The sequence below is a fragment of the Salvelinus sp. IW2-2015 genome, linkage group LG33, assembly GCF_002910315.2.
Source record: "Salvelinus sp. IW2-2015 linkage group LG33, ASM291031v2, whole genome shotgun sequence".
NCBI lineage: Eukaryota > Metazoa > Chordata > Actinopteri > Salmoniformes > Salmonidae > Salvelinus > Salvelinus sp. IW2-2015.
In genome coordinates this window covers 947,331-1,091,509 of record NC_036872.1, presented here as the reverse complement: position 1 = coordinate 1,091,509, position 144,179 = coordinate 947,331, and the positions used below count along the sequence as shown (strand labels likewise).

The window sequence follows — 144,179 nt, the reverse complement described above, 5'->3', positions numbered from 1 at the left end:
ACAGATACGCGTGTCAACAACAGGCAGAACGGTGTCCACTACTTACCACAGCCACAAACACAAAATTGGCTATATTGTAAAAATTCATGAAAACCAACATTTGGTTTTGGTCTCAATTTAAGGTTAGGTCAGCTGTGTGGTTAGGGTTAAAATCACATTTTATGAAAATAAATGTTAAAACTGGGCGGAGTTCAGGACCTTGTGGCTGTGGTAACTAGCGACGACCAAGCACAACTTCGATATAAATCGTTTTTTTCTAAAAGTTGGCGGGATGTCACGTGTCGTACTTATAAATCAGTACTCTTAACCTAATCATTCCAAAACGTCTATTCGAGCAAATAAGCCATTCAAGTGTGACACTGTCATTGGCCTCCATACAAAAACTCAGAAAAAGTGAAAATAAAATGATCCCTGTCGCTTCCTCTCTACCTCTCTGGTTAAGCACCTTCATGGGTCTCTGCTCACTCCATTGCCACCTTGCTCTGTTTTCTTTTGTGATGTATGAGACCTTTTGTAATTCGCAGAAAAGTACCATGACTCATGGTAAGTGTTTGCAATGCATCAGTCCAGTAGTCTACTTGCAAGTCGGTTTCTGCTCTCCTGCCAACTCCTAATTAGTAATTAATAAAACATGTAATTGGTAGTAGTTTATTTTTATTATTACATGTAGGCAGTACTTGGCAGCTAAACGCTGAATTGCAGTTCACAGCACATCCCAGGGACCACGCTCACATGTGAAGAGGTTGACAGCCTAAAAAGGCCCTGTTAAAAAAGGCAGACGGGGATGGTTATAGAAACATGATGGCAGGCTGAGGACTGGAGGCAGTCCTTGTGGTATCAGCTGCAATGTAGAGACTAATCAAGGGTAATGCACACCACCGCATAAATCCAGGGGATTGAGCGTCCTTGGCAGGCAAGTGAACTGGGCCTAAGCAGATAGCAAAAAGGTCCCCCCCCCATGCTAAGCTAACAGCTGCTTCCCCTTATCACTGTAGGCATAAGTGAGACCCATCTCTCAGATCAGTGAGAGGTAAACTCAACTCATCACAGCACAGTGACTGGACCTTTACTTATTATATGCTCTGTTCTCCTGTTCTGGATTCTAACTGGATCAAAACATAGGAATCACAGTACTGTAAAATACAAACTAGGGCATCAGTGTGTGTAAGTGTAACCACCCAGACAACCTTTGGATGCTAAACATTTTTAGATCAGTCTTTCATTATATGATGGAGGATTAAATAACAGGCTTGTCCCTCTAAGGCTGTGGTGTAAAGCACTTAAGTAAAAATATTTTAAAGTACTACTAAAGTATATATTTCTTGTACAGTATTTGTACTTTTCTATTTTTTACAACTTTTACTTCACTACATTCCCAAAGAAAATAATGTACTTTTTACACAATACATTTTCCCTGACACCCAAAAGTACTTGTTACATTTTGAATGCTTAGCAGGACAGGAAAATGGTCCAATTTACACACTTATCAAGAGAACATCCTTGGTCATCCCTACTACCTGATCTGGCGGATTCACTAAACACAAATGCTTCGTTTGTAAATTATGTCAGTGTTGGCGCGCGCCCCTGGCTATCCGTAAATTTAAAACACATGAAGATCCTGCCGCCTGGTTTGCTTAATATAAGGAATTAGAAAATATTTATACTTTTACTTTTGATACTTAAGTACATTGATCAATTATGTTTACTTTTGATACTGAAGTATATTTAAAACCAAATACTTTTACTCAAGTATTTTACTGGGTGACTTTCAACTTTGACTGGAGTAATTTACTATTAAAGTATCTTTACTTCTACTCAAGTATGACAATTGGGTACTTTTTCCACTACCGATCTAAGGCTTGTCCTTCAGGTAACCACAATAAATGGATTTCAAGTTTTAGGGAATGTGCAAAATGAGGGCAAATGAAACCGTTTAATAGTACATGTAAATCAGTCATTTTACACAGGAATCTGATAGCAGGGTGTAGTGGTGTCAGTTTGTGTGATGATACATCTATTTAATAGTGTCGCACCACTAGGACAAATAAAATCATCCCTGACTAATACTGTAAAAGAACTGGCAAGGGCACTGCCTTACCGCTTGCTTCCCAGAGGAAGACTTGGGAGACTAAAATAGCTCTGAAATGGCATTGCTATAATCATGCCACCTCTCCCTATATATATGCCCCGTTGTTTTCACTGTTGACTCAGTGGGGTAAGCCATGGCACAGTGGTGGTTAGGAAGATTGGTGCCTGCCTGCTCAAGTGTCTCCAAGGCCTCTATTTACCAGTGAAAGCTTAGCTGAGGTCTCACTTAAAGGACCTGTTGAAATTGTTCCACATGTGCCCCTCATACCAGGTTTAGACCCAGAGTTCCCCATGTTGTTACCTATTTTAACCAAGCTCTGGGGAGGGGGGGGGGTCTTATGTAAGATGTCATGCTTTCTTCGTCTGGTTGTTCTGTGTCTTATTACAGCCTCGAGTCATCTTGGGTATGACGCTACAAGCTTGGCAAATCTGTATTTGGGGAGTTTCTCCCATTCTTCTCTGCAGAGCCTCTCAAACTCTGTCAGGTTGGATGAGGAGCGTTGCTGCACAGCTATTTTTAGGTCTCTCCAGAGATGTTCGATCGAGTTCAAATCCGGGCTCTGGCCGGGCCTCTCAAGGACATTCAGAGACTGATCCTGAAGCCACTCCTGCGTTGTATTGGCTGTGTGCTTAGGATCGTTGTCCTGTTGGAAGGTGAACCGTGACGCCAGTCTGAGCTCCTGAGTGCTCTGGAGCAGGTTATCAAGCATCGCTCTGTACTTTGCTCCGTTCATCTTTTCCTCGATACTGACTAGTTTCCCAGTCTCTGCGACTGAAAAACATACTCATAGCATGTTGCTGCCACCACCACAATGCTTCACCGTAGGGACGGTGCCAGGTTTCCTCCAGAAGTGACGATTGGAATTCAGGCCAAAGAGTTCAATCTTGTTTCTAATGGGCTGAGAGTCATTTAAGTGCCTTTTGGCAAACTCCAAGCGGGCTGGTCATGTGCCTTTTACTGAGGAGTAGCTTCTGTCTGCCACTCTACCATAAAAGCCTGATTGGTGGAGTGCTGCAGAGTTGGTTGTCCTTCTGGAAGGTTCTCCCATCTCCACAGAGGAACTCTGTAGCTCTGTCAGAGTGACCATCGGGTTCTTGGTCACTTCCCTGACCAAGGCCCTTCTCCCCCGATTGCCAGGCTGCAGCTCTAGTAAGAGTCTTGGTGGTTCCAAACTTCTTCCATTTAAGAATGATGGAGGCCACTGTGTTCTTGGGGACTTTCAATGCTGCAGAAATTTTTGTGCACCTTTCCCCAGATCTGTGCCTTGACACAATCCTGTCTCGGAGCTCTATGGACAATTCCTTCGACCTCATGGCTAGGTTTTTGCTCTGACTTGTACTGTCAAGTCTGGGACCTTATATAGACAGGTATGTGCCTTTCCAAATCATGTCCAATGAATTGAATTTACCACAGGTGGACTCCAATCAAGTTGTAGAAACATCAAACATGATCAATGGAAACAGGATGCACCTGAGCTCAATTTCGAGCAAAGGGTCTCAATACTTATGTAAATAAGGTATTTGTTATTTTATTTGTAATACATTTGCAAAAATGTCAAAAAACCCGTTTTCACTTTGTCATTATGGGGTATTGTGTGTAGATTGCTGAAAAAATATGTATATATTTAATACATTTTAGAATAAGGCTAACTTAACAAAACATGGAAAAAGTCAAGGGGTCTGAATACTTTGCCATCTTTCACGCTGGAGACTAATTTCTCACACCGGCCACTACTAATGGAAAATCCCAACAATTTATCAGATAAGTAAAGAGCTCCCATACGAGGGGTAAAGGGATTTTTATTTGCTTATGCATGGCATGTGGACCTGGCTGCTATAAGACTTTGCACTGTTTTCAGTCAAGGTGTGCCATCGTCCTTTCGCCTTGGGCATTGTGCTGACTGAAACACCTGCAGGGAGACACTGGAGCCAGCCCTTATGTAGGACACCTTTTCAGTGGAGCATTATTCAGGGTTATTTTAAGACACGGCAGAAGTAGGCTGAGTAAAAAGCCAAAAAGGCCATAAATTAGGAATGGTACTATAATGTGAGTAGACCAGTGAGGAAAACAGTTCAACAAAATGTGAGGTTCCATAGTCCTTTAAGGTATACCATTTTATTTTTTAATGTTTTTTAAATAACCACCGTATGGAAAAATGTGACCTATTGCATGGCTATAAAACTATTTATCCACTGAAACAATGCAATTGTTTCCTGCGGCCTTGTGAATGTTGACCTGTTTAAAGATCTTACATTGGCTACGGAGAGAGTGAATACATAGTCGTCCGGAACAGCTGATGCTCTCATGCATGTTCGAGGCAAGTAACACTGAAACATGCATGAGAGCATCCGCTGTTCTGGACGACTGTTTGATCACGCTCTCCGTAGCCAATTTTGAGTAAGACCTTCAAACAGGTCAACATTCACAAGGCTGCAGGGCCAGACGAATTACCAGGACGTGTACTCCGAGCATGCACTGACCAACTGGCCAGTGTCTTTACTGACATTTTCAACCTTACCCTGACTGAGTCTGTAATACCAACATGTTTCAAGCAGACCACCATAGTCCCTGTGCCCAATAACACTAAGGTAACCTGCCTAAATGACTACCGACCCATTGCTCTCACGTCTGTAGCCATGAAGAGTTTTGAAAAGCCTGTCATGGCTCACAACACCATTATCCCAGAAACCCTAGACCCACTGCAATGTGCATACCATCCCAAGAAATCCAAAGATGATGTAATCTATATTGCACTCCACACTGACTTTTCCAACCTGGACAAAAGGAACACCCATGTGAGAATGCTATTCATTGACAACAGCTCAACACCCTAGTGCCCTCAAAGCTCATCACTAAGCTAAGGACCCTGGGACTAAACACCTCCCTCTGCAACTGGATCCTGGACTTCCTGACGGGCCGCCCCCAGGTAGTAAGGGTAGGTAACAACACATCCGCCACACTGATCCTCAACACGGGAGCCCCTCAGGGGTGCGGGCTCAGTCCCCTCCTGTACTCCCTGTTCACCCATGACTGCATGACCAAGCACGACTCCAACACCATCATTCAGTTTGCTGATGACACAACAGTGGTAGGCCTGATCACCGACAACTATGAGACAGCCTATAGGGAGGTAGTCAGAGACCTGGTTGTGTGGTGCCAGGATAACATCTCCCTCAACAAAGTCTATTCCCCCTCAGGAGACTGAAAAGATTTGGCATGGGTCCCCAGATCCTCAAAAAGTTATACAGCTGCACCATCGAGAGCATCCTGACTGGTTGCATCACTGCCTGGTATGGCAACTGCTCGGCCTCCGACCGTAAAGCGCTACAGAGGGTAGTGCGTACGGCCCAGTACATCACTGGGGCAAAGCTTCCTGCCATCCAGATCTTGTACAACGCTGTGTACTACTCCCTTCACAGAACAGCGTAAACTGTCTCTAACCAGAATAGAAAGAGGAGTGGGAGGCCCCGGTGCACAACTGAGCAAGAGGACAGGTACAGTTGTGGCCAAAAGTTTTGAGAATGACACAAATATACATTTCTCACAAAGTCTGCTGCGTCAGTGTCGTTAGTGATTTTTGTCAGATGTTACTATGGAATACTGAAGTATAATTACAAGCATTTCATAAGTGTCAAATGCTTTTATTGACAATTACCTAAGATGACGCAGAGTCAATATTTGCAGTGTTGACCCTTCTTTTTCAAGACTTCTGCAATCCACCCTGGCATGCTGTCAATTAACTTCTGAGCCACATCCTGATTGATGGCAGCCCATTCTTGCATAATCAATGCTTGGAGTTTGTCAGAAATTGTCGGTTGAAATGCAGTGGAAATGTTTTTGGGGGATTCAGTTAATTTGCATGGAAAAAAGGGACTTTGCAATTAATTGCAATTCATCTAATCACTCTTCATAACATTCTGGAGTATATGCAAATTGCCATCATACAAACTGAGGCAGCAGACTTTGTGAAAATAAATATTTGTGTCATTCTCAAAACTTTTGGCCAGGACTGTACATTAGAAGGACAGCATCCCGGAGTCACCTCTTCACTGTTGACGTCGAGACTGGTGTTTTGCGGGTACTATTTTATGAAGCTGCCGTTGAGGACTTGTGAGGCCTCTGTTTCTCAAGCTAGACACTCTAATGTACTTGTCCTCTTGCTCAGTTGTGCACCGGGGCCTCCCACTCTTTCTATTCTGGTAAGGGCCAGTTTGCGCTTTTCTGTGAAGGGTGTAGTACACAGCGCTGTACCAGATCTTCAGTTTCTTGGCCATTTCTCGCATGGAATAGCCTTAATTTCTCAGAACAAAAATAGACTGACGAGTTATAGAAGAAAGTTATTTGTTTCTGGCCATTTTGAGCCTGTAATCAAACCCACAAATGCTGGTGCTTCAGATACTCAACTAGTCTAAATAAGGACAGTTTTATTGCTTATTTAATAAGGACAGCAGTTTTCAGCTGTGCTAACATAATTGCAAAAGGGTTTTCTAATGATCAATTAGCCTTTTAAAATGATAGAATTGGATTAGCTAACACAATGTGCCATTGGAACACAGGAGTGATGGTTGCTGATAATGGGCCTCTGTACGCCTATGTCAATATTGCATTAAAAATATGCCTTTTCCAGCTACAATAGTCATTAACAATGTCTACACTGTATTTCTGATCAATTTCATGTTATTTTAGTGGACAATTTTATTTGGCTTTTCTTTCAAAAACTAGGACATTTCGAAGTGACCCATAACTTTTGAACGGTACTGTACATATTACCTCAACTAACCGGTGACCCCGCACATTGACTCTGTACTGGTACCCTGTATATAGCCTCGCTATTGTTATTTTACTGCTGCTCTTTAATTATTTGTAACTGTTATTTTTTACTTATCACTTATTTTTTTCTTACCTGCATTGTTGGTTAAGGGCTTGTAAGTAAGCATTTCACCTGTTGTATTCAGCGCATGTGACAAATACAATTTGATTTACTTCCATGCTTGACAGACTACAGCTCCTGCAAGTATGAACATGCGCAATCAACCAGACGTAGAAAACAACCTTGTTTCAGTTTTAAATTAGCACTTGAGAATATTCCAGAGACGAGTTAGCCTACTGTTCAGCAGAGTTGAGAAAAGTTGAAGAGATCAAACATATGACAAAGAACCCCAAGTTGACACTTAACCCATGTTTTACACAAAGAAGATAGACAAGTTGAACAGTGAGAAATACAATAACATAACCAACTAAGGCCAGCTACACAGGCCTACTGTGGTCATAGAGTAACACCCTACATGCATTACTCACCATGACTCATCAAAGGAACATCCAGTAACTGTGCAATATCTTTAACGTGCTGGGTAAAGAAAATTAGGTGTGTGCAGGGAAGTCACTACAAAAGTTCCATCCTGTTGCATAGCTATCTGGGGCTGAATCATAACACTGGGGCAATGAGGACAAGTGCAATATGGGTTTATTGTCAAATCGGTTCTTAAAATATTAACTTGATATATGTCACTTTGTCATATGAAGTCTTAAAAGTCTGTTGTAATAAAGTGCAGAATTAAAGCAAGTTCCCTGGTGGAACTGTACATTTGTATGGTTCGGTCCTTAGCGAAATGTATTTCTAAAAATATGAAAAGCCCTTTAACCACATGAATAAAGCTAATGTGCAAGGTTATTTCACAAAGCTCAGCCCCACTGTACAAGGCCTCCTCTCTTTTCAATTAGAGTACAATTGGACAAATATAAAGGTTTCACGTATGGGTTAGTCAGAGCTCTGAAGAGCTTATACGATAATTGATATGCCGTACAAAGCTCAGATGTCAATGAATTTCCTGTAACCTCAAACTACATGCACGGCCATACTAGTATCCAACTAACCTATGTCTATTGTTTTTGTGCTCAGCTCACCATAGAACAAATCAGGTTCAAAGGTCAATAACATGAAGCATAAGGGTTGCATACACTCCTACTCAAAATCTGCACACAATTACCTTTTACAGTTAACACCTGAAACCACGCAACACTACCAATCAAACAGCATTCAGCAATTGTCACATCCCTCTTTGCTTAGTGTAACAAATTATGGAAACAAAGGAACAGGCAGTCACCACATATAATGCAAAATATTGCACAGACAAGTGCTAAAACAGAACAGTCGCATATCATAGCCTGTGCATAGGAGGAATAAAGCACTTATGGTATTTGCAAACATTACCACTTCATAAAGCTTCATGGTTTTGATAGAGAAATTAGTTAATTCCATTACACTCAACTACGCCGATACAAAACCATGACAACATAACCATTGAATGAGAGCATAATGAATGTATGATTAAAGTTAAGAGTCCATATATTGGCAACATAGTAATGGAAAAAAAGTCCCAGCATTCCACCATCTTTGCATAGATAGAAAGAAACAAAGAGATGGGGGCATGGAGAAATCTCTCAATGATATCTTAATAAATAGCATGGAAAATGTAGAAATTAGTAAGCTAAAAATATTGTGCATGCGCATATTTAAAAAATCTCCATCAGTTTGCCACAGAGCTATAAATGGGGGCTGCACTTCCTGATTTGCCCTATTTTTTCAGCCATGTACATTTTGTAATTTGCTGATGGTCCCTAACTAGCCCCATAGAAATATCTAATGTCAAACCAAATTGGCCATGGGAATTACTATGGTTGCGTGCAGCTCTGCTCCAAATTGATGATTACTTGGTTGCTGCCAGCTGTGGGCAGGATTGAAATAAACCCAACCCGAGGAAAAAAATGTTAGGGTACTCCTCATTCCGTGACATACCATTTTTTCCTATCATCTCGCAAATCTCAGTTTTGGACGAGACAGACGTTGACCAAAATTATCCTATTTACACTTTGTAGTCAATTTTGACACTACAATAAATGTTTGACTCATATCGATGCCACATAGGCTGTTTTCAAAACATAAAGTTGCTTTTTAGGGGCAGTTGCTTTTTAATTCTGGCTTCGCAGGGGGGGGGGGGGGGAGGAAAGTTCACACAATGTTCATTATTGAGTGCACATGGGGTGAGGAGAATGGTGGCACACATGTCTTTAATAGTCATTATCTGTGGAGAAGCACAAAGGCCTCTAGCTTCTCTGGGATGTTGCCTCTGTAGCAGAGGCTGTGCTTGATGATAGCCCGCGCAGCCAGACACTGCAGGGTGGTGTGGTTGATGGGCTGGATCAGGTTCTTGGCCATCTCCTTCTCGTCCAGCAGGTCGCAGGCCGTCTGCTTCAGGGAGTTGGTGCTGTCAAAGTGAGTTCCGCAGGCGATCAGCAGGTTCATGATGTCCGGGTGGTTGTTGGAGGCGGCCACATGCAGGGGGCTGTTGTTGTCCTCGTCGCGGCTGTTGACGTCCGCCCCACACTCCAGTAGGATAGAGGTGACCTGGAAAGAGGGGAACTTACAGACAGGATAGCGGCCCACGCAGGTGGTGTTCCTGTCCACGGCCAGGTGGAGCGGGCTGTAGCCATTCTTCCCGCAGGGCTGCAGCTTGAGGAACCTGTAGATGGTCTCCTTCTTGAAATGGTCCTGCTCCACGGTACAGGGGACCTTCTCCAGCAGGCAGATGAGATGCAGGATGATGGAGAGGGCCTTGCTGAGCTGAGCCAGGTCAGGCTGGGTTTGTTTCACCGCACGTTCAATCTCCAGCACGCTCTTACTGAGGATGCCCATGAGGTCGTTGAAGGAGACCGAGGTGCCCAGAAGGCCTTTAGCACGGTCCTGGAGCATGAAGGAGAATAGCTCAGCGAAGGACAGCAGGCTGCTGGCTGTCATGGGGCTGAGGGGGTCCAAGTTGCTCTGCTGCATGTCAAGGGCATACTTCCAAAGGTTAATGCAGCGCTCAAAATTCCCAGAGTCAGCGTATACAGCTCCCCGGTAGCGGATGTAGTAAGAGGTGTCGGGGTGGGAGGGGCCCAGGATGCGCTCTCTAATGAGCAGGGCCTGCATCCTCATCTCATCTGGGTCTGAGATCAGGCTGTCTAGCTCCTCCCCATTACTTACTTCCCTGGCATAGTCATAGGCCATGATCAACTGCTTTGGCTCTGCTTTGTTAAGAAATGTTTTGCTGTCACTGTATCTCAGGTCCATGGCCCTCTTCCAGTACTTTAATGCCCCAAGAAGATCCCGCTTTTTGTCCACAAAAGTAGCACCAAGCAGTTCGAGGGCATTTATCCTCTCCATGTGGTTTGTTTGCTGGTGTTGTGTCAGATAGTCAACAATGTTAGTGTGGCCAGTCACACTAGCAGACAGCAGTGGGGTCATTCCATAACCATCCCTCTCCATGGTGGCACCATATTTTAGCAGCATCTTCATTATCTCCAAGCTACCAGATTCAGCACAGTCATGTAATGCTGTGTTACCTGTGAAGAAAGAAATACTAATACATGTTTTGCAAACTGGAAACCATTTTTGCAGACATTCTAGCAATAAATAAATATATATTCAAATGTATATTCAAATTCATTGAAAGTAGATGTTTAAGTGAAGAGACAAAAAAGGTTACATTTGCTACATTTCATAACTAAATATGTTTGTCAAATAACTTGGTAAGCAAATGTCTTCCCACATGCTTGCCTGTAACCCTTTCCCTCTAGTAGACCAGGGTGATGTAAGCAATGTGCCAATCTAAGCACCTGCCAAGGGGGTAAAATTCTCATGGATTGGGACAGATCTTGTGAGTGGGCTATTGCAAGGCTTACATTTATAACAGGCCTGGGTGGCATCACGTCCCCTAATTGGTTTAAACACAAATTACTCCAGCTTGTTAGTTGACCTGATTAGATGTCCAAATGGAGGATTTACCTCAAGACTGTCTGAAAAAACATACACAGGTTTGGCAAATTGTATCAGACAAATGTGATCTGCATTTAACAGCAAATTACTGAATGTTTCATCATTTTGGTTATGATCTGTCATGACATAACAGAGCAATGCACCTGCCAGGTACTAGGCCTTATCTCGTTGCTCAGGTAGACCCAGGGATATAAAATAAAGCGAAATAAACGTTTGAATGCGTGACCTCACCTTTAACACTTTTCCTGTTAACATCAGCGTCTTTCTCCAATAGATACTGGGCAATTTCCTTGTGTCCTTTGTAACACGAGATCATGAGGCATGTGTGACCATGTCTGTTTGCTACTTCCAGGTCTGCCTTGTGCTCTACCAGGTATTTGACAATGTCCAGATGCCCATCGAAGCAAGCTGCTCTCAGGGGGGTGGAATTGGTGAGTGTTGTATTGTTCACAGAGGCACCGTGGCCAAGTAAAGATTGCACTACTTTCAGGTGTCCTGCTGCTGAGGCAGCCCATAGAGGGGGGGCACCTTCGATAGTCTCTCCATCAAAATTCACTGACCCCCCAACCTCAACGGGTGCGCAGCAACACTCCAAAAGATATTCCACTAAATCCAGGTGTCCGTATCTTGCAGCCATAAGCAAAGAGGTCGCACCGTTGGTTTTCTCTGCCATTAATTTGGTAACCTCTACGCCAGTTTTGTTCTCCAAAAGTTTCTGAAGCAACCGTAGCTTGCCATCTCTGGCTGCATTGAACACCGCCGTTTGTAAATCCATTTATGCAGCTTTGTTCACGGACACAGTTGATTAAGACACGAGCGTCTTGATACAAGTATGTGGCAGGTGTTGAGCAGAAGCCTTTGTTTGTGGCGCTAGCTAGCCTTGAATAGTTTGCCACTCGATACTAGGTGACTAGCTAACTACGTATTGCTAAATTAGCCAAATGGGAGGCAGAAATCAGCCAGCTAGCGACTGGAAAACGTATATATTAACATTGGCATGTTCTGCTTTCCCCTCTCCTCGATTGAAAGTTTGTTGGCGACGGAAATATAGCTAACTTAATAAAATTGTCTGGGTAGCTAGCTACGGCACTGTTCAACCAAATACCATGGGTGTAATCATTACGCAAAATCTGTTGCGAACCCGATAACTCCAAACGGGAAACGATAGTTTACTGGGCACATTCAGGTAGGTCCCGCCCTGTTCCGTTTGGTTGTTAAACGGTAAAAAGTTTGCGTAATGAATACATCCTAGGGGTGTAATCATTAGCAAAACAGTTGAAAAACATTACGTTTTGCAACTAAAACGAGTTTCTATTGGACAAATGCAGATAGATCCCTCCCTGTTTCGTCCCGTTCGCTTCCGTCTGAGAAACGTTTTGCAAAAGAATCGGCGTAATGAATACGCCCCAGTTAGGCGTGTTCAGTCTACGCTGTCCGACGTCCTTTTCAATTTCATCAAGCAGTTTTTTGGGGGGGGTTAGCTTTAATTCTGCATGTCATTTCCCCACAGAACCATGTGTAAGTCGACGTATATCTAGATGTTTTATCCAGTGTAAATATCAAGAAATACGGTGAGGCCAGAACATCCACTCCGCTTGGTATTTAATGTACAGCTACGCTAGCTAGCCAACATTGTCCAGCAGCCGAAGTCGTTTGAGATGCGTTCTTTTTCTTCGTTGATCAGCTTGTTGTGTTGTAAATTTTTCCCGCCCGTTAAATCGATCCCAGAGGGAATAACACAAGAAAATCTAGCTAGTATGGCTATTTTTCTATAATGTTCTTGGCGGGGGGCGGGCAAATTTGTCCACCCACCACTGGTTAGATCATCACGACTCAATGGGCGGATTCGATTATGCTGGGGTGTGGGACACGTGACATAAACGGGCAAAAACGGCGAGGGAGGAGCACTATTTCAAATCGAAAAGTAATCTGCACCGCTCGGTTGTCAACAATTAGGCAGCCTAGTGCATCGCCCTGAAACATACATATTTTTCATGAAATATTGTAACGACCCTTGGTTTATAAGCGCGGATATCGGCTATGCCGTGGGTGCATGCTTTTGCGGCACAGTCGATAGCGCGCTGGACTTCGGGCTACAAAGTCGAGGATTCGAGACCAGCTCCCTGCCTGTTTCATTACAATATGTTTGCATTTTCAAACTACTTTTCATTGTGAAGGTATATTAAACATTTTTATCAAAATAAATCACTTTTGCATGTGAAAACTCAGAATCCTACTCATTACTCCAAGTGCTTGGTTACGTCACATTTGTTTTGAGCAGATCTCGCCGTTTGGCTTTGAACGGGGCACCTGTGGCTCACGCCCGGAGGCAGCCCGGTTCCAAAACAAATGTAATCAACTGTAACCCAGTGCACAATACGCCTACACGGACAGATGAATCGAGTCCCCTCATTTCCCAGAGTACACTGCTGTCAATTCGAAAACAATGCGTTTTTTTTCATTTACTATTTATTGAAAAGGAAACCATCCAATCACATAGCTTGTATTCGCTTACGCAATAGCAGTTAAAGGCAAATACCCAACTCCATCAGTTTAGGAGATGAGCAAGATGTCATTACAGTTTTTGGGGTTTGTAGTGAATAAAGTTGGCATCTGCGCATAAAACTGTATTAAACTAATAATAACATATTTGCATATCCTTACAGGCAGATGGTGATTGCATTGCATATATTTTGTTGGCTACTACCACCTCCTGGAGGTTGAGTGAACAATGTACAGAGGATGTTTTTTTTCTGTGATCAATTATTTGATAAACAAGCACCGAGTGTGTATATAGAATCAAGATTAATTTGAGAAGTTTAATACTTTCTGCAGTTCTTGAAATCATCACATGACAATGTAATCATAATATGTTTCATTACACATTTCTCGGTGTTGTATACAACCGCACCTTTCATGATGTTCACAAGTGTACATGGCCCACAAGCTGTGTCCTTTGTAAAGAACAAAATTAAATACTTGTTGATCATTAGCAACCTGAGCAGTGAGTGGATTTTAATGTATCAGCTATTCCTGCTGATAATGATATATAATATTCTGCATCACAATATAGAGGTAATTGTCAAAATTAATGGAAACACGAGTAAATGAGGGATACAAAGTATATTGAAAGCAGGCACTTCCACACAGGTGTGGTTCTTGAGTTAATTAAGCAATTAACATCCCATCATGCTTAGGGTCATCTTAAAAAATGCTGGGCAGACCATTATTTTGCCCCATAGGATGACAGTGTACCCATCCACAGGGCACTGAATGGTTTGATGAGCATGAAAAACATATGCCATGGCCGTCTGTCACCCAATTGAACACTTGTGGGAGATTCTGGAGCGGCATCTGAGGAAGCATTTCCACCACCAACAAAACACTAAATTATGGAATTTCTCATGGAAGAATGTTGTCGCATCCCTCCAATAAGGTTCCAGACACTTGTAGAATCTGCCACGGTGCATTGAAGCTGTTCTAGCTTGTGGTGGCCCAATGCTCTATTAAGACACTGTTGTCTCCTTTATATTGGTAGTTGCCTGTAAATGCTATCTATTTATGTGGCTCAGTTTATTCATTGATTGAATATTGAAGGTCTGACAATGGGTTTACCAGAATGTTTATTAAGCTATGCAAATAAGGAAACAATTCCTTGGACTACCAACAAGCTGATGACTGTGCAGAAACAATCATGAACAGTACGCAAACATATGACCACACACATGCCTAATATGAAATAAATTAAATAATTTTGTGCTTACACCAGCTTCATATTTATGTTTTAACCATATAAACCAAAACAAAACACCAGTTACAATAAAGAGATAGTTAAACTCCTAGTCAAGATCCATCCACCCAAAACAACCTCTGCTTGCCACAAGCCTGTTGAGTGGAATCTCACATTAAAAACAAACCAATTGTTTACAACAGACAGAGTACTTTTGATTTGTTTGATATCACAACTTGAATCTAACAACCAAGTTTGAATTGTCATTACTAAGGAAGCGAGAACTGTGCACAAATTAAATTCTGCAACTACGATTTAATGTATCAAGTAGGTGTCAAATTAGAACTGCAAGACGGGCTACCAGTTTGTTCACATTATTCTGGTAAACAGTGTTGTAAAAAACAATGACAATATGCACCCACATGATAAATACGTTGTTGCATTTCCAACATTATTTGCTAGATTTTATTTAGATAATCCAGTGGGTTTTTAAAAGTAACTTCAAAGCCTGAACGTACCTTATATCTAATTCTATGAATGGCATCTATAAAAAACATTCTGCCATGAACTGTTGTTGGTGGCGTTGGATCTGAAGTCCCTTGTGGAGGTGACCGGGATGAGATGCTGTGGGATGTTAGGATCCAACACGCGTGGTGGTGGTCTTCCTGTCAGAAAAGAAGCTTCTCAGCAAGACCACCTGGCTGATGCTGACTACCAGCAAAATGAAGGCCTCCCCAATGGACCAGAAAGCCACTCTTGTGTTAAGGTCCTCGGCACGGCTGCGTCCCTGAGCCTCCCGCAGACGGAAATGTGTCTGATAGTCAATGACCGATTTCAGGGCCTCATGAATGGACACGCAGGCAGACTCCATCTGAAACAGGTATTTACAGGCTTAAAAAAGGCATACAAGATCCCTGTATGGTTTGACATGCAAGCACTGCAAATAACCAGAAATCTATGCCTATGCACACAGTTCTTTCCATTATGTTTCTGCCAAATGGGGGAAACTGAAATCCAATAGCATTTAATTCTGTTGTAGGGAATTAACAGATTGTTTTGATTGAACTGCCATATTGAATATTGCACAGAAAAACACCTCTCAGCAATAGTCATCAACAACAGACCTACCTGGGTTAAAGCAGTGACCCTGTTCTCATTGGGGAAAAGTGGGGGATCCTCTCCAACTTGGAAATCGAAGTAGACGGTCTTATGCGTGAAGGTGGAAAACTCATTGCTGAAGCAGAATTTATATGTTCCGTTCTTGGCAGCCGTGAATGTAAAGCTGTCATACTGCTTCTTCATTTCTTTGTAAAGAACAGTACCATCTGCATCCTCTAGACGACAGTCAACATCGTAATGCCCGCCAGTGACAACCTAGAGAGAAAATACTTTGTTTAAAATACAGCCTAGCAATTTAGCTATAGTTATTCCCATAACTCCATGTCATAATGTGAGGGCCTCAATCAACTTACCTGGAACTCAAGTGTACACTTGGTGCCAATGGTAATATCTTCATAGAAACACTGTTTTGCGTTATCTGGAAGCTCAAACGTAAGCTCGGAGCCAAACGTCCAACCACAGAGCAGGTGGGCCCAAAGAACCTGCACCAACACTCTGATGGTACCATGATAGCTGTACATCGTGGCTGGTGGAAGAGTGGTAATCTGATATAGCTGTGAACCTGCAAACCAATACTATTTCTAGATCACTTCAAACAAATATCTAAATAAGAAAAACGTATACATTGACATGTGAACTAACAACATATGACTGAAATGGAATGGTCTACAGACCAAAAGCGGAATTCACAATTGACTAGCTTGATACGCTAATTTAGATAGCTAGCTGACATGGCCGATTCATTTGCAATCTGTTTTTATTAGAATTTGAGTTGGCAAGATAAACTAGGTTTACAATGAACAATTACAATAATTTATTGTACACATATTTTAAGTCATCGTTGAATAGCATGCTATTTTAGTTCAATATTGTGGTTAATTCAAGCTACTCACTTTAGATCCCTCATCCGGATGAAAGTAGCTACTAGGAGACGTAGCATCAACGAATCACCCCATTGGCTAACATGAAATGGGCCCGCCTCCGTTCTTCTACCATTGGTGAGAATTATCGGAGGAAGCACTATAACAGGAGGTGCGTTCAGTTTGCTTGAACGTTTGCTACCTTGTGAAACGGTTTGTACTGTACGACACGTTTCCCCAAAACGTTCTTGAACAGGATTTGACGTACGTTTGCTGGGTGTGGCTTGAAGCAATGAGTGACATTTAAAGGGCAGCTGCCACGCTGACAGCGTTGCCCAATCCCTCCCCGTTTTGCAACTGGTCGTTCGTTACAGCACCGTTTCCGTTCAATAAAACGTTCCAGAACGTGAACAATTACGGAACGCAGCCAAGGTCATAGCTAGAAGCTTTTGTCAAATTAACGTCGAATTATTTTTGCACTTTAGCTAACCCTAACCCCTTTCCTAACCTTAACATAATTATCCTAAACTGCTAATTGGACAAAAGCTGTAGCAATTCTAGTTATGACCCCCCCCCCCCCCCCCCCCCCWCACACACTCCAGTCTTGTTACTGTTAAATTTGTCAATATCACTTCGCTTACAAATACTTGTCAATGTTTGTCAGATTTTTGTAACCCCCACCAAACTATCATTTGAATAAACCATGTGATCCCTTGTGGTGTCACTTACCATAGGCCTACCTAAGGCCCAAAGGGAATTTGACTAACAACTGATACCAGGGTCAGATTATTCTTCAAATCTACCTACAGCTACATACCTCGGCTACTAAACACATACTTTGACCACACATTCATAGCAACAGGAAGTAGGGGTTTTGATGGTGCTGCAGCACCCCCTGAAAAATCTGTATAAAAAAAACACTCACCAAAGTAGTAGACTGGCCCTTTACCAGTCCTGTACTAGCAGACAGATATAGCCATCTGTAGCTCTGGCCAACATTTGTTTGTTGTAAAAAAAAAAAAGCCGTCCCTCTTAACAGGACTGGCCCTGTCAATCACCCTTCACAACTCTGTTCATTCAAACAATCAGGGCGCTTGGACACACTCCAGGGCTCAGCCACACACCTCAAGTTAGAGATTATGTTCACCTCAGGCCCAGCTCCAAGAAGGGCTTAGCCCTTCATTTGAAACTTGTGCCCACTCAGTTTTAGTTTCACGTTCCTATATAAAAATAGCAAAAAAGTTCAAATGATTGAGTGACAGGTTGGTGTGAAATTTGTATCTCTGCATCAGCACAATGGTGGACAGTACATTAGGAGGGCTATGGAAAGCCCCAGTGGCAGTTAGGTATTTATTTATTTATTTAGTCAGTTAAGAACAAATTCTTGTTTTACAATGACGGCCTACCCCAGCCAAACCCAGACGACACTGGGCCAATTGTGCGCCATCCTATGGTACTTCCGATCATGGCCGGTTGTGACACAGCCTGGGATCAAATCAGGGTCTGTAGGGACACCTCAAGCACTGAGATGCAGTGCCTTAGACTGCTGCGCCACTCGGGAGTAAAGGTATGACTCTGTAAGGTTTCCATAAAGGCGGGAAAAAACGCTTCTCATCTTTGGTAGGCTAAGTGAATAACAACGTGATACGCCTCTGCCTGTAAAATTATATTATTTATAAGGGCGGGGTCAAGTTTATAGTTGAAGCTGCTTCACTCAACTCTGCCTCACGCCCCATCACTATAGAGTTTAGTTAGCTTAGCTTAGCTATCAAAGCGTTGGTGTTATTAGCCTTCACCTATTTAGCTAGCACAAACCAGCTAAGCTGCCACAATGGGTATCAGAAATTGGCTTTGCCAAAGTACCCAAACATAGTCTAAGGAGAAGGGGACACCTGGCTACTGTGTCAGTGGTTGTTAAAAGTTGTGACAGCATTGTGAAGTTCCTCTCTGACATCGAATGCACGTGTTCGTACAACACAGAAGTAGAGTCACTCGAGGCTACAGGGCCGCTGAAGGCAGTGACTGACCCAGGCTTTGTTACAGCCACCATGGTACACAGAATCCTCAGTCTTCTCGATCCTCCAAACAAATGACTCCAGGCAAAAGCAACCAATCTTTACACTGGAGTCAAAGTGGTCCGCATTGCGTTGGAGTGCGTTGAGAAGCTGAGGCACAGTGCAGTGGCACCACCAGCTCCAAGCAAACTACAACGTTATCTAAGTAAAATCTCCAGCAATACGTGGTGGACAGTACAGTAGGCCAGCAGGAAAGAGGGGAAGAGACTGTGTAAAAGACTGTACTTCAACACGTTTGATGCTGTCATTGGTGAATTGTCAGAACACAACACCCAATTGGTGGAAACCCTGTGTGCCCCTTGACCCAGAGGGCCATGACTTTCTAGATGTGAAAAAGGTAAAACCAGTGCTGGATCGAAGCAAACAGATTTGGTGCTAGCTGAGTTTAGTGTTGCTTGCCAGTTTTTGCAGACTGAAATCGCCAGCTCCAATGAGGACAAATGGACCCCACTTGATATCCTGCAACAATTCTCTGGGCCTCTCTCCGCTATGCCGACCACGCTTACGGCACTGAAACATGTATTGACTTTTGGGGCGTCCACAGCTACATGCGAGAACTCATTTTCCACTTTGACAAACGTGTTCAGTCAGCACAGAAGAAGCATGCTCAACTAATCCAATTGGCATTTGAGGGAAATCAGGAAATCAGGAAGTTCCACAGAGCATCAAGGAGGCTGCAACTCTTCTGAAAAGGTAAGAAACAATCTAGCTGGTTGGTTTTCCTCTAAATCTTGGTGGTATAGCCAGTGGCGTCATTTCAATAAAACCTAGGGTATGGAATGGCAAAATAACTTCTCTAGCCAGCCTATGTTTAAAACGGCTTTGCTTTACTGTGTAGGGCACTGTCCATGGTGCTGATAGAGCGCAATGGAGATTTCACGCCAACCTGTCACTTCTTGGTCAAAAACAGTCAATGGTCTCAGCATTTGAACTTTTATGTGTATTGTGGTATAGTGTGATATAAGCAGAATTCAAAATAATTACAATGCAAGAACCCAAATGACACCCCTGGGTATAGTGACATGTCGGTATGTTTCATCATAGAAATAGATACCATCTATTATGGTTTTCTTGGAAGCCTATTCGTTTTTGTGGTTATAAATGGAACTGTACGTATTCGAAACGTGCTTATGGTAGGCTGGCATTGCTTAATTAATTACGTAGGTTGAATTTGATCCACAGAAGTGTATTGTGCCATATCACAATGTTGCTGTACTCATGAGTGGCATGATTTTTCATGTTTGAAGCGGGCCTACAGGCTTACTTTTTTGGCAAGACAGCTGCATCTCACTGTAGTAGGCTGTAGGCTGTTTTGGTTATTTGAATCGCCATTCGCCTTTTCTTTAATGTATTTGTTTACTGTTAATGTAACTAGCCTAAATACAGATTGTGTCACTGATAAAAACATTTGCTTACTAGGCCTACGTGGTACTGGGTACTGGGGAGAACGGGCTTGTGGTATTGACTGGAGTGGAATGGGTGGAATTACGTCAAATACATCAAACACATGGTTTCCAGGTGTTTGATGCCATTCCATTTGCTCTGCTCCGGCCATTATAATTAGTCATTTTCCCCTCAGCAGCTTCCTGAAGTTACGGCTGCATTCACATACACTGTTTGTAATAGGTGATTTACAGCATCTGTGTTGTAGCCTATAATCATTACCAAAAGTGTGTAGAGCGCTGTCCATTGTGCTGATACAGCGCAGCGGAGATAGGCAACAGATTTCGTGCCAACCTGTCACTTCAAAAGCACTCAATCAATGGTCTCGGAGTCTCTGCATTTGAACTTTGTTTATTGTGGTACAGTGTGATATACAGTGCCTTCGGAAAGTATTCAGACCCCTTGACTTTTTCCAGATTTTGTTAGGTTACAGCCTTGTTTTAAAATTGATTAAATTATTTCCCCGCCTCGTCAATTTACACACAGTACCCCACAATGACAAAGCAAAAACAAGTTTTTAGAAATGTTTGCTAATTTATGAAAAAAAAATATATATCACATTTACATAAGCATTCAGACCCTTTACTCACTACTTTATTGAAGCACCTTTGGCAGCGATTACAGCCTCGAGTCTTCTTGGGCAGGTCAGAGTCGGCCGCCTGCCCAGCGCCATCTGAGCTGCCTGTCTGTCCAGCGCCATCTGAGCTGCCTGTCTGTCCAGCGCCATCTGAGCTGCCCGTCTGTCCAGCGCCGTCTGAGCTGCCCGTCTGCCCAGCGCTATCTGAGCTGCCTGCCTGCCCAGCGCCATCTGAGCTGCCCGTCTGCCAGCGCCATCTGAGCTGCCCGTCTGCCCAGCACCATCTGAGCTGCCCGCCCGCCCAGCGCCATCTGAGCTGCCTGCCTGCCCAGCGCCATCTGAGCTGCCTGCCTGCCCAGCGCCATCTGAGCGTCAGTCAGGAGCCGCTAGAGCCGTCCGTCAGTCAGGAGCCGCCAGAGCCGCCCGCCAGTCAGGAGCCGCCAGAGCCGCCCGCCAGTCAGGAGCTGCCAGAGCCGCCAGCCAGTCAGGAGCTGCTAGAGCCGCCCGCCAGTCAGGAGCTGATAGAGCCGCCCGCCAGTCAGGAGCTGCCAGAGTCGCCCGCCAGTCATGAGCCGCCCGCCAGTCAGGAGCTGCCAGAGTCGCCCGCCAGTCATGAGCTGCCCCCAGTCATGAGCTGCCCTCCAGTCATGAGCTGCCCTCCAGTCATGAGCTGCCCTCCAGTCATGAGCTGCCCTCCAGTCCGGAGCTGCCATTCAGTCCGGAGCGGAGCTGCCATTCAGTCCGGAGCTGCCATTCAGTCCGGAGCTGCCCTTCAGTCCGGAGCTGTCTCTCTGTCCGGAGCTGCCCCTCTGTCCTGAGCTATCTCTCTGTCTTAAGCTACCTCTCTGTCTTAAGCTACCTCTCTGTCATAAGCTACCTCTCTGTCATAAGCTACCTCTCTGTCATGAGCTGTCCCTCAGTCCGGAGGAGTTTCCTCAGTCTAGTGGGGACCTTGGTGAAGGTTCCTAGGCCAACGTCGGCGGCGAGGGTCGCCACTCAAAGGACGCTAAGGAGGGGGACAAAGACAGTGGTGGAGTGGGATCCTCGTCCAGCGCCGGAGCCGCCACTGCGGACAGATGCCCACCCAGACCCTCCCCTAGAGTTTTAGGTGGTGCGTTCGGAGTCCGCACCTCAGGAGGGGGGTACTGTCACGTTCTGACCATAGTTCTTGTGTGTTTTACTTGTTTTAGTGTTGGTCAGGACGTGAGCTGGGTGGGCATTCTATGTTGTGTGTCTAGTTTGTCTGTTTCTATGTTTGGCCTAATATGGTTCTCAATCAGAGGCAGGTGTTTTGTGTTGTCTCTGATTGGGAATCATATTTAGGTGTTTTGTGTTGGGATTTTGTGGGTGGTTGTTTCCTGTCTTTGTGTTCGTTTTACCAGAGAGGACTGTTTCGTTTGTTATTTTTGTATTTTGTAAGTGTTCACGTTTTCGTCTTGTTTATTAAAACATGTTGAACACGAGCTACGCTGCGTCTTGGTCCGATCCCTGCTACACCTGCTCTTCAGACGAAGAGGAGGAAGACTGCCATTACAGGAGTGTTTTTAAAAATGTATTTAAAACTTCTTAGGGCTGCAATCCCGGTAACGGGATCGATATGACAACAGTCAGTGAAAGTGCAGGGCGCCAAATTCAAAAAACAGAAATCTCATAATTAAAATTCCTCAGACATACATGTGTCTTATACCATTTTAAAGGTAGTCTTGTTGTTAATCCCACCAAAGTGTCTGATTTCAAATATGCTTTTCAGCGAAAGCATCACAAACGATTACGTTAGGTCACACCAAACCACAATAAGCACAGCCATATTTCCAGCCAAAGATAGGAGTCACAAAAAGCACAAAGAGATAAAATGAATCACTAACCTTTGATGATCTTCATCAGATGACACTCATAGGACTTCATGTTATACAATACATGTATGTTTTGTTTGATAAAGTTCATATTTATATAAAACAATCTGAGTTTACATTGGCGCGTTATATTCACTAGTTCCAAAAACATCTAGTGATTTTGCATAGCCACATCGTTTCAACAGAAATACTCATCATAAATGTAGATGATAATACAAATTATACACATACCTCTCCTTAATGCAACCGCTGTGTCAGATTTTAAAAAAACTTTACGGAAAAAGCAAACCATGCAATAATCTGAGACGGCGCTCAGAACAATAGCCAAATTAGCCGCCATGTTGGAGTCAACAGAAACCAGAAATTACATGATAAATGTTTCCTTACCTTTGATGATCTTCATCAGAATGCACTCCCAGGAGTCCCAGGTCCACAATAAATGTTTGATTTGTTCGATAATGTCCGTTATTTATGTCCAATTAGCTACTTTTGTTAGCGCGTTTGGTAAACAATTCCAAAGTCACAGAGCGCGTTCCATAAAAGCTGACGAAATGTCCAAAAGTTCAGTAATAGTCAGTAGAAACATGTCAAACGATGTATTGAATCAATCTTTAGAATGTTGTTAACATAAATCTTGAATAACGTTCCAACCGGAGAATTACATTGACTTCAGATGAGCGATGGAACAGAGCTCCCTCTTATGTGCACGCGCATGGTGAAAGCATGGTCAGGTCATGGCAGACTTGACTAATTCCTCTCTCATTCAGCCCCCCTTCACAGTAGAGGCATCAGACAAAGTTCTACAGACTGTTGACATCTAGTGGAAGCCGTAGGAAGTGAAAACTCATTCATATCTGCTGTGATTTCAATGGGATCTTAGTTGAAAATCGACCAGCCTAATAATTTCCACTTCATGTTTGGATTTTTTCTCAGGTTTTTGCCTGCCATATGAGTTCTGTTATACTCACAGACATCATTCAAACAGTTTTAGAAACTTCAGAGTGTTTTCTATCCAATACTAATAATACTATGCATATATTAGCAACTATGACTGAGGAGCAGGCCGTTTACTCTGGGCACCTCTGTGCACCTTTCATCCAAGCTACTCAATACTGCCCCTGCAGCCACAAGAAGTTAATTGTTTGTGTCAGAGTAATGACGTCGGGTCCGGGAACTGCTACAGGCTCTCATGCCTCAACCAGATCGCCAGGCTCCCCTGCCTCAGCCAGCTCATCGGGCTTTCATGCCTCTGCCGGATCACCAAGCTCCTCTGCTTCCACCGGCTCGTCAGGTTCTCATGCCTCAGCCGGATCGCCAGGCTCCCCTGCCTCAACCGATCTGTCAGGTTCCCGCGCCCCAGCTGACTCGACAGGTTCCCGTGCCTCAGATGGCGTGACAGGTTCTCGCGCATCTGCAGGGGTGACCGGTCCGCTCCTGATCCCCGGAATCGTCCCTGTGGTTGGCATCCTGCGGCTGGAGCCGAACGCGTCGGGGAGGGGGTGCTGTCACGTATGCTCTCTCTCCAGCACTCTAGGTCACCATGCTCCCGCGCCTCAGCTGGATTGACAGGTTCCTGCACCTTAGCAGAGGTGACCGCTCCGCTCCTGATCGTCATCTTGGTCGGCATCCTGTGTGGGAGTAAATGGTACACATAGAGACAGATATGACAATATTGAGCAAAGACAGGTGTACATTAGACCACAAGAGGAGAAGGCGACACTTGAGTGCATTTGCCATTCTGGAAAGGACAGGAAACCAAAGATTAACAGACATAAGTGTAATGGCCAAAGCCATAAGTGCATAAGTGCAGGTGACACTTAAGTGCATTTTCTATTATAGAGGACTGGAAACCAAAGATTAACAGACATAAGTGTAATGGCCACAGGAAACCAAAGATTAACAGACATAAGTGTAATGGCCACAGGAAACCAAAGATTAACAGACATAAGTATAATGGCCAAAGCCATAAGTGCATAAATGCTTAGAGTAAAGAGGAGGAGGTGACACTTAAGTGTTGGAGTGTGCGCTCTGTGACTTTGGAATTGTTTACCAAACGCGCTAACAAAAGTAGCTAATTGGACATAAATAACGGACATTATCGAACAAATGTTGCGGAACAAGGGAGAGCTCGGCTTGTGTGTTTTGGAAAGTGTGTTGTTTTGGGAAATTTTGAAAGTCTATTGAAAATGTTTGGTTACTAGAGTTTGGATCCCATGCGCGGTTAGCATCATTTGCTGGGACCGCTACTATCTATTCAGTGATTCTGTCGACCAAGGCCGGGTCTGAGAAGCTGTTTGGCGTTGCTGCTAGCTAGCTGCCTATCAAGCTAGCAGGAGTTTCTTGAGGGTTTGAACGCAGCCCGCAACGCGGTTAGCCATTGTGGCTGGGACCGCGGATTGTTCCAGGCTTGTGGCTGTCTAGACCCCAGGTGTTTGTCGTTGTTGTTGTTTTCAATCTTCCTAGTGCTAACAGTAAGTATCTAAATAATGTGTGTGAAATGCTCAATAGTGTATGTGATGTAAACAAAGAGGTCTACTTTATTAGGAACCTGAATATTGACTGGTTTTCATCAAGCTGTTCACTCAAGAGGAAGCTTCTCACTGTAACCAGTCCCTGTAATCTGGTTCACGTTATTAATCAACCTACCAGGGTGTTTACAAACACAACAGGAACAAGATCATCCACAAGTATTGATCACATTTTTACCAATACTGTAGAACTTTGTTCTAAAGCTGTATCCCTATCCCTGTATCCCTGTGGATGACGTTTAAAATAGTTGTTGGTCTGATGTGATTAATAAGGAGCATCCAGATGCTGAAATTGCTTCTTCCAATTATTGATAAACACGTGCCTTGTACAAAATAGCGCCAATAGAGATGGCAGCTTCGCTTCAAGTCCTTCGGAAACTGTGCAGTATTTAGTTTTTTTAATGTATTATTTCTTACATTGTTAGCCCAGAAAACCTTAAGTGTTATTACATACAGCCGGGAAGAACTATTGGATATCAGAGAGACGTCAACTTACCAGCACAACCAGCACTAGGACCAGGAATATGACTTTCCCAAAGCGGATACGTTGTCTGCACCTCCCAGGGCGAGTCAGGTGTCCTTTGATTAGTTCCTGCGCGCGAGAGGGGTAGCTCGACATTTTCTTTCTCTTTTTTATTGAATAGGTTACCGTCCGGTTGAAATATTAGCGATTATGTATGTTAAAAACAACCTGAGGATTGATTATAAAAAACGTTTGACATGTTTCTACGAACATTACGGATACTTTTTGGAATTTTCCGAGGGTGCCCAGTCCGGGGCCCGCAACGAGGGTGCCCAGTCCGGGGCCCGCAACGAGGGTGCCCAGTCCGGGGTCCGCAGCGAGGGTCTGCGTCCCGCACCTGAGCCGCCACCGCGGATAGATGCCCACCCAGACCCTCCCCTATAGGTTCAGGTTTTGCGGCCGGAGTCCGCACCTTTGGGGGGGGTTACTGTCACGCCCTGACCTTAGAGAGCCTTTTTTTTGTCTCTATTTGGTTTGGTCAGGGTGTGATTTGGGGTGGGCATTCTATGTTTTGTTTTCTATGATTTTGTGTTTCTATGTTTTTGGCCGGGTATGGTTCTGGTGAGCCCTGTGGCAGCTCCACGTACCAGACTGCCCATACTCCAGTATGAGTCTCCTCACTCCAGTGATGATCCATGGCAAGATGCCTCCAGTGATGATCCATGGCAAGAAGCCTCCAGTGATGATCCATGGCAAGAAGCCTCCAGTGATGATCCATGGCACGATGCCTCCAGTGATGATCCAGAGGCAGAGAAGCCTCCAGTGATGATCCATGGCAAGAAGCCTCCAGTGATGATCCATGGCACGAAGCCTTCAGTGATGATCCATGGCAAGAAGCCTCCAGTGCTGATCCATGGCAAGAAGCCTTCAGTGATGATCCATGGCACGAAGCCTCCAGTGAGGAGTCATGGCACGAAGCCTCCCACGACAGCCTCCAGTCCGGAGCCTCCAGCGACGGTCCCCAGTCCGGAGCCTCCAGCGACGGCCTCGAGTCCGGAGCCTCCAGCGACGGTCCCCAGTCCGGAGTCTCCAGCGACGGCCTCCAGTCCGGAACCTCCAGCGACGGCCTCCAGTCCGGAGCCACCAGCGACGGCCTCCAGTCCGGAGCCACCAGCGACGGCCTCCAGTCGGTCCCCAGTCCCGAGCCTCCAGCGACGGTCTCCAGTCGCTGCCAAAGCAGCAGCTACTCTTTTTGGGGTCCAGCAAAATTAAGGCAGTTTATACAATTTTAACCCTTTCATGCGTGAGTTCCAAATCTCTCTAATGGTCGCCGGGGCATGAATATTTTTATGCGCAACGTTCTCTCCATTCCAGAATGTGATTGTTACGTAACAGTACATTTATTCCGCCCTGCCCTCAAACCAAGGCACGCAGCCTGTTTTTATTTATAAGCTGTTTTCAACTTGTCAATTTTATATTATTTTCTAACAAGTATTTTATTTTCTAATAACAGTTTGAATTGAGGTGTGTTCCGCCTTATTCATTCACATAAAAGTAGTCATTTGTACTTTTGCGGACATTTCTGACACTGACAAAATTGCAGGTCAAGTCTGCAGACATTTGCTCATCTGCCGTCCTGCATACACGTGTCCCATATTGTCCGTCTGTTGCCTGCATCGCAATCAAAGTTGTTTTCGTTACCAATAATACCTTTGGAAATGTGTGCGTTTCTATCAAAGTAAGTGCCTTATTACGTTATAATAGTTTCTGCATGTCGTTTCTAATGTAGCATAATGTTTTTGTGTATATTCCTTATAACCGCGGACACGCGATGTAACGTTATTCATTTCATAACATTTATGGTGTTTAGGTAGCTAGCTACATTCTTCGATTAGCGCTGGAAAACAATGCTAATTGCGTCAGGGAAGTATTAGCATTTGTTGTATTTTGAAGCTACCCTGGCCTTATGACTCCCAAGTGGCACATCGTCTCAGTGCTAGAGACGTCACTACAGACGCCCATCTTCAAATCCAGACTGCGTTTCAATCAAAGTAAGTGCCTTATTACGTTATAATAGTTTATGTGTGTCGTGTTATACCGTTTCTACTGTAGCTCTCTGTGTGTATGGAGCATAATATATGTGTGTATATTTCTTATAATCGCTGACACGCGAGGTAACGTTACTCATGTCATATCCTTTTATGGTGTTATATTCAATCGTGCTAATATGTAGCTAGTTACATTCTTATATTAGCTCTGTAAAACAATGCTAATTGCGTCAGAAGTATTGGCATGTTGTATTTTGAAGCTACCCTGGAAAAATTTATAAATATCTTATACCACTTGGTCGTTTTCTGAGTGCATTCCACAAAGCTGTTTATCATGTCAGCCTTATCCACTGCCCTCATTTTGAGATTATAGTCAAGCACGCAGTCTGGTTTGATGTTTCTCTGTCTGGTTTGTTTCTCTCTCCCGTCAGGTGGTCCACCTTCCCTGTGGCCGACATGGTTGCTGTATGGACAGTGGAGAGGACATGGACGTCTCGTTTGTCATGGCACTTTACTGCCAGCTGTTGACATTTCTTATTTTGTATAACGGGTCATTTAGGTTGGCAGTAGCATTGTTGATGAAATGCAGTCATAGCAGCAGAACTAGAAAGCAGTCTTGGGAAAAGAGGGTGGCAAAGACGTGAGTTGCAAACATAGGATCTCTGCTCCAGTATTCTCTTAGGGAGTTCTTCTTTACTATCCCCATGAGAAGGACTGTCACCAGGAAGGTATACATTTCACTAATTGTGGTTGTCCCCCCCACTCCTGGCTCTCTCTTCTCCCTTAGCTCCAAAGCATAGCGATTGGTCTCTACTATGTCTCCCACCAGCTCCTCTGTCAGAAACAACTTGAAGCACTCTGCCTCAGATGGAAATGGCAAGGGGCGTTGCACTCCAGACTGGGACTCATCAACACAATCAGCAGCGCCAGGAGGGGTGAAATGGCTGGCAGCCTTCCAGCTACCATAGAACTCCTGTACTTCATCCTCTATTGGTCTGCCTCCATCACCACCAGCATCTCCAAAGGGAACTCGGACTTTGTCAGTGGATTAGGGGTCCTCAGACAACTGGTCCTCTGTCACTGTCAGAATCTGATTCCTGACTTTCAGACTCAGACTCATTGTCAGAATTCTTTTAAATCTCCAGAATTTCCGCATTTGTGAGTTGTCTCCTTTTGAAAGACATTGCTAATGCTAATGCTCATTAGCTACATACATAAACAACAACACTGAATGGCTCAGAGTGGGAGTGAGAGGTTACGTGATTGACTGCCTGCACCCACCATTTGTATCAATAAATCACTATCAGAAAATGTTTTGTGTGGTATTATGGATATATTTACTATTTTATTCACGTTTTTCAATTACCGGTGATAAATCATGCATTCCGATTTTTGCATAGATTGTAATGGGCACATAGAATGTGTGTAAAATATTTTTTGGAAAGGTTGTACTGATTATGATGAGCTGAGCTAATTCCAGCTGTGTGTGGAGCCATGTTTGTTGACATACAATGCATTCTGGGTTTCACTTCATCGTCTGTCTGACCAAAGAGGCTATAACAAAATGAGGTGAGTAAGGGTTCACTCATTTTTTGAGAACTTCAGGAAGTGAATGTGGGATGTGAACGATGGTAGACGACACCTCTTCAATATGCATATTATAAACAGACCAAACTCATCTTGTCTTCTCTTATTATATTTGGTTTCTGTGAGGGAAAAATGCCTGGCTGCACGCTGAAACTAATCGTCAGATTACTTTCGATTTCTAGAAAGTGTTTACTCAATTATTTTGATCAACGGTGAGCTCACCCGTGATGTGATTAATTATACATAGTAATTGCTATTAGCTAATTCATATTGTAGTTTGTCAGCCGAGAGTTAGAAAATATGACCGCTTGTGTTGCGTCAATCTTTCCTCAGTTAGCACAATTGTGGCCTACATTTTTCCGGTTAGGATGGTTGTGTTATGCTATAGATACTTCTGTGAATATCTGAACATTGCATCCAAAAATAAACTGCTCACATTCTGGACATAACTTTGTAAGGACTGTGTTTGTGTAAATAGTTTCTGAAAAAAGTGTGGCCAGCTCAAATGCAGATTGTTGCGTCATTCGAAATTGGCCGTTCTAAATCCACTTTAATAAATGGCCACTATTCTTTACTATCTATTGCATCTTGCCGCTCTGTCACTGCTCATCCATATATTTTTAACTTACATATTCTCCCATTCCTTTACTAGATTGTGTGTATTAGGGTTTGTTGTGGAATTTGTTAGATATTAGGTTTTGTTGTGGAATTGTTAGATATTACCTGTTAGATACGGCTGCACTGTCGGATCTAGAAGCAAAAGCATTTTGCACACTAGCAATAACATCTGCTAACCATGTGTATGTGACCAATAAAATTGTATTTGATTTGACCTGTTAACCTATTTTTGGGGCATGAACTGCTAGCGGGACACCTACGTCAACATCAGGTGAAATTGCAGAGCGCGAAATTCAAAATACAAAAATAGTAATATTAAACATTCATGAAAATACAAGTGTCATACATCATTTAAAAGCTTAACGTCTTGTTAATCCAACCGCGTTGTCAGATTTCAAAAAGTCTTTACGCCGAAAGCATACCATGCAATTATCTGAGGACAGCGCCCCACACCAAAATACTTTTTCAACCAGCACAGGCTTCACACAATCACAAATAGCGATTAAATAAATCACTTACCTTTGAAGATCTTCCTCTGTTTGCAATCCCAAGCGTCACAGCTACACGATGAATGGTCGTTTTGTTCGATAAAGTCGTTCTTTATATCCCAAAAATGTCTGTTTAGTTGGCACGCTTGATTCAGTAATCCACTCGTTCAACATGCATACAAACGAATCCAAAAAGTTACCAGTAAAGTTCGTCCAAACAAGTCAAACAATGTTTCTAATTAATCCTCAGGTATTCTAATATCTAAATAAATGATCATATTTAAGATGGAGAATAGTATGTTCAATAGGGAAGATAAATAACGAAGAGCGCGCACCTCATTCACGAGCCAACAAGACTACATTTCTAATGAGAGACACCTTGGAGTTTTTCCATCTACTTGCTAATTTTTCAAAAAACTTGCCTGAAACCCTTTCTAGAGACTGTTGACATCTAGTGGAAGCCATAGGAACTGCAATCTGGGTACTATCTATTTGTATATCCCATAGGCAAGCATTGAAATGGCCTGTGACCTCAAAACAAAATTTCCGGATGGATTTTCCTCTGGTTTTTGCCTGCCATATCAGTTCTGTTATACTCACAGACCTTATTTTAACAGTTTTAGAAACTTCAGAGTGTTTTCTATCCAATGCTACGGGGTGAACAGGCAGTGGCTCGGGTGGTTGTTGTCCTTGATTATATTTTTGGCCTTCCTGTGACATCGGGTGCTGTAGGTGTCCTGGAGGGCAGGTAGTTTGCCAACGGTGATGCGTTGTGCAGACCGCACCACCCTCTGGAGGGCCTTGCGGTCGTACCAGGCAGTGATAACACACAGACATTATTTTAACAGTTTTAGAAACTTCAGAGTGTTTTCTATCCAATGCTACCAAGTATATGCATGGGCCTGAATAACAGGCAGTTTACTTTGGGCACGTCAGTCATCCGAAATTCCGGACAATAACCAGTATGCTAATGCTGTTAAGGCTCCATTGAAATTGATGAGGAATTAAAAAACTGTATGGTTGAAAGAAATGGGGCAAAAGGAGTGGCTAATAAGTCTGGCTGCACATCCAATGACTGGGCGCACTGACCAGATCCACACACTGGGCGAAGTCCATGTCAGCACATTCCTGCAGCGGCTGTTGAACGCGATGGCATTCTAAGTAAGGCAGCAACGTTCGGGCACACACTTGGTTTCTGACTCTACTAGACCTGTCGGGTACAGCTGATCATTTAGGGCATTTAAGGTTTCAAAATAATATTTTAATTTGTTTTCTTTTTGTTTTAGTAAATTGTTGGATTCAGTGGTTAAAATTTGTATTTTGTACAAATGGTTTTAATTGCTGCCTACATGGGTTATGGCTCATTGCATAGTCTCACTTATCAAAAACAATCTCATCTCCTTACCCCAGAGATACCGCTAAATTCTACTTTGACTGATGGTATAGCAGCTTTAAACTTTCAGATGGTTCTGATTGTGTTACCATTTGACTCCTACTGTGACATGCTCAAAAAGAAAATCTCATCTACAGGTTTGGTCTGGCTAAAAACTGTGTTTGTTGTATCCGATGACTGTAGTTTGGATTAGTTTAAATCATCTACGTGCAGAAAGATTTTAGGGAGCAACAAATCAAGGTGTTTTATTATTCTTCTGCTTTTGGTGTCAGGAAACATTCACCCAAACCCAGGCCCATTGGCTATGGATGAACTTCCAACTCCAAATTATTTAAAAACTAGATCAGGGTTGGGACTGATGCATATTAATGTGAGGAGTCTGATGCCGAAAATGGACATGATAAAAGTCTGCAGACCCAGATGTCTTAGTTCTGTCCGAGACCTGTCTTAAGAAATCTGTTCTAAATAAGTCTATAGGCTTGGATGGTTATAATGTTTATCGATGTGACCGACGAAGTAAGGGGGAGGTATAGCCATCTATATTAAAGACAGATATGTGGTTACTGAACTAAGGTCTTTATCTAAACCAAAACAGTTTGAGTTTTTAGCATTGAAACTGCAGTTATCGAAAGCTGTGAACTTAGATTTAATAGGATGTTATAGACCTCCATCTGCAAAAGTAGAATCCCTGGATGCTCAGGCTGAACTGATGCATGGTTGGGGGGGAAATTAAATGGTGCTCATGGGCAATTTAAACTGGGACTGGTTATCTCCAAACTCTGAGGCCAGAAGAGGACTGTACATTACACTGAATTTTCCTCAAATTATAAAGGCTGACTCAATCCAAAACACATCTCTAAATCAACACTTATTGATGTTATTCTAACTAACAATCCGCATAAATACTCGGCCTTTGGTATTTTCCCTAATGATTTAAGTGATCACTGTGCAGTTGCTTGCATTACAGACACTAACATCCCCAAAGTACCCCATAGTCAAACAAAATTTTACGCAGTTCTGTGAGCAGGCATTCCTGCATGAACTTTGTGCAAGCAACTGGGATAGGATTGTGCTTATTCCAGACATCGAAGAGTCATTCTCCTATTTTCTACTATCTGTGATAAACACGCCCCTCTCAAAAAATACAGAGTAAGAGGTAGAGACCATCCCTGGTTTGCGGGGGAATAATCTGATTTGTCCAGAGTTTTTAAGGTAGGCAGATGTGCAGCCAGACTTATTAGCCACTCCTTTTGCCCCATTTTTTACTGACTTACTGCAAATTGAGAAATTATGTGACTAAACTCAACAAAAAGAAGAAGCTGTATTATGAAACCAAGATCAATGATATAAAGAATGATGGAAAAAACGTTTGAGTCCTTTAAATGAAATTATGGGCAGAAAGACAAATTCAACTCCATCTTTCATCGACTCAGATGGCTTATTCATCACAAAACCATACTTAATTGGCAAGTGGTCAAACGTAGGCAGGGAATGCCAACAACAAAGAGTGAGCCATCATACTGATGTATAAAAAAACAAATAATGAAAGAAAAGCATTGCAAGTTTGAATTTTGAAAAGTTAGTGTGGGAGAGGTGGAAAAATTACTGTTTTCGATCAATAATGACAAACCTCCTGGCATTCACAATTTAGATGGGAAGCTACTGAGGATGGTAGCTGACTCTATAGCAACTCCTATCTGTCATATATTTATTCTGAGCCTAGAGGAAATTATTTGTCCTCAGGCCTGGAGAGAAACCAAAGTAATTCCGCTACCCAAGAGTGGTAAATTGGCCTTTACTTGTCAGCCTTTACCTATCAGCTTGCTGCCAGCTCTTAGCAAACTGTTGGAAAAAATGTTGTTTGACCAAATACAATGCTATTTCTCTGTAAACAAATTAACAACAGACTTTCAGCATGCTTATAGAGAAGGGCACTCAACATGTACTGCACAGACACAAATGACTGATGATTGGTTGAAAGAAATTGATAATAATAAGATTGTGGGAGCTGTACTGTTAGAGTTCAGAAAACTTTTGTGTTATGTTTTTTTAACCTCTGCCATATCGTGGATCAGTGGTATAAAGTACTTAAGTTAAAAAAAAGTGCTACTTAGTAGTTTTTTTGGTGTATCTGTACTTTCCTATTTATATTTTTGACAACTTTTACATTTACTTCACTACATTCCTAAAGAAAAGTATGTACTTTTTACTCCTATACATTTTCACTGACACCCAAACGTACTCGTTACATTTTGAATACTTAGCAGGACAGGACAATGGTCTAATTCACACACTTATCAAGAGAACATCCCTGCCTCTGATCTAGCAGACTCACTAAACATATACTTTGTTTGTAAATTATGTCACAGTGTTGAGGTGTGCCCCTGGCTATCCGTAAATAAAAAATGGTGCCATCTGGTTTGCTTAATATGAGGAATTAGAAATTATTTATACTTTCATTTCTGAGTAAAAATTGAGCAATTACATTTACTTTTGATACTTAAGTATATTTAAAAGCAAATACTTTTAGACTTTTACTCAAGTAGAATTTTACTGGGTGACTTTCACTTTTACTTGAGTCATTTTCTATTAAGGTATCTTTACATTTACTCAGGTATGACAATTGGGTACTTTTTCCACCACTGTTGTGGATACAGAGCTATTTATCTAATATAACTGAGAGGGTTTTCTTTAATGGAAGATTCTCTAATGTCAAACATGTAAAGTGTGGTGTACCACAGGGCAGCTTTCTAGGCCATCTACTCTTTTCTATTTCAGCAACCACAGCTAATGAAGTCACTAAAACCCTGAACAAAGAGTTGCAGTCTGTTTTGGAATGGGTGGCCAGTAATAAACTGGTCCTGAACATCACTAAAACTAAGAACATTGTATTTGGTACGAATCAAGTTCTCGACCTCAACTAAATCTTGTAATGGATGGTGCAGCTGTTGAACAAGTTGAGGCGACTAAATTACTTGGTGTCATCTTAGATTGTAAACTGTCATGGTCAAAACATATAGATTGAAAGGTTGTGATGATGGGGAGAGGTCTGTCCATAATATAGAGATGCTCTGTTTTTTTGACACCTTACTCCACAAAGCAAGTCCTGCATGCTCTAGTTTAATCTTATCTTGATTATTGTCCAGTCACATGGTCAAGTGCTGCAAAGAAAGACCTAGTTAAGCTGCAGCTGGCCCAGAACAGAGTGGCACGTCTTGCTCTTCATTGTAATCAGAGGGTTAATATTAATACTATGCATGCCAGTTTGTCTTGGCTAAGAGTTGAGGAAAGACTGACTGAGTCCCTTCTTGTTTTATAAAAAACAGTAATGTGTTGGAAATTCCATAATGTTTGCATTGTCAACTTACACACAGGACTGACACACACACTTACCCCACAAGACATGCCACCAGGGGTCTTTTCACAGTCCCCAGGTCCAGAACAAATTCAAGGAAACGTACAGTATTATACAGAGCCATGAGGGAATGGAACTCCTTTCCATCTCATATAGCACAAGTGAACAGCAAACCTGGTTTCAAAAAACAAATAAAGCAACACCTCACGGCACAACGCCTCTCCCCCATGTGACCTACTTGTTGTGTGTATGTACTGACATGTATGCTTAATTGATAGATCTACACACACACTAGATGTTAATGTCTTTAAATGTATGTAAATTGTAAAGTATTTTGTCTGTAATGTCTATTTCGTTATATGTCGGACCCCAGTAAGACAAGCTGTCGCCATTGGTGTCGGCTAATGGGGATCCAAATAAATAAAATAAAATCAAGTGGCCAGGCTGAATCAGATGCCGGACTACAACACAGTGGATGATATGAATGAAAGACTGATGACACAAGTAGGTCATTGACCCCTTACAAAAAATGTACCATGGGAGTACAATAGCAATTGTACCATGGTAGCTAGTACAATGAAATACATGTTTTTTGGGTCACTACCAGGGCAGGAAAATAGCATGGTACAGGTGCAAATACCATGGTATTTTCCTGCCATGGTAGTGACCCAAAAAACATTTATTTCATTGTACTAGCAACCATGGTACAAAAATGTACTAGCAGTATGTAGTGAAACATGAAAGAATGGTAGTTGTTTACAATGTATTATGATGTTCAGTGTCCCACCGTTTTTCGGGTAAAGTGACCAAAAATGTAGTAATTTATGGTGCTCACATAATGCAACATTGACAACTCGCTCTGCAATGGCAAAGCATAGACCTAGTACACTCTTAAACCCAGTTAGCTCATAGGGAAAAAAACACTGTTGTGGAATATCTAATCAAAGGGAAGAGAGACTGCAGATTCGTTCAAACAACACTTTATTATAAGATTTGCAAAAATGAAGCAAATCAACCATCACCGAGAACGGCTCAGAGTTGAAAGCTTAACAAACATAGCCGGGTCTCTGCTACAACCCCTTTCTGTATACGTGGCAGTCAGCAGATAGTGTGTAAAAGGTAATTAGTTGTCTGTGCAGACTTAAGGTAGCACAAGGTTGATAGCCCGAGGGCTCAACCGTCTAACTGCATTCACAACAGCAAAACAATATATTGTATTCCTTTCTGCAAGTTTCCATACATGTGACTTTCTGTAGATAGTAAACCCATGGGATGTCACATACTGCGGCCGCACCCAAGCAGACCTTAGCTATAGGCCCAGTCTTATGACTAAGTCCCACAAAGACAAGTTTGTATCAGGTTAGAAAAAACACTAGCATTTAAATGAGACAATTCTTTAAACAGTAAAACATGGGATGGCATGACTAATTATGTAATTTTCCATAATATGTCCTCCATTTTGAGACTAACTCTCAACTTAATATAAAATGACATACAAGCATTTCCATTAACCTTTACCTAATACCCATCCCGGATCCGGGATCCTCCTCATCAAAAAAGCTGACTAGCATAGCCTAGCCTAACGVGACAGGGATATCATATAATATAATTTTCATGAAATCACAAGTCCAATACAGCAAATGAAAGATAAACATCTTGTGAAWCCAGCCATCATTTCCGATTTTTAAAATGTTTTACAGCGAAAACACAATATGTATTTCTATTAGCTAACCACAATAGCCAAACACACAACCGCATATTTTCACCATGTTTCCACCGCATAGGTAGCTTTCACCAAACTGACAAAATAGAGATATAATTAGTCACGAACCAAGAAACAACTTCATCAGATGACAGTCTTATAACATGTTATACAATACATTCATGTTTTGTTTCGAAAATGTGCATATTTGAGGTATAAATCATAGTTTTACATTGCAGCCACCATCAAAAATAGCATCAAAGCAGCCAGAATAATTACAGAGAGCAACATGAAATACATAAATAGTCATCATAAAACATTTATGAAAAATACATGGTGTACAGCAAATGAAAGATAAACATCTTGTGAATCCAGCCAATATTTCAGATTTTTTAAGTGTTTTACAGCGAAAACACAATATAGAATTATATTAGCTTACCACAATAGCCAAACACACAACCGCATTTATTCACCGCAAAGGTAGCTTTCGCAAAAAACAGCAATAAATATAAAATGAATCACTAACCTTTGGACAACTTCATCAGATGACAGTCTTATAACATCAAGTTATACAATACATTTATGTTTTGTTCGAAAATTTGCATATTTAGAGCTGCAAATCGTGATTATACATTGTGAATATGTAGCAACATTTTCCCAGAATGTCCGGAGATATTTTGGACACTCACKTAATCTGACCAAAGAACTCATCATAAACTTTACTAAAAAATACATGTTGTACAGCAAATGAAAGATACACTGGTTCTTAATGCAACCGCTGTGTTAGGAAAGACTTTCGTACACTTAGTACATTACAATTGTTAATGACCTCCGTTGTCATTGGGTTTCAACCCTTCACATGGTGCAATTCATTCTCAGAAGGGGGAAAGGAACACATGAATTTAAACATCAGTACATACTTTATCATCACACACAAGGCAATAGCTTTGTTGAGACTGTCCATATTGCCACATGGTCACCATGATGGTAGGCCCTTAACCCTACCTTGGGAGAACCATTCACATAACCCTTGCTGTGAGCATGGCCTATGGACATGCTACACCTTTAACTCAATGTTTCTTCTTCTGTGTTATGGATTATCATACTCTTCAACAGACATGTAATCAGGCATAGGAAATAAATCAGGTAAATAGGGTTCTGAAGCGTCTCTTTCAGGGGTCAGTAATGGCATGGCAAGAATAGTCTCAACGGCTTTGCTGTACAATTTCTTAACACAAGTTATAATGCATTAATTGTTATAATTTAAAAAAAGATAACTAAGCCATAAATCAACCAATTAAATATTGTAGCTCCCATAACACCAAATAATGACTGAACCCATCCAAATGGATTCCAATCACCACTGAGCTCTTTCAGATGTTCCACTACAATAGTAAAGTTACCCTCACGCTGGGGTATGAATGCACAGCAATGGTCACATATCATTTGGCACACTCTAATGCAAACATTCGGTCCCCGTATGTACTTAGCCTCTGGCTTCAAATGCCTTTTGCACAATGAATCATTCTATCTAACCTATAACATAGTGATAAACATACTAAAACATGCTCAAGTCAATTGTACTGTATCATCCAGAAAGCCATATGTTTTGATGCGCTTTAAAATGAGAATTCTGATAATATGGTAAAATAAAACCCCTACTATCAATTACAGTCTTCAATGCTTCACGTTGAGTCTATCACTCAAATTCAACTTAGCACATACCAATACAGTTAGAATGTGTATTTACAAACAGGGGACCATATCTACAGTCCCTGGTTCGAATCCAGGCTGTATCACATCCAGCCGTGATTGGGAGTCCCATAGGGCGGAGCACAGTTGGCCCAGCGTCGTCCGGGTTTGGCTGGGGTAGGCCGTCATTTGAAATAAGAATTTGTCCTTAACTGACTTGCCTAGTTAAATAAAGGTTAAATAAAATAATTGACAGTTTGAACTACTTATTACCAGCATTAACTATTTTCATTACAGCCCCCATTTATCCCTGTCTCACATTGTCGTGAGTGGCATGTTAATGACAGATAGGTATCTCAATGCATTCTTAATCTAAATTACTGTACATTTTGCAGTGCGCAGACCTCCACAGTCAACCTGATACCTCAAATAAATAACTACGGGCACTGTTGACCACCCCCTCCTCCCAGCACTCCTCCTTCTGGCATGTCTTTGTGTTCTTCTTCATATGTTCAAAGTGGATGGCCCTTGATAATGCCTCTCACCTGTCCTTTACAGTCCATTCTGTCTTGTCCATTTTTCCTACCAGTACATCAGCAGCATGAAAGAAGTTGACAGGATTTCTCTCCATGCTCACTCCACGTGGACTTATGTCGCACTCCTGAGAGACAAGGCAGTTGATAGCTTCGACTGGATGCTGTGTGCAGGTTGCTGGCTTGGACTCAGATCTCACGGTAGGAGTGGTGAAGGACAAGGTCATAGTAAACGCCATTTCTTCATCCGGTTAGGGGGGGTTGAGGTCCACACTGTTTGGTCAAATGATCCTTTTCCATGCATCTAGATACCATCTGTAGTCACCTTCGCCATAATCTCAAAAGAGGACAGATCAGAACAACAGTTTAGTTCAGTTCATTTCTGTTTCAGGAAATCCAGACAAGCATTGACTGTATGACAAATTACTTATACCAATTATTCTTAATACAAAACTCTTTGTAAGACAAATGTCAGAAAGAATAACAACAACATTCTGTTCAAACAATTGTTCAAATTGGCTTATACTCCCCTTATCACATTGTCGACCTCATCACAGATTCGCAGGGTCAGGAAGTTAGAGGACTAATCCTTAGGGAGTAATCTCGATCATCCAGCAGACCCAATCTGGTGAGATTTGTATCAAAACAAAATAAACAAACAACGCAACAATACACTCGTTCATATAGCACTCGATACACTTCTATATATCACTCGAGGTGTGTAAATTTCAATCCCAAAACCTCAAATGATGGTAATTGCCCCATTTTGACACATGACTCACAACGTGATTAATGTGTAAAAAAACAACACAGCAAATCAAATTATACTACCCTTAATAACTCAAAAAGAAAAAAAATTGTACTCATAACTTAATTCAAGGAATAGAAAGATTGACTAGAGATAGGTCTATCCTTCTCGTGGTCCGAATCCCACATATAACTATTAATTTTAAACTTCTCCGTAATGATCAGTATTACAAATAACCTTCAATTCAGTATTACATATGACCTTTAAATCATCATCTAATGTCTCTCAGCCTTCCAGTGAGGGTGATCAAACCACACTGGAAAGTCAGGACAGAGGTCAGAGATCATTCAAACCCTTCAAATAAGTGTTTATTTTTCTATTAGATTAATTATGTAAAAACAGTCAACATTTCATACATTTCGTATCCCAGGTTACAGTAAGTTTCTTCAGTACATTTCTTATCAAAATAATTCACGTGTTCAATTAAAACAAAAAACAAAAATTTGTAATACATTCTTTAACCCATGAAAAACCCACTAAAACCAATAGAAATAGACCACAAATCAGACATGGTATTAAAAAATCTTAACAAATATGTCATAATGTAAGGTAAAAACAAACAGAATTGTTAAGGGGAGCTCCCTTAACATACATACTGTAGTGGACTTCGAAGAAAGAATCCTACTTAAGACACATCAGATAATACAGTGTTCCATTAAGTGGAATATACACCTTCTAAAGTAAATAATCCCAGAGCCCCTTTCTGGTAATCCTATCATTTTAACCTGTTGCATTTATTTAAAATATAAAACCTGTTTTAACAAATCTAGGACCTTCAAAAAGTTGGCGTCATCAGTTCAATATTCATCAGCTCGATATTCAATACTAAAACACATTCACATTCACTAGATACTTTCCACTGTCCCACGTAATGGAAACAGATTATGGTTTTAGCCTTCCTGTTGTGTTCGTTTCATGTTAATTCTGTGTTCCCTGTCCAAAATGACCGACCCATTATAGCTGATTAGAAATCCATAATAATACATATATTATCATCTAATGTTGTGTTTGATATTTTTATGAACTTAAGTTCTTGTGAACATTACAAGTTTTGAACTGCTATTTGCTATTTATGGCCAGTAGGCCTCATATACAGTATATCGTTTGGTCATTGTGCTGCCACAGAATGAATTGTGAGCAAGGCCTCAAAAAAGCTTTATATACCAGAGCTGCGAGAAAAGTTCTATATATTTTGGAAACAATGTTGTGATTGTTTGTGAGAATGCCAACAGGTGTGTTTCCCGTGGGGGAAAGATTCTACTGGGGAAAGGTTGCCGTGGGGGTTGCCATGGAAGCCAAGAAGGGGAGTGAGGTGTGTGTGTGTGTGTGTGTGGTGTGTGTGTGTGTGTGTGTGTGTGTGTGTGTGTGTGTGTGTGTGTGTGTGTGTGTGTGTGTGTGTGTGGTGTGTGTGTGTGGTGTGTGTGTGTGTGTGTGTGCTCAAATACACATGTATTTGGGGGTCATGTGTCCATCTGATGAATCTGCATGAACTCAATTTTATACACTGATTGTAGTCTCACCCATTAATTTCTGATGACCGTTCACCACAGGTGTACGTACACAAGTTAAATAAAACACCCAAAATGTTATGAAAATCATAATTTATTTTGTGTGTTTAGATGCCCTGTGTGGACAAAGTCATGGAACCTTATGACAATCAGATTAAATTAACTACATTTTTCAGAGAGAAAACTTGTAAATCGATCCAATTAGACCGGAACACAGCAGGAGGGTTAAATTACATTACATTCTGCTCAAATTCACTGGTGTTACCTAAACTACAAAACCGAGCAACATCAATCAGAAACGGTCAAAGAACTTTTCCAATTCAACTATTCAGACCTCTGCTTCAAATGTCCCACTACGTCCCTTACAGCCTGATATAGCCCAGCGAGCACGACTCACTTTCACCCGCATACTAAAACATGGTATTATTAGAGTCTATCCAAAAACCACTAATAACTAATAACATATTTCCATTCACCTTATTAGAAGGCATTGTTTTCATTTCAGTCTACCCAAACAATATTACTCTGTATTTTTAATACCAACCTCTATAGGATATTCCCTTTCTGCTTCACACTTATTAAACATGTATTATTATAAGATGAACATGTAATGTGCCAAATCCACAAAATACATCAGCCAATTCTTAAGGAAAAATATACATTTCGTTGGGAGTTAAAATAGTTCACAATACTTGAGCCTCTTTCTGCCCACAACTTCAATTCAGTCAGTAACACAGACCCAATGCTAATGAAATTACCAGTATATCCCGCAAATAATCCAATTATAATGGTTTGTAGTCTTAACATCTGGCACATAATAATGACATAATTACCAGAAAGTAGCCTTAAAGTTCGTCCAAGTGTTTCATTGCAAAGATTTTACATGAGCAAAGGGGATTTAGCAGTCAACGAGTTGAATCGATAGTCAATGATTTGGAAACAGATCTGGCGAGGTCAATAAAAGCAGAATATATTTTCCCTTGCGACATAATGAAATTCCTTTATTACATCACATTTGCTCCGCAATGATTTTTAATTTGATGGAAACCCTCATTCGTTTTTTTACGTCGTTACAAGTTATGTCTACATTCAAGTTATGTCTACAACTCTTACTGCGGAAAAAATAATAATTTTCAAGCCATATGGGCTATTTTATTTAATTGTATTACCCGGACATAGAAAATCCCTTAAGCATTTATAGTTTCATTGGTTAGGGTAAGGGAATTCACCATACTTTCCTGTCATAAATTTTGCCAATATTGCCCCTACACTCACTTTTCGAATGACCAATGGCCCCACACACTACGCTTCGGTATTTTCCCACTACCCCCGCATTATCCATCTTGATAACAGGTTTCAAACCTGCCATCAAAACATACGTACACATTTTATCAATATACTCACATACCCAAGCTGTGTTCAAATACCATACTAATATACTATATACTACATGCTTAATGAGTATATAATTCATACAATATACTATTAGTTCATTTTAGTATACTGTAAACAAACAGTAACCTTTCAGTTGAGCTTTGCATGTCTACCGGAAGTTGATGATGTTGCTATGCAGCCTCTTGCTAGCTTGTTAGCATAACAAATTACTAGTTAAACATTTGACTTCTTCATGTGTTTTGGAAATTTGGACTTTAAAGTGCCTTTAAACGGGGCATTGTAGTAGGTGCCAGGCATACCAGTTTGAGTGTGTCAAGAACTGCAACACTGCTGGGTTTTTCCCACAACAGTTTCCTGTGTATTTTAGCAGAGCTGGTTAGGCTTTTTCCATGTTTATCCAAAGCATTGGTGACGAACTGTGCTGCTGGCAACAATTTAATTACGTTCTTTCCCTGACGTTTACTGACACCGGCCATATTCTGCCTCGCCTGGTTCACCAACTACTTCTCTGATAGAGTTCAGTGTGTCAAATCGGAGGGCCTGTTGTCCGGACCTCTGGCAGTCTCTATGGGGGTGCCACAGGGTTCAATTCTCTGGCCGACTCTCTTCTCTGCATACATCAATGATGTTGCTCTTGCTGCTGGTGATTCTCTGATCCACCTCTACGCAGACAACACCATTCTGTATACTTCTGGCCCTTCTTTGGACTCTGTGCTAACTAACCTCCAGATGAGCTTCAATGCCATACAACTCTCCTTCCGTGGCCTCCAACTGCTCTTAAATGCAAGTAAAACGAAATGCATGCTCTTCAACCGATCGCTGCCCGCACTTGCTCGCCCGACCAGCATCACTACTCTGGATGGTTCTGACCTAGAATATGTGGACAACTACAAATACCTAGGTGTCTGGATAGACTGCAAACTCTCCTTCCAGACCCACATTAAGCATCTCCAATCCAAAATTAAATCTAGAATCAACTTCCTATTTCGCAACAAAGCATCCTTCACTCATGATGCCAAACATATCCTCGTAAAACTGATCATCCTACCGATCCTCGACTTCGGCAATGTCATTTACAAAATAGCCTCCAACACTCTACTCAACAAATTGGATGCAGTCGATCACATTGCCATCCGTTTTGTCACCAAAGCCCCATATACTACCCACCACTGTGACCTGCATGACCTCGTTGGCTGGCCCTCGCTTCATACTCGTCGCCAAACCCACTGGCTCCAGGACATCTACAAGTCTTTGCTAGGTAAAGCCCCGACTTATCTCAGTTCACTGGTCACCATAGCAGCACCCACCCGCAGCACGCGCTCCAGCAGGTATATTTCACTGGTCACCCCCAAAGCCAATTCCTCTTTGGTCGCCTTTCCTTCTAGTTCTCTGCTGCCAATGACAGGAACGAACTGCAAAAATCGCTGAAGCTTGAGACTCTTAGCTCTCTCACTAACTTTAAGCACCAGCTGTCAGAGCAGCTCACAGATCATTGCACCTGTACATAGCTCATCTGTAAATAGCCCATCCAACTACCTCATCCCCATACTGTATTTATTTATTTATTTTGCTCCTTTGCACCCCAGTATCTCTACTTGCACATTCATCTTCTACACATCTATCACTCCAGTGTTTAATTGCTATATCGTAATTACCTTGCCACTATGGCCTATTTTATTGCCTTACCTCCCCTATCTTACCTCATTTGCACACACTGTATATATACTTTTTCTTCTAGTGTATTATTTAGTTTATTGCATGTGTAACTCTGTGTTGTTGTATGTGTCGAACTGCTTTGCTTTATCTTGGCCAGGTCGCAGTTGTAAATGAGAACTTGTTTTCAACTAGCCTACCTAGTTAAATAAAGGTGAAATATATATATTTTTTAATTCAACGGGTGTTGAGCCTTCGTAAATTCATCATGTTATTCTGCGCTCTGGTACATTCATACGAGAGTGCTCTGAAATCCAAACAAATACCCAGAGCGAATTTACAAAGCACCCCATTTAACAATGTCCATTGAGAACGCACAATGTCTATACCATTTAGCTAAGCTAAGAATGGCGTGAATAATCAATCAATAAAGATTGGATAGCATAGTTAATATACTGACAAGTTTGATATTTTAGTAGCCGACTAACATTAGGGAGCTAGCTAACATATATTACCAGTACATACTGTACTGCTGTAATGTTATTCTATGCGGATGTCATATTTAGTTAAAGCAATGAATTTGTATCCGCTCTCGCATATTTCCCATCAGCAGGAAAAATGCTTCCCAATTTTATCCATCAATTTTTTTCATATTCAAGCCGAGTTGTTAGAATACCCTTTTGCTTCTTTTAGTGCCTCTATGATTTTGCTATAGTTTACCTCGTCCTGACCATGGCCAGAGTGTTTAGATTTACTCACTCAACGCTCTAATATATGCCAATTTAACAATTTTCTAAGTTAGTGAAACCCACTTCCCTGGAGAGTAGTTATGGTATTTGTGCCTTTCAATTGGTAACGGTTTTGATACCTTGTATTAGAACCAATACTGGAATGTCTGCCAATTTACTACTGGAGAATATGTTGGAAGTAATGTCTTATACCAGTCTCACGCTTCAAATATCACTGATGTTGACAACACATTAATTCATCAAAATTAGGGTCCATCATCTGTCCATAATATAAATGTCTTGTCAATGGTGAGACATTTGCGCTGCAATGTCAGCCAGTCTGTGACACAAAACTGTCTTTCTGTTTCCAACAACTGTGAGCAGTTGAGAAGATATCTTATAAGTCCTATGCATAGTACCAGTCACATGTAATCCCCAATTTACAGAGAAGATCTCTTCCTGCCAAATTTACAGAACAACATGCAATGAATTGATGTTTTATGCATGTGCTATCAATTCTAACAGGTAGGGGCATTGTGAGCAACTCTTTCATAGTCACTCCACATTGCTGACTGATTCATTTGACATGGGAGGTTTGGACATGGGAATTTATGACAGACATTGCAATGCCAGTTAGAGACAGTTGACGCCCTTGGACAGCATGTGAGAAGAATGAAGGGAGTCTTGACACCTTGAAAATGTAAAATAGTTTATCTGGTGTGAGAGAAATTACATATTTATCAGATTTATTTGATATTAATGGTTAACAATTCATATTTAACTAATAGTAAGATATTTCTGTTCTACTAAGGCTGTGTCTTTAGGGTCTCCACTTCCTACAGCTAATCTGGGCATATGGTCACAAGAGATGGCTTGAGCTGACAAACGAGTTAAAGACTGCATTCCATAGACAAGATGTGGAGGGTGTAACTGAGATAGGGATAGCCTGGAAGAGTAGAACGTAATCTCGAATTGTCTCAAAATCATCCTTGCATCTGGGAGACTAATCAAGGTGGGGGTTAAAACAACACAGTATCTACTAAAAAATCTACTCGAATATCTACTAGAAAATCTATTATCTCACTGTTGACGAAGAGACAAACCATCGGCTTCTCAAGGGGGTTTGACAAAAAATCTTTCAATGCTGTCCAAGGGAGTCAACAGTCTCTAACTCGCGTCAGTCCATATGTGGGTTGTAAAGGATTGTTTTCGTTGAAGGTCCGGTTTTCCAACCTTCCCCCACTGCCCTCTGTCTTCTTGGGTTTGGACACGTTCTAGTGAAATTTCCCTCTTTTCCACAGTTGTAACAAGCAAAGTTAGGTGGTGGACAGTCATTATCATCATCATCCCTGTTTCTCCTTATTTTCTTATCATTCTCCGTTTATACAAACACACACTCAGACACAAACACACAAACAACAGTATTTGGTTAGGAAGTTCTTTCTTTCTTATAATTTGAAAAGAGTCATTTCTTCTCCATCAAAATATTTTCTAATTACTCAATGTAATTTTAAATGTTGTACCCACATGGTGGTTCCTCCTATGCACATTTTCATGTAGGGTTTAAATGTATAGCTGGTTCCCCAATCATAACCAACTGTTTTACCAGTACACTGATTAATTATGTTTATATATTGATATATACACCACCGTTCAAACGTTTGGGGTCACTAAGAATTGTCCTTGTTTTTGAAAGAAAATCATTTATTTTGTCCATTAAAACACCATCAAATTGATCAGAAATACAGTGTAGACATTGTTATTGTTGTAAATGACTATTGTAGCTGGAAACGGCTGATTTGTTATGGAATATCTACATAGGTATACAGAGGCCCATTATCAGCAACCATCACTCCTATGTTCCAATTTCACGTTGTGTTAGCTAATCGAAGTTGATCATTATAAAAGGCTAATTGATCATTAGAAAACCCTTTTAAAATGATGTTATCGCAGCTGAAAACTGTTGTTCTGATTAGAGAAGCAATAAAACTGGCCTTCTTTAGACTAGTTGAGTATCTGGAGCATCAGCATTTGTGGGTTCGATTACAGGCTCAAAATGGCCAGAAACAAATAACTTTCTTCTGTAACTCGTCAGTCTATTCTTGTTCTGAGAAATGAAGGCTATTCCATGCGAGAAATTGCCAAGAAACTGAAGATCTCATACAACGCTGTGTATTACTCCCTTCACAGACCAGCGCAAACTGGCTCTAACCAGAATAGAAAGAGGAGTGGGAGGCCCCGGTGCACAACTGAGCAAGAGGACAAGTACATTAGAGTGTCTAGCTTGAGAAACAGAGGCCTCACAAGTCCTCAACTGGCAGCTTCATTATATAGTACCCACAAAACACCAGTCTCAACGTCAACAGTGAAGAGGCAACTCCGGGATGCTGGTCGTTCATTGGTCCTGTCGCCTGATGCCATGCCGCCGACGTTAGCTTCTGTGCTTACAGACTTTTATAAATAATTAAACTATCAAAACATCATAAAAAATGAACAACAATTATATAATTACACTCCGCTTAACTTGGTGTTTCATATCCTATGCTTTATAACTCGCTCACCGTGATCATAACATTTAAAATATTTTGTTTATCTGGTGCTTCTCTCGTCACTTTTCAGTTGGCTCTCTCGTTCAACTGACTCACTGACTAGGCAGGCTAGCGCGAGAGCCACTGTAGAGTGAGAGCGCGTGAAGCAACCACTAGAGCGGGAAGCACATTCTGCAGGCCGAAACAAGCACAACACCCCTTGACTATAAATACTGTAAATGATTACAAAATGCCAAAGATTAGGCTACCATAAATCTTACATTCTCCCACATTTCAGTTTGGTATTTGGTATTTTATTAGGATTCCCATTAGCAGTTGCAAAAGCAGCAGCTATTCTTCCTGGGGTCCACACAAAATATGAAACATGGCATAATACAGAACATTAATTTATTTTTTTATTTTTTTATTTCATTTTTTATTTTTTTATTTCTTTATTTAACCAGGTAAGCCAGTTGAGAACAAGTTCTCATTTACAACTGCGACCTGGTCAAGATAAAGCAAAGCAGAGTTACACATGGGATAAACAAACGTACAGTCAATAACACAATAGAAAAATCTATATACAGTGTGTGCAAATGTAGTAAGATTAGGGAGGTAAGGCAATAAATAGGCAATAGTGGCAAAATAATTACAATTGATTAATTAAACACTGGAGTGATAGATGTGCAGAAGATGAATGTGCAAGTAGAGATACTGGGGTGCAAAGGAGCAAAAACAAAAAACAATATGGGGATGAGGTAGTTGGGTGGGCTATTTACAGATGGGCTGTGGACAGGTGCAATGATCGGTAAGCTGCTCTGACAGCTGATGCTTAAAGTTAATGAGGGAGATATAAGTCTCCAGCTTCAGTGATTTTTGCAATTCGTTCCAGTCATTGGCAGCAGAGAACTGGAAGGAAAGGCGGCCAAATGAGGAGATGGCTTTGGGGATGACCAGTGAAATATACTTGCTGGAGCGCGTGCTACGGGTGGGTGCTGCTATGGTGACCAGTGAACTGAGATAAGGCGGGGCTTTACCTAGCAAAGACTTATAGATGACCTGGAGCCAATGGTTTTTGCGACGAATATGAAACGAGGGCCAGCCAACGAGAGCATACGGGTCGCAGTGGTGGGTAGTATATGGGGCTTTGGGGACAAAACGGATGGCACTGCATCCAATTTGTTGTGTTGAGTGTTGGAGGCTATTTTGTAAATGACATCGCCGAAGTCGAGGATCGGTAGGATAGTCAGTTTTATGAGGGTATGTTTGGCAGCATGAATGAAGGATGCTTTGTTGCAAAATAGGAAGCTGATTCTAGATTTAATTTTCGATTGGAGATGCTTAATGTGAGTCTGGAAGGAGAGTTTACTGTCTAACCAGTCTAACCAATAGACAAGAACAGCCCAAGGACAAAACTAAATAATAAAACATTTAAAAAAGGCACACATAGCCTAGTTATCAATACATACACACAAACTATCTAGGTCAAATAGGGGAGAGACGTTGTGCTGTGAGGTGTTAGTTTATCTGTTTTTTTTAAACCAGGTTTGTAATTCATTTGAGCAATATGAGATGGAACGGAGTTCCATGAAATAAGGGCTCTATATAATACTGTACGCTTTCTTGAATTTGTTCTGGATATGGGAACTGTAAAAAGACCCCTGGTGGCATGTCTGGTATGGTAAGTGTGTGTGTCAGAGCTGTGTGTAAATCGACTATGCAAACAATTTGGAATTTTCAACATATTAAGGTTTCTTATAAAAATAAGAAGTGATGCAGTCAGTCTCTCCTAAACTCTTAGCCAAGAGAGACTGGCATGCATAGCATTTATATCAGCCCTTAGATTACAATGAAGAGCAAGACGTGCCACTCTGTTCTGGGCCTTTCCTTGCAGCACTCGACCACACAACTGGATAATAATCAAGATAAGACAAAACTAGACAAAAACTAGGACTGAAGGCTATAACTGGTTCTCACAAACGAGCTAGGAAAAGGCTTTAGTAGCATCAAAACGAACAATACCTAACAAAGGCACAAACAGAATGAACTGAACCAAATAAGAAGCTGATGAGACCAGGTGAGTAACTAACACAGGTGAAATCAATGAACAAAAATGAAAGACAGGGCTACGTTCAAGAACACAAAGAAACAAGGCTACGTTCAAGAACATAATGAAACAGAACACAAGGTTGACTAAGAAAATAAATACAGAACCTTACAGAACTACTGCAACTCCATCGTGAAAGGTTCTCATGGGTTGGCTGATTTAAAATAAAATCTGTTATTTGCCAGTACTAGACAGAAAACGAATTTGTTAGCTAACGTTAGCTACTGTAGCTAGCTAGTTTATAAAACAAGCTAGCATACAATATTATTTATTATTGCTGTTACTTAATGTTATTTAGCCATGTATTATTTGTCCGCTAGCCACCTGATCATGGCATGTCAAAGAGGTTCAAATTTCTTCGCTTATGAAAAAAACTCTTGTCAGAGCTGATGGAGGAATTTAGTAACGTACTGGAGGATAAAAAGCCAGACAACATGACTGTCAAAAAGAAGGAAGACACCTGGGCCATTTTATGTGACAAATGTATAGGATCGACATGGATTAAAGAGAAGAGGGAGCCAAATCGGATGAAAATGTGCTGGAATAAAAACGTAAAAGCGAAAGCCAAAAAGGATGCGGCAAAGGAGAGGCAGGGGCTATTTCAGACCGTAGTAAGAGGGGGGTCTCCGTCCAAGGGAATTGGTCCTATCACCCAGAAGATATGCAAGATGATTCCCCAGCAGTCTGCCCCTCTCCATAACCCCTGTGACGATGACGGACAATTTGACCCACCGATATTTAGTAAGCCTAAATAACTGGTAAATATCAATGCCTATAATGCACGTTAAAACTAACGTCAATGCTACTTCACTACAAAGTTACCGTTATCAGGCCCGTTTACAGCATGTTGCATAACATCATCATTCGTACCAAGGCTGGGCATATCATCAGCCCCAATTCAATTGTTGTACAAAATATGCACGTAAATAGCCTACTAATAATGAGTTAATTATTATAAAACTCAACAGGATTCAACCTGTCTCTAATTATTCTCTGATTAATTCATGTTGGTCTCCCCACAGTAGATATGCTGCCATTTTATCAGTTAATTAAACCACCTCAAGTGGCAGTTTAGAATTAATCTCCAATCTAAGTTTAGATATATTTTTTTTTATTCATTGAGCAACAGGCTTAAAATTAATATAGGTTTAAAGTGAAAACTAAACTTAGATTAGAGGAAGGATTTAATTTAACTATGATTAATTTAAAACTAGGTTTAATATTTGGTGCAACAAGATGAATAGATAAACCTTGATTTAATCCAGTTTAAGAGTTAATCCATGTTGGTGCAACCCACCCTATATGTTTTGACCATGACAGTTTACAATCTAAGATGACACCAAGTCAATTAGTCTCCTCAATTTATTTAACAGCTACGCCATTCATTACCAGATTCAGCGTAGGTCTAGAATTTACGGGAATGATTTGTACCAAATACAATGCTCTTAGTTTTAGAGATGTTCAGGACCAGTTTATTACTGGCCACCCACTCTTTGTTAAGGGTTTTAGTGACTTCATTAGCTGTGGTTGCTGATACGTATATGGTTGAATCATCAGCATACATGAACACATGCTTTGTTTAATAACAGTGGCAGGTCATTGGTAAAAATAGAGAAGAGTAAAGGGCCTAGAGAGCTACCCTGCGGTACACCACACTTTACATGTTTGACAATTAGAGAAGCTTCCATTAAAGAAAAACCTTTGAGTTCTTTTAGATAGATAGCTCTGAATCCCCAATATGGCAGAGGTTGAAAAGCCATAAGACATACATTTTTTCAACAACAAGTTATGTTCAATAATATCAAAGGCTGCACTGAAATGTATCAGTACAGCTCCCACAATCTTATTATTATCAATTTATTTCAACCATAAGTCACTTGTGTCAGTGCAGTACATGTTGAGTGCCCTTCTTTATAAGCATGCTGAAAGTCTGTTGTTAATTTACAGAGAAGTAGGACACATTTCTTCGTCAAACAACATTTTTTCCAAAAGTTTGCTAAGAGGTGACAGCAAGCTGATAGGTCTGCTGTTAGAACCAGTAAAGGCCGTTTTACCACTCTTGGGTAGCGGAATTACTTTGGCTTCCCTCCAGGCCTGAGGCCAAAAACTTTTCTCTAGGCTCAGATTAAAGACATGACAGATAGGAGTGGCTATAGAGTCAGCTACCATCCTCAGTAGCTTTCCATCTAAGTTATTAATGCCAGGAGGTTTGTCATTATTGATCGATAACAATAATATTTCCACCTCTCCCACATTAACTTTACAAAATTCGAACTTGCAATGCTTTTCTTTCATTATTTGTTTTTTTTGTGCAAGAATACAATGGCTCACTGTTCGTTGTTGGCATTTCTTGCCTAAGTTTGCCTACTTTGCGAATGTATTACGGCTCAGGAAAAGACCCAGATGCAGACAGTTCGAATAACAGACGTTTATTATATCAACATGGGGCAGGCAAACGAAAGGTCAAGGGCAGGCAGGGGTCGGTAGTCCAGGGCAGAGTTCGTAAGATAAGGGGGTGGAGACGAGCACAAAGACAGGTGAAACAGATCAGGTTGTGACACAATGAAGTAATCAATAAAATGATTAGCAACATCAAATGGTTTTGTGATGAATAAGCCATCTGATTCGATGAAATATGGAGTGAATTTGGCTTTCTGCCCATAATGTCATTTAAAGCACTCCAAAGTTTTTATATCATGATCTTGGCTTCATAATAAAGCTTCTTCTTCTTTTTGTTGAGTTTGGTCACATAATTTCTCAATTTGCAGTAAGTCAGCCAGTCAGATGTGCAGCCAGACTTATTAGCCACTCCTTTTGCCGTATCTTTTTCAACCATACCGTTTTTCAATTACTCATCAATCCATGGAGCAAAAATTCTAAAACCTGTTTTCGCCTTGTCATTATGTTGCATTGTGTGTAGATTGATCATTTAAACCATGTTAGAATAAGGCTGTAACCTAACAAAATGAGGAAAAGTTCAAGGGGTCTGAATACTTTCCGAATGCACTGTATACCATAGTAAAAACTGGGTAATACCGTGGTATTATTTAGGTGCTTGGCAGTACCATAATACTTCAAAGCTAAAACCATGGTACATTTCCATGATACAGACTATACCATGGTATAAGTGAAAGTACCATAGTTGTACCTAGTGGCAACCGTCATTCAGGGTGTTTTGAGCCCCACCTGTGTTTTTGGCCTGTTTTGCATGTTATTTTGGCATTAATACGTGTCACATATCAGTTTGCAAATAATGTTTAAAAAAACATGGTCTCTTTTTTTTGCTTTCTTGAGTAAGACAGCTCCAAAATGCAGGTGTTTCAGCCTCGCTCAGTGCTTTCTGTGGTGGTGGGACAGCGAGCGGAAAATACAGAGCTTAGGGGTTGGTAATGTTCTCTAGTTGCGCTGTGATTGGCTCAGTGTTCTGTCACTCATTGGGACACTACGTCACCTCAAAATCTACGGGGAGAGCTCGAAAATTCAAGCCTCTTGGGTGCTGCCGTAGATTTACATTAGAAGTGCCCATCCAAGAAGGCTCAAGGCCATTGGCCACAGATAAAATCACGTCAATTCACGTTATATCTACAATAGCTTTGATTGGACTGATCATGTCAACATCATACTTTCCTAATCTTAGCTAGTAAGCTAGCAGTCATCATCATGAATCAAGTCGACAATCTACTGGCAAATCGTTTTCAATCCTTGTCATATGAAGTGAAATTATAGATAAAATGTATCGGTGCTCATCGGCCATTGGACATAAACATGCACAACAATTTGGGAATCGCAAATTCAACAATGAGTGATTTGGAAGGACTCAATGGCTAACTGCAAGCGTTGCAAAGCAATCACTAGCCTGCTATTCAGTGGAGAGGGTGTGTGGTCCAAGTCTGGGTTGAAGGGTCTCTTTTCCAAGCTTAAAAGGACAAAAATTCACATGCAACACCATGGCCCAGAGAAGGTTGAATACATTGGCCATGCTGTCATCCAGCAATAAAGCATCACTCCATGCTGCTGAAATGAAAGCTCTGCTGTTGGGACAGCTTTATGTAGGCCCTAACAGTTTGTGCAATTTATGTATTGTTTAGTGTTGTGTAGTGGCTTTGCTGGCATGCATAAAACAAATTGAGGAGTTAGCCCCAAGGCGGAATGTTAACTTAATTTTTTTAACATATATAAAATCTGCTGTTTCAAGCACTTGTTGCCCCTCAGTCCCTAGCCCAGGTGGGTCATTAGGTTCCTGCCCGGCTAGGTTCAGTGTTACCAGTTCTTATAGTAGGCCCAGAGCTCTATCGCTCTCAGTCAGTTTTCCTGGCAGGCCCAGACCAGGTGTCAATGGTAGGCCCAGAGTCAGTGTCACTAGCAGGCCCTGAGCCGGTGCCCCTCTCAGGCCCAGAGCTGGTGTCCTTGGCAGGCCCAGAATCGGTGTCCCTGGCAGGCCCAATGTTATTACCACTAGGCTCCCAGCCTTCAGCCGTTCTAGTTTCGCTGTCTCCAGCGCTCAGTCCACTGCTCCACCAGGCTATAGGTTCTCTACCCCACTAGGTCTGCAGTCTCTGCCCTCAGTTGGTCCACAGCCCCCAGCCTCAGTCGGCAAGCAGTCAGCTCCCACAGTGCTACATGCCAAACCTCCTGCCCTAGTTCTAGGCCCTCGGTCTCCCATCCCACTAGGCTCCTGCCGGATAGGACTAGGCACTTTCAGGAAAAGCCCCCCCATCGAGGCCTTTTAAAATGTGTGGATTCCCAGCAGAAAAATCCAAGGGTGGCTGTAAAAAAGGCTGGCCCTCTTAACCTGACTGGCCTTCAGTACTGTCAATCACCCTTCACCCCATCCAACCAATCAGGGTGCTTGGATGCACTCAGGGCTCCACCCCGCACACATCAGGTTAGAGTGTGTTCACCTGCCATCTCGAGAAGAACCAAGTATTGTATAATGACGAACTCCCACATGCTCTTTTACTATCTTGAAGTGTTTTGCATCCATCGAAAATAACCAAACAACAATATACAGAACTTTAATGGAGTCAGCTGTGTCTGTGTTTGTGTCTGGTGGTGACCAAGTGTTCAATATGGGCCTCATCATGTTCTGACCGGACAGCACAATAGTGGGCAGAACCAAAACCAATCAGCATTAAGCTTATAGCATATAGCGGGTGAGGACATATCCAGCCAACTGCTCAAAAGAGCTCCAGCTAGCTGTTTTTCATTGTCCTAGTTCTCGCCGGATTTAGTGACAAACAGTTGTTTTCATTAGTAGTTAGTTTGACCTGCTGGCTGCAATGAATTCTACAGCAGGATTAATACTGGCTCCTCTGGTGACTCCGACCAACGACTGTCAAATATGCGCTGTGGCGTATAGCAGGTCAGCCACCAGGGGGAGACTCGTCCAGGCCTGGTGACAGACGGAGTATACATCATGAGGCGATGGCTCCATCTGCTGGACGTGCCAGGTCTCGACGGGTTCTCCGGCCAGGACTAATTGGGGCTGATTGGGAGTTGTTGAGTAATCAAGGGCTGATTGCTCACCAGCTGTACACGTCCCATAAAGCTGCTAGAAGAGCAGCACACAGGGAAGAGAGTGGTGGTGGGGGGTGAGAAAGGAGAAAGGAGAAAGGAGAAAGGAGAAAGGAGGAAGGAGGAAGGAGAAAGGACTCCTGTATAGTTGGGGATGGTTGCAGAGGTAACAGGAGTGAGTTCAGTTTTTGATCCCCACAGGATACAGTAAGACTCGGAGCCAAGAAGACGGTATCCTGGAGAGGGTCTCATGGGGGAGACCTATTCTTTTCTTTTGAACTATTATTTTAATAAACACCTTTGAAACTGAGCTAATCCTACTCTGTCCGTGTCTGATCTGTGTAAACGTCTTGACCAAACCGCCTCGTCTGCCACAGCGCGCAGGTAAAATAGATAATGCTGCAGGCAGCATAGAGAAGAAAAATACATGTTTAGAACTGATAATTGATCGCATATGGTGCAATAATTAATTAATGAATTGATGATTGATTATTCAATGTTATGATGGACCACAGCTTTGTAGAACCAAAACTTGATGAAGGCTCCAAGGGTCAATAGAGAGAAGGTTGGAGCTGGCGGAAGTGAAAATGTTGCTTGAATCTGAAAGTACGGCAACTGAAGTTTGTGACCATGAATGGAAAACGGTGAAATCCAAAAATGGAACGTAGTTAGCAAAAGTTGTATTGGAAGACAAGGATTGGTCTAATAATGTATTTCTTGTTGGACTGCGATTTTTGGACGTTCATTTGAGAGATCCATTTTTACTATCAAGGACTGTGAAGAGAGTAGTGGGAAAGGTGGATTCAATCAAGGTGACAAGAAGCGGCCTTCTTTTGTTTTTGTTTTTGGTCAATGAACAACAGAAGAATCGTGCACTGTATCTGGCAAAATTGCCCACATCGGAAGTGACCTCCATTTATCTTCAGAGCAGGGCGCCTGCCAAAGGAGTTATATCTGGAGTCTCGTTAGCTATAGATGACGAGTACCTTATTCAGGATTTCATAGGAGTGTTCAGTGCACATCGCCTAACCCAAATTGCTTCCCCTTGCTTTTCTGGTTGGCTGGATGCAAGCTTCACCATCCAATTAATTCAGATCGACAGGAGTACAAGTTTCATCATGGCACGGACCGTGGCGATACGCGATTCCCTAAAAAAGCGGCACTTCGAAACAGCTACGACTGGAAGTGACGTTTTCGTAGCGTAGGGTTCTTATAACTCTCATGTGTTAACGCTGACAGTAGCCTTAGGTGATAAACCTAACAAGCCACATTCCATTCATGTGAGGCAGATGGCTCCGGTCTGACTGAGCCTGCAGTTCACAGACTGAATTGGTGTTTGTGTAATGGAAGGTACCAGGAAGAGATGGCTCGGGTTGAGAGGAACCTCGTTTTGGGGGCCAAACCCTGGTTTCCTTAAAATGAGAACAGTCTTCACAGCAGATACTGCTGTGAATTATTAATTTATTTCATGCAAATCCTAACCTTTTGACCCATTCCACACATCTGGTGTTTGTCATGTGTTCAGAAGGATATGTCTTGAGCTGAGCTGTAACTCAGTTCTGCTCTTCTGAGTCCTCAGTGATCACCTCCAGGGTGGTTACCGACCAACTCCATAACTGCAGTAATTAAAGTTTGATTGTTTTGAAGAAATCTAAAAGTATCTCCTTTGATTAGAATAATTACCACGACAATACAAATATCCTTGACTGATTTAAATGCATTTATATACAGTACCAGTCAAAGGTTTGGACACACCTACTCATTCAACGGTTTTTCTTTATTTTGACTATTTTATACATTGTAGAATAATAGTGAAGACCTCAAAACTATGAAATAACACATATGGAATCATGTAGTAAGCAAAAAAGTGTTAAACAACTCAAAATATATTTTATATTTGAGATGCATCGAAGTAGCCACACTTTGCCTTGATGATAGCATTGCACACTCTTGGGATTCTCTCAACCAGCTTCATGAGGTAGTCACCTGGAATGCATTTCAATTAACAGGTGTGCCTTGTTCAAAGTTAATTTGTGGAATTTATGTCCTTCTTAATGCGTTTGAGCCAATCAGTTGTGTGGTGACAAGGTAGGGGTGGAATACAGAAGATAGCACTATTTGGTGTAATGGGTGCGTGTTGGTGGCAGGGAAGTCAGGCGCAGGAGAATCAAACTTGGTATAAACTCTCTACATTCTCCTCTTCTGTCTCTGCTGCTAAAGCCAATTTCTACCACTCTAAATTCCAAGCATCTGCCTCTAACCCTAGGAAGCTCTTTGCCACCTTCTCCTCCCTCCTGAATCCTCCTCCCCCTCCTCCACCCTCCTCCCTCTCTGCTGATGACTTCGTCAACCATTTTGAAAAGAAGGTCGACGACATCCGATCCTCGTTTGCTAAGACAAACGACACCGCTGGTTCTGCTCACACTGCCCTACCCTGTGCTTTGACCTCTTTCTCCCCTCTCTTTTCCAGATGAAATCTCGCGTCTTGTGACGGCCGGCCGCCCAACAACCTGCCCGCTTGACCCTATCCCCTCCTCTCTTCTCCAGACCATTTCCGGAGACCTTCTCCCTTACCTCACCTCGCTCATCAACTCATCCTTGACCGCTGGCTACGTCCCTTCCGTCTTCAAGAGAGCGAGAGTTGCACCCCTTCTGAAAAAACCTACACTCGATCCCTCCGATGTCAACAACTACAGACCAGTATCCCTTCTTTCTTTTCTCTCCAAACTCTTGAACGTGCCGTCCTTGGCCAGCTCTCCTGCTATCTCTCTCAGAATGACCTTCTTGATCCAAATCAGTCAGGTTTCAAGACTAGTCATTCAACTGAGACTGCTCTTCTCTGTGTCACGGAGGCGCTCCGCACTGCTAAAGCTAACTCTCTCTCCTCTGCTCTCATCCTTCTAGACCTATCGGCTGCCTTTGATACTGTGAAACCATCAGATCCTCCTCTCCACCCTCTCCGAGCTGGGCATCTCCGGCGCGGCCCACGCTTGGATTGCGTCCTACCTGACAGGTCGCTCCTACCAGGTGGCGTGGCGAGAATCTGTCTCCGCACCACGTGCTCTCACCACTGGTGTCCCCCAGGGCTCTGTTCTAGGCCCTCTCCTATTCTCGCTATACACCAAGTCACTTGGCTCTGTCATATCCTCACATGGTCTCTCCTATCATTGCTATGCAGACGACACACAATTAATCTTCTCCTTTCCCCCTCTGATAACCAGGTGGTGAATCGCATCTCTGCATGTCTGGCAGACATATCAGTGTGGATGACGGATCACCACCTCAAGCTGAACCTCGGCAAGACGGAGCTGCTCTTCCTCCCGGGGAAGGACTGCCGTTCCATGATCTCGCCATCACGGTTGACAACTCCATTGTGTCCTCCTCCCAGAGTGCTAAGAACCTTGGCGTGATCCTGGACAACACCCTGTCGTTCTCAACTAACATCAAGGCGGTGACCCGTTCCTGTAGGTTCATGCTCTACAACATTCGCAGAGTACGACCCTGCCTCACGCAGGAAGGGCCGCAGGTCCTAATCCAGGCACTTGTCATCTCCCGTCTGGATTACTGCAACTCGCTGTTGGCTGGGCTCCCTGCCTGTGCCATTAAACCCTACAACTCATCCAGAACGCCGCAGCCCGTCTGGTGTTCAACTTTCCCAAGTTCTCTCACGTCACCCCCGCTCCTCGCTCTCTCCACTGGCTTCCAGTTGAAGCTCGCATCCGCTACAAGACCATGGTGCTTGCCTACGGAGCTGTGAGGGGAACGGCACCTCCGTACCTTCAGGCTCTGATCAGGCCTCTACACCCAAACAAGGGCACTACGTTCATCCACCTCTGGCCTGCTCGCCTCCCTACCTCTGAGGAAGTACAGTTCCCGCTCAGCCCAGTCAAAACTGTTCGCTGCTCTGGCACCCCAATGGTGGAACAAACTCCCTCACGACGCCAGGTCAGCGGAGTCAATCACCACCTTCCGGAGACACCTGAACCCCACCTCTTTAAGGAATACCTAGGATAGGATAAAGTAATCTTCTAACCCCCCCCCCTTAAAAGAGTTAGATGCACTATTGTAAAGTGGTTGTTCCACTGGATATCATAAGGTGAATGCACCAATTTGTAAGTCGCCTTGGATAAGAGCGTCTGCTAAATGACTTAAATGTAAATGTAATGTAAATGTATAAACGGAGTTGTTTATCAGTGCTTCACAAAACTCCAAAACCAAAATGATAAAATAATAAAAAGTGGGTACAAAACCCGTCGCTCACCAACACATAATACACAAACATACAATCAAACAATCTCCGACAAGGACACGAGGGGAAACAGAGGGTTAAATACACAACATGATTGATGGGATTGGAACCAGGTGTGAAGGAAGACAAGACAAAACCAATGGAAAATGAAAAATGTATCAGTGATGGCTAGAAGGTCGGTGACGTTGACCGCCAAAACACCGCCCGAACAAGGAGAGGGACCGACTTCGGCGGAAGTCGTGAAAGTACCCCCGACGCGTGGCTCCAGCAGTGCATCAGCACCGACCTCTGGGACAACCCAGAGGGCGAGGCGCAGGGCGATCCAGATGGAGACGGTGGAAATCTCGCAGCATGGAAGGATCCAACACGTCCTCCACCGGAACCCAGCATCTCTCCTCCGGACCATACCCCTCCCAGTCCACGAGGTACTGAAGGCCCCTCGCCCGGCGTACTCCGTTCGTTCCATACTGGATTCGAGACGTCGGGCGAGGGGCCTTCAGTACCTCGTGGACTGGGAGGGGTATGGTCCGGAGGCGAGATGCTGGGTTCCGGTGGAGGATGTGATGGATCCTTCTATGCTGCGAGATTTCCACCGTCTCCACCCAGATCGCGTTGCGCCTCGCCCTCCGGGTCATCCGCGAGGTCGGTGCCGACGCGTGCTGGAGCAGCGCTTAAGGGAGGGGGTACTGTCACGACTTCTACCGAAGTCGGTCCCTCTCCTTGTTCGGGTGGTGTTCGGCGGTCGACGTCACCGATCTTCTAGCCATCACTGATCCATTTTTCATTTTCCATTGGTTTTGTCTTGTCTTCCTTCACACCTGGTTCCAATCCCATCAATTACATGTGGTCTATTTAACCCTCTGTTTCCCCTCATGTCCTTGTTGGAGATTGTTTGCTTGTATGTGATGTGCATGTATTGTGTTGGTGTGCGATGGGTTTTGTACCCACTTTTGTTATTTTGTACATTTTGGTTTTTGGAGTTTTATCAGCATTTATTAAACAACTCCGTTTATACCAAGTTCGTTCTTCTGTGCCTGACTTCCCTGCCACCAACACGCACCACTTACAGTGGGACTATCATTTGTTTTTCAACAGAACAATGACCCAAAGCACACCTCCAGGCTGTGTAAGGGCTATTTGACCAAGAAGGAGAGTGATGGACTGCTGCATCAGATGACCTGGCCTCCACAATCACCCGACCTCAACCCAATTGAGATGGTTTGGGATGAGTTGGACCGCAGAGTGAAGGAAAGCAGCCAACAATTGCTCAGCATATGTGGGAACTCCTTCAAGACGGTTGGAAAAGCATTCCAGGTGAATAACTCATGAAGCTGGTTAAGAATGCCAAGAGTGTGCAAAGCTGTCATCAAGGCAAAAGGTGGCTACTTTGAAGAATCCAAAATCTAAAATAGATTTTGATTTGTTTAACCCTTTTCTGGTTACGGCATGATTCCATATTTGTTGTTTCGTAGTTTGAATGCGTAGGTGTGTCCAAACTGGACAAGTTAGTGGAAACGTAGCTGGTGACATAATGAAGTAAAGGGGAGTTGAAAGGATGGAGCAATCATTGGAAAGAGAACACATTGTGTCCTGGACTGATGTATTTGTATCCACAATGACCTCTTTAAACAAATATGTTTTTGGACATTTTTATTGCCTTATCGCTTAAGTTTGTTCACTCCAATATATCCCCATTCTCACTTAAATAGTAGGATGAATGCCATGCTCCCATTGATCACCTGGCAAGCACTGTGCATCTGTGTACTGTGTTTTTGAGATGTGCTAATGTTTACCAAGGCTTCCTTTCAGTTATGCAGAGTGACATAAGGCAATGGAGTTGTTTCAGCAAGTGGATTGCCAGACCTTGAACAAAGTGTTCTTTTGGAGTAGACACGTTTTCGATTCTCTGTATTCTCCTTAAGGAAGACTGGCCAAGAAAAAAGTTTCTCAACATGTTTCTCTAGTGACCAGTTAAATGTGTTTGACTTCATGCCACTACACTGTGCTTCTTTTCACAGCACTGGCGCATATTTAATGGCATATAAAAGGGCCTATTTCACAAGCATGTTTGTATTATTGGGTAACTCAACTGCACAATTCCATACAGAATATCAGCCTTTTTGGGGACACTTGTCTGCCTTGATGAATCTTGTTCCTTCCTGAACCTACGGTCACCAGTGAAGCCTGCTGCTTGATCTGACCCACCTGAGCTGCTGGAGGATACAGATCTCTAGAGACAGAGACTAATACTGGTGGTTATGCAATGCACACTCACCCCACTCCACTCATAGACTTTGGTCATCAGAGGTTTTTGGGAAATTGGCATATCGTTTTGCCAGTAAAGATTTTGGGTAAAGACCGCATGTTCCTGTATGAAGTTTCGGGCAAAGATTAACTTTATGTTGCTCTATGTTTCCGGGAAGTTGTAGCATATTTTTACCAGTAAAGTGCTGATGTAAAAATATATATAAATTATTTGGAAATTATGAAATTACAATGATCAGAAAACAGTGAAATTATAATTGAGAAGCAATCATAATTTAGAATGATGGCCTAGTTGATCTTTATTTCATAAAATTGATTCCCTGTCTGTTTTCTGAATTGGCAGGAGTGGTATTAACAATTCTCTAGGTTATAAATCATAGAACACTGCGTTTTCATTTGTGGACAGAATGCAGACTTTGCTGTGTGCTTTCCCAGTCAATAAGAATAAATTGTCAGAGCAGAACAGAGGAATGGTTTGGAAAATAAACATGGCAATTATGTTTTATGGACTGTCACAACTGGTCTAAAGATATGATACTGTGGTCCACTGAGAACAATGTGCACAGTAGATGTCCTATGAAGAGGAAACATTTCATTAAGGTCAAATATTTTGTGAAATATATTTTCATAATCTACTGAGTTCTGCATGCTTGTGCTGCTGATTTATTTTTGGTGCAACAGCGAAAACCATTCAAGTTTGTGATTACATTTTTCATTCTTATTTGTAAGAATCTTGCAAAGGGACTATTTGTATTGACCTGCATCCATGCATGAGCTTCATTTAGAAATGTTTTGTCAGTGGTGTGAATGAGAGGGCATTTTACATGAATGTTTTTCCTGAACAAAATGATCAGCAGTCAAAATGATTTCCAACTATTATGTCCAGTGGGTAGTCAGTTTCTTGCACTAAATACCTGATCACATAAGTGAACATTTCACTTTAGTTTTCAAAGTACCTATAAGATAGTCACCACCATCCATGCCATTTATATGTATCTTTCCTCATATTAATAGCTTATTTATTTGTCTATGGTTATACCACTTAGAAAATGACTGCGTCAATTTTTGCTTACTCAGTTTTCAAACTCATGTGTTCATCAAGTTTAATTTGAGTTTCCAGTACAAGTATCAGATTTCAGATTAAGCTCAAGGTTCCTAGGAATAGGTGCCATTAATATGTGTGGTAGGTTCATATCCCCTCCAATAAAAGGTGCACACTGGCACAATTCATGCTGTACTCTCCAGAAGGTTATGCAACTTTGGCTTTAGTCCACCACAATGCAGTAACCATTTTTATCTGTGACAAACTCCGTATGTGTTCAGGTCTGGTCGCATTATGGTCACAAAGTCTGGTCACAAAGTTTCTACTGGACACATCCTTAGTTTTACACAACTCATTCTCACTGTCTGTTAGAAATTCTTAGTTATTGATAGGATACTAATGAGCCTCCTCTGAACCATGAGGAGTTAAATGAGCAACGTGGCAAATTTTGGCATTTGTCTGACCCGTAGCTACATTACTGACGGGGCTGTAAAACCACAGTGCTCTGGCACAGCTTGAAACTCTTTTATGTTTGTGGTCATAGGCAAGGTTACGTTAGGAAAGGAACAGACTATGGTTATGAAATATAATGAACTCAAACTCATTGAAACCTATATTACACATTTATACTCATTCTGACACCATAGCCATGAAGTTAACTCCACTAATTTTAGCTGTTGCTTGTGTACTTGATGTACTTTGGTGCTAGACCAAAACCCCGCCCATCTGATTTTTCCAAGCTAGCAAGATTGTTACAGTCACTGGCACAGTAGAAGGAACAACATTTGATTTGATATCCTTAAACTGCTATTAATCCATTGTTAGTCGATGATTAATGTATCATGCTGAGATTATAAAACAGTTTGATACACGCACGCATTTTCCTACACACACCAAATATTACCCTGTGAAAAACATTAGGTAAAATATGTTGTGTGTGCAGTCCATTTCACCATCAATGAGTTGATGTATTGCTATGCTTGAGGACATGCGTGTTAGCTGAATCACTGGCATTAGGATAATGTTGGTAGAGGAACTATACTTCCATTATCAAGTCATTTTCTCAAGTTTCATTCAAATGTCATTAGGCACACAATGAACACAAACTACGATACATTTAAAGTGGTCCTCCTATCTCAGTTACAATTGCCTTATTAATTCACCGCATTAAAACTGGACTCTTATCATCACTTTTAACCAGTGTAGCATATACCAGGACAAGACTTTACCACATTCAATACTGGGACAAATTCAGATTTTAACACGTTCATAAAAGATTGTGTCAAGAACAAATGTACTGTACATGCAAACATTTGTTAAGTGAGAACTTATATCAATATATATAAAGTGGGTTTTATATCAGTAATGTCAAAAACATTTTGTTTGTTGGAGAGTACAGATTGATAAAATAAACACACAACAACTTCTCAAGACATGTAATGTTTAATGGTCAACAGTCAAAGCAAGGCTTATCATTCACAATATCTTATATGCATTTTAAAGTCATGTTGCGTAATTATTTAAGCCTCCAGATTTGGGCTGGATGTGTCAATGTTTAGTTCATACATGCATAATCTATGAGCAGAATTACTGTCTGACCTCAATTAGCTACGAAATCCCAAAATCTTCCCCATGGGCCAGCCCCCAAGCAATTCGAGTTATTGCCAATGAGCTTCAGCCCCTCGCCATTTGAGTGACAGCTAACAAGTTGCACACACAGCAGAGCGAGAGCAATGATGTGGTGCACATGTGACGTAGAACACAATTTCCGGGGACCACTTTTGGCTCATGAGCGCTACTTTCAGAACTATTGGCTAAAAAGTATACAAAAGTACTGTAGAATCTCTTTAACTGACAATGCTATTGTGGCACTATGTTGTAAACTATATAAATACATCTACAATTAAAACAGGCAAAATCCTGAGAAAAAGTGAGAACATTGTCTTTATTATAATACAACCCTGCCCCTAAAGTCCAGACTCTCCTTGACTGGTCTCCTAATACATTGGTTTTCAACCTATGAAACACATTCAAGAATGACACTGAAATAGCTAATACCAATTAACACCCCTTCTCATCCCCAAAAACTGAACACGGCAAATATAAATTACAGGCATCGTATTTTCCAATACATTTATAAAGCTTTACCTTTGCCAAATGCTCTAATTTGACTTTACAAACTATTTCATGTTACATCACTATTTTGACAAGTGTTAAGATCATTTTGTGTAAAAATCTATACTGTAATAAAAGTGCTCCATTGAGTGTAAAACTGTTGATCACAGAATGCTTTTAGATCATCACTTTGTGTGATTGAATAGACAACCTATTTCCACTCATACATTATACACTTCAACCGTCTGCCGTAACAGTCCAAAAGTGTGGTTAGAGGTCATAGACACATAGGAATGCTGTTATTGGGAAGGGGTCTCCTCAGGCCTACCAAACAAAGAGCAGATTCAATCCATGGCTAAGCCTATTCATGCATTCATCCTGTGCTCATCAGTTTTTGCCAAGCTCACACTGGCCAGTGATAAAGCCATTCTAACTACCTACATGTCCTTTTGAACTGTCCGCTCCAATATAAACGGTTGTTTAGTTGTAGGTCCGCATTTTGCTTCTTTGCAGTGTCATGTTGACTGAATTTACAACATTGTCATTCCAAACGCAAATGTCTTCAGCTTCTTAGTTATTTTCTTGTGAGACTGTGGTTTCCTGTAAAAGACAAATGAGCAGTAAGTTAGACAATAGCCCGAAGCATCATGATATGCATCAAAGGAGAAATATGAGAGGAATCCAGCACTAAACCAATATTTGAAACCTGAATAAGCATTTATTTTCTCAATTCATTGAGGGGAGATGTGGTAAGGTAAGTGGTAGTAGATCATTGTGTGCCCATACTCTTATCTTATCCTATATGCAAGCAATGTTGTAATAGTGCAGGCCAGACAGTGGTTTGGTCAAGGTAAACTTGTGCAATTTGTGGATTTTAGATAAGCTCTCCGCTGTTGGCAAACCCCAAGCAGAACTAGTCTGGTTCTGTTCTAGCGTAACAGCACACAGCTAGCCTGAACATTAAAAGCAGACTCCAACCTGCTCTATAGATTAAAAGCTATTACCGTGTAGAATACGGTCTTTCTGTTACACATCTGGCGGCCTGTGGAAACAGAATCCTGAAATTCTTAAACTAACTTTGAAATATAAACTTAAACTCATAGAAAATGCAGTAAATGTATTTTAAAATACTAGGGGAGTGTCACGGAATTGTTGATTGTACTGTTATTTTACTGGGCGGAAACGACTTAGACTTCCTGTGTAATTAAACATCTGTAAACATTTGGAAGGAAAAGTAAATGTAGCCTTAACAGTACGGATGTGTCTGCAGGCAACGGAATAGGTAATCTTTACAGAATAGTGTGAGGCGCTCACAAACCAGGTGTTGTCATGATGTTTAGATACCAAAACACATATCATCTCATTGTCCTATAGTCACCAAAAATGTACTTTTACAACACTCAGTCAAGTTGAACAAAACTTTTTACAACAATGCTGTTAGTTAATGAAGGTCCACACACCATCAAGTTTACAGCTTTCAAAAAATGTTGTTTTTGTAATTCCATCTTAACTACCTAAGATAAGCTGCCAGCCATTTTCAGGACTTTTTTTCAAAGAGATCCATGCGTCATTCATGCTACAACAACAGGTGTCCCATTGTTTCAATAAAGTTATGGGACAATCGAATGAAATAATGCCTGACGGTACTCTGTAGACTTTCAACAGCAAGCCACTTGAATAATATAAACAAGTTTATGGCACCTTTCACCAATACGTTCACAAATTGCATCACTCTCCTGTGGCTTGGGTGATGCACTTATCCGCTTAGGTAAAAGAAAGTTGTACAACTTTACCTCAGTGATTGGAGATAATATTAAGTGTTAACACCCTAGATAAGCCAATTTTGCAGTCAGAAGAACAGGTAATGATATGGCTATGATAAGCTATACATCTATGGTTCTGTGTTTGGTCAATCACGTTCACAAATTGCATCACTCTCCTGTGGCTTGGGTGATGCACTTATCCGCTTAGGTAAAAGAAAGTTGTACAACTTTACCTCAGTGATTGGAGATAATATTAAGTGTTAACACCCTAGATAAGCCAATTTTGCAGTCAGAAGAACAGGTAATGATATGGCTATGATAAGCTATACATCTATGGTTCTGTGTTTGGTCAATTTCTGAAAGAAGTCTTACAAATGGAGTCCTCTCTCCAAATTTGCTCCAGAACGTCATCTTGACAGTGTTCTTGTGTCCAGTCCGCTGGTCAAAGGTCTGGCAGGTCTTGAAGGGAGGACTGTACAGGTGCAAACTGGCCGAACATTCTGTATGACTGGCGTTCTCTACTCTGTGCAGCCCAAAGGAATCTAAAACAGGTAAACATCACACATTTATAAGAACCAGAATGTGAAACATTCACGTAGAGGTCGACCGATTAAATCGGCATGGCCGATTAATTAGGGCCGATTTCAAGTTTTCATAACAATCGGTAATCGGCATTTTTGGATGACGATTATGGCCGATTACATTGCTTTCCATGAGGAAACTGCGTGGCAGGCTGACCACCTGTTACGAGAGTGCAGCAAGGAGCCAAGGTAAGTTGCTAGCTAGCATTAAACTTATCTTATAAAAAACAATCAATCTCCACATAATCACTAGTTAACTACATATGGTTGATAATATTACTAGCTTGTCCTGCATTGCATACAATCAATGCGGTGCCTGTTAATTTATCATCGAATCACAGCCTACTTTGGCAAACCGGTGATGATTTAACAAAAGCGCATTCGTGAAAAAAGCACAATCGTTGCACGAATGTACCTAACCATAAACATCAATGCCTTTATTAAAATCAATACGCAGAAGTATATTTTTTTAAACCTGCATATTTAGTTCAAATGAATTCATGTTAGCAGGCAATATTAACTAGGCAAACTGTGTCACTTCTCTTGCAATCATTGCATGCAGAGTCAGGGTATATGCAACAGTTTGGGCCGCTTGGCACGTTGCAAACTAATTTGCCAGAATTTTACATAATTATGACATAACATTGAAGGTTGTGCAATGTAACAGCAATATTTAGACTTAGGGTTGCCACGCGCTCGATAAAATACGGAATGGTTCCATATTTCACTGAAAGAATAAACGTTTTGTTTTTTAAATTAGTTTCCAGATTTGACCATATTAATGACCAAAAGCTCGTATTTCTGTGTTTATTATATTATAATTAAGTCTATGATTTGATATAGCAGTCTGTCTGAGCGGTGGTAGGCAGCAGCAGGATCATAAGCATTCATTCAAACTTTACTGCGTTTGCCAGCAGCTCTTAGCAATGCTTGATTTAGCGCTGTTTATGACTTCAAGCCTATCAACTCCTGAGATAAGGCTGGCAATACTAAAGTGCCTATTAGAACCTCCAATAGTCAAAGGTATATGAAATACAAATGGTATAGAGAGAAATAGTCGACGCGTCATAATTCCTATAATAACTACAACCTAAAACTTCTTAACTGGGAATATTGAACCACCAGCTTTCATATGTTCTGAGCAAGGAACTTAAACGTTAGCTTTTTTTACATGCCACATATTTCACTTTTACTTTCTTCAACACTGTGTTTTTGCATTATTTAAACCAAATTCATCATGTTTCATTTTTTTATTTGAGACGAAATAGATGTTATTTATGTATTTTATCAAGTTAAAATAAAAATGTTCATTGTTCATTCAGTATTGTCGTAATTGTCATTATTACAAATATATATATACATAAAAATTGGTCGATTACATCGGTATCGGCCTTTTTTAGTCCTCAAATATATGGTATTGGTATCGGTGTTGAAAAATCATAATCGGTCGATCTCTACATTCATGTACCACATAGCTGTGAGTTCCGCTTATGGTAATTTCACACCAAGCACAGCACATTGACCAAACAAAGCACATAGAGTCCCAGAGTATACATTAAGCATTTGTATAATAGGTACCATCCTTTTTTAACATATACAACCAGATTTCAGGATCAAATAAATGAAAGTGAAGATATTCAGTAAGTGAATGTTTATAAAGATATACATGCATATCGTCGCTGTCTGATGAAACGTTACCATATTTTCCTATTTACAAACATACAATTATGAAACTTTAGAAGCTATTTTTATTCATGTTCTTGGTCCTAGAGTCATGAAATGTTCAGAGTACATTGAGGGAAGTTTGCTGCGTTCAATAAACAAAAAAATATTTTAAAAAAAGAATATGAGAAATTGCATTACGACATTTATCAGACCGTGATGATATTATGTATGTAAATCATATGAACAAATGCCTCCTCGTGTTGTCTGACACACAATGTTGAAGAAATACTAAACTGTCTTACCATTGATGTAGGCACACTGGTTTGTTTGCAGGATTCTCTGAGATTTCTGAACCATGTTGCATGTTTTTTTATCGGGCCATTCAAAAAGCGTCTCCTTCAGCTGGCCTTGCAGCAACTTCATGAAACAGTGGGAGTCTGTGTGGTCATGGATACTGCTGCACGTGGTGGAAAACAGACAGTCTTAGAATGTGCCAGAACAGTGTTATGTGGGGCTCAGCAATCAAACATGTGGTTACATGCATGTACACCACCATTAGTTCTAAAATACAAGTCCTGTTTAAAGAGAAATTCTCTGCCTTTTGTGTTGGATATTACACATCTACTGACAAAAAAGTATAACTTGACTCCTCAAACTATATTAGCTACAATCTGATATAGTGTTCCTTTCTCTGTGCCTCAAGCAACGTGACCAATTGTTCATATCTGTTAAGTTTCAAAAGGGCAATTTATTATATGGTTACCAAAATGTATTTATCTTTATGAAACTTGCATAACGTTGACTTCCACAAGAACATTGGACTTTGTTATCTCCACACACTTTCTACCTGGAGCCTGTTTCTTCATTTCACTAGAACTATACTGATGTTCTATCTGACAAGTCATATATTGTAATTACACTGGTTCTGTCAATATTTATGACACTGCCAATATATACACTGGTATAGACATAGCACCTTAATTACCACATTAATTCTGAAGGAGAGGGATTTCATGGCCTCAGATCGAATAACTTGCATCATTGTTTTCTAAAAAATGTCTTACCTGCCGTGACCCTCTCCCCAACAGAGTATCATGAGGTTGAACTTTCCATTCCCTTCATCCACCAGGTTCCTTGTGTACCTGGAACACAAACATATAACACAAACAGAAGTGTGGGTTAGAGCAAAGGTAGGGCTTACCCATTAAATGATTGGGAGCATATATAGGGTGTGCGACTGTCTTTTAAATGACTACCACTCCAACATTTTGGGGGTGTGTGTCAACTCATGATTTTGACTAGAACAAAGGTAGGACATCCACTGCCTTTGTTCACTGACATTTAGGAAACTGAATCGTATGGTATAGCCACAAACTGATTTCTGATTACCCCAATACTGTACATGCAAAACATCTGGCACAAATACTAATGCCAAGCAGTGACATTCACATTATTGAATGCAAAGCTCATTAGTTTGCACAGTCAGTTGGGGCATAACTATCTTGGCATAACTATCTTGAGTCTACAGTCATTACAGTTACAGTTAGTGCAAGAGTAAGACCAGAGGAATAGGGGTTTGAACAGATGGATTGCAATGTATTTTGTTCTCAGTGGTGTGACGCATTCAGAAAACTTAAAAACTATGTTTTAGCTCCACACTGTTTTATCGACTAATTTCCACAATTCTGTCCAAAGACCGACAAATGCTACTCTCAAATTCTTAAGTGATTGACCTATATACATTTATTAGGAGTACTGAAAAGGAGTATTAATATCAGATGATATAGAACCGCATATGGCCCAGTTCATGTTTCTAATCATAAATTATATTTAATAGCGTATGTGCTGTAGGCAGCACGTGCATTACGTCTATAAAGTAATTCGAGCCATCACAGACATGTTGTTCCCTCGTTTTGCACGAAAGTCAATGGGCACACTAGTCACGTTTTTGAGCGCATTGAAAATCGTGTTTTTGTAGCAGCTGCAACCCCGATTGTGTGACCATACCGCAAACGCAAAAGGAATCTGTCTCTAAATTCTGATTGGCGGACGGGTTCCCACCCTCGATTTACCCCCACAAGAACCAAAACAACCCCCAGTTTATGGTGCAAGCCGGGAAAACTGTGGATAGAGCGTTTTCTTTTGTTGAAGCACACAATGAAACTCATTTTGAAAGTCTCATTCTGTTGTAAACATCTTCGAATGTAACTTTTTGAACGTTTTAAAGTGAGAGCATGCATGCTAGGCTATAATTGACAAATATTAAATCTATTGCTTACACCTTTTTACATGGCAAAAGTTTAATATAATTATGCTTTTTTAGTAGCCTATTCAAATGAGTTTTGCAGATAAAATGCAACATGTAGGCTATATTAACAATATAATATATAACACAAATCAATCATTGCACATATATTATGAGACATCACATTAAGTTAAATAAAGGTTCAATAAAATGTCAATAAAATTGCCGTTAAATCCCTTGAGAAGAAGCCTTTGTCATGCGTTGAATATGTTTAGGGCCTTTGCCTGCTGATCACTTGTGCTACATCTTTGAAGTTAAAGTTTGCACCAGCACCCCACCAATTTCAAGTTAATGACTGGCGTTTTTGCAATTCATTGTCATACTATTAGTTGCAGGATTTCACGATAAGGTGATAACTGCATACAGCCTAATTAGTGATTTGTGTACAGATTTTTAAAAAATTAAAAAATTGTACGTTTATCATCAGGCCATAGGATATCTTTTAAATTAAACAGGCCTGCTCAATCTCAACAATACAGGAGCCATAATAATACTTTTCCAAATAATAAACATAGGCCTATTTATTCGTTTATTTTTTACCTGAACTGGTCGAATTTTGCAAATTTCATCCATTCCTGTGGATTGCTGTCATATGCTTCCATTATATTTTGCACCTCCTCCACATTGATATTGTCACTTTCAAAGATTTTATGCAAAACTTTGATCAGATCATCAAGAGTTTCTGGTTTCATCACTTCGGTTTGCTCCATGGTTCAGTGAGTATTTTTCCCGGCAAGCCTGCTTTCTAACTAACTTTTGAGCATCGCCTAGTCTTTATAGCGTCGCCTACTGTTTTTGGACTGTACCATTATGAAAAAGGGTGAACATATTAGTTCAAATATGAAAAACCTTTATGGGAATAACATCAATATTTAAAATCAACATTACCATTGTAAATAATAGCAGGTATTTTATTTACCAGATACACTTAAGTTCTTGGTGTTAAAATATTATTAATTATTTACCACCACATCAACAACTTGGACCAATCCTTGCCTTGGCCGCAGCTGTTAACAAAATCTTCTTTCTTTTCATCATTCTTTTATTTGGCTTTGACTTCTTCAATAGCCCCCTTGCCCTCTTAATGAGGCAGGTCTTAGGAATTGAGTCAACGAGTCAGAGAGAAAGAGAGAGAGATCAGAGTTTTAGTAGCCTAATAACAAAACATGATATCACTTGTGAGAATTTAAATCAAGAGTTCAATTTAAAACAATTATATTTCTCTGTTTCAGACAGTGACATTGATTTGTAATAATAACTATTAGTTATTATTTTATGCTAATAACAGCATTAAGAAAAATCAAGATAATATTTTGTTATCATTGTTGGTTAAATAAGGAGAATAGGCCTATTTAAAGTCTATCAGATCATAACACCACCTAAGCTTTTCATACATCTGTGCAAACTACCAATTTGGAGCTCACATCCAGTAATTTAAGTGTAATGGCGGTTGGGCAGTGAACTACACTGAAGAGTAACCATGCCTCAGATCTGAAAAGATGTGTTTGCGCCCCGAGTAAAGGCTTTAGCTCAGTGGGCTAACACAATCTCGTGGAGCAAAGTTACAAACCACTTGATCACATCGGTACCATGTCACAGATTCACAGTGGTGTAAATTACTTAAGTAAAAATACTTTGAAGTACTACTTAAATATTTTTTGGGGGTATATAGAATGGTGCCAGAGCAGATGGCTGCCGTTTTACAGGCTCCTAACCAATTGTGCTATTTTGTATGTTTCTCATTGTTTGTAACATATTTTGTACATCATGTTGATGCTATCGTCTCTTATGACCGAAAAGAGCTCCTGGATATCAAAACAGCAATTATTTACCTCGAACTGAACAAAGATTTTTTCTTTAATGCATTGGCCGCAAAGGATTTAATGTTGCTTCCAGAGAAGGACAAAATCCCTGTCATTCGCATGAAGAAAATAAGGAAATACAGGGGGCGGAGAGCAAGGTGCCTTGTGAGAATTTGTCGGCGAGTGTGTAACCTGCCTCTTCCTATCATTCTATAAGCCAACGTGCAATCTTGGGAGAATAAACTGGATAAGCTCCGTTCGAGACTATCTTAACAATGGGACATTAAAACTGTAATATCTTATGTTTCACCGAGTCGTGGCTGAACGACGACACGGATAATATACAGTTGGCTGGGTTTTCCGTCCATCGGTAGGACAGAACAGCCACGTCTGGTAAGATGAGGGGCGGGGGTGTGTGTCTATTTGTCAATAACGGCAGGTGCGCGATTAAGGTAGTCTCAAGGTATTGCTCCCCTGAGGTAGAGTACCTCATGATAAGCTGTAGACCACAGTATCTACCAAGAGAGTTTATCATCTATACTTTTTATAGCCGTCTATTTACCACCACAAACCAACACTGGCACTAAGACCGCACTCAACGAGATGTCCATAAGCAAACAAGAAAATGCTCATCCAGAAGTGGCAATCCTATTGGCCGGGGACTTTAATGCAGGCAAACTTAAATCCGTCACATATGCAACCAGAGGAAAAAAGACTCTACACCACCTTTACTCTATACACAGAGACGCATACAAAGCTCTCCCTCGCCCTCCATTTGGAAAATCTAACCATAATTCTATTCTCCTCAATCCTGCTTACAAGCAAAAACTAATGCAGGAAGTACGAGTGACTCGTTCAATACGGAAGTGGTCAGATGACGTGGATGCTACGCTACAGGACTGTTTTGCTAGCACAGACTGGAATATGTTCCGGGATTCATCCAATTCCATTGAGGAGTATACAGGTGTACAGGGGTGGCAGGTAGCCTAGTGGTTAGAGCGTTGGGTCAGTAACCGAAAGGTTGTTAGATCGATTCCCCGAGCTGATAAGGTAAAAATCTGTAGTTCTGAACAAGGCAGTTAACCAACTGTTCCTAGGCCATCATTGTAAAAAATAATATGTTCTTAACTGACTTTATAATTGTTTTAAATACCACCTCAGTCACCGGCTTCATCAATGACATCGTCCCCACAGCGACTGTACGTACATATACTAACCAGAAGCCATGGATTACAGGCAACATCCGCACCGAGCTAAAGGCTAGAGCTGCCGCTTTCAAGCAGCGGTACATTAATCCGGACGCTTATAAGAAATTCTGCTATGCCCTCAGACGAACCATCAAACAGGCAAAGCGGCAATACAGGACTAAGAATTAATCCAACTACACCAGCTCTGACGCTCGTCGGACGTGGCAGGGCTTGGAAACTATTACGGACTACAAAAGGACACCCAGACGCGAGCTCTACCAGATGGGCTAAATGCCGTTAACGCTTGCTTCGAGGCAAGCAACACTAAAGCATACATGAGAGCACCAGCTGTTCAGAACGACTGTGTGATCATGCTCTCCGTAGCCGATGAGAGCAAGATCTTTAAAGAGGTCAACATTCACAAGGCCGTGGAGCCAGACGGATTACCAGGACGTGTACTCAGAGCATGCATGGACCAACTGGCAAGTGTCTTCACTGACATTTTTCATCCTCTCCCTGACAGAGTCTGTAATCCCTACATGTTTCAAGCAGAATATATTAGTCTGTGCCCCCGAAAGTAAAGAACCTGCCTAAATGTCTACTGCTCCATAGCACTCACGTCGGTAGCCATGAAGTGCTTTGAAAGGCTGATCATGGCTCACATCAACACCATCATTCCGGAAAACCTAGACCCACTCCAATTCACATACCACCCCAACAGATCCACAGATGACGCAATCTCAATAGCACTCCACACTGCCCTTTCCCACCTGGACAAAAGGAACACCTATGTGAGAATGCTGTTCATTGACTGCAGCTCAGTGTTCAACACCATAGTGCCCACGAAGCTCATCACTAAGCTAAGGACCCTGGGACTAAACARCTCCCTCTGCAACTGGATCCTGGACTTCCTGGCGGTCCGCCCCCCAGGTGGTAAGGCTAGGCAAAAACACATCTGCCATGCTGATCCTCAACACGGGGCCCCTCAGGGGTGCGTGCTTAGTCCCCTCCTGTATTCCCTGTTCGCCAATGACTGAGTGGCCAAGCACGACTCCAACAACATCATTAAGTTTGCTGACGACACAACGGTGGTAGGCCGACAACAATGAGACAGCCTATAGGGAGGAGGTCAGAGACCTGGCAGTGTGTTGCCAGGATAACAACCGCTACCTCAATGTGAGCAAAACAAAGGAGCTGATCGTGGACTACAGGAAAAGAAGGGGCGAACATACCCCCATTCACATCGAAGGGGCTGTAGTGTAGAGGGTTGAGAGTTAAGTTCCTTGGTGTCCACATCACCAACAAACCATCATAGTCCAAACACACCAAGAAAGCCGTGAAGAGGGCACAACGCCTTTTCCCCCTCAGGAGATTTGAAAAGATTTGGCATGGGTCCCCAGATCCTCAAAAGGTTATACAGCTGTACCATCGAGAGCATCCTGACCGGTTGCATCACCGCCTGGTATGGCAACTGCTCGGCATCCGACCATAAGGCGCTACAGAGGGTAGTGCGTACAGCCCAGTACATCACTGGGGCCAAGCTTCCTGCCATCCAGGACCTATATAATAGGCGGTGTCAGAGGAAGTCCCCAAAAATTGTCAAAGACTCCAGTCACCCAAGTGATAGACTGTTCTCTCTGCTGTCACATGGCAAGCTGTACCGGAGTGCCAAGTCTAGGTCCAAAAAGCTCCTTAACATCTTTTACCCCCAAGGCAGAAGACTGCAGAACAATTAAATGGCCACTCGGACTCTTTGCATTGACCCCGCCCCCTTTGTTTTTACACTGCTGCTACTTGCTGTTTATTATCTATCCATTATCACTTTATCCCTACCTACATGTACAAATTACATCGACTAACCTGTACCCCCACACATTGACTCGGTACGGTACCTGCTGTATATACAGTCTTATTATTATTATTTTCTTGTGTCACTTTTATTTTTTTATGTTTACTTTAGTTTATTTAGTAAATATTTTCTTAACTCTATTTTCTTAAACTGCATTGTTGGTTAAGGGCTTGTAAGTAAGCATTTCACGGTAAAGCTTCCCTGTTGTATTCTAGACATGTGACAAATAAAATTTGATCTTTACTATTTATATATATTTTTTTACAAATTTTACGTCACTACATTCCAAAAGAAAATAATATACTTTTTCCCTGACACCTAAAAATACATTTTGAATGCTTAGCAGGACAGGAAAATGGTCCAATTCTCTCACTTATCAAGAAAACATCCCTGGTCCTCCATACTGCCTCTGATCTGGTGGACTCCCTAAACACACATGCTTGTAAATTATGTCTCAGTGTTGGCGTGTGCCCCTGGCTATCTGTAAAAAAAAAAAAAAAATGAAAATGTTGCTTAATATGAGACATTTGAAATTATTTATACTTTTAATACTTAATTATATTTCAGCAATTTTATTTACTTTCGATACTTAAGTATATTTAAAACTAAATACTTTTACTCAAGGAATGTTTTACTGGGTGACTTTCACTTGAGTCATTTTCCATGAAGATATATTTACTTTTACTCAAGTTTGACAATTTAGTACTTTTTCCACCACTGCAGATTCAGTCAAATCAAATTGTATTTGTCACATACACATGGTTAGCAGATGTTAATGCGAGTGTAGCGAAATGCTTGTGCTTCTAGTTCCGACAATGCAGTAATAACCAACGAGTAATCTAACCTAACAATTCCACAACTACTACCTTATACACACACAAGTGTAAAGGGATAAAGAATATGTACATAAAGATATGAATGAGTGATGGTACAGAACGGCATAGGCAAGATGCAGTAGATGGTATAGAGTAGCAGGTAATATACATATGAGATGAGTAATGTAGGGTATGTAAACATTATATTAAGTGGCATTGTTTTAAAGTGGCTAGTGATACATTTTTGATCAATTTCCATTATTAAAGTGAGCTGGAGTTGAGTCAGTATGTTGGCAGCAGCCACTCGATGTTAGTGGTGGCTGTTTAACAGTCTGATGGCCTTGAGATAGAAGCTGTTTTTCAGTCTCTCGGTCCCTGCTTTGATGCACCTGTACTGACCTCGCCTTCTGGATGATAGCGGGGTGAACAGGCAGTGGCTCCGGTGGTTGTTGTCCTTGATGATCTTTATGGCCTTCCTGTGACATCGGGTGGTGTAGGTGTCCTGGAGGGCAGGTAGTTTGCCCCCAGTGTGCGTTGTGCAGACCTCACTACCCTCTGGAGAGCCTTACGGTTGTGGCGGAGCAGTTGCCGTACCAGGCGGTGATACAGCCCGACAGGATGCTCTCGATTGTGCGTCTGTAGAAGTTTGTGAGTGCTTTTGGTGACAAGCCGAATTTCTTCAGCCTCCTGAGGTTGAAGAGGCACTGCTGCGCCTTCTTCACAACGCTGTCTGTGTTGGTGGACCAATTCAGTTTGTCCGTGATGTGTACGCCGAGGAACTTAAAACTTACTACCCTCTCCACTACTGTCCGTCGATGTGGATAGGGGGGTGCTACCTCTGCTGTTTCCTGAAGTCCACATCATCTCCTTTGTTTTGTTGACGTTGAGTGTGAGGTTATTTTCCTGACACACACTCCGAGGGCCCTCACCTCCTCCCTGTAGGCCGTCTCGTCGTTGTTGGTAATCAAGCCTACCACTGTAGTGTCGTCCGCAAACTTGATGATTGAGTTGGAGGCGTGCATGGCCACGCAGTCGTGGGTGAACAGGGAGTACAGGAGAGGGCTCAGAACGCACCCTTGTGGGGCCCCAGTGTTGAGGATCAGCGGGGTGGAGATGTTGTTACCTACCCTCACCACCTGGGGGCGGCCCGTCAGGAAGTCCACTACCCAGTTGCACAGGGCGGGGTCGAGACCCAGGGTCTCGAGCTTGATGACGAGTTTGGAGGGTACTATGGTGTTAAATGCTGAGCTGTAGTCGATGAACAGCATCTCAGCATAGGTATTCCTCTTGTCCATATGGGTTAGGGCAGTGTGCAGTGTGGTTGCGTCGTCTGTGGACCTATTGGGTCGGTAAGCAAATTGGAGTGGGTCTAGGGTGTCAGGTAGGGTGGAGGTGATATGGTCCTTGGCTAGTCTCTCAAAGCACTTCATGATGACGGAAGTGAGTGCTACTGGGCGGTAGTCATTTAGCTCAATTACCTTAGCTTTCTTTGGAACAGGAACAATGGTGGCCCTCTTGAAGCATATGGGAACAGCAGACTGGGATAAGGATTGATTGAGTTTACCAGCTGCTGGGGTCGGTGTGGAGAGGGCGAGGAGGTCAAAGGGGGGTGAAGTGAGACGTGAGGGTTGGTGACTGGAATTGAACCATGCGATGAGTAACAGGTCTGAGACTTGAAGACTTGGGTCAGTTCCCTGATCTATTGCCAATGCTTAGCTCAGCGTCTTGCAACATTTGCAGCACACGATGATCTGGGTTCAATGCCAGTCATTGCCAGAGAAAGGGTTTAACCTGAGACATTTTATAGGCTCAGGCATTATGATGGTTGAAGGATATAATTTGGTTTTCACTGTGTATACAAAAGTATGTGGACACCCGTTCAAATTAGTGTTTGGACATTTCAGCCACACCTGTTGCTGACAGGTATATGAAATCAAGTTAGTTGAATGGCCTCACTGAAGAGCTCAGTGACTTTCAATGTGGCACCATCATAGGATGCCACCTTTCCAACAAGTCAGTTCGTAAAATTTCTGCCCTGCTAGAGTGCTGTTATTGTTCAGTGGAAACGTCTAGGACCAACAACAGCTCAGCCGCGAAGTGGTAGGCCACACAAGCTCACAAAACAGGACCGCCGTAGCAACACACACTATCGAGTTCCAAACTGCCTCTAGAAGAAATGTCAGCACAAGAACTGTTTGTCGGGAGCTTCATGAAATGGGTTTCCATGGTCGAGCAGCCGCACACAAGCCTAAGATCACAATGCCAAGCATCGGCTGGAGTGGTGTAAAGCTCGCCTACATTGGACTCTGGAGCAGTGGAAATGAGTTCTCGGGACTGATGAATCACGTGTCACCATCTGGCAGTCCGATGGACGAATCTGAGTTTGGTGGATGCCAGGAGAACGCTACCTGCCAGAATGCATAGCGCCAACTGTAAAGTTTGGTGGAGGAGGAATAATGATCTGGAGCTGTTTTTCATGGTTCAGGCTAGGCCACTTTGTTTCAGTGAAGAGATATTCTTAACACTACAGCATACCATGACATTCTAGACGATTCTGTGCTTCCAAATTTGTGGCAACAGTTTGGTGAAGGCCCTTTCCTGTTTCAGCTTGACAATGCCCCCATGCACAAAGCGAGGTCCATACAGAAATAGTTTGTAGAGATTGGTGTGAAAGAACTTGACTGGCCTGCACAGAGCCCTGACTTCAACCCCATCAAACAACTTTGGGATGAATTGGAACACCGACTGTGAGCCAGGCCTAATTGCCCAACATCAGTGGGCTCTTGTGGCTGAATGGAATTAAGTCCCCATGTTCCAACATTTAGTGGAAAGCCTTCCCAGAAGAGTGGAGGCTGTAATAGCAGCAAAGGGGACCAACTCCATATTAATGCCCATTGTTTTGGAATGAGATGTTTGACGAGCAGGTGTCCACATACTTTTGGTCATGTAGTTTAGCTTATTGTCAACATTTGTCTTTAGTTAATATTACCATTGTATATCCTTTTTCACCCACTGCTATACTTTCTGCACACCTTCCATGGATCCTCCCCAAACTACACGGTGACTAAATTGAAGTCACTGTGTAAAGTTTAACATTTGTTCCCAGCTACTGGAAATGAACTGGGAAGAAATGGACTGTGTACAGTATAGGCATATAGATATATACATATGTAGGTCAGAAGGACATAGTCAAAATATACGGAACTAATCATTTTGTCCAATAGTTTTCACTTTTGTAAGAAATATTGGCAATATTAAGATTGAATTTCATGATGAACAGTTGTGGCCAGGCATCATGACACTTTGGACATACAGGTAACTGACAAAATCAAGGAAACATTTTAGTAAATTAGGGATATAAAGTATACTGAAAGCAGGTGCGTCCACACAGGTCTGGTTCTTCAGTTAATTAAGCAATTAACATCCCATCATGCTTAGGGTCATGTATAAAAATGCCCAGTTGCCCATTATTTAGGCTACCATTGCTAGAAAAGATCTGTGACTTTGAAAGAGGGGTCTCAAAGGAGAAAAAGGGATTTAAAGTGTGCAGGTGTGTGTGTGTGTGTGTTTGTGTTTGTCTGTCTCAGTCACCATATCAACCCAATTGAACATTTATGGGAGACTCATTCTGGAACGACACCTGAGACAGCGTTTTCCACCACCATCAAAACACCGAATGATGGAATTTATCACGGGAGAATAGTGTAGAATCCCTCCAATAGAGTTCCAGACACTTGTAAAATCTATTCCAAGGCGCATTGAAGCTGTTCTGGCAGCTCGTGGTGGCCCAACGCCCAGTTAAGACACTTTGCTTCAAATCCCCGAGCCGGAAAGATGGAAAAATCTCACGTTCTGCTCGAGCAAGACAGTTAAGCCCTAACAACAACTGCTTCCCGGGCGCGGGTGACGTGGATGTACATCTCTGATTCAGAGTTGGGTTAAATGCGGACGACACAATTTGGTTGAATGCATTCAGTTGCGCAACTGACTAGGTATCCCTAAGTGTCGAAAGTGTTCCACAGGGATGCTGGCCCATGTTGACTCAAATGCTTCCCACAGTTGTGATAAGTTGCATGGATGTCCTTTGGGTGGTGGAGCATTCTTGATACACACAGGAGTGTTAAAAACCCAGCGGCGTTGCAGGTCTTAAGACACTCAAACCGGTGCGCCTGGCACCTATTACTATACCTCGTTCAAAGGCACCTAAATCTTTTGTCTTGCCCATTCACCCTCTGAATGGCACACATACACAATCCATGTCTGACTTGTCTCAAGACTTAAGAATCCTTCTTTAACCTGTCTCCTCCCCTTCATCTACATTGATTGAAGTGGATTCTACAAGTGACATCAATAAGGGATCATAGCTTTCACCTGGATTCATCTGGTCAGTCAGTCTATGTCATGAAAGCACAGGTGTCCTTAATGTTTTGTACACTGTGTATATTTGTTTGCTTATTAATCTAAATCAATTGGGTTCTTGCTCCACCTAGTGGCTTAACCTAGGTAAAACATTATGTCCAAAAATGAAAACGATGGCCCTTGTGGGAAGTATGGGTGTAGGCCTAACCAGAAGATTGCTCTTTCCAATTTAAATCAGGTAAATGGGAGTAATGGGGATGCCATTCTCCCACACAGCTATTTCACGACTTTACTAAATGAAAAGACTGGACCAAATAGGAAATGGTGACATGACATGGATAGGCCCATTTAAAAAATAAAAATGTTATTGTAGCTGTAGGCTTTAGCCTGGAGTTTTTCCTATTGTACAACAAAGTTTATTGGACACCTGACAGATTTTACACCTCGATATATATATTTTTTTACGTATCAGCTATCCACATCATATGATATAGCTATCTATGACGTTATTTTCAGGCCTATGACATGGACAGGCCTATGACGTGGACCATGGCTGCAACTCCACTTGTTCATGTCCATGAATCATTCTTCAAATATCTTATTTTGTTAATATAATAAAAGTCATCCCTAAGAGGAAACCACATAAAATGGTCTGCAGTCTGCCAGAGATGGCAAGACCCTCCATACATTTTTCTTTATACTGTACTTCCATTCTCCCAAAAACTACTCAAGCATGTTTCAGTTTATGAAAAAAACCTTCTGCATGGCCCCTTTTATCCAAAATCAACCCCTTGCCTCAAATCCTGCACAATTCTCGATGGCCCCTCAAGATACCCGTATGTTAGGTGTAAGCAAAAAGATTGTGTTCTTCTGATTGGCTAAGAAGAAGTGCTATGACGTGAGGGCGCAAGAATGGCGCTAAGTTCAGACCTTCGTCTCCTGAGTACATACCTTGGTCTCCTGGATACAAACCAAGTAAACTTACCTATAAGTCTATTTGCTCTCTTGAGGATCTTGAAATAGAGTCAGTTGGCAGTTTGGACTGGTAGGAGTGACATTTTTGGAAAGAGTGAATTCTTGCTTTTTGGCTAACCCATACGTTGTGTCAAGCTTGGTTAATTAAGGACAAACTGGGAATGGTTACATCTGTGAAAGTTTGGAGATTTGGAATTGTTCGGAATGTTTTGTGCATCCTCCACCCAGAGGAAGCTGCCGCTTCGAGTCATGCGTCTCAGGTTTCAACCTGAGTGATTAGTGGGGTAGAGGTGGATCAAATGAAAAATAATATTCCTGGTGTTTGTGACGCCCACCGTTTGCTGAGACTTAGACTCAATGGCGTAACTGAGAAAAACCTGTCTGTCTCATTGAGCTTTGACACATATTTTCTACCTGATAAGGTCAGGTTCGTTTACATTTGCTATTCTGTGAGGGCCTGTACCGAACTTTAGGTGCTAAGGATTCAGCTAAGGATTCAGTTGCAGCAGTGTGTAGAAGGGAGATCCCACGATGTGAGAAATGTGCAGGAGGGCATAGTCAGATGGAGTGTAAAGTTGTGATAGAGAAAGCCCATGCAGCTGGAGATCCGAAGTGCACTATAAGAGAGAGACAGGTTGAGATTGCCAGAGTTTCGAGTGGGGCAGAATGTTTCCTATGCAGAAGCAGTGAAAAGAATAAAGGATATCCCAAGGGTGAGTTATTTGACTGCAAGCCCCAAAGTAAGTAGGCATAGGCATGAAAAGACAGAACCAGAGAGGATGAGTTTTTATAAAGTCAGATTTATTGCTATGGTCATTAATTGTACCGCACAGATTAAATGGAAATCTCAGAAGATTGATTTGGTGGGTAAACAGCAGATACGTTTTTGAGTGACAGCAATTTTAGTGCAGAAGAACTACAGGGGTCGTAAAGAAAATGTGTTATTCACACTGTGAAAGGCAGCAACATGTAATAAAGCGATTAGTCTGCTGGGAAAACTACACGAAGAAGATCGCTAGGACTTTTCCGCCATTTTGGTAACACTATCCAGTGGTTTCAGATCTAGTAAAATGGGACATCTCCAGCTGTCTCAAGTGTCTTGAAAGAGGTGGAGAGGTTGAGTTCTGACTGGTCAAATGAAACGTTTACCATCGCAGTTTGACCCACCACGGCTGTTGTAGTTAGAAGAAGATTAATGGTTTTTGACGTGGAGTATTTCCGCAAAAACTGGATTGAGAAGCGGCATGTAATTTAGCTTGTTAGCCGTTCTAGCTAGAAAGATTGAAACGGATTTCAGCGTCCCAGGTATACCATTTTTCTTCGCCCCTCATAAAACAGAACATCATGATTAAAGCCATAATAATATTCAACAACCATGGAAAACCTCGGCTTTCTAAATTCTACGAGCATTACGTGAGTATGCGGTTGTTTATAATCTACTAACTAGTAACAGTTAATAGCAAGCAAATCTGTCACACAGCTAACGTTTAAATTATCTAGCTAGATAACGTTACTTACTGTACGTTACGAATCCAGTAAAGTTAAAGAGTTACTAGCTAGCTAACCACACTGGGATTCTCGTAACGTTACTTATACAAAAGCTTTGTTTGATGTGACGACATAGCTAGCTAACATTAGCCATTTCTTTTTGGGCTGACAACTAGCTAACGTTAAATAGTTAGCTATGGCAATGTTGTTAGCTAAAACTTAGTTGTGCTAATTAACTGCATCATTATTGAAAACAACAGTACTTGTTAGCTAACGGTACTAGTCATATTCTGAAACTGTAATTTGAGACCAGGCCGGTTTCCCAAAACCAATTTAAGGGAACGTTCACCCATTTTGCCTTATTACATGTGATTGTAGTTGATCCCCCAAACTGATTTTTTAAAACATTTTGTTTCTTTAGTCAGCACTTGACAGACTACAATGAATTATGAGAATGTGTCTAATCATGTTATCACTCCAAACTCATTTTATACTGAACAATATAAACACTACATGCAACAGTTAACGATTTTATTGAGTTCATATAAGGAAATGTCAATTTAAATAAATTAGGCCCTACTCTATGAATTCCACATGATTGTGCAGGGGCATAGCCATGGGTGGGCCTGGGATGGCATAGGCCCACCCACTGGGGAGCCAGGCCCAGCCAATCAGAATGAGTTTTTCTCCACAAAAGGGCTTTATTACAGACAGAAATACCCCTCAGTCCGGGTGTCTGGTTTAAGACAATCTTGCAGGTAAAGAAGCCGGATGTGGAGGTCCTGGGCTGACGTGGTTAACACATGGTCTGCGGTTGAGGCCGGTTGGCCAAATTTCTAAAACAATGTTGGAGGTAGTTTATTGTTGAGAAATTAACATTCAATTCTCTGGCAACAGCTCTGGTGAACTTTCCTGTAATCAGCATGCCAATCGCACGCTCCCTCAACTTGAGCCATCTGTGGCATTGTTGTGTGGCATTGTTGTGACAACTGCACATTTTAGTGGCCTTTTATTGTCCACAGCAAAAGGTGGACCTGTAATGATCATGCTGTTTAGTCAGCTTCTTGATATGCCTCACCTGTCAGGCTTATCCTGGCAAAGGAGAAATGCTCACTAAGGGATGTACACAAATTTGTGCAAGACATTTGAGAGAAATAAGCTTTTTGTGCATATGGAACATTTGTGGGGTATTTTATTTCACCTCATGAAACATGGGACCAACACTTTTACATTTTTGTTCAGTTTACAGTACCAGTCAAAAGTTGACACACCTACTCACTCAAGGGGTTTTCTTAATTGTTTACTATTTTCTACATTGTAGAATGACCCACTCGGAATGTGATAAAATAAATAAAAGCTGAAATAAATAATTCTCTACTATTATTCTGACATTTCACATTCTTAAAATAAAGTGGTGATCCTAACTGATCTAAGACAGGGAATTTTTACTTGGATTAAATGTCAGGAATTGTGAAACTGAGTTGAAATGTTTTTGGCTAACTTCCGACTTCAACTGTATATACAGTGGGGAGAACAAGTATTTGATACACTGCCGATTTTGCAGGTTTTCCTACTTACAAAGCATGTAGAGGTCTACAATTTTATCCCTGATGTCCTTACACAGCGCTCTGGTCTTGGCCATTGTGGAGAGGTTGGAGTCTGTTTGATTGAGTGTGTGGACAGGTGTCTTTTTATACAGGTAACGAGTTCAAACAGGTGCAGTTAATACAGGTAATGAGTGGAGAACAGGAGGGCTTCTTAAAGAAAAACTAACAGGTCTGTGAGAGCCGGAATTCTTACTGGTTGGTAGGTGATCAAATACTATGTCATACAATAAAATGCTAATTAATTACTTAAAAATCATACAATGTGATTTTCTGGATTTTTGTTTTAGATTCCGTCTCTCACAGTTGAAGTGTACCTATGATAAAAATTACAGACCTCTACATGCTTTGTAAGTAGGAAAACCTGCAAAATCAGCAGTGTATCAAATACTTGTTCTCCCCACTGTGTGTGTGTGTATATATATTTATATATATATATATCTATATATATATATAATTGCCTCGGCAAATACGTCAATTCATTACAGATTTCTTGAGTTAGATCAATTCAGACTATTTTAAGGAACTGTTTACTGACTACGGCGTCGCAAGAGGGACAAACGGAATTATTGCTGCTTTTCTTTATAAGCGAGTATGCGAGACGCGGATGTTCACTTCGCCTAGTAGGGTTCTGCTATGAGCAAACCGAACCTAGTATGCAGATGCCTTAAGACTTCGGCAAAAGCGTGCGTCTTCGCCTTTACATAATTACCGTTTACGCAATCCCAAACCGGTCCATTTTTATAAATCACATTCTGGGTCAGGTGGGCATAATTTGAAAGCTTATTATAAAAGCTAAATTATAAAATACTATTTTAGTGTTAGGCATTCACTAAGAAATTAAGAGAAGCAGCTCGTAATATTGGTGCGTATAGAATGGAGTCGAGTGCACTGAGATGCATGGTCTGCGGCACTTTTTTCCCCACAATACAACAAACAGGCTCATTCGGTTCAGAACAACCCAGGGTAAAACGCCATGTGATCAAACATGGTTATCATAAACATCTACTGTATATTACAGGAGTTTTATGATATGGCAATGTGAAGTGCACGTTTAGCTTGTTTGTATGATATCAAAGCCATAATTATTATAGTCCTCAAAGTCTCAACTTTTAAAATACACTACATAACCAAAAGTATGTGGACACCTGCTCGTCAAACATCTCATTCCAAAATCATGGGCATTAATATGGAGTTGGTCCCCCTTTGCTGCTATAATAGCCTCCACTCTTCTGGGAAGGCTTTCCACTGACCTTTTTTAACCTGTCTCTTCTCTCTGGTGAGGTTCTCATTGCTTGGAAGGCAGTCACGGTTTCTCCTTTATTTAAAGGGGGAGATCAAGCTGATCTTAACTGGTATAGGCCTATTTCTATTTTGCCTTGTTTATCAAAAGTGTTGGGAAAACTTGTTAATAATTAACTGACTTGCTTTCTTGATGTGTATATAGTATTCTCTCTGGTATCCAATCTGGTGTCCGCTCAGGTTATGTATGCGTCACTGCAACCTAAAAGGTCCTCAATGATGCCACCATTTCCCTTGATTCTAAGCAATGTTGTGCTGCTCTTTTTATTGACTTGGCCAAAGCTTTTGATACGGTAGACCCATCCATTCTTGTGGGCCGGCTAAGGACTATTGGTGTCTCTGATGGGTCTTTGACCTGGTTTGCTAACTACCTCTCTCAAAGAGTGTATTAAGTCAGAACATCTGCTGTCTCAGCCACTGCCTGTCACCAAGGGTGTACCCCAAGGCCCGATCCTAGGCCTCACGCTCTTCCCAATTTACATCAACAGCATAGCTCAGGCAGTAGGAAGCTCTCTCATAATTTATATGCAGATGATAGTCTTATACTCAGCTGGCCCCTCCCTGGATTTTGTGTTATACGCTCTCCAACAAGCTTTCTCTGCCCTTAACCTTGTTCTGAACACCTCCAAAACAAAGGCCATGTGGTTTGGTAAGAAGAATGCCCCTCCCCACAGGTGTGATTACTACCACCTGAGGGTTTAGGGCTTGAGGTAGTCACCTTATACAAGTACTTGGGAGTATGGCTAGACGGTACACTGTCCTTCTCTCAGCACATATCAAAGGTGCAAGCTAAAGTTAAATCTAGACTTGATTTCCTCTATCGTAATTGCTCCTCTTTCCCCCCAGCTGCCAAACTAACCGTGATTCAGATGACCATCCTACCCATGCTAGATTACAGAGACATAATTTATAGATCGGCAGGTAAGAGGGCTCTCGAGAGGCTAGATGTTCTTTACCGTTCGGCCATCAGATTTGCCACCAATGCTCCTTAATGGAGACATCACTGCACTCAGTACTCTGTAAACTGGTCATCTCTGTATACCCATCGCAAGACCCACTGGTTGAGGCTTATTTATAAAACCCTCTTAGGCCTCACTCCTCCCTATCTGAGATATCTACTGCAGCCCTCATCCTCCACATACAACACCCGTTCTGCCAGTCGCGTTCTGTTAAAGGTCCCCAAAGCGCACACATCTCTGGGTTGTTCGTCCTTTCAGTTCGCTGCAGCTAGCGACTGGAACGAGCTGCAAAAAAACACTCAAACTGGACAGTTTTATCTCCATCTCTTCATTCAAAGACTCAATCATGGACACTCTTACTGACAGTTGTGGCTACTTTGTGTGATATATTGTTGTCTCTACCTTCTTGCCCTTTGTGCTGTTGTCTGTGCCCAATAATGTTTGTACCATGTTTTGTGCTGCTGCCATGTTGTTGCTACCATGTTGTCATATGTTGCTGCCATGCAAACTGTTGTCTTAGGTCTCTCGTTATGTAGTGTGTTTTGTCCTATTTGTATTTAATAAAACATTACATTTTTAATCCCAGCTCTCATCCTTTTGGGAGGCCGTCATTGTAAATAAGAATTTGTTCTTAACTGACTTGCCTAGTTAAATAAAGAAAAAAAAATAGTTGTTGGAACATTGCTGCAGGGACTTGCTTCCATTCAGCCTCAAGTATTAGTGAGGTCGGGCACTGATGTTGGGAGATTATGCCTGGCTCGCAGTCAGGGCTCTGTGCAGTCCAGTCAAGTTCTTCCACACGGATCTCGACAAAAATGTCTATATGGACCTCGCTTTGTGCACAGGAGCATTGTCATGCTGAAACAGGCCCAAACTGTTGCCACAAAGTTGGAATCACTGAATTGTCTAGAATGTCATTGTTTGCTGTACTGTTAAGATTTCCTTTCACTGGAACTAAGGGGCCTTGCCCGAACCATGAAAAACAACCACAGACCATTATTCCACCGCCAACAATCTTTACAGTTGGCACTGTCCGTTTGGGCAGGTAGTGTTCTCCTGGCATCCGCCAAACCCAAATTCATCCGTCGGAGAGCCAGATAGTGAAGCGTGATTCATCACTCCAGAGAACGCGTTTCCACTGCTCCAGAGTCCAATGGCGGCAAGCATTACACCACTCCAGCCGACACTTGGCATTGCTTACGGTGATCTTAGGCTTGTGTGCGGCTGCTCGGCCATGGAAACCCATTTCATGAAGCTCCCGACAAACAGTTATTGTGCTGATGTTTCTTCCAGAGGCCGTTTGGAACTCTGTTGTGGGTGTTGCAACCGAGGACAGATTATTTTTACACGCTTAAGTACTCGGCGGTCCTGTTCTGTGAGCTTGTGTGGCCTACCACTTCGTGGTTGAGCCGTTGTTGCTCCTAGACGTTTCCACTTCACAATAATAGCACTTGCAGTTGACTGGGGCAGCTCTAGCAGGGCAGAAATTTGATGAACTGACTTGTTGGAAAGGTGGCATCCTATGACGGTGTCATGTTGAAAGTCACTGCTCTACTGCCAATGTTTGTCTATGGCGAATGCATGGCTGTGTGCTCAATTTTGTACACCTGTTAGCCATGGGTGTGGCTGAAATAGCCGAGTCCACTAATTTGAAGGGGGGGGTGTGGTTCTAAATCTCAAGAGTAAATAACTCAACGGACGCTATGAAAGCTTAACCAAGTTTAATTATTCCCAGAGGATCAATACAGCTGCATTAGAAGAAACATGTTTCCACCACCACAAGTATGTGTATATATATACTCCAATTTAGGCACTCCTCCTTCTCTCCAATCCTTACATCAATTATGGTTCGACAGAAGGATGAAGTAATGGGGTAATAAACCATCATTTCTCCCTTAAGGGGATCTGACCTGACCTCAACCCTTCTTTTACCTAATCCACAGATGTCCATCCGTATCCTCTATAGCAATCCTGTGACTTCCTCCCGTCCACCCAGCACATTCCAAAGCCATCTGGCTCCTACAGATAACCATTCACTTCTGATGTAAAAACCAGTCTCTTGGATAGCAATGTTCCAAGTTTAACCCTGAATCCAACAGTCCCCCGTTTCGAACATTTTAACTCCATACTGTTCAACATTACACACACTTGAAAATTACTTATAAATGAACAAACAATAATAATAATAAACATGAACAAAAAAAATGAAACATGATTTAACATTCACTGTTAGGCTTATGGCCTCTGTTCTACCTGCACACTCTTATTTCCATCCCATCACAACAGAATGCCATTCCAGCTGAAGCAGTTGGCTTCCTACACTTCAGCTGGAGCTGCTTTTTAGTTTCTCCACTTTCTCCTGGTTCCTAAGAGAGTGATAGCACACAACTTGGAAAGCAACAAAAAGGCACTTAAAACATAACAGCATTAATAACGTGTTAAGATATGCAGAATTATATATGCATGACAACCCAAAGTTTGATAACATGACAAATCCCATCCTCTCGCTTAGCCTGACTATGCCTTGAGGATATTTTTCTGCTGAGGTTGGCAAAAATGGAAGCCCTAAAAAGCCTCCTCGTGCTTTCTCCCAGTCTTCCCAGTCAGACTACAGGATCTAAGAGGTGTTCCCAAGCCATGTCATTCTCACTTTGCTCCTCATCACCTTCCTCCATAGCCACCCGATATATACGTGCGGTAGCCTTATCAATTGTACCTCATCCTGAGGTTAACTCAACACTGCGTAGTCGTTTTAACATCAATGCCCTCAGCACATGATATCCCAACAATATCACCAAAGTAACCCCTGCTATTACTAACACTGCTCCTGACACATATCTCACAACACCCCTCATTTGCGCAGTAGTCCAGTTCCATGCTGTCAATATAGCATCCTTCATCCTACTAGTACTGCTCCTTCAGTTCTTGTCCCTACAGCGACTGCCGTGAGAATAGCTATTGCCTGGAATCTTTCTCCTGCTGTTTGTGGTGGTTAATTTCTTTACTATCAAATGAGGAGAGACACACACAACTCAGTTATACTTAAACTAAATCTTTAATCACTTATTAATAAGGGAGCAGGTCAATACAATGCACACACATAAAGTGAAATGTTTGAGTGCCCTACAATAATGATGGCTGGTCGACGAATCACCCTCGGATGATTCGTTGAGAGCCCCGAGACAAAAGTACGACGGTCCTTTATAGCTAAAATACACCCCTTTCAACCTACATGACGAACAGATGTAAAGAATGGGTAACAAGGTTAAGATTTGTATGAAAGATACTTATAATTCACAGCAGACAGTATCTGCTGTAAAAACAGTTCTCTCTCCCTGGTACCATATAGAACAGAAACATTAACTCATGCTCTGGAATGGGGTCCCTTTAGGTTTTATCACCCAAAAGACATTGTAAATCTCCTGTCAGTGTTATCTCCCAGAGGCCCATCCTCAGTAGAACACACACAGATGAGCGATCTAACAACCCCTTTTTCTGTTGCATGAAACAACCATTTGATGCAATAATAGCATTCTAACGTAATCTTGTAATTTCCACCGTATCTTCGATTATCTTCGTGTTTACTTAGGACTGAACCTTTCAGATACTCCTTACCTGTCTCCCAGTTCATTCCCTGGTCCTTAGCCACCAACATCTCCAATGACCTCCTGTGTTCTGCTACAGTTGGTACCTGTGGATAATACTTTCCTGTGCTTAAGTTAGGTACTCATCCCAAGGCCAATCTACACTCCACCCGTTTGTGAACACCCTTGTTACGGTGTAGACTTTGGGTCCCAACGGTTGATAAGCAGCCACCTTCTGACACTTTCCGTTTACCGTCACTCGGTCCCAATCTTCTGGGAGGTATGTCAAGTATTTACTACCTGTCAAATGGGGGAGCAATTAGTGGCGTTGGAAGAGAATCCAGACACAAACTCTGAGTCACATGTTTCTTAATCACACTCTGCAGAAGATGGGATCTGTGGCTATTCTTTCAAGTGTTATGCCTTTTGTGACAAACTCATTACTAAAAGTTGACAAGTGTCTGAGATGACAACACTGTCTCTACTACTTTCACCATGATCTGGGTATGTGTAACGTTCAATTCATCTCCATAATAGTCCCTATATTGTACACAACTAGCTGTCCTCCCTTTCCTACGAGCTATTTCCTGTAACAATATACATAGAGGAGTTATCGTTCCCCAGAGACTCTAGTACCCACTTCCTTAATTTACTAGACACACAAACTTCCGCCCCAGTCATATTAAATTCTGCTCTGCCAATTCCATGTAACATTAATGCCTTGGTTTTTGGGACTCCATAGAATGCACTGATATCGGTCCTGCCAGAATTTGCAACTAACACTCCGTAGGCCTGACCCGTGACCCCTCCAGCATACCATCTACACTGATGGATGTTGGTCTTTGTCACTAGTTCTGCCCCTAAATGAGTCTGCAAGTATGCCTTCATCTGCTCATGTGCATCTTCTTCCCCCTTACGCTTAATAGTAAGAGTAGTTTGGTTCTCATATTCCCCCCTTAGGATGTTGTCCTAAGGGGGGAGTATAAATACCCCAACAAACTATCTTTCCCCAGGTTCGTGGTCTACCGGTGTCTGAAACTTTCCCTGACCACTTCACCAGTAATGCACTAAAGGGCTATTAAATAAAACCTCCTTTTACGAGATAGCACTTCCCCCACACTATCCTTTGCTACTCCATCGTCAGCGCAATGATTGTGTCGACGCTATCAACCTCCTGAAATGTTTTGAGTTCTGGTAACATTAGTCTGAAAGTTATCGACTGAGCTTCAGCTGATCTAGAACCCTGGCACATGACTTCCATCTGTGGCAACAGAGAAAATCTAGTTTCATTCTTTAAACTCTCAGTATTATTATGTTCCTTCCACACTCCTGTCTGTAACAAAACCACACCTCGTTCAGAACAACCTACGTCCAATGTGCTAGTTCGTTATCAAGTGTCTCCACCCATATCACCAGACCTTTGTGATGAGTGACCTGTCTAGTATCCGTGGCGTTAGTACCGACTTTACCCCAATGCATTCTCGTGTCTTCATATTTAGCAACTCATTCTATGCTAATAGATTGACTATCTTATTTACATGGTTCAGTAACCATCAAAGCAACAGACACCAAAACTGTGTCGGTTAAAATAGCTCCCAGACCCAACCCAACTGCTTGTCTACAGTGGACTCATCCTCTCTCACTTTAGCTTCGCTTCAACTATCATGGCGACTTCTAACTCGCCCATTATGCTGCGGGATATCGTTTCACGTGAGAAGTGTGAACCCACCGAGGAGAGGTTGTGGTCTTTACCGCTGCGGGTGCATGGTCCTGACCAACGCCGTCCCAGCACCCCCGCCTGGTGGATCTTGATGCACACTCGCTCTCCAGGAGTCAGCCTGTGCTCTCGGTTATCTCCTGGCGCCTGCTCCTCGTATGCTGCTTTCACCTGGGATAATACACATTGCAACGCATGGGTCATTTTCTGACAATAGGATAACATAGATTTTCCCATTATCGCCAAATCACTAATCCCGCCGCTTGCGGCCTATACGGGCAATGAATAGCATGGGAGATTCCCAAAGCCTTACGTACCGCTTGTAGCACTTTAGAAGTGAAATGCGTTCCTTGATCAGAATCTAATGTCCGAAATAAGCCCCATCTCGGTATCACTTCCCTTAACTTCTTGACGCACGGATCCCTTTAGCGGGATAATTTTCGTGAACAACCGCTGAATTGCAGAGCGCCAAATAAAAATAAAAATAAAAATAAATATTTATAATCATGAAATCATAAGTGAAATATACCAAAACATAGCTTAGCTTGTTGTTAATCCACCTATCGTGTCAGATTTAGAAAATATGCTTTACAGCGAAAGCAATCCAAGCGTTTGTGAGTTTATCAATCACTAGACAAAACAGTAAGAACAGCTAGCCGCAAATTAGCTTGGTCACGAAAGTCAGAAAAGCAATAAAATGAATCGCTTACCTTTGATAATCTTCGGATGTTTGCACTCACGAGACTCCCAGTTACACAATAAATGTTATTTTTGTTCGATAAAGATTAGTTTTATAACCAAAATCTGCCATTTGGTTTGCGCGTTATGTTCAGAAAACCACAGGCTCGTTCCGGTCCTGAAAGGCAGACAAATTCAAAAAAGTATCCGTAATGTTCGTAGAAACATGTCAAACGTTTTTTATAATCAATTCTCAGTTTGTTTTTAACATACATAATCGATAATATTTCAACCGGACGGTAACCTATTCAATACTACAGAGAAAGAAAATGTCGAGCTAGATCTCTCGCGCGCAGTAACTAATCAAAGGACACATGACGCGTTTTGAAAAATCTCGCTCATTTTTCAAAATAAAAGCTTGAAACTATGTCTAAAGCCTGGTCACAGCCTGAGGAAGTCATTGTAAATGGAGGGGCAGGCAACGGAACAGGGATTTTTCCAAATAAAAGGCACTTCCGGGTTGAATTTCCTCAGGTTTTTGCCTGCAAAATCAGTTCTGTTATACTCACAGACAATATTTTGACAGTTTTGGAAACTTTAGAGTGTTTTCTATCCAAATCTGTCAATTATATGCATATTCTAGTATCTGGACCTGAGAAATAGTCTGTTTACCTTGGGAATGTTATTTTTCCAAACATACAAATTCTGCCCCCTAGCTGAAAGAAGTTAATGCTCCAATCTAATGTTAGATGACATCAGTTTTTTTTTCTTCATCTCTGCTTCTCTCGCTCAGCATAGATGTTTAGGGATCGCGGAGAAAATGCAAAAAAAAAAAAAAAAACAGGAATGATTTTCTGTGCAAAATGTCCAAATTACATCAGTTTGACTGGTTTTAAGGAAAATAAAAGCTGTTAAAACAATTTTTTAAATAAGATTTCAGTTCAGCTTGGATGCAAATTTTATGTACAGTGGGGCAAAAAAGTATTTAGTCAGCCACCAATTGTGCAAGTTCTCCCACTTAAAAAGATGAGAGAGGCCTGTAATTTTCATCATAGGTACACTTCAACTATGACAGACAAAATGAGAAAAAAAATCCAGAAAATCACATTGTAGGATTTTTAATGAATTTATTTGCAAATTATGGTGGAAAATAAGTATTTTGTCAATAACAAAAGTTTATCTCAATACTTTGTTATATACCCTTTGTTGGCAATGACAGAGGTCAAACGTTTTCTGTACGTCTTCACAACGTTTTCACACACGGTTGCTGGTATTTTGGCCCATTCCTCCATGCAGATCTCCTCTAGAGTAGTGATGTTTTGGGGCTGTTGCTGGGCAAGACGGACTTTCAACTCCTTCCAAAGATTTTCTATGGGGTTGAGATCTGGAGACTGGCTAGGCCACTCCAGGACCTTGAAATGCTTCTTACGAAGCCACTCCTTCGTTGCCCGGGCGGTGTGTTTGGGATCATTGGTCATGCTGAAAGACCCAGCCACGTTTCATCTTCAATGCCCTTGCTGATGGAAGGAGGTTTTCACTCAAAATCTCACGATACATGGCCCCATTCATTCTTTCCTTTACACGGATCAGTCGTCCTGGTCCCTTTGCAGAAAAAAGCCCCAAAGCATGATGTTTCCACCCCCATGCTTCACAGTAGGTATGGTGTTCTTTGGATGCAACTCAGCATTCTTTGTCCTCCAAACACGACGAGTTAGTTTTTACCAAAAGTTATATTTTGGTTTCATCTGACCATATGACATTTCTCCCAATCTTCTTCTGGATCATCCAAATGCTCTCTTGCAACTTCAGACGGCCTGGACATGTACTGGCTTAAGCAGGGGGACACGTCTGACCACTGCAGGATTTGAGTCCCTGGCGGCGTAGTGTGGTTACTGATGGTAGGCTTTGTTACTTTGGTCCCAGCTCTCTGCAGGTCATTCACTAGGTCCCCCCGTGTGGTTTCTGGGCATTTTGACCCCACGGGGTGAGATTTGCGTGGAGCCCCAGATCGAGGGAGATATCAGTGGGTCTTGTATGTCTTCCATTTCCTAATAATTGCTCCCACAGTTGATTTCTTCAAACCAAGCTGCTTACCTATTGAAGATTCAGTCTTCCCAGCCTGGTGCAGGTCTATACAATTTTGTTTCTGGTGTCCTTTGACAGCTCTTTGGTCTTGGCCATAGTGGAGTTTGGAGTGTGACTGTTTGAGGTTGTGGACAGGTGTCTTTTATAACTGATAACACGGTCAAACAGGTGCCATTAATACAGGTAACGAGTGGAGGACAGAGGAGCCTCTTAAAGAAGAAGTTACAGGTCTGTGAGAGCCAGAAATGTTGCTTGTTTGTAGGTGACCAAATACTTATTTTCCAACATAATTTGCAAATAAATTCATAAAAAATCCTACAATGTGATTTTCTGGATTTTTTTTCTTCTCATTTTGTCTGTCATAGTTGAAGTGTACCTATGATGAAAATTACAGGCCTCTCTCATCTTTTTAAGTGGGAGAACTTGCACAATTGGTGGCTGACTAAATACTTTTTTGCCCCACAGTATGTGAAATACTATTTGCTTTTATGATGATAATAAAGATAGCACCGCCAACTCTGCTGACGGTCCCTAACTGCGCATTCATTCTCTCAAGATGCTGAAAGAAAATAAATCCCAATTCTCTGTTACTGAGTCAAAATGTACATTTTGCATATAATTTTACTGCAAAAAATGCTTGACTGGCCTTCACAGAGCCCTGACTTCCACCTGATCAAACACCTTTGGGATGAATTGGAATGCTGACTGCGAGCCAAGCCTAATCGCCCAGCATTAGTGCCCAACCTCACTAATGATCTTGCTGTTGAATGGAAGCAAGTCCCTGCAGCAATGTTCCAACATCTAGTGAAATGCCTTCCCAGAAGAGTGGAGGCTGTTATAGTAGCAAAGGACCAACTCCACATTATTGCCCATGACTTTTGGAATGAGATGTTTGATGAGCAGGTGTCCTCATACTGTTGGTCATGTAGTGTATCTTCAAACTATTTTGAATAAAAATAAAATATTGGTGCTAGTCAGTAAAGCTCATTGAGGGTAGTACATTGAGGGAAGTTACTGCTTTCAATTCTTCAAAAAATACATGGTTATGTGACCATTTGGATGTACTACTACTTTTCCAGGTTATTAGTGTGTACATATGGTAGTCTCAGCCATCAGTAAATTATCAGAACAAAAGAATGGATAGTTTTAAACATAAATGTTCTGCAGACCTATACCAAAAGCTTTACATTTTTGTTTTCTCATCCACACTGACTGTTTGTCCTTTATGTTCCACAGAGTGAAGACACAGAACAACAAATCATCAGAGAAACATTTCATCTGGTATCCAAAAGGGATGAGAACGTCTGCAATTTCCTAGAAGGTGGAATGTAAGAGATTTCTTTAAGACGTCATAAACTGTCCACAGGTACTGAAAACAATAACCCCCATATGTTATGTTGGACCCTATTGATATAGAAGGCTTTTGTCTTAACATTTCCTGCTCATGTAACAATGAAATGCATAACCTTTCAATGTCATGTACAACTGATACAAACCAACGATTTGATCTCACGATGTGGGCTGCTCAACAAGACGCTCCACGTGTTGAATCAGCTTTTCACGATGCAACGTCCCCATGACACGTTGCACTGCATGGGAGACCAAAGGGACAGAGGGAGAGTGGTATCAGATAGCGGCCAGCTGGTGGGGAGAGAAATTGGATCATCATGAATAGTTAAATATGATTTAATTATTCATGATGCAGGCTATTGCGTTATGGAACCTCCCTCTCACATGACAGAATAATACAATTGGGGTGTGATCATTGGTGCACACCGTAGAAAAATGTTTTGCGTCGAGAATGAGCCTTTCTTATTGGACAAGTTCAGGTTAGTCTCCCTCTGTTTTGGCCTGTTTGCTTCTTTTCTTTTTGGTTCCTAGTAAATAAACCCCCTGGGATCCCTGGTATATGATTGTTGCTGCTGTTTATGCTCATCAGCAAGTATGATGTTGCTCAAGCAGATCCGGGTCAACATGTTTTTACCAGGCCTTACAAAGATTGTTCAAGGCTTCTGTACCTGGCCTGGACTTAACTTGCGCTAGACACGTGACCCTTTTACTTGTTCATCATACCAGCATGTTTGGCTGTGTTTCACATCATGGAATGTGTGTGTTGACTAATTAACATGACACTGGACTATCCCATGCATTGATTGGTGCCGTGTGAGTGTGTGCCCCTTGTCGTGTGGACTTGTAGAGATGTAGAGGTGAAGTACTAGGAGACAGTGCTGCTGACGTGTCAGTTTGTAGTGTAAGCACACAGGGCAGATGGCTTGTTGTTGCATTGATCTCTGTTAACCAACCGTGGCTCACTTCCACATGCATGCCAGTCTTCACAGATCCCAGGCAAACGCACACCAACTGGTGTTTATTTACTAGACTCCAAACTCATGCAAACGGGCTGGACAGGACCTACCTGAATTTTCCCAATAAGAAACACGTTTTCATTGCAAAGGTTTTGTTACGGTTTGCACTAATGAGTACACCCTTGTTCAGAGTTTTGATTGTCCCTTCATTTTGTTTTTGTGTCGTTAGGTTGATCGGTGGGTCAGAGAACAAGCTCATCTACAGACACTATGCTACGCTCTACTTCGTATTCTGCGTCGATTCCTCGGAGAGTGAGCTTGGCATCCTTGACCTTATCCAGGTAATGTTTCCAAAGTCTTAGGGGAATTGTATTTGAAAAAATATACATTGTTCAACTACAACCATTTTGGTACCACAATTTTAGATAATCTACCGTCCACCAAAAACTATTACACTGTTCAGTGAATGTGATCGTCTCTCCACAGGTGTTTGTGGAAACCCTGGACAAATGCTTTGAGAATGTTTGTGAACTTGACTTAATTTTCCACGTGGACAAGGTAGAGAATTATTTTATCAACTATATCCTGTTATTTCATCCTTAATTTTTATTCACTATACCAAGGATGTAAGTCAACCTTGCTCCAAACAGCGGCATTAAATGCTCACAATGAATGTCTGACTTCCCATAGAAACTCACTGTGTTATAGTGTCATTTGTTTACTGTAAGACTGTCTGAATTCATCTCCCGTCAAATCAAAGTTGGCCGTGTACACAGTTTAGCAGATGTTATAGCGGGTCCAGCGAAATGCTTGTATGCAGCAAAATCCTTGTAGAAACAGGGCGGCTGTGTCCATCAGCGTCATCTTAATGATATCCCTGTGACAATGCTTCAGTCCTGCTGGCTCTTGTCACAAGAAAATCTATTGGGCATGTCTAGCCAAGTCTGTGGCAGCGAAGCAGGATATTACAGTACTTTCTGCACAGGGTGCAGCATTTCACACACAGAGATGACATTGATATTCATGTGTACAGAGGAGCGAGTTTGTGAGAACCTTTTCTCTACAGCAGGTTACAAATATGTGAAAGGCACAGAAAATAATCCCCCCTAAAACATCTCTTTTGGGTGAAAGCAATAGGATGTTTTCGCAGAAGAGCCTATAAATAGAACATTTTGGATTGAACCTGTAGGTACACAATATACTGGCAGAGATGGTGATGGGAGGAATGGTGCTAGAGACCAACATGAATGAGATCATCACACAGGTGGACGCCCAAAACAAAATGGAGAAATCAGAGGTAAGAGTGGCAGTAATTCGTTCTGACTTCTCATACTCCAGGTATGTGTAGGCATGTGTGTATGCTGGAACCTGCATGCCCCTCCAGTGCCCTGACTCTGAGTGTTTGTGCTCTCTGGCCCTCCGCTACTGCACTGCTGAACCACACAGCATTACATTTATCTTCCTTCCTACCCCTAAGTTATAATCATCATCACAGACACCGATTGTCTCTTCTTTGGAATCTAAATTTACACATTGTCCAATGCATCTGCGGAATCTTGATCCTGAACAATCACACACTCATGAGATGCATTGCTCATCCCACTCTACAGACTGGACATCTCGTGTTGACGTATTTGCTTAAACGGGGAGATGGTGGTAGTGTTTCTATGGCTGTTGAATGGTTAGTTGTGGTCAGAGAGCGATGTTGAATTAACGACATTCGATGTTCAAGTCTAGATATTAAGGCCTAGACATTTCTTTGTTCTCAGATCTCTTTGAAAACAATTTCTAAATTTCATCATTCATGAAAACCGATTGTTACAGCCAGAGATAATTTTATGGAATCATTGCCATTTACCAATTGCAGAACAATGCCATTATGACTGTATTCTGATCCATCTAAATACAAGACCCGGTGTATTTTTAAATTGACACACACAAAATATTCCAGTTAAATAAATGGATATGAAGCCAAATATTTAAAAGCCACAAATGTTTATCAAAGTTCTTTTGAGGAGTTATTTTAGGTTTTGTTTGCTTACTGCACAATGTAAGGTTACATGGTGTGACTCAAAAGTCCTACGGGTGTGTAACTTGCTGTTAACTTATCTTTATATCAAATTGGTGCTGCACCATTGGCTAACATTTACAGATATTACCTCACTGTAGCAATGTGGCTGTATCTAATAATGGAAATCCATGCTTTGGTAACAACTTTTGGCCGTATTGTGTGGTTGATTTGAAATGGAATCATTATTGTATTGTACGCCAAGTCTTTGACTGCTCAACAAACATCAGATGTGCTCCGTCTTTTCCTTCTTGGACCTACCCTAGACCGCAGTGTGTTTATAGTCATGATCATTCAAACTTCAACGCTAATTCAGAGCCATAAATAATGACGTAAACAACATAAATTCCTAGTAGTGTGTAATAAAAAAAATCAATACAAATTGGTGAAGAATGATCGGCTGTATTTAGTTCACTTTCACATGCTCATCAATATGAAACATCAGAAGTGTTGCTATGCCTTTGGAGGTGTTGAGGCTTCTCAGTGCAGTCTATGAATGCGGTCTACGATAGGTCTCATCACTTTCTATTTTTATAAACTGTAATTTCTTTGATCTGCTTTAACAACATTCCTCATTCCTCTTTTCCCCTGACCCTTTCTAGTTCTTTCCATTCTTCTCTCTTTACAGACATTTATCTTTCAGTCTCCCAGGCAGGACAGGTAGACACAGGTACTGCTAAATTTCCAACAAGTACTGTAACTTCCCAAATTTATTTACACTATCCGTAGTTCTCCATAGGCTGACCACTTAATAACAAAATGACATCACTAACATCTAAATATTTTTACAGCATACCCTAAAATGTATCAATGGTACCTAAAAGGAGCATTGAAACCACAAATTACTTGGCTAACATGTTATCAATTATCATTTGAAACTTCCATGTATTTCATTGCGATGTTGTTAATTAAAGGCCCAATGCAGCTGTTTTTATCTCCAATATTAAACAATTTCTGGGTAACATAAGTACCTTACTGTGATTTAAAATATATATATTAAAATGGTCAAAAATAAACAGGTTCTTAGTAAACAGCAATTTTTCTAAGAATTTTGTAGGGAGGGGAAAACCTGAAAAATAACTGTTAATGGCAGAGGTTTGGCCTTTTTCTTATTGGTCTATCAACTAATTGACCACCTGGTGATTTCACCAGGCAGGTCAAACCGCAATTACACTAAAAGGGCATTATCATAATTTTCACCATTTCACATTATGGTGAAATGTACTAACCTAACCTAACAGTACTAACCTCATAGTGTGGAAATATACACTACCGGTCAAAAGTTTTAGAACACCTACTCATTCAAGGGTTTTTCTTTATTTGTACTATTTTCTACATTGCAGAATAATAGTGAAGACATCAAAACTATGAAATGACACATATGGAATCATGATGTAACCAAAAAAGTGTTAAATAGATCCAAATATATTTGAGGTTCTTCAAAGTAGCCACCCTTTGCCTTGATGACAGCTTTGCACACTCTTGGCATTCTCTCAACGAGCTTCACCTGGAATGCTTTTCCAACAGTCTTGAAGGAGTTTGACATATGCGGCGCACATGTTGGCTGCTTTTCCTTCACTCTGTGGTCCGACTCATCCCAAACCCATCAATTTTGGTTGAGGTCGGGGGATTGTGGAGGCCAGGTCATCTGATGCAGCACTCCGTCACTCTCCTTTCATGGAAAAATAGCCTTTACACAGCCTGGAGGTGTGTTGGGTCATTGTCCTGTTGAAAAACAAATGATAGTCCCATTAAGCGCAAACCAGATGGGATGGTGTATCACTGCAGAATGCTGTGGTAGCCATGCTGGTTAAATTGAGATGGTCCTGTGATGCAGTATTACAGCAATTCCCCACATGAATGATGTCATTAGGTAATACTATGGAAATAATTCTCACATTGAATAGCTGTCGCTATACACTTGTCTGTACATTTTAATAATCAAACATTAGATTGAACATTGTCATATTTTACAAACACTGAACCTTGTCACTCCCCATTACCAACAAGTAAGTCCTTACCTCAGCGTGTTTCCACTGAGTTGTTACAATTCTAATATATTACAGTGCAGTGCATTCGGAAAGTATTCAAACCCCTTTTCACTTTTTGCTATATTATAGCCTTTTTTTAAATCCTCAATCTACACACAATACCGCATAACGGCGACTCAAAAACAGGTGTTTAGAAAATTTAGCAAATTTAAATTTAAAAAAAGAAGTAAATTTAATATTTCAGTTATGTGTTCAGACTCTAGTTTGTTGAAGCACTTTTGGCAGTGATTACAGCCTTGTCGTCTTGGCACACCTGTATTTGTATTTTTTCTCCCATTCTTCTCTGCAGATCTACTCGAGCTCTGTCAAGTTGGATGGGGAGCGTCGATGCACAGCTATTTTCAGGTCTCCATAGACGTTTTATCGGGTTCAAGTCCGGGCTCTGGCTGGGCCACACAAGGACGTTCAGAGACTTGTCCCTTCGCCCCAGTCTGAGGTCCTGAGCGCTCTGGAGCAGGTTTTCATCAACAATCTCTCTCTGTACTTTGCTCTGTTCATCTTTCCCTCGATCCTGACTAGTCTCCCAGTCCCCGCCACTGAAAGACACCCCCACAGCTTGATGCTGCCACCCCAATGCTTCACCATAGGGATGTTGCCAGGTTTCCTCCAGATGTGACGTTTGGCATTCAGACCAAGAAGTTCAATCTTGGTTTCATCAGACCAGAAGATCTTGTTTCTCATGGTCAGAGTCCTTTAGTTGCCTTTTTGCAAACGCCAAGCGGGCTGTCATGTGCCTTTACTGAGGAGTGGGTTCCGTCTGGCCACTCTACCATAAAGCCCTGATTTGTGGAGTGCTGCAGAGATGGTTGTCCTTCTGGAAAGTTCTCCCATCTCCACAGAGGAACTCTGGAGCGCGACCATCTGGTTCTTGGTCACCTCCCTGATCAGAGCCCTTCTACCCCGATTGCTCAGTTTGGCTGGGTGGCCAGCTCTAGTAAGAGTCTTGGTGGTTCCAAACTTCTTCCATTTAAGAATGATGTAGGCCACTTTGTTCTTGGGGACCTTCAATGCTGCAGAAATGTTTTGGTACCCTTCCCCAGATTTGGAGCACTCGGGAGAAGGGAATTATAATTATTATATATATATATTTTTAGGGGGCGTTTCGGCCACACAGGGGATGCCGCCGGGAAATTTGAGGCATTATCAAATGCTTGTCAAATTGTGAATGAGAGACTGAAGTGTGTACAGCCTGAGCCAAAAACAAAGCAGAGGTCATGCCTTTCAAGCAGCCTTACAATGTATTAAAAATCAAAACATACCCCAACGTTTGTAGAACTAAAGTTACCTAATTTTAAATTAAGCATATAGGGGTACCTATTTCTTTGTTAACCTCTCAACACAGATTAGCCACATGTGCGCACTTCCTCATCGTTTGGAGAAAATATCCTTTCTATTTTATTCAGCTTTCTTCAATTGGTTTCTTCAATTGTATTCTTCATAATATAAAATAATGCCACGGAATTCTAAGCAAACGTTCTCTGCTTAATGAACTAGTGTATCCCTCAGCCATATGGCATAGACAGATCAGGACCTAACATAAGGACAACTGAGTTTTGAATTCTGTTCTTCTGAAATAGACTACATTTTCTTCATATCATGTTTCTTTAGACCTGTCTAAAATAATGGATTTATTGTTAAGGTGTAGGCTATATTACATGGATTGATTAAACTTTTTAAAATGTAGATGTTCCAAAGGTCTGCATCAGTGACTTGTAGACTGTGTGGAAGCCAGGAGATGCTAACGGTGTTTGTGTTAACCTCTAGGGTACGTGGGACGGTAGCGTCCCACCTCGTCAACAGCCAGTGAAACTGCAAGGCGCCAAATTCAAACAGAAATCCCATAATTAAAATTCCTCAAACATACATGTACAGTGAGGGAAAAAAGTATTTGATCCCCTGCTGATTTTGTACGTTTGCCCACTGACAAAGAAATGATCAGTCTATAATTTTAATGGTAGGTTTATTTGAACAGTGAGAGACAGAATATCAACAAAAAAATCCAGAAAAACGCATGTCAAAAATGTTATYAATTGATTTGCATTTTAATGAGGGAAATAAGTATTTGACCCCTCTGCAAAACATGACTTACTACTTGGTGGCAAAACCCTTGTTGGCAATCACAGAGGTCAGACGTTTCTTGTAGTTGGCCACCAGGTTTGCACACATCTCAGGAGGGATTTTGTCCCACTCCTCTTTGCAGATCTTCTTCAAGTCATTAAGGTTTCGAGGCTGACGTTTGGCAACTCGAACCTTCAGCTCCCTCCACAGATTTTCTATGGGATTAAGGTCTGGAGACTGGCTAGGCCACTCCAGGACCTTAATGTGCTTCTTCTTGAGCCACTCCTTTGTTGCCTTGGCCGTGTGTTTTGGGTCATTGTCATGCTGGAATACCCATCCACGACCCATTTTCAATACCCTGGCTGAGGGAAGGAGGTTTTCACCCAAGATTTGACGGTACATGGCCTGTCTCTTATACACATCTAGATGTGTATAAGAGACAGGTGCCAAAGAACTCCATTTTGGTCTCATCTGACCACAACACGTTCACCCAGTTGTCCTCTGAATCATTCAGATGTTCATTGGCAAACTTCAGACGGGCATGTATATGTGCTTTCTTGAGCAGGGGGACCTTGCGGGCGCTGCAGGATTTCAGTCCTTCACGGCATAGTGTGTTACCAATTGTTTTCTTGATGACTATGGTCCCAGCTGCCTTGAGATCATTGACAAGATCCTCCTGTGTAGTTCTGGGCTGATTCCTCACCGTTCTCATGATCATTGCAACTCCACGAGGTGAGATCTTGCATGGAGCCCCAGGCTGAGGGAGATTGACAGTTCTTTTGTGTTTCTTCCATTTGCGAATAATCACAGAAACTGTTGTCACCTTCTCACCAAGCTGCTTGGCGATGGTCTTGTAGCCCATTCCAGCCTTGTGTAGGTCTACAATCTTGTCCCTGACATCCTTGGAGAGCTCCTTGGTCTTGGCCATGGTGGAGAGTTTGGAATCTGATTGATTGATTGCTTCTGTGGACAGGTATCTTTTATACAGGTAAGAAACTGAGATTAGGAGCACTCCCTTTAAGAGTGTGCTCCTAATCTCCGTTCGTTACCTGTATGAAAGACACCTGGGAGCCAGAAATCTTTTTGATTGAGAGGGGGTCAAATACTTATTTCCCTCATTAAAATGCAAATCAATTTATAACATTTTTGACATGCATTTTTCTGGATATTTTTGTTGTTATTCTGTCTCTCACTGTTCAAATAAACCTACCATTAAAATTATAGACTGATAATTTCTTTTGTCAGTGGGCAAACGTACAAAATCAGCAGGGGATCAAATACTTTTTTCCCTCACTGTATTTTATACCATTTTAAAAGATACACTTGTTGTAAATCCAGCCACAGTGTTCGATTTCAAAAAGGCTTTACGACGAAAGCAAACCAAACGATTATGTTAGGTGAGTGCCTATTCACAGAATAACACAGACATTTTTCCAGCCAAAGAGAGGATTCACAAATCAGAAATATAGATGAAATGAATCACTAACCTTTGATCTTCATCAGATGACACTCATAGGACTTCATGTTACACAATACATGTATGTTTTGTTTGGTAAAGTTCATATTTATATCCAAAAATCTGAGTTTACATTGGCACCTTACGTTCAGTAGTACCAAAACATCCGGTGATTTTGAAGAGAGCCACATCAATTTACAAAAATACTCATTATAAATGTTGATAAATACAAGTGTTATGCATGGAACTTTAGAATCACTTCTCCTTAATGCAACCGCTGTGTCAGATTTCAAAAAAGCTTTACGGAAAAAGCAAACCATGCAATCTGAGGTCGGCGCTCAGAGCCCAATCAAGACAAAAAGATATCCGCCTTATTGTGCAGTCAACAGAAGTCAGAAATAACATTATAAACATTCACTTACCTTTGATGATCTTCATCAGAATGCACTCCCAGGAATCCCAGTTCCACAATAAATGTTTGTTTTGTTCGATAATGTCCATCATTTATGTCCAAATTCCTCCTTGTTCTAACGTTCAGTACACTTTCCAAACTCACGACGCGCGTGCAAGTCCAGTGGAAAGTACGGACTAAAAGTTTTAAAAGTTATATTACAGTCCGTAGAAACATGACTAACGAAGTATTGAATCAATCTTTAGGATGTTTTTAACATAATTCTTCAATAATGTTCCAACCGGAGAATTCGTTTGTCTTCAGAAGTGCGGTGGAACAGAGCTCGCTCTCACATGAACGCGCATGGTCAGCGTATGTTCAGCTCATGGTAGACCTTACTCAATCCACTCTCATTCGGCACCACTTCACAGTAGAAGCATCAGACAAGGCTCTAAAGACTGTTTACATCTAGTGGAAGCCTTAGGAAGTGCAACATGACCAATATCCCACTGTATCTTCAATAGGGAATGAGTTGAAAAACGACCAACCTCAGATTTCCCACTTCCTGGTTGAATTTTTTTCTCAGGTTTTTGCCTGCCATATGAGTTCTGTTATAATCAGACATCATTCAAACAGTTGTAGAAACTTCAGAGTTTTCTATCCAAATCTAGTAATAATATGCATATTCCAGCTTTTATGGCTGAGTAGCAGGCAGTTAACTCTGGGCACGCTTTTCATCCGGACGTGAAAATACTGCCCCCTACCCCAAAGAAGTTAAAGGTCAATTACTGTGAGACCAGAAGTTATTTGGTTGACAATCACCAGCTGACAAAATTCTGTGACCGCCACAGCCCTAATATAGACTGGTGTGTGTGCCTTTCCAATCAATTGAATTTACCACAGGTGGACTCCCAAGTTGTAGAAACATCTCAATGAGGATCAATGGAAACAGGATGCACCTGAGCTCAATTTCTAGTCTCATAGCAAAGGGTCTGAATACTTATGTAAAATAAGGTATTTCTGTTAAAAAAAATTATACATTTGCAAAAATGTTTCAACCTGTTTTTGCTTTGTCATTATGGGGTATTGTGTATAGATTGAGGAAAAAAATATTTAATCAATTTTAGAATAAGGCTGTAATGTAACAAAATGTGGTAAAGGGGAAGGCTTCTGAATACTTTCCGAATGCACTGTATATCCTTGAAAATGTTCCCACATTTTTAAATCCACTTTCAGTGAAACAGTTTGTTTATTGTACTTTAGGAATGGCCAGAAAAAGGACTACGAAACTATACTGAATTGTATTTCACAGAGAACAATTTTAATCTGAGAACCTTTCACATAAATATAAATATGTAGCAAAATAAATCTTAGTGCAATGTGATAATTTCCTTTAGGCCATCTGATATTGCTCTAGTTCGTTCCTCTTTCCTAAGACGCGTAAATAAATAAGATATTTCACTATAGTCATGTTCAAATTTGGTTTTCGGGATTTCAATAAAGATTCTATACATCTATAGCTTCATTTCCTTCTCATCTCAAATTCAATTTTTTTCTTCTTTACCCAATTCTCCTTGCATTTGTATCCTTATCAGTCCTGAAGAATTTGGTAGGTTCACTTTTCAAGCAATGCTGCCTCCGTCTTTTTAAAAGTCAATACTATTGAATATTTCAAGATCTATGAATGTAGCACTATGTTCTCACAGTTGATTCATAATTGGCTCTGGTTGTGATGTAAATCATAAATGAACTAAATAATGCATGTGCATATGAAGCAAGGCATTTGAATGTACATTTGCACACGTCTGTTAATAGTTGATGCTTTGCATTTTGTCTGTTGTCCGTATAGTGCTTTTATATTTAGTACTGTGGAGTTGTGTGTCCCTGTCCATTGTGAGTAGGTCTGGTGGTGTGAAAGTTGTAACGTGCAATATGTTTGTAAGCGTTTCTGGTGACTCTTAACTCTCTGTGTTTTGTGTGTAGGCTGGTATTGCAGGTGCACCTGCTCGTGCCGTATCTGCCGTAAAAAACATGAACCTTCCCGAAATGCCCAGAAACATCAACATTGGAGACATCAGCATAAAAGTGCCAAACTTACCTTCCTTCAAATAGCGGCATGACCCACTGTGCAGAAGTTGACCAATGTTTACGATGCAATTTGTTTACCAAAATCAAAATGAATATCAACAAAGATCACGAAGGTACTGTGTGAATTCCTTTGGCGTTAAATCATCCTTTGTTTCCTTGTTTTAAATGACTGTCATTGATGTGGCTTGTTTGAGAAAATTAAGTATTTATTTATTACATTCCTCTACCCTCACTGGAGGTGTTCCATTATGTATTGGCTGCTACAGTATTGGAAAATCATACCTTGGTAGTTTGTAAAACAAACTGAACAGAATATTCTTATATACAATATGATGGAATTGTATTTCTTTGTCTTGTCTGTATACAACATTCTAAATGATCTTGTCTTATCAAATTATTTTCTCTTGATTTTTAATCAGTGAATGTAATTTTTTTTCTTCTCCTTTTTGCAACTCAATAAAGTATTGAATCATTTAATGCCTATGTGTTTGCAGTGAACCTGGTTTCATACTATACAATTGTGTAATAGTGCCTTCTGAAAGAAGAGCAAGTTGGGCCGCTGTTGATCCAAGTAGCTTGCATCTTATGGACAGTAAATATCCTATGATTCAAACTAACTTTTTGCAATGCAATTAATAATTGATTCACAATGTACTGTGGTTTACACTTAGGTGCAGTTTGGCCATCACGTGTGACAGCTCAGCTGATAATGGCACGTGACTGCTTTTCTCTGCTCTTGCGCAACACAATTAGTAAAAATGTACTTTCTTTCATAGCTGGTTCTATGAAAACAAGTAATTAAACCATAGATGACAATGTCCTATTCAGTTGATTCCGTATTTGTTGCGTAATAAAGTGATTCAATGAAGCGTGCAATATGGTGGTCGCGAATGCAGTAATACACAATGGTCGGCAGGGTTGCCATGTCTGTGGTTTTCCTAATAAATGGGGCTACTTTGAAAACGATGTCATGTGTGAAAATGTATTGGTTGCAGGATATTGGGCAATTTCTAATTTGCACTCTGGCTGCCATGGCATTTCTCTTTATAACACTATATTTCACTGTGCCATGATGACTTTCAGGAAGTGAGGCAGGCTGTTGCTGAGAGAGAGAGAGAGAGGGGTCATGGGTTCCTGAGTTCTTTTGCAAAAAAATATAATTATAGCTGGAATAATGTAGATAAACTTGGATTTTTCCCCACAAGGATTTATACAGGACTTATACCTTCTACATCAAAATTCCATACCGAAAACCTTGATTTGGACAAAATTACCGGAATGGATTCTGACTACCAAGGACTATCAACAAAAAAAATTCTAACAAACCAAAACCTGCAGAAGAACCACAGAGGAAACATGGAAATAACATCCAACACACAACTGAGTGAGTAATGTTCAGTCTGAACCTACTTACTTCTGAAAAAGTAAAAGACAATCTCTAGGTAATTTTGTTAATGTAAAGCCTAGTAAATAAGCCTACCAAGTTGCTAGGACAGAACAGACCTGGCTGCAACTTAAATTAGCACTGAAGTGAGATATGAAAACTCTTGAGCCTAACAATGGCAGGAGTGTTTCACAGCCTCCCCCACCCAAATGCAGAGGCCTTTGAAGCCCTCCTGCGCTATGGCTTAACCCTGTGCAGATGTCATCACAGTACAGTACCACTTGGATATTAAAAATACTGCACGGAATAAGTACAAAAATACGATTAAGGACAATCCAGAGACACTATTTGTTGACGGCTACAAAGAGGAGAACGTAAACAACTTAATTTTCCACACAAACCATCCCCTGGCATGGCACAGTGCTAGAGGAGCACTGTGTCAAGAGAAGAGGGTATTGGCCCAGGTTGGAAACTCAGAATACTAGATATTAAGGAAATTGAAACAATCTCCTGTCAATGTGTACAAGTCTAGGACAGTAATGGTGCAGGGCATCCTCAAGCAGTTCCAGCTGGACTTATACGGGATCAGAGAGCGAGCACAGCAGGAAAAGCGCTCTCTGTGATGACTCCCCCATCCTGAGCGAGTCTGATCAGACCCCACAAAACAGCCAAGCACAACAACATCCCCCCCAACAAGACCCAGAGGGCTGAAGGTAGAGATGGGCGCCTGTCTGAGACAGCTGGCTGCATTCCGGAATGAGGTGAGAGGAACACATGGCACAGGTAAATGCAGTGAAGGAGGGCGAGAAACACATGGCACATGTAAATGCAGTGAAGAAGGAGGGAGAGGCACACATGGGACAGCTAACAGCATTAATAGGGATATTTTCGCCTAAAATGACGTACCCAAATCTAACTGCCTGTAGCTCAGGCCCTGAAGCAAGGATATGCATATTCTTGGTACCATTTGAAAGGAAACACTTTGAAGTTTGTGGAAATGTGAATTGAATGTAGGAGAATATAACACAATAGATCTGGTGGAAGAAAAACAGAAAAAAACAACTGTTTTTTTTTCTACCACCATCTTTGAAATGCAGCCGAAAGTTCCCACATCTAGCCATCAGTCTGGTTGTAATTCCGATGGTGTCCAGGAGATGGCAGCAGTGTATGTGCAAAGTTTAAGACGGATAACTTGATGTGTGAGCAGACTACATGACATTTAGTGTGAAGTCACCCAGGTACATTTGGGCAAATCGTGATAGAGACATTTACATTCATATTACATTTTTCTGCAAGAATATCGTCAAATCTGTATACTTGGATGTTAATTTAGCTTTTCCAGTATTCAACATTTGCAAAACACCCAGTTTTCATAACATAATTCTCCATATTCTTATAATTTTTGTCCAAAAGGAAAAGGATTGCTGTGGCACAAGGTTAGCGGCTACATTGTGCGACAGATACAGGGTTTACGGATACTCTCGTAAAGCCCAGCTCATTGGCTATCTAGCTACAGTTGAAGTCGGAAGTTTACATACACCTTAGCAAAATACATTTATTAAACTCAATTTCACAATTCTTGACATTTAATCCTCTTAGAAATTCCTTGTTTTATGTCAGTTAGGATCACAACTTTATTTTAAGAATGTGAAATAGAGTGGGTCAGAAGTTTACATACACTCAATTAGTATTTGGTAGCATTGCCTTTCAGTTGTTTAACTTGGGTCTAATGCTTCGGGTATCCTTCCACAAGCTTCCCACAATAAGTTGGGTGAATTTTGGCCCATTCCTCCTGACAGAGCTGGTGTAACTGAGACATGTTTGCAGGCCTCCTTACTCGCACATGCTTTTTCAGTTCTGCCCACAAATGTTCTATAGGATTGAGGCCAGGGCTTTGTGATGGCCACTCCAACACCTTGACTTTGTTGTCCTTAAGCCATTTTGCCACAACTTTGGAAGTATGCTTGGGGTCATTGTCCATTTGGAAGAGCCATTTGCGACCAAGCTTTAACTTCCTGACTGTCTTGAGAAATTGCTTCAATATATCCACATCATTTTCCTTCCACATGACGCCATCTATTTTTTGAAGTGCACCAGTCCCTCCTGCAGCAAAGCACCCCACAACATGATGCTTCCACCCCTGTGCTTCACGGTTGGGATGGTGTTCTTCAGCTTGCAAGCGTCCCCCTTTTTCCTCCCAACATAACGATGGTCATTATGGCCAAACAGTTCTATTTTTGTTTCATCAGACCAGAGGACATTTCTCCAAAAAGTTCCATCTTTGTCCCCATGTGCAGTTGCAAACCGTAGTCTGGCTTTTTTATGGCGGTTTTGGAGCAGTGGTTTCTTCTTTGCTGAGCGGCCTTTCAGGTTATGTCGATATAGGACTAATTTTACTGTGGATATAGATATTTTTGTACCTGTTTCCTCCAGCATCTTCACAAGGTCCTTTGCTATTGTTCTAGAATTTATTTGCACTTTTTGCACCAAAGTACGTTCATCTCTAGGGGACAGAACGCGTCTCCTTCCTGAGCAGTATGACGGCTGCGTGGTCCCATGGTACTTGCGTACTATTGTTTGTACAGATGAACGTAGTACCTCCAGGCGTTTGGAAATTGCTCCCAAGGATGAACCAGACTTGTGGAGGTCTACAATTTTTATTCTGAGGTCTTAGCTGATTTCTTTAGGTTTTCCCATGATGTCAAGCAAAGAGGCACTGAGTTTGAAGGTAGGCCTTGAAATACATCCACAGGTACACCTCCAATTGACTCAAATGACGTCAATTAGCCTATCAGAAGCTTCTAAAGCCATGACATAATTTTCTGGAATTTTCAAGCTGTTTAAAGGCACACTCAACTTAGTGTATGTTAACTTCTGACCCACTGGAATTGTGATACAGTGAATTATAAGTGAAATAATCTGTCTGTAAACAATTGTTGGAAAAATTACTTGTGTCATGCACAAAGTAGATGTCCTAACCGTCTTGCCAAAACTATAGTTTAACAAGAAATGTGTGGAGTGGTTGAAAAACAAGTTTTAATGACTCCAACCTAAGTGTATGTAAACTTCTGACTTCAACTGTATATACACTGCTCAAAAAAATAAAGGGAACACTTAAACAACACAATGTAACTCCAAGTCAATCACACTTCTGTGAAATCAAACTGTTCACTTAGGAAGCAACACTGATTGACAATACATTTCACATGCTGTTGTGCAAATGGAATAGACAACAGGTGGAAATTATAGGCAATTAGCAAGACACCCCCAATAAAGGAGTGGTTCTGCAGGTGGTGACCACAGACCACTTCTCAGTTCCTATGCTTCCTGGCTGATGTTTTGGTCACTTTTGAATGCTGGCGGTGCTTTCACTCTAGTGGTAGCATGAGACGGAGTCTACAACCCACACAAGTGGCTCAGGTAGTGCAGCTCATCCAGGATGGCACATCAATGCGAGCTGTGGCAAGAAGGTCAGCGTAGTGTCCAGAGCATGGAGGCGCTACCAGGAGACAGGCCAGTACATCAGGAGACGTGGAGGAGGCCGTAGGAGGGCAACAACCCAGCAGCAGGACCGCTACCTCCGCCTTTGTGCAAGGAGTAGCAGGAGGAGCACTGCCAGAGCCCTGCAAAATGACCTCCAGCAGGCCACAAATGTGCATGTGTCTGCCCAAACGGTCAGAAACAGACTCCATGAGGGTGGTATGAGGGCCCGACGTCCACAGGTGGGGATTGTGCTTACAGCCCAACACCGTGCAGGACGTTTGGCATTTGCCAGAGAACACCAAGATTGGCAAATTCGCCAATCTTCGGTAATGTAATTACAGTAACAAAGGTTTTTATGCGACCACTTTTCCCAAAAACTCTATTAAATATCTGTTCCTAATTAAGATTCACAGATGTCTGCAGTAAGAATGGGGTGTCAGCTATGACATGGCACCTTGAGTTAATAAAAAATAAAAATTGGTTATTGAATTACAGTAAGTGAATTGGATTCACACCCTGTAACAGAAGTACGGTAACGGAATTACATCATGGGTACCTGATCTGTACTACACAGAAATGCATAATTATGGATATGAATCTCCTCATGTTTCACAAGTTTGGACATCACAGCTCAGCAGAGCACAGTAGAGTACAGTGCAGTACAATACAGCAGGGTAGAGTTCAGTGCAGTAGAGGTCAGCAAAGTAGACTATAGTTTAGTAGAGTACATTACAATATACTGTACACTACTCTACTGTACTATACTCTACTTTTCTTTACTGTGCTCTACTCACTACTGTATTGTACTGTACTCTACTGTGCTCTACTCATTGTACTATACTGTACTATCCAAACTTGTGAAACATACTGTACATCTATGATAGGTTCAGATTTGGTCCACTCCGGTCCATCTGCAGGACGTTAACATCAAGGTCAGGGAGGACTGACCAAATTTCAACTACTTTTCAACGTCCATGGACGTCCGGTATGGGTCCGTGCTCAGTGGGTGAGGATGCTGGTTGCAGTAAATAGAAAGAGAGAGGGCTTATGGGTAATTGTAATGTAAGTAAGACCTCGGAGAGGTGACATTAACTGGAGAGTGAGAAAGGGAGGTAGAGAGGGAGGGGTTGTCCAGGGGTTTGACCACCAGACAACAGAAAGAGAAAGAAAACAATTATGAGCTGAACATAACAGTATGCCAGGGGAAGGGAGGACAGTAGCAGGTGACCCAACTGTGGTTTGTGACTATTATTTCCCATTGTAGCCAATTCAGTTCCAGGAATTCCGTTACTGATTTGTTGGTAATTCCATTACCAATTTGGTAATGGAATTACGAGTTTTAATTACTTAATAATTCATAAACAAATGTGATATCAGTAAAATCAGTAACTAATTGGTCGGTCTACCATTACTTATTACTTCTGTGAACTTGCATTATCCTCCCTCCTCATGAGGGAGAGAAATATGAAAATATCTTAGATATGTGGGTTTAAGGTAACGAATTACAAGGCACAAGGCAATATTTCTTAAATGTACAAAAGGTAAACAATTTCTCCAAAAGTGTTGTTAGTTGGCAGGGATCTTTACGTCAACATGATTGTGCTTTGATCTGTTTCTGATACCTTTTAAGACTTTTTTTCTTTTTCAAAAATATTGACTTTTAGCTTTCATTTGACACCAAATTTGATATGTTCCTATGAACTTTCGATGGAAATGCCCTTGTCTAGAATGGTGCATTCTAGTGATCATCCGTTTTTCTAGTGCCATCAAACATCAGGCTTTGTAATAATTTTACCTAAGCTTACTTTAATCATTATTTGCCCAGTGCACATGTTTTTAAAGAATTATCTAGTTACTTGTTTCCTCCAGGAAGAGCGCATGTTCAGTGAGGAGGAAGAACAGAAACTGCAGAGTGCTCTGTCATTGGACAAGCAGGCCCTCTGTCTGGTTCTTCATTCTAGAACAGGTAGGTGGGCCTCGATGTCCGCCTAAACTGTAGCTGGAATAAAGAATCTTTCATTCATTGTTGCTCCGTTAACCTACCTTTCCACTCCAGCCTTTAGTGTACAGTTGTGGCCCAAATTTTTGAGAATGACACAAATATTAATTTCCACAAAGTTTGCTGCTTCAGTGTCTTTAGACATTTTTGTCAGATGTTACTATGGAATACTGAAGTATAATTACAAGCATTTCATAAGTGTCAAAGGCTTTTATTGACAATTACATGAAGATGACGCAAAGAGTCAATATTTGCAGTGTTGATCCTTCTTTTTCAAGACCTCTGCAATTTGCCCTGGCATGCTGTCAATTAACTTCTGGGCCACATCCTGACTGATGGCAGCCCATTCTTGCATAATCAATGCTTGGAGTTTGTCAGAAATTGTCGGTTTTTGTTTGTCCACCCGCCTCTTGAGGATTGACCACAAGTTCTCAACGGGATTAAGGTCTGGGGAGTTTCCTGGCCATGGACCCAAAATATTGATGTTTTGTTTCCCGAGCCACTTAGTTATCACTTTTGCCTTATGGCAAGGTGCTCCATCATGCTGGAAAAGGCATTGTTCATCACCAAACTGTTCCTGGATGGTTGGGAGAAGTTGCTCTCGGAGGATGTTTTGGTACCATTCTTTATTCCTTGGCTGTGTTCTTAGGCAAAATGGTGAGTGAGCCCACTCCTTTGGCTGAGAAACAACACCACACATGAATGGTCTCAGGATGCTTTACTGTTGGCATGACATAGGACTGATGGTAGCACTCACCTTGTCTTCTCCAGACAATCTTTTTTCCGGATGCCCCAAACAATCGGAAAGGGGATCCATCAGAGAAAATGACTTTACCCCAGTCCTCAGCAGTCCTATCTCTGTACCTTTTGCAGAATTTCAGTCTGTCCCTGATGTTTTTCCTGGAGAGAAGTGGCTTCTTTGCTGCCCTTCTTGACACCAGGCCATCCTCCAAAAGTCTTCACTTCACTGTGCGTGCAGATGCACTCACAGCTGCCTGCTGCCATTCCTGAGCAAGCTCTGTACTGGTGGTGCCCCGATCCCGCAGCTGAATAAACTTTAGGAGACAGTCCTGGCACTTGCTGGACTTTCTTGGGCGCCCTGAAGCCTTCTTCACAACAATTGAACCGCTCTCCTTGAAGTTCTTGATGGTCCGATAAATGGTTGATTTAGGTGCAATCTTACTGGCAGCAATATCCTTGCCTGTGAAGCCCTTTTTGTGCAAAGCAATGATGACGACACGTGTTTCCTTGCAGGTAACCATGGTTGACAGAGGAAGAACAATGATTCCAAGCACCACCCTCCTTTTGAAGCTTTCAGTCTGTTATTCGAACTCAATCAGCATGACAGAGTGATCTCCAGCCTTGTCCTCGTCAACACTCACACCTGTGTTAACGAGAGTTTCACTGACATGATGTCAGCTGGTCCTTTTGTGACGGGGATGAAATGCAGTGGAATTCTTTTGAGGGGGGGATTCAGTTCATTTGCATGGCATAGATGGACTTTGCAATTAATTGCAATTAATTAATTGCACTCTTCATAACATTCTGGAGTATATGCAAATTGATATCATACAAACTGAGGCAGCAGACTTTGTGAAACATTTATATTTGTGTCATTCTCAAAACTTTTGGCCATGACTGTACTGTTTCCTAGTCTGAAGCTGAGGGAGAATTTCTAGTTGTCATGTGCAGAGCAATCCTGAAGGTAGGTATCTCCATTGTGCAATATGAAGTGAGGTATCATGTGTAGAATTGGCAAAACAACAATGTATTGGTATGGCCACGTAAAACGAAGTAAAGCTTAGTTTAATGCTCAGTACAATACAATACAATATGTGTTTTGCAGAACAATACTGTCAAGTGACTACTATCATGCATGGGATAAGATGCAGAATCTGCATCTTAGCATGTTTTGAGCTAGACAAGGTACCAGTCTGTTCAGCTATTATTCCACTCCTTGCCACAAGGTGTGGTACCCAGGCTATTTTTTAGCTAAGGCCAAGAATAAAAGTACCTTGAGTCCAATTGCAGATCCTCTCTCTATCCCCCTGCAGGCTGTTTATCATCATGTTAAGCCAGCCTCCCTGAAGCAGCAGTTTGAGAACATCCATCTCTCCCCAGAGAAGGCGGAGGCCTTCTGCCGGGCCTGGACCACTGTCGGCCCAGATGTCGTGGAGAAGGTCTGGCAGAGAATTTTCACCCCCAAAAAGGTGAGAAAAACTTTGAGTCTCCTACAAAACAAATTGCAAGGGCGGTGCAATAAGTATGCTCCTGCAATGCAGATAAAGCCTAAATTACAACTTCTAAATGTACAAAACGCATGAATGCAATAAGCTACGCAAAATGGCAATCCTGCATAGTTGCATCGAGTTGCAAATTGCGTCTCTGTAAACATTTGCGTGTTTTTGCTTCCCAAGAAGGCAGAACAGGCATTTTGCATACCTAATTGCATTCTTGGGTTGCGTACTTACATACGTGAGGTATACATCTCTGGTGGCTATGCAATGAAAGCAGTCAACGTTTGCACTTTTTTTGTGACATTAAACCAGTCCAGTTGAGCTGGATCCCCGATCAACATTGGCATGCATAGGAAACTGCCAGATCCTACTGATAATTTGAACATAAAGGATGATTAAAATCTGTGTAGGTTAAAGGAAAAATGTGCAGTTGCTACATCCATTTTGTGACTTCTAAATTATGCATATGTACCCATTGATTCTTGAAGAATATAACTTAAAAATGCCTCATGAGCTTAGTTCCACTGTGGTACCTCCATCAGAACCAAAAATATAAGCTTGTTATCTCCAATATTTGTAAACACAGGTAATGTAAACAAACACTGTATGTATAGCCTCAAAACGTTGTTAAAACTATCATTTTGGTATCATGGACTGTCAGTCCATAGCTCTATCTATGAATTTGAGATTGGTTACATTTCTCCATCCCTCAGCTCTTTAGTGAAACAGTGGCGAGGGGAACACTTTGTTATTGTTTCAACTGCTGATTGCCGCTTTAAAACCATAGAATAGGGACTCAAAGCAGCCATAGCCTGTGATGTTGTCATGATAACCTCAGCGATAGCAGTCTTTGGGGGTGTCCCAAATGGCACCCTATTACTTATATAGTACAATACCTATTGGCCCTGGTCAAAAGTAGGGAATAGGGTGCCATATGGGACATAGCGTTGTCCCCCATGGGAGGCTGGGGCTGGTGTCATCACACCTGGTGCTGTGACGACCTGGGACCACACAGAGATAACTCCTGGTTTATAATACCACTCTGCATCATAAAACTCTTCCACTCAAGCCACGTTGAAGGATCCAGATGCAGTGCTGGAGCTCGGGGTCAGAAATTAGGATTCTGAGGTAAATAACTTGACACTGTCGTACACACACACACACACACACACACACACACCACACACACACACACACACACACACACACACACACACACCACACACACACACACACACACACACACACACACACACACACACACACACACACACACACACACACACACACACACACACACACACACACACACACACACACACACACACACACACACACACACACACACACACACACACACACACACACACACACACACACACCACACACACACACACACACACACACACACACACACACACACACACACACACACACACACACACACACACACACACACACACACACACACACACACACACACACACACACACACACACACACACACACACACACACCACACACACACACACACACACACACACACACACACACACCACACACACACACACACACACACACACACACACACACACCACACACACACACCACACACACACACACACACACACACACACACACACACACACACACCACACAGCACACACACACACACACACACACACACACACACACACACACACACACACACACACACACACACACACACACACACACACACACACACACCTTTGTTACCTGCTCAAAACAGAGGGGCTGTTTACTTAGCATTACTCAGGGGATCCATCCAGGCTTCCAAATGGATGCTAATTCTGCATTTGTCCCTGTTGACACTGAAGTAGACCTGAAACCAGAGAGCAGGGAGCTTGTTAACGACGGCCTCGAGGGCCAGTTTTCCTTTTAGTCTTATGGGAGTCTGTATCTGTACAGTATCAGCAGGCCGTACATGTCCATCAAAATGGACAGCATCTGCAGCTTTTCATCAGAAAATGTTAACCTAATGGTTCCCTTGGTTGTTATGGTAACACCAGGTTTATCAATTGTTGTTTAGTATTCTGTCTCTCTGACATGCGAACGATACAATTATTTTTTTCTCCCAAGCAAGTAAAACATGAATTAATTTATTTAAATCCACTTACATGGGTCCTGTTGGGAATAGATAGCTACAGGCCTGAGGCAAGCCAAGCTAATGGGAGCAGCCAGCCCACAGTTCACAAATCTGTTGAGAGGCGGTTCCTCTAACACCCAAGAGGGGGCACTGTTGCCCCACAACAGATACTGGCTTTCCCAGGCTCTCTCCTCTCTACAGAGAGGAATGGTTTACAGGTTCAAATGTACACTGGAGATCAAGTGTATGGCCACGCACATTGTTTTTCTTCTAAGTTGAGTTGCTTCATTTTTCTCTCTGTTGTAGATCTTGTATGTCTTGTTTGGCTCCACAGTATCACAATATCATGAACAAATAAAAATATTAAATTCAATTCTGAAGTTATTCTGCATGCACGTTATAACATAATAAGAACTATCTCAGAACAAAATATAGCGATATTGTTGATTGAAAGGAGAAGGCTTGATAATACCTCATAATCTTCCAGTAGTGTCTCCAGTAGAGAGGGAAGAAACAGGAGGAGGAGAGGTGGTGGTGGATGAAGACAGCTGTACATTATTTATTTGGAAGCCAAGCAGCAGAGTTAGAGAACTCCCACTTGATCAGTGTCGTGCTTTCTCAGCCCAATCCCGAGGTGAAGCAGGCAGACCTCCAGTGTACAGAACGAAACGTCTCCTCTCCATCCAAGCCAGTCAGTGAGCAGCGAATTATACATTATCTCTAACACACACAAAAACACACACCACACACACACACACACCACACACACACACACACACACACACACACACACACACACACACACACACCACACACACCACACACACACACACACACACACACACAACACACACACACCACACACACACATACAGTCTCTCAGATGTAACTTGGAGGAGTCTAAGAAAGTAAAATCCTTCAGAACTCTGGTGGTCTCGCTGTCATCTCTCTGTCCCTTAGAGCATTCAATGGCTCACTGCTCTAAATGGACCATCTTGGGGGGACTAGTTCATTCATTTTACATATGTGTTTGTAGACATGTGAGTGTGATAATGTAATGTAACCTTCAGTAGTCATCGATTGGCTATTCCTTTATTGGTCTTTGATCTGATGGTCCAAGGTACAGTATATTAGCTTGATTGTGTATTAAGTTGGTTACGATGGAATTTGGGTGACTTTTAGCCAAGAGTGGTCATCTCCTCCTCGGAACTGTTTTGTCACCTCCTCAAAACTCTGCCCACCTTACTAATCCTGCATCCTACCTCTACAGTCTACCTTTTCTGGCATCTTACTTGGTATAGATTCCATAAATAGATGATGCCTACTTGTATTTTTTTATTACATCATTGTGACTTATTAATGAGAGGTGTTGTTGGTTTCCATTTCCTTGTAATGCTTTTCTCAGCCAGTGAGCGCTAACTAATTCTATTTCATCGAACCTACTTGTTTTGTATCAAAGCGTCTGACTTGAAAGACTTCTGATTCTAATTTATTTTTTCTGGGTTCAGCCAGTGAGGAGCGGAAGCTCTTTGTTGGAATTTTCCCACTGAAGGCTGTGACCTCATTTATTATCACCTAGAGATAAATAATGCAATTAAACATCACATTTTGACTTGTGAAGAGGCGCTGTGATCATCCCTATTCAAAACATCCACACTCCTCTCCTCACATGTCTCTGCCACAGACGATCACTACAAGTTTCAAACACACAGCCCCGAAAGTTGCACAAAGCTGTTTCCATCTTCCCCCGTCCCTCCCGACCCAAACATGCAGAACTAACAAGCAGTCTTAGAAATAAAACCTCTTCCTGTTATTTGACGGTTTATGTTAGGCGAGCAATACATTGGATAGCTTAAACCAAAATGGTGGCAGGCAGGCAGACAGACTGAAATCCCTTCAAACTCCCTCCTGTCACATAGCACAATAAAGCCCTGTCTGAGGCTAGTCTTCCTCTCCATGGTCCAGGATGCTTTGTGCAGCCATCTTTTGGGCTCCTTTCTCCTTGGTGACTTGTTTTTCTCCTTTGGGATCCCATTCAGGGCGTCCATTGTTCCGTAATTATCCATTCCTCTGGTGATGTGTAGTACAGCCCAGTGGCATAATAGTCCTCTTACCCATACAATGATGTCACAGCTTTACTTGCTCTGGGGACCATTGTTTCCCCTCTTTCCTCCTTTTCCTCTTTTTTTTTTATCCCCCAATTCTGTGCTTCTTAAAGAGCTTGGGGATTTGTGGGTGTTTAGCACACCCACGATACATGTTTGACATGCAGACATGAGCGGGGAAGGTGGCATTTAATTCCCATTTGTTTGACTTGTTTGGTGTCAGATCTTGGTTCTCACGTCTGAGCTCATTTTATTGCACTGTACAACACGTTTATTTTTTTTCTCGGTCGATTGTAAATTACCAAATGACAGTTTTTCTTACTGCAGTGGCAAAGTGTGATTTTCAGGTGTTAGCCAATGTTTTTGTTAGAGGTGTTGTTTCAGGTAGTCTGGAGGACTCTCTCTCTCTGTTAGTACACATTTATGTGCTTTCTGACATCTCAAACAAGCCCTGATAGCTGCAGAATGGGAAGAAAAATCTGAACTTTTCATCTAAACAAAGGCATATTTCTGTATTGATATGTCATAACCGTTTATTTATTTTTTGTACAATTATTTTGGGTAACACATAATGGTTGTGAAAGGGTAGATAACTATTCTTTCCTTCTAATAATAATTACGGTATGGTTTTCTTTGCCAGACCTGGTACTGTCAACAGCCATGTAATGACAGTTTCCCCTTATACAGTGGCAAGAAAAAGCACGTGAACCCTTTGGAATTACCTGGATTTCTGCATAAATTGGTCATCAAATTTGATCTGATCTTCATCTAAGTCACAACAATAGACAAACATAGTGTGCTTAAGCTTATAACACACAAATTATTATATTTTTCTTGTCTATATTGAATACATCATTTTAACATTCACAGTGTAGGTTGTAAAAAGTATGTGAACCCCTAGGCTAATGACTTCTCCAAAAGCTCATTGGAATCAGGAGTCGGCTAACCTGGAGTCCAATCAATGAGACGAGATTGGAGATGTTGGTTAGAGCTGCCTTGCCCTATAAAAAACACACTGAGTTTGCTATTCACAAGAACCATTGCCTGATGGGAACCATGCCTCGAACAAAAGAGATCTCAGAAGACCTAAGATTAAGAATTGTTGACTTACATAAAGCTGGAAAGGGTTACAAAAGTATCTCTAAAAGCCTTGAAGTTCATCAGTCCACGGTAAGACAAATTGTCTATAAATGGAGAAAGTACAGCACGGTTGCTACTCTCCCTAGGAGTGGCCGTCCTGCAAAGATGACTGCAAGAGCACAGCACAGAATGCTCAATGAGGTTAAGAAGAATCCTAGAGTGTCAGCCAAAGACTTACAGAAATCTCTGGAACATGCTAACATCTCTGTTGACGAGTCTACAATACGTAAAACACTAAACAAGAATGGTGTTCATGGGAGGACACCACGGAAGAAGCCATTGCTGTCAAAAAAAAACATTGCTGCACGTCTGAAGCTTGCAAAACCTCATCCCAACTGTAAAGTATGGTGGAGGGAGCATCATGGTTTGGGGCTGTTTTGCTGTCTCAGGGCCTGGACAGCTTGCTATCATCGACAGAAAAATGAATTCCCAAGTTTATCAAGACATTTTGCAAGAGAATGTTAGGCTATCTGTCCGCCAATTGAAGCTCAACAGAAGTTGGGTGATGCAACAGGACAACGACCCAAAACACAGAAGTAAATCAATAACAGAATGGCTTCAACAGAAGAAAATACGCCTTTTGGAGTGGCCCAGTCAGAGTTCTGACCTCAACCCAATTGAGATGCTGTGGCATGACCTCAAGAGAGCAGTTCACACCAGACACCCCAAGAATATTGCTGAACTGAAACAGTTTTGTGAAGAGGAATGGTCCAAAATTCCTCCTGACCATTGTGCAGGTCTGATCCACAACTACAGAAATGTTTGGTTGAGGTTATTGCTGCCAAAGGAGTGTCAAGCAGTTCACATACTTTTCCCACCCTGCACTGTGATTGTGTACATGGTGTGTTCAATAAAGACATTAAAGCATTAGTTGTTTGTGTGGTGTTAGTTTAAGCAGACTTTGTTTGTCTATTGTTGTGATGAAGATTAGATCACATTTTATGACCAATTTATGCAGAAATCCAGGTATTTCCAAAGGGTTCATATATTTTTCTTGCCACTGTATATCATTTTTTGTGTGCTATTTTTATAGCATAGACCTACTACATTTTTATACTGTTGAGGATACTGTTGAATACTTCTGCATGTTATCTAGGGAATAAAATCTTGGCATTTTGCATTGCACACGATTTACATCACTACTTAAAATAGACATGCCACAGGTATATAATAATAATATTATAACTGCATGTAAATTAAATGCATTTTCAGGTCTGTCAGCCAAGAGTATTATGTCATGAACTGTTAAATGTAGCCTATTTTCTTTGTTCTGTATTTTTTGCTCAATAAATACGACGATAACAATGCTGCAGTTGGATACAATATATCGTTTGTTGGCGGCACACCATTTATGTCCAGCAATGGGTTGTATTTAGTTGATTAAACCTTTTGGATTTGGAGAGGGAGGCAGCTGTAGATGTTTGACCTGGAAGATGCTTGTTTCCAACAACCATACTGTAAAAACGGACAAGGCTCTCCAACTCTCACAGCCACAGTGTCTGCATACCAAAGGGCTCAAGCTGGCTGCCTAGGCAATCACTAGGCTTGCCACACAGAAGAGACTCTACAGTTATGAATAGCAGCCATCAGCCTCCGCTATCCCTCCTCCCTGGGTCAAAGCATACATGCTACTAAATGTATATTGTTTCAAAATGGAGGTGGGTCCATGTGTATACAGACATTTGGCATGTTGCTGTTTCTGTCATTTTGTTTGAGCACATTATTTCCAGCGTGAGCTGCTCTTGAAAGGGCTGTGGGGTTGGCTGTTGGCACCGGTGTAAGTGTATAGTGCCTAGTCACTATCAGGCAAAGCTCCCTCTAATCATTTTGTTATGACTTACACTAGTCCTGTTTTTGACTGTTTTATCTTGGCAGATTTACACAAAAAATATAAACGCAACATGCAACCATTTTAAAGATTTTACTGCGTTACAGTTCATAAAAGGAAATCAAACTTTATACAAATTCATTAGGCCCTAATCTATGGATTTCACATGACTCGGAATACAGATATGCATCTGTTGGTCACAGATACCTTTAAAAAAAGGTAGGGGCGTGGATCAGAAAACCAGTCAGTATCTGGTGTGTCCACCATTTGCCTCATGCAGGGCGGCACAGCTTCTTCACATAGAGTTGATCAGGCTGTTGATTGTGGCCCGTGGAAGGTTGTCCCACTCCTCTTCAATGGCTGTGCGAAGTTGCTGGATATTGCCCTGACCTGGAACACGCTGTGGTTACATGTTGATCCAGAGCATCCCAAACATGCTCAATGTCTGGTGAGTATGCAGGCCATGATAGAACTCAGACGTTTTCAGCTTCCAGGAATTGTGTACAGATCCTTGCGACGTGGGGCCGTGCATTATCATGATGAAACATTAGGTGATGGCGGCGGCTGAATGGCACGACAATGGGCCTCAGGATCTCGTCACGTTACTGTATTTCTGTGCATTGAACTTGCCAGTGATAAAATGTAACTGTGTTCGTTGTCCGTAGCTTATTTCTGCCCATACCATAACGCCACTGCCACCATGGGGCGCTCTGTTCATAACGTTAACATCAGCAAACTGCTTGTCCTTCTGCCCGATACAGTTGAAACCGTTATTCATCCGTGAAGAGCACACTTCTCTAGCATGCCAGTGGCCATCGAAGGTGAGCACTGAAGTCGGTTATGATGCTGAACTGCAGTCAGGTCAAGACCCTGGTATTTGTATTTAATATGGATCCCCATTAGCTGCTGCCAAGGTAGCAGCTACTTTTCCTGGGGTCCAGCAACATAAGACAGTTACATACTGTTTAAAATACTACATGACATTACATTTCATAACACCTTACCCAACACATTCAGTGTTCCCTCTTACCACCACTACACATTTACAATACAACATCCATGTGTGTGTGTAGATTGCGTGTCTTGTCATGTGCATGTGTGTCTGTGCCTGTGTGTGTCTTTTCACAGTCCCCGCTGTTCCATAAGATGTATTTTATCGGTTTTTTAAATCCGATTCTACTGCTTGCATCAGTTACCTGATGTGGAATCGAGTTCCATATAGGCCATGGCTCTATATTGTACTGTGAGCCTCCCATAGTCTGCTCTTGGGGATTGTGAAGAGACCTTTGGTGGCATGTCTTGTGGGGTCTGCATGGGTGTCCGAGCTGTGTGCTAGTATTTTAAACAGACACCTCGGTGCATTCAGCTTGTCAACACTTCTTACAAAAATAAGTAATAATGAAGTCAATTTCTCCTCCACTTTGAGCCATGAGATTTACATGCATATTATTAATGTTAGCTTTCCGTGTACATTTAAGGGCCAGCTGTGTTGCCCTGTTCTGAGCCAATTGAACAGTAGTCCAGTTGCGATTAAACTAGACTCTGTAGGACCTGCCTTGTTGAGCAAGCAGAGTAGCTTCCCTGAGACGGTTTCGGACAGTTTGTGCAGAAAGTCTTCAGTTGTGCAAACCCACAGTTTCATCAGCTGACCAGGTGGCTGGTCTCAGACGATCCCGCAGGTGAAGAAGCCGGTGTGGAGGTCCTTGGCTGGCATTGTTACACATGGTCTGCGGTTGGGAGGCATGTTGGACAATCTTCCAAATTCTCTAAAATGACATTTGAGGCGGCTTATGGTAGAGAAATTAACATTAAATTCACTGTCAAAAGAGAATGGTGGATATACCTGCAGACAACATGCCAATTGTACACTCCCTCAAAACTTGAGACATCTGTGGCATTGTGTCCTGTGACAAAACTGCACATTTTAGAGTCACCTTTTTTTGTGCCCAGATTTTTGTGCGTATGGATCTTTTCTGGGATCTTTTTATTTCAGTTCATGAAACATGGGACCAATGTTTATATTTTTGTTCAGTGTAAATTGTCTCTACCATGCTTTCCATCCTGAACCACTTGTGGCGAGGCTGTAAGACATACTGCTTTGGAACGGTCCCCGTAGAAAGAGCAGTCGGTGTTGGTTTAACCTATTAGATCGTGCCAACCGTGTGGCAATATTCTCCAATTTGCACATCCTAAAAATGTATTGTAGAACATTAATATTTGATGAAAGTGTATTTGAATATTACTCAACAGCACACCAAGTGTGTGCTATTGTTATTAAAGGGGTACTTTTTGGCAATGATGCCCTTAGTCTACTTCCCCAGAGTCAGATGAACTCGTAGATACCATTTTTATGTCTCATTGTCCAGTATGGAAGTTAGAGGTGGTTTTGCGAGCCAGTGCTAATGACTGGAAGTCTATGGGTATCTGACTCTGAGGAAGTAGATAAAGGACCTCATTATCAAAAATCCCAAAGTTAATGTATCACTCACAATCTACAGCCACAATGGATTCTGTGTCAGTGTGTTTTCAATTTTTTTTGTGTGCACTCCAAAGAAACTCAGACCCCTCAAAAGAGCCCCTGAAGCGAGCTGAGCTGAGACCATCTCGAGAGGTGGTCTGAGTTCGGTTCGCTTGAATTCCATGGTCCGGTTCCCTTTTTTAGGGCAATGTGAACACAAAGCTCCCCAGGTTTGCTTGTCATTATTCCCGCACCACACACTAGACTACTGCAACACTGTTTCTTCTGCCATAACCTCTCACAATGGTGCCACAAAAGAGAGAAGATGATTATGTGCAGGTTCGGGGGGGGAAATATGTGTGCTGTTTTTGGATATTAATTAGCGATTGTCATGGATGCACAGAAATTGCACAATATATGTGTGGGGTTTTTAGTTCCGATTATTTGTTTGCAATATGTGCTCTATAGGCTAAGAGATCTTCATACACTGTTTATTCGATTGTGGGGTTTGAATAATGTGAGATTACAACATATTTTGTGAGAATTACAACATAGGGTACAAAATCAATTATTTCTCTTAAAGGGGCAGTAGGCTACATTGGGTAGGCAGTGCATTGAGTGAATGTCGGGAAAAGATCTCGGTTCCTTTCCAAACATAGAAATGTGAATGCAAAGGGGACTCGGAGCACAAAATAGTTGAAGTGAACTGGCAAAAGAGTTGAGTCCTCATTCAAATGCAAGGGAAGTGTGAATACAAAGAGAACTGACTTATTTAGCATTTTTTTAACCCCAGAGTTAATTTTAAAGAGGACTGAGATCGGTTATTTTAAAAAGGACTATATGTGAAAACATCCTCAGACAGACCTTCATCCACAGCGTGGCTTCCGAATGGGCTCAATGAGAGATCTGAAATGGAATGAGTGGAAAGGGTTGAATCATGTTTGTGCCAAGCTATTTTGGGCATTCAGAAGATGAGTCATGACATATGAATAGATGCAGGGAATCCATGCATTGGTTAGAAAGGCGCCTCTCTCTCTCTCTCTCTCCATCTCCACAATCACAGGCATCTGCTTTGCTCGCCTGAGAATTATTAACGATATACTTCTTGTTAATCGCCCTATGACGCACACCAGTGCTAAAAATGTTTGCGCATAATATTATCCGCCGCATTTAACACGTCAGAAGATCTTATATATCTTATAATAGCCTAATGTTATATACAGAAAGATGAGGTGATGTTAAGACAGCTTTAGCTGAGAAATATGTTGTTTTGTTACAGGCAACCAATAGATTGCTTTATTCCCACCTGTGTACCTACCTTTCCTTGATCACGATTCACTATTTACCTGGCACTAGTGGGCGGTGTATGCATAACCTTCTCTCTCTAATATACTGTGTTAGATATATGTCCAAAGGAGCAAAAGGGGTGTCGTTTTTGTTTTATTCAGTGGCAAATCCCCATTGCATGTCTGATCAAACCCCACACTCAGACCTTTGTTGAGAGCATCCCGATGAATTATAGACACAGGAAGCAGCATCAATATGTCACTTTCATGCTCAGCTCTTCCCGTCAGATTGCTCCATGGGAAATGGCTCGGCAGGCTTCACTGGAGTGCCTAAAGAGATGCCCACAGCATCCCACTCTCTAGAAGCCATTTTTGCTTCATGTCAGTGTTAAATCCCCACCATAACACAAACAAGGCATTTTCGACATCAAAGCTTCATCGTTTAAATTTGGGACAGGGGGCATAAGATGTGCTTGAAAAGCTTTGTTAAAACGAGCTCTGAAATGTGTGTTAAATGTATTTTTTTCCCCCCTTGTCATAAACAATTTAGGCGAGTTTTTGAAGAATACTGTGGCAGCTCTTTTCAGGTCTCTCTTCAGCTCTCATCAGTTTGATAAAATTGTATATCTTTGTACAACATTGGTTTAATGAAAGAATGCCTACGCCAGTACAGTACTGTATTACCGATTAGGAATACTACTCCATCCATCCATAGCTATAAACTGATCTCTTTCCTCTCTTGTCCTTGTATCTACTCTTAACATCATCAAATCTGAGTAATGGCAATGTTGCTTACAGTGGCACTGAACTTCTAAAAGCATTAAGCGTTCATTTTCTGCTGCACTGCACCTTTTCAATGAAATATGGGATTGGTTGGAATTAACTTGTAAGCAATTTACTTACATTCCTTGTCATTTCCCCCGCTCTGCCAAAGGTCTCCATTATTGTTCTATTAATAGCAGGGGTTCTTATCGGTTGTTGGATCACAAAGGCTGTGTGGACACAATACTTGGAACCCACCCCTTGTTGGAGTTTATCCGCTGGGATCTGCTCGGCAGAGACGGGGCTTAGAAAAGCAAGCAAGCTCTGCATGATGAGACCAGATAGCTTTATTGCATCAATGCTTCATCAAAGCAATTCTAAATTCCAATGCATTCTCGGGCGAGCTAGATAGCGAAGGCAGTGCAGATAGGTGGAGCTGAGATATGGCTCTCGCAAACAAAGCTACATGAAAGATGTTTGAGATGTGAGGGAAACCTTGTTTATTGTTGTGGCGTCGCCAGTTACTTAGCTAATGACGTGGAGAGAGGCATAACATAAGAGGCCCATATTGTAGAGAGTGTGAAGCTCTCATTCTAATATCCAGTGATTCGAACTCAACAACTAAGGTTTGTATCAAACACCTCTCATTTAAACTCTAAAAATAGTGTAAAATAAACATGACTGATCAACTGTTGATGATTTACTCTATTAAGAGGAAGATTATTTGGACATTACGCTGTTCAAGCAATGACATTGATTCTGGATTTGAATCAATAGACCTTAGCTTTAACGCAGAAAGAATGAATTAAGTTAGTTTTGTTTTGTCTTTGCTTTCTCAGGGGCTGCTGCCTGGCTGGGGCCTGTCATACTTTAAATACATTGTGTGCTTTAAAAAGTTCACTTTTTGTCAGGTATAAATTATGCATAGGATTTAACCTGAACGTTAAAACAGTAAAACAGTCCGTTCTTTGATGAATTCTACTTTAATCACGCCAAAACAATTTGTAGGTCATGGGCCTGGGGAACTAGACTGCATTTCCATAGTCTGCCGGTGTCATTGCCTTTCAAACAGATCCGGTTAGAATAGCAGTAGACTAAGAACCACATCTTATACATTCACGCCTCCCTGTTTTAAAGTCCCAATAAAGTTGTCGCTCAAAGTCAAATACTGTACATTCATTCTGCGCTTATTGAAAAACTACCCTCCGCAGTGGTCAGTACAGCTGGTTTTACAGACTGAACCGCAAATGGCTAGCCAAGATTATATTACATAATGTTGCTTCTTTGATTGTCCTGAAGTACCATTCAAGGGTTTATACAGTACTAGAATACTACCCATTGTCTTCATAAGCTAGAGTAAGTGACCCTTTTTTTAAAAACCTCCAATAGGAAATACAGGACAGGCTTGCCGTTGCTTGAGCTATTTTGAGGTGTGCAGCCCCTGAGACCCTAACCTTTAGAGTTGCGTGTGAAGGAGTAGGCTCACAAAAGATGAGTTAAGCCTCAAGGTGCTGATATAGCATGACTTTTCACACTTTGACTTTTGTTTTTGACCATTCAGGCAAATGTGCTTGCCTCATCAAGGTGCTCCGCAAGGTGCTCTGCTGTGCCCTCTTTAATTATGCACCCCACAGTTTAGGGAGTCTGTTTAAAACTGCTCCTACCTACTGTAGTTCATGTGTAATACAGCATCTGTTTAATGGTCTGAGTGATGGTCCCTCTTGGTCCTTCCTAAATGTCATCGGAGCAGCAACCGGATATCATGCGCTGCTGAAGATGGGTGATAGCGAAGTGAACTGTAGTTGACCTGAAAGACTAACAGACATACACGCACGCACTACGTTCCTCTGCCTAGACTTTAACCACTCAAAAAATATATATATTCTCCAGGAGAAAATGACGTTGCAGCTCTTCACACAATACTGTTGAGAAGTGTAATTATAAAGTCTAATTTCTGTATCACTTAATTATTATTTATGAGCTAATGTTAGTGTCACACTGACCTTTTTCTGCTCACACTAATGATGTACTCCTCAAATCCCTACAGCTATGAATGGTAGATTCATGAAACTTTCATACCACGCCAAGCAGCTCCTAGCTACTTGTTTGTTCACTGCATTTTTTTTTTTTTTTAAGTACATTTGGTATTATGAATAGGCTATGTGTTTGATAATGCATTTCAACATTGATTCTACCAACTGGTAAGCAGGCAAGCCAAATATTTTATATCTGAATTGTTTCTTTCCAGATGAGGACTTTGGCTTCTACATAAGCTCCTCAGATTTAGGTACATTTTTGTGTGCTTTTGTATTCTACACAGACTGTGCTTTTTACAAGACAAAACATGCTGTAGGAGGTCTCATATCCATTGTTCTTCTCAGTAGCTTGTTACAACTGTCAAACCATGCTCTTTCTGTAGGCGTGTGATATTTCCAAGGATGTGGCCCTAGACAGGATGCCTCTCTAGGTGTAATGCATCCTGCAGGTCATCTATCCTGGGTCTTTGGCCAAGAGTTGGGTTCTGCCTACACCCTCTCTCTGGCTCTAATCCCACCCCCATCTGGCCGCCCACACTATCACCTTCTCATTTGGTTGTCACTTTCCCAACAGGATGGAAAACATGGCAATGGGGAGCTACAAGGAAGTGGAAAAGTTTCTCTAGGCAACACTGTGATTACAACTTTGTCTAAACTTGAGCAGGTTGAGGTGATAACACAATATGGGTATTTTGATTGCATGCATATATCTGGATAGCCTGTGAACAATGGACGGCAAACACTCCTGCCTGTCTTTTCTTGTCATGGAGCTGCCTTGGCAGTCATGCATCAAATAGCAGCACTTTTACTGGAAGTTCCCTGCTTTTGTTTTGCATTGACAGTATCTGACGAATTCTGTCTACTGCACGTACTAGATTACACTGCTCAAAATACCTTGCATCTTTTGATTTAGGTTTTGTGTGATTTAGGTTTTCTGACGCAATGGAACCAGGTGCTTAATCTGCATGCCACCAGGTGTTTCAAATATTTTTGATGCATATTCAGTCATTTACCTTCATAAATTAACACTCCATCTCTCCCAATAATTGCCTCTGTATGAATCATTTATCTGTATGGTAATGACCAGTATGCGTTTCAAATCTAATTTCATTAGATCTGCTGTCTAGATTGAGATGTTCCCACTCCTAGTGACTTTCTTGGGTCAGTTCCTCTGACAGGTTTCATATACTCTTGGAATTCTATAGGAATGGAATCCAGTAGACGTCAGACTTTTGTTGAGTGTGATAAATCTGTAACCAGAAATGTGTATTTCAGCTTAATTGTACTGGTGAAGGAATGATACGGGATGGTTTTGACAGTGGATTCGACTCTGCATTGCAGGGACCTGGGAATCGTTGATAAGACGCCAAGCTCTGCAGCCCCTAAAAAGGCACATGTGTCTAGCAGAATGAGGAGATAAGATGGGGAAGAGAGTAAAAAAGCCCTCTCTGCCTTTGGCAATTACTCCAACAAGGCAGTTTCCTCACCATTACGTCAAAAGCCCCGGAATCCTTTTAGTCACAGCTGTGCTGGAAGAGGTACTCAAAAGGAGACAATTTCCCCCTCACTTTTAGGGTCTACCTTATCCCAAAGCTCACTCTGTTTATGGTCAGTTTGCCAGTTTGCAGTGTAACTTATATTCATACACTGTAGCACCGTGAATTTCTATTTTAAAACAGTCACCTGAAGTCATCCATTTCTGAGAGAAACCATCAGACCTCAACATTTTAGACCTTTACAGAGTTTGCATGACAAGTCTGATGTTGCTGTGCCTGGCCTGAGATGGAGAAATGGGGTAGAAAAACAACTCAAGCAATTCTGACATCTTGGCAAGGGCACAGGTCTCCTCGATCACGTCTCTGTCTTTGTCCCGACTTAGGTATGAAAGACGGAGCAGCTCAAAGGTGACCAGAGGGGTGCTGCTTTACATTCAGAAGTCAACCACTGAACTGTTTTGATTTGGTTATGAAAGGCTGAAGACTACTTTTGTAATATAGCTGAGAGTTGAGTTTAAAAAAAAACTTTGACAGTATTATTATTATTATTATTTCATTTTAAGTCTTTTAGTAATCTCATTAATAGGTTTATACAGTGCATTCGGAAAGTATTCATACCCCTTGACTTTTTCCACATTTTGTTACAGTGTACGTTACAGCCTAATTCTAAAATTTAGTAAATCTTTTTTTTTTTATCATCAATCTACACACAATACCCCACAATGACAAAGCAAAACATTTTTGCAAATGTATTAAAAATGTAAAAGTTAAATATCACATTTACATAAGTATTCAGACCCTTTTGTTGAAGCAGCTTTGGCAGTGATTACAGCCTCTAGCCCTCTTGGGTATTATGCTACAAGCTTGGCACACCTGTATTTGGGGAGGTTCTCCCATTCTTCTCTGCAGATCCTCTCAAGCTCTGTCAGGTTGGATGGGGACGGTTATTTTCAGGTCTCTCCAGAGATGTTCGATCGGGTTCAAGTCCGGGCTCTGGCTGGGCCACTCAAGGACATTCAGAGACTTGTTCTGAAGCCAGTCCTGCATTGTCTTGGCTGTGTGCCTAGGGACGTTGTCCTGTTGGAAGGTGAACCTTCACCCCAGTCTGAGGTCCTGAGTGATCTGGAGCAGGTTTTCATCAAGGATCCTGACTAATCTCCCAGTCCCTGCCACTGAAAAACATCCCCCACAGCATGATGCTGCCACCACCATGCTTCACCGTAGGGATGGTGCCAGGTTTCCTCCAGACGTGACGGGCTGTCATGTGCCTTTTACTGAGGAGTGGCTTCCGTCTGGCCACTCTACCATAAAGGCCTGATTGGTGGCAGTGCTGCAGAGATGGTTGTCCTTCTGGAAGGTTCTCCCATCTCCACAGAGGAACTCTGGAGCTCTGTTAGAGTGACCTTTGGTTTCTTGGTCACCTCCCTGACCAAGGGCCTTGTCCCCCGATTGCTCAGTTTGGCCAGGCGGCCAGCTCTAGGAAGAGACTTTGTGGTTCCTAACTCCTTCCATTTAAGAATGATGGAATCCACTGTGTTCTTGGGGACCTTCAATGCTGCTGAAATGTTTTGGTACCCTTCCCCAGATCTGTGCCTCGACACAATCCTGTCTCGGTGCTCTACAGACAATTCCTTCGACCTCAATGGAACAGGATGCAACTGAGCTCAATTTCGAGTCTCATAGCAAAGGGTCTGAATACTTATGTAAATAAGGTATACGTTTTTCATTTTTTCTAAATTAGCCAGAATTTAAAAAAAAAACTCTTTGCTTTGTCATTACGGGGTATTGTGTGTAGATTGATGAGGAAAAATATAATTTAATGCATTTTAGAATATGGCCGTAACATACCAAAATGTGAAAAAAATCAAGGGGTCTGAATACTTTCCGAATGCTCTGTACATGATGCATCCATTATGTATTATTTTGGAAAATGAATTCCAGCAAAGTGAAATTTTTGTTAACTCAGTGCGGTTCGCTTAATTGATTTATCATAGAAACGATCAAACCTAATGTGATGCTTGTATATAGCATTGCATCTCCAAATTCGTCCAAATCAACCAATAATTTGTTATCTCAAAGAATATCTGAAATATATACTTTAAGAAACTATTTAATGGTGAATAACTACATGAGTGGAGCACGGAGAGGGGTAGATCTCATTAGGAGTTACAGTGTTCACACTCTCCGAATGGGACCTGGCTGGTATAAGCATGGACTGGCTTCTAATGAACTGACCAACCTTTAACTAATCATCACTTGGCCCCAGGAGCTCAAATTGGAGAGGAATTTCAAATGGAGAGCAGTGGGACATGAGCAGCACATGACTATTACGGAGGCTGCTGGAGGTGCCTGGCCTCGTGGTCTTCTCTGTACAGACTCATTGTTCCACCGTTCCTCCTACTGGAACTCTGTTTCCCTTCACTTCTCACTAATTAGAAGGGGGGAAGTTTCTCTTTCCTGTCTGCTGTAGCCTGCGTCATTAAAACAATATCCAGGCTAGAGCTCCTTTGAGTTGGTTAACGAAGGTCTGTCCGACTTTTCGCTTCACAAAAAAGCTTCAGGGTGCCATTGTAGTGAGTCACTAACTCTGGATATTAATTGATTTTATTTCACCCTGAAATTAATACATTTTCTCCCAATTATTTCCATCTCTGCACTTTACAGTGAAATAGAAAGTAATTATATTGTAGGACCCTCCTGTATGCTAATGCAGTGCTAATCTGGTCCTGAGCGATTGTCTTAATGAGGGTGACGTGCCCTCTGTGAGAGCTGCATCATGTAAATAACTAGCTTTGTGGACAGCAGAAATGTATGGCTTATTTCCAGTTTTAAGGCTTCCCTAACAAGGTATGTTGTCCTTTGAGGCCACAAGCTGAAGATTAACAAACACAGTACCCAGCTAGCACATAACGTTCTGAGAACCATATGTTTCTTAGAGCATGGTTATTTGCATACACCCTTCCCACAACTTTCTGGGAACGGTGCAGAGTAGTTGCTTGGCTTTGGAACATTCTCAGCACATTTAACCTTTTGACGCATACGATCACATACAGTGATCATTGTTGAGTGGTCCCTGCAGCGTACCATCGCAGAAAATATGTGATTGGAGCAGTATCAACAGAACGGCTACATATGATGCAACAAACGCGTCTAATTAATGTTTTGTACTGATGGAAAATAAGGGTCTTCACAACTTTTATTGTAAAAGATAAAGGCGAACTTCATCATCCAAGCATCAGGTACCGGAGAGCCAAGTCTCGGACCAAAAGGCTCCTCAACAGCTTCTACCCCCAAGTCATTAGACTGCTGAACAATTCATAAAAATCGCCACCGGACAATTTACATTGACCCCCCCCCCCCTTGTACACTGCTGCTACTAGTTGTTTGTTTGTTACCTGCACACTGACCCCCTGCACACTGACTCGGTACCGGTGCACCCTGTAGATAGTCTCGTTATTGTTATTCTTATTGTCTTTTTATTTTAGCCTGCTTGGTAAATATTTTGAACTGCACTGTTGGTTAAGGGCTTGTAAGTAAGCATTTCACGGTAAAGTCTACACTTGTTGTATTCGGCGCATGTGGCAAATAACATTTTGATTTGATATGATCACACGGAACAAATCCACAGCCAAACTCATTCTATAAGCCCGTTTAAATAACAGGTCGCTAACTTATGTTTTGTTTTCTGTCAGCGCAACCTAACAGCTAGACTTGTTTACAATGTACCACATCTCTGGTGAGCACAAGGGAGAAATGTGATATTGTTTAGGAAACAGACACGTGTCAGCTAACCTAACAGCGGCTTAATTCTTTATGATGGCAGCCATGTTTGTTTATGTTTGACAAGCGAACACTCCCTAATCCCAGAATGCCATTCACTATAACATGCAAATAAACAATGTCAAAGATAGCTACGGCCATTGCCCGAATAAGATCAACTTAGTTTGGGCACATTTCAGCACATTACAAATATTCATTTTTTATTGGTCCCTTGTTTCATGAGCTGAAATAAAAAATCCCATCATTTTTCTGTACCCACAAAAAGGTTATTTCTCTCAAATGTTGTGCACAAATGTGTTTACATCCCTGTTAGTGAGCATATTTGTGGCATATCAATAAGCTGATTAAACAGCATGATCATTACACAGGGGCAACTTGTGCTGGGGACAATAGAAGGCCACTTTAAAATGTGCAGTTTTGTCACAACGCCACAGATGTCTCAAGTTTTGAGGGAGCGTACAATTGGCATTCTGACTGCAGGAATGTTCACCAGAGCTGTTGCCAGAGAATTAAATGTTCATTTCTCTACCATGAACTGCCTCCGATGTCATTTAAGAGAATTTGGCAGTACGTCCAACCAGCCTCACAAACACAGACCACTGTATAACCATGCCAGCCCAGGACCTCCGCATCTGGTATTGGACGTACAAACTAAAACCTGAAGCACATGATCTAACAAGTCATTTACAGTTTTTGACAGGTGCTAACATGTAAGGTGATAACATTTTATTTGCTTTGTGATTTGTCAAAAACTGTAAACAACTTGTTACGAAAGCTAACCAGGGAAACCATTTTAGGTAGGGTCATTTTTGGGGGGGTTTCAAATCCATGGGGGGGTAGAAGTGGGGAAATGCATCATTGGGGGATATGAAGGAGGAAATATTACTATGATGGGGGATTTATCAATAAATGGGGGCAAAACAGGAGAAGTTTATCAAATGAAGCTCAGATGAAAATGAAGCTCAGCTCAGTGTCACGATCGTCTTCGGGTGAAAGAGAGGACCAAGGCYCAGCGTGATATAAATACATAGTTGTATTTATTTAAGAAAGACGAAGAACACTAAAACAAAACAACGACCGTGAAGCTATACCAAACAAATAAGTGCATACACTGGCAACTTACACATAGACAATTACCCACAACCTACCTAATGCCTATGGCTGCCTAAATATGGCTCTCAATCAGAGACAACGATAGACAGCTGTCTCTAATTGAGAACCAATCCAGGCAACCATAGACTTACATAAACACCTACACTGAACACAACCCCATGAAATCTACAAAAAGAAACTATACAATACAAACACCCTATACGAGACAAAAACACACAAACATCCCCCATGTCACACCCTGACCTAAAATAATAAAGAAAACAAAGATAACTAAGGCCAGGGCGTGACACTCAGTCCTGACAGAAAAACGTAACTTGACAGACCCTGCACGTAATGAGCATCCCTCACCTTCCTAAGATGCTGGTGCACTGCCAATCTTGTGGACTGTGAGGGAGAAGAGTTTAAAGTTGAGGAGGATGCTGGAGATCGTGTCACTTCACACCATCAGAGATAGATGTCGATGACACCCTGTCTGGCGTACAAAGCACCCTGCCTACTCCCTCAGAGGCTGAGTCTTTTAAACTCTTCCTTGATGAGGAATTGGTGGAGAGTGTGGTGCAAAAAAACCAACAGGTATGCCCATTATCATATTAGAGAAAAACTCAAGTCTCTCTTTTCAAATGTATAACAATTCAGAATGCTTTTAGCCTACTTAAATATGCAGGTATGCTCTCAAACTGAAAGAGAAGACTGCCATTGGCGTAAAAGGGAAAGTCTCAAAATCGGCCAACACTACCATCAGTGAAATGAATACCTTCCTGATCACAGTGCTGATGATGGGGCTAGTAGAGAAGGGCTCTGTGAGGGACTACTGGACCACACCCAATGCTTCAGACCCCATTTTCCCAACCCTTTTCTCCCATGACCTCTTCCTTGTCTTGCTGAGAGGGATCCACTTTGAACAACGCCACTGCCAAGCACGCCGACCCCCTTCACAAAATGTGGAATGTCCTGGCCGGCTTGACCAGGGCATTTGGAAGTGTGTTTGTGCCTCACAGGTACTTGTGCATTGAGGAGTCTCTCATGGCTTGGAAAGGGAGGCTTGCATTCCACCAATGCATCCTATCAAAGTGCCAAAGATTTGGACTCTAGTTATTTGTTTTATGTTTCTCTGACAGGATCAGATCATCTACACTGGTACCATCACATGCTGTATATAAGGCGTGTTGAGGGTCTTGGCGTATCTGGATCAGTGATCATGACCAGCCTGACCTCAAAATGTGGCACACTGTCTTTGTGGACAACTGGTACAGCAGCCCTACCCTTTTCCAGTACTTTTTGTGGGAGAATACAGGGGCCTGTGGCACAGTGAGATCCAACAGGAAGGGGATGCCAATATTTTTTTTAAACAAAGGAATTTGACCAAGTACATGTGTGAGCATTGTTTTTAATTTGTTTATTTTTTATTTAACCTTTATTTATTCAGGTTTTTCTCTTTGAGTATCATCTCTTTTCCGAGAGAGACCTGGTCCAATAGCAGCAGGGGAAACAAAGTTTTAGACAAAACAACTTACATACACTAACACAACATTAAACAAAGCTATAAACACATATACAGTACAACAATTACATATTACTTGTAACACAGCCTTGTGTGCAGTCCCTTGCTTTGGCGAGTACCACACCCTCAAGTACTACTGAGGGAAAAGTAGGCCTATAGTGGCTGACAAGGATTGCTGATTGACCTATGACCTGTATATAATGACTGATAGGAGAAGTTACATCTGGGGGCAACTGACGTTTTATGCTGATCTTTAAAAAAAATGTACTTGTAAAATGTATTGAAATACATGACTTGAGGTGTTTGATGCGTGGTGGGTGAGGGGGATTGGGGAAGTGTAAAAAGTAAATAACAAATAAAATACAAAAAATGGAAATGTAACATATGTTTGTTTACCTCAAATGAAACACTTTGTTTAACTCCTGGTCTCCATTGCTGAAATAAAACATAAAAAGAAAAGTATGTAATTCATTTGATATTCCTTGATTTGTAATGCATTCTCACAATCATGATTTAGAAATTTCAAGAAAACTTTTCAAAATCATATTTTCCCTAGCCAACAACCTTCAGTCTGGCATGTTTCATCAGCTGGCTACTACTGTAGATTATAAGGGCATGATTTGAGTTGTTACATTACAAAGATTTTTTTCTAGGAATATAGTTCGTAATACTTGAAGTTTACACAAATGTAACCACGTTTTGGAAGGAGAGCCATAACTGGTCCACGTAACATTCATCCCGTTGATGTCGCCAAAGCATAAACCTAGATAATCCTCTCTAGCTCCTTTGTTTATGATTATATCTAATCATAAACTAATCATAACCCATTATATCTACAACCTCGCCTCACAGTTGCCATGGTCTCTGCATACAATATAGCTCACAGGAGGTTGGTGGCACCTTAATTGGGGAGGACGGGCTCGTGGTAATGACTGGAGCAGAATAAGTGGAATGGTATCAAATACATCAAACACATGGTTTCCATGTTTGAACCCATTCCATTTACTCAGTTCCAGCCATTAATATGAGCCGTCCTCCCCTCAGCAGCCTCCACTGATATAGCTTATTGCATACACACACATTCAATCTGATCACACGCACAAACTACCTCACTTTGTTGCTTACGTGACATGATCCACCCTCCTGTCACTCTCCTCTGCCACGACCAGGCTAAAACCTATCCAAGCCATAATACTCGCCGCATTTGAACATTGCGAAATATCTTCCCCGCTTGCTGACAAGGCAGGTATCTGGCTACATGTCCAGTGGTGTCCATACATGTCCATACGTTGACATGATGATGAAATGTAGCCACCGCTGTAGCTTCGTTTTTCCATGGGAGAATAAATGCAATTAATTAAATTAATTAAATAAGTTATACATTTTCATGTCTTTATTGAACACACTGTGTAAACATTCACAGTGCAGGATGGAAAAAGTACGTGAACCCTTGGATTTAATAACTGGTTGACCCTCCTTTGGCAGCAATAACCTCAACCAAACGTTTTCTGTAGTTGCAGATCAGACCTGCACAACGGTCAGGAGGAATTTTGGACCATTCCTCTTCACAAAACTGTTTCAGTTCAGCAATATTATTGGGATGTCTGGTGTGAACTGCTCTCTTGAGGTCATACCACAGCATCTCAATTGGGTTGAGGTTAAAACTCTGACTGGGCCACTCCAGAAAGCGTATTTTCTTCTGTTGAAGCCATTCTGTTGTTGATTTTGGGTCGTTGTCCTGTTGTGTCAGCAAAGCAGCCCCAAACCATGATGCTCCCTCCACCATACTTTACAGTTGGGATGAGGTTTTGATGTTGGTGTGCTGTGCCTTTTTATCTCAACACATAGTGTTGTGTGTTCCTTCCAAACAACTCAACTGTAGTTTCATCTGCCCACAGAATATTTTGCCAGTGGCGCTGTGGAACATCCAGGTGCACTTTTGCAAACTTCAGACGTGCAGCAATGTTTTTTTTGGACAGCAGTGGCTTCTTCCATGGTGTCCTCCCATGAACACCATTATTGTTTAGTGTTTTACGTATCGTAGACTCGTCAACAGAGATGTTAACATGTTCCAGAGATTTCTGTAAGTCTTTAGCTGACACTCTAGGATTCTTCTTAACCTCATTGAGCATTCTGCGCTGTGCTCTTGCAGTCATCTTTGCAGGACGGCCACTCCTAGGTAGAGTAGCAACAGTGCTGAACTTTCTCCATTTATAGACAATTTGTCTTACCGTGGACTAATGGACAACAAGGCTTTTAGAGATACTTTTGTAACCCTTTCCAGCTTTATGTAAATCAACAATTCTTAATCTTAGTCTTAATCTTAATCTTAATTCTTCTGAGATCTCTTTTGTTCGAGGCATGGTTCCCATCAGGTAATGCTTCTTGTGAATAACAAACTCAAAAGTGTTTTTTATAGGGCATGGCAGCTCTAACCAACATCTCCAATCTCATCTCATTGATTGGACTCCAGTTTAGCTGACTCGTGACTCCTGACTCCAATTAGCTTTTGGAGAAGTCATTAGCCTAGGGGTTCATGTACCTTTTTAAACCTAAACTGTGAATGTTTAAATTATGTATTCAATATAGACAAGAAAAATACAATAATTTGTGTGTTATTAGTTTAAGCACACTATGTTAATGCAGAAATCCAGGTAATTCCAAGGGGTTCACATACTTTTTCTTGCCACTGTATATGTTTTGATAAGGTTTGTATCACAACTAAAGTTGCCAAATAACTTCTTCAAATTAAGCACATTAATCCGTTTTACAAGGGGTTTAGAGCCTAACTGACATACATAAGCAGCATGTGAGTTTCAATTTTGGGGAGGAGAATTTTCACCATAAAAATGCACCTTTATAATAAAAACATTACATATATTATCGCAATTGCGGTCACTTTTGATAATGGTGTTTTCCCGCTAAAGGAACATTCACTTTTATAGCCTACTGCCATGTGTGCATTGCTGCGCTTATAATGTGAAGAAATAGCCTAATAGTTTTTCAACATTTTAAGCTAAATGCTCTGACCTGTTGAGTCAGCCACATTGCATAAAAACGTTTTTTTGATGCTAGTGGTTGTATTAATTTGGGATCTATATTTCAATTTTTTTGTATTGAGTGTAGATTGATGAAAAAAAATGCAATTAATCCATTTTAGAATAGGACTGTAACGTAACAAAATGTGGACAAAATTAAGGGGTTTGAATTCTTTCCGAATGCACTCCATATGCTCGTACCCTGTTCTCACTTTGTTTGATTGCCACTATTTTATGTGTAACAGTATTGCTTCCGTCCTTCTTCTCGCCCTAACCTGGGCTCGAACCAGGGACCCTCTGCACACATAGGCAACTGACACCCACGAAGCATCGTTACCCATCGCGCCACAAAAGCCAAGGGGAACAACTACTTCAAGGTCTCAGAGCGAGTGACGTCACCGATTGAAACGCTATTAGCGAGCACCACAGCTAACTAGCTAGCCATTTCACATCGGTTACATATGAAATATAATGGACTTAGAACCTCAGGTTTCCCACCCTGTCTCACACTCGCAGCCCCTCAGATGGGCTAAAAACAAAGCCTCTTTCAGATAATAATAAATTGAATATAGATGATAATAACAATTAAATAATGATCAATAATACAATAGATACTCGCAGCTACTCCTATAGGAAGAAATGATAAGAGATTGAGTGGTTAAAAATGACAGTTTTATAAAACCTCTTATGAAGCAGACAATGTGATCTTGATACATTGAGGGGTGCAGAGAATAGCTGCAAAAACTCTAGAACAGCAGCATAGCATTCTGGTATCACGTGCAAAAACAACTCATGCAGTAAGGGCCGTTATTAGTATTTAGAACGTACTCTTCGAAAGGTTAAGGAATCTGACAAAAAATCATTATTTTCTTGGTTTTTAATTACTTCAATAGAAGGTTTCCTAAAAGTTCAGACATGGTTACATTAAATTTCAATCTTGGTAATGTTCTAGGAACATTCTCCATCTGGTTTAACATTGGGAATGTTCTCAAATAGTTCAGAGAACGTTAAGAAACAACGTTCTTCTGTGGCAATTCCAGTACTTCAGCATAACGTTTCCTCATGGTTCTATTTAAAGTCGTTCTCAAATTGTTCCGAGAACTTTGAGGAAACTTTCCATAAAAACCACAAGAAATCTTTAGGAACTTTCACAGAACGTTCTGAGAATGTTTTTTAAAAACATATACATTCCGTTTTTAGCATCAACAAAACTCTCTATCTTGTTAAATATATTCAGGTGTGTTGGCAACACCCCCTAATTGGCCACCCCTGTGTCACGACTTCCGCCGAAGTCGGCTCCTCTCCTTGTTCGGGCGGCGTTCGGCGATCGACGTCACCGGCATTCTAGCCATGGCCGCTCCATTTTTCATATGTCCATTTGTTTTGTCTTGTTCCATACACACCCGGTATTCATTCCCCAATCAATCTACATGCATTTAGTCCTCTGTTCCCCATCATGTCTTTGTGTGTAATTGGTCATTGTTAACAGTGTATGTTCACGCGCGATACTTTTATAGTTTATGTTCCGTGTTTTTGGGCACTTATGTCATTTTTTGTGCCTATTGTTGAACAGAATAAAAGTGCGCCTGTTTACTCTGTTCTCCTGCACCTGACTTCGCCTCCCTTACACAGCCTTAACACCCTGATCTTAAAGCTGCAATGTGTAAATTTTTGGGCGACCCAACCAAATTCACATAGAAATCTGTTCTATATGCACTATTTCAAAGTTAATTTTTTGCATCTTTGGCTTTCGGTTTTGTACACCAGCTTCAAACAGCTGAAAATACAATATATATATAATGGAAAATATATTTCACAGCGGTTTAGATGGTACAATGATTCTCTGCACTATACTTGGTAGTTTTGCCACATAAACTGAAATTAGGCAAACTATTTTGATTTTAACAACCAGAAAATGGCGGATAGATTTCTGCATAGTGCACCTTTAATGAGTGCTTATACCACAGCATTGTTGAATACTTGTTTATGATTGGCTAGAAGGGCATTCTAGAATGGACATTAAAACCAGATAACGGGACAGTTGGAAAAGATATCTACAGAACGTCGGCGTTTATACCTTTCTTGTTTCCTTTGAAATGGGGTCTGTTTGAATAGACTAAAATGAACAGCTTTGTATGCGTAAAACATGGCATGCTATCTCCATCCTGGTGGCGCAGTGGACTAATTCCATGGGTAGAGAACAGAAGATTATAGGTTTGAATCTCACTGATGCTGTGTCACAATAAAAAAGATGTGTTTGCATGATTAATGCATAAGGAAACAAATTTCCATGGGCCCTATCTGTGCTTGGAGTAAGAAAAAAGCGAACCCCAAATAAGCTATCAGTGTTATTAAAAATCGTATTGAAACATTCAGTGAGAGATTTAAG

General features: G+C 41.6%; 4 protein-coding genes and 1 long non-coding RNA gene across 9 annotated transcripts; 2 read left to right on the top strand and 3 right to left on the bottom strand.

The window, feature by feature from the left end:
• Positions 1 to 7,536: 7,536 nt before the first annotated feature.
• LOC111958058 (protein fem-1 homolog C) lies at positions 7,537 to 12,748 on the bottom strand. Its single transcript, XM_023979240.2, has 2 exons — positions 11,136 to 12,748; positions 7,537 to 10,471 (listed from the first exon to the last, which is right to left on the bottom strand). Exons 1-2 carry the CDS (start codon positions 11,677 to 11,679, stop codon positions 9,168 to 9,170), a joined length of 1,848 nt encoding a protein of 615 aa, XP_023835008.1. The 5' UTR covers positions 11,680 to 12,748; the 3' UTR covers positions 7,537 to 9,167.
• A 2,415-nt stretch (positions 12,749 to 15,163) lies between these two features.
• LOC111957876 (transmembrane emp24 domain-containing protein 7) lies at positions 15,164 to 16,738 on the bottom strand. 2 transcript variants are annotated; one of them, XM_023978939.2, is made up of 4 exons: positions 16,647 to 16,738; positions 16,107 to 16,279; positions 15,763 to 16,008; positions 15,164 to 15,505 (listed from the first exon to the last, which is right to left on the bottom strand). In XM_023978939.2, the coding sequence occupies exons 2-4, from the start codon at positions 16,272 to 16,274 to the stop codon at positions 15,269 to 15,271; spliced, it is 651 nt and encodes a 216-aa protein (XP_023834707.1). In that variant the 5' UTR covers positions 16,275 to 16,279; positions 16,647 to 16,738; the 3' UTR covers positions 15,164 to 15,268. The 2 variants fall into 2 exon arrangements, with proteins under 2 accessions (XP_023834707.1, XP_023834706.1); XM_023978938.2 differs by having other exon boundaries at positions 16,107 to 16,315; positions 16,647 to 16,724.
• Positions 16,739 to 26,980: 10,242 nt separating this feature from the next.
• LOC111957998 (uncharacterized) lies at positions 26,981 to 39,761 on the top strand. The gene is made up of 4 exons (XR_002876481.3): positions 26,981 to 27,290; positions 27,506 to 27,603; positions 28,032 to 29,169; positions 39,025 to 39,761. It is a non-coding gene; the product is annotated as an uncharacterized lncRNA (long non-coding RNA).
• A 24,930-nt stretch (positions 39,762 to 64,691) lies between these two features.
• Positions 64,692 to 71,957, bottom strand: LOC111957662 (cysteine dioxygenase type 1). Its single transcript, XM_023978573.2, has 5 exons — positions 71,735 to 71,957; positions 69,954 to 70,031; positions 69,192 to 69,346; positions 67,016 to 67,185; positions 64,692 to 65,480 (listed from the first exon to the last, which is right to left on the bottom strand). The coding sequence occupies exons 1-5, from the start codon at positions 71,902 to 71,904 to the stop codon at positions 65,451 to 65,453; spliced, it is 603 nt and encodes a 200-aa protein (XP_023834341.1). The 5' UTR covers positions 71,905 to 71,957; the 3' UTR covers positions 64,692 to 65,450.
• Positions 71,958 to 83,191: 11,234 nt separating this feature from the next.
• Positions 83,192 to 108,444, top strand: LOC111957890 (AP-3 complex subunit sigma-1). Of its 4 annotated transcripts, none has more exons than XM_023978968.2 (7): positions 83,192 to 83,594; positions 96,835 to 96,926; positions 98,134 to 98,245; positions 98,391 to 98,462; positions 99,094 to 99,201; positions 100,575 to 100,642; positions 107,912 to 108,444. In XM_023978968.2, the coding sequence occupies exons 1-7, from the start codon at positions 83,526 to 83,528 to the stop codon at positions 107,952 to 107,954; spliced, it is 564 nt and encodes a 187-aa protein (XP_023834736.1). In that variant the 5' UTR covers positions 83,192 to 83,525; the 3' UTR covers positions 107,955 to 108,444. The 4 variants fall into 4 exon arrangements, with proteins under 4 accessions (XP_023834736.1, XP_023834737.1, XP_023834738.1 ...); XM_023978969.2 differs by having other exon boundaries at positions 100,601 to 100,642; positions 107,912 to 108,182; XM_023978970.2 differs by lacking the exon at positions 107,912 to 108,444 and adding an exon at positions 107,524 to 107,543 and having other exon boundaries at positions 100,601 to 100,642.
• Positions 108,445 to 144,179: the final 35,735 nt, after the last annotated feature.

Excerpts from the sequence above, each read along its gene's own strand:
- LOC111957662 (XM_023978573.2), bottom strand. The coding sequence starts at position 71,904 with ATGGAGCAAACCGAAGTGATGAAACCAGAAACTCTTGATGATCTGATC. Across the intron at positions 69,347-69,953 it reads TGGGGAGAGGGTCACGGCAG|CAGTATCCATGACCACACAG; the intron begins GTAAGACATTTT and ends CACCACGTGCAG. Across the intron at positions 65,481-67,015 it reads TTGGAGAGAGGACTCCATTT|GAAACCACAGTCTCACAAGA; the intron begins GTAAGACTTCTT and ends TGTCTTTTACAG.
- LOC111958058 (XM_023979240.2), bottom strand. The coding sequence starts at position 11,679 with ATGGATTTACAAACGGCGGTGTTCAATGCAGCCAGAGATGGCAAGCTA. Across the intron at positions 10,472-11,135 it reads TAACAGGAAAAGTGTTAAAG|GTAACACAGCATTACATGAC; the intron begins GTGAGGTCACGC and ends CTTTCTTCACAG.
- LOC111957876 (XM_023978939.2), bottom strand. The coding sequence starts at position 16,274 with ATGTACAGCTATCATGGTACCATCAGAGTGTTGGTGCAGGTTCTTTGG. Across the intron at positions 16,009-16,106 it reads AGTGTACACTTGAGTTCCAG|GTTGTCACTGGCGGGCATTA; the intron begins GTAAGTTGATTG and ends TTTTCTCTCTAG. Across the intron at positions 15,506-15,762 it reads GGGTCACTGCTTTAACCCAG|ATGGAGTCTGCCTGCGTGTC; the intron begins GTAGGTCTGTTG and ends TACCTGTTTCAG.
- LOC111957890 (XM_023978965.2), top strand. The coding sequence starts at position 83,526 with ATGATTAAAGCCATAATAATATTCAACAACCATGGAAAACCTCGGCTT. Across the intron at positions 96,927-98,133 it reads AATTTCCTAGAAGGTGGAAT|GTTGATCGGTGGGTCAGAGA; the intron begins GTAAGAGATTTC and ends TTGTGTCGTTAG. Across the intron at positions 99,202-107,911 it reads ACAAAATGGAGAAATCAGAG|GCTGGTATTGCAGGTGCACC; the intron begins GTAAGAGTGGCA and ends TTTTGTGTGTAG.